This window comes from Psammomys obesus, unplaced genomic scaffold (assembly GCF_907164565.1).
Source record: "Psammomys obesus unplaced genomic scaffold, mPsaObe1.curated_primary_1811, whole genome shotgun sequence".
Classification (NCBI taxonomy): Eukaryota; Metazoa; Chordata; class Mammalia; order Rodentia; family Muridae; genus Psammomys; species Psammomys obesus.
In genome coordinates, this window is record NW_026585689.1 from 3,865,189 (window position 1) to 4,009,367 (window position 144,179).

At 40.1% G+C, this 144,179-nt stretch overlaps 1 protein-coding gene across 1 annotated transcript; it reads left to right on the forward strand.

Annotated features, from left to right (window-relative positions):
* Nucleotides 1–7,707: 7,707 nt before the first annotated feature.
* Nucleotides 7,708–68,869, forward strand: Ift57 (intraflagellar transport 57). Its single transcript, XM_055594492.1, has 11 exons — nt 7,708–8,049; nt 10,412–10,574; nt 11,950–12,068; nt 14,936–15,026; nt 20,734–20,802; nt 37,058–37,180; nt 61,247–61,318; nt 62,200–62,331; nt 63,800–63,862; nt 67,216–67,282; nt 68,490–68,869. The coding sequence occupies exons 1-11, from the start codon at nt 7,838–7,840 to the stop codon at nt 68,666–68,668; spliced, it is 1,290 nt and encodes a 429-aa protein (XP_055450467.1). The 5' UTR covers nt 7,708–7,837; the 3' UTR covers nt 68,669–68,869.
* Nucleotides 68,870–144,179: the final 75,310 nt, after the last annotated feature.

Genomic DNA, 144,179 nt, shown 5'->3' on the forward strand with positions numbered 1-144,179 from the left:
ATACCCAAAAGTTGCTTCACCATACTGCAAGGACGCTTGTTCAGCTATGTTTATAGCAGCTTTATTCATAATAACCAGAATCTGGAAATAACCTAGATATCTGTCAACCAAAGAATGGATAAAAAAATGTGGTACATTTACACAATGGAATACTATCCAGCTATTAAAAACAAGGACATCATGAAATTTGCAGGCAAATGGTAGGAACTAGAAACGATCATCCTGAGTGACGTAACCCAGGCCCAGAATACGTACCCATGGTATGTATTCACTTATAAGTGGATAGTAGCCATAAAATACAGAATAATTACACTACAATCCACAGATGCAAAGAAACAAAGTAGCAAGGAGGGCTCAAGGGAGAAAGCTTATTATTTTAGAAACCTGTTTGTTTTCTAATAGAGACAGAAAAAGGGTGAATTGGTATGAGAGTACAGATGGGGAAGAACTGGAGGGGTTAAGGAGGGTAGAAACTGTAATCAGAATGTATTATGTCTGAGTTAACGTTCTATTGCTGTAAAGAGACAGCATGACCACAGAAACTCTTCTAAAGAAAGGCATTTAACTGGAGCTGGCTTACAGTGCAGAGGTTTAGTTTAGTCTATTGCCAGCATGGCAGGAAGCATGGTGGTGTGCAGGCAGACATTATGCTGGAGAATAACTGAAGGGTTCTACATCTGCATACTCAGGCAGCAGGCGGGGAGAGAGAGAGAATAGACAGATGGACACTGGGGCCTGGCTTGAACATTTGAAACACAGAAGACCAACCCCAGCGGCACACTTGCTCCAACAAGGCCATACCTACTCTAACAGGGCCACGCTTCCAAATCTGTGTCAATAAGTGCCACTCCTAATGGCCAAGCATTCAAATCTATGACCTGTTTGGCCATTCTTCTTCAAACCACCACATATTATGTGAGAAAAATAAATATATATTTTCAATAAAAGCTCAAAATACTGAAAAAAGTCATCTACCTTATACCTCTTTCCTGACAAACACACATGCATGGACTCATACACTGCCTTGAATTCCTTAAATAATCATTCCTATAGCCTGTTACATACTTGAAGCTTCAAATGTGTGGTTCATTTTCCCACAAGAAAATTAAATAATTGAGCCCATCAAAGCGTTGAGGCATATAACGCAAGTGGGTGGTATTTCTCCACCTTGAGAGTCAAAATTAGTTGACACAGTTAAGTGTAATCTTAATGGGGTTAGAAGAATTCCATTAGTAGAAAACAACCACAGAATGAAGTAAGCCCAAGGGAGCAGGTTATAAAATCATTTCCTAACTCAGGGAAATAGAACACATTAGGGTTGGTGCTTTGGGCAAGAATCTCTTTTACATTCAACCCAGGACTCTCGGCACACTGGATAGGAAACTCTATGATTCAATTTTAGGTCTGAGCATGTTTCACTTACTAAAAGTTGTGATAGTAAGCACAATAATGATAGATATCAAATACATGGTAATAATGATTATGCTAAAAATTATCTGTGCATATCTAGTATCTAATATATGGGATTTGGGTCTATTAGAAAAACAAACTAACTTACGATTTAAGTTCACTGTATGTACGATTATAATTCGTTCTGTGCTGCTGTAACAAAATCCTGAGATTAGGTAATTAAAATAATTCTCTTCAGTTCTAAAGGCTGGAAAGGCCATGATTGGAAGACTCACATCTGGAAGGATCATTCAGGTAAATCGGCCTATTGTGGAAAAGGAAAGAACATGTACATTATAGTCGAAGAGACAGAGTAAACTCTCTTCCATAACAGACAATAATGTGTTCATGAGAGTAGAGGGCTGCCCTCAACCCCTGCCATCTAAACATCTCCTTTGTAGCTCTGTTACCCCATAGTGCCACACTAAGGATCAACTTTAAAACATGATTTAGGGGTACAGATTCAAACCTTAGCTGTAACCAAATAACTTACTAAAATTTTTATCATTATATCCACGTTTGTGTTAGAATCCTTAATAGAACTTATCCCTCTCCCTTCCTTTACTTTCAGACTATGACTTATCAGTATCTGGATTAGATTTCCAAACACCATTAACAAGCTCAGTCGATTCGCGAACAGTTTAAAATCTGTATATAAGTTGCAATTACCCCTTGTACTTGAGGGTCACAAATCTACATTTGTAAACTGAATACAGTCTGAATAACAAACTAAAAATTTTAGAATAAACTCTAATACATTACTAAATCAAGTCTCTTTAATGGTAAAGGTAGCCCCAAATATATCTTCTGTGCATAAAGGTCATCTTCAAGCACTGGGAACTCACAATGATGTATAGTGTTCAGATCTTCACAAAATCAATGCTTGTGGCAAAACAAATTCATGCATAACAAAAAATGCCCTGTCTTTGAGAAGGTGAGTTTTCTATTTCTAATAGTCTGCTCACATAGGGCATTCATTTAACCTTTGGTGAGCAGCCCTTTAAAAGCCATTTGCAACGCCAAACCTGCATTTTGAACAGTGGCTCTCAGCCAGAAGTGACCTCCACCCCCACCCTCACCAAACACAGACCATTAAGGGCTGTTCGACAATGTCTAATAACATCTTTGGTCATCAAAACAAGTGTGGGTGTTACTGCAGTCTAATCGGTAGTAAAGTGTGTCTTCAAAAGTCCACAGAACAGAACAATTCACACACACACACACACACACACACACAAGCTATCAGTCTAAAATGTTAATGGTACGAAGTCCAGGAAACTCTAAACTAGATCACCTAAAGCTCCCCAACATAGATTTGTAATTCTCACTTTATGTGCTTTAGAAACTAATCCATGGGCATCTTTTTTCTATATGAATCATAAACAGTTTTTTTTTTTTGGTTATTACCTTGTCTTATATTTATACCTCTGAAACTAAATTATTATGAGCTTATTTTTTCAATTTTTCTATTTATTTATTTTACAAAGTGATTTGTTGAAGTTAACAATTCTCTGCCTTCCTCTAAACGTATCAAACATACTTTACAATGGTGTCCTCAATACAAGTGAGATTTTAATGGGAATCATAAGTGTAGTTATTTCTGTATGAGTGGCCCATGGCTTCTTACCATTTTGTGGTTCATTCATCTTTTCCCATATCTTCAGCATAAGGAATTTCCATGCAAAGCCTTGTCTATTTGGCTATTTCCTACTGACTCCTGAAATAAAAAGTTTCACTTTTATTTGGCAACTTGCTATATTCTATTGTGATTCCTTTCTTCTACTTCTCCAAAGTATGCTTTCATGTGTAAAGCACCAGATCAGCATTCTTTGAATGACATGGGGCTTGTAAACATGGCAATGACACTGATTTTCTCGTTCGTGAAAACTGTATTATGCATTTAGATGTCGGTAAGGTTGAACCATTTTATCCATTAAAAATAATAGATTTATTTCCAGACTTGTGCGGTTTTTTTGTTTTGTTTTGTTTTGTTTTTGGAATTGATTTTTTTTGTTTGCTTCTCTGTCTGCATTAAATTTGTTTTTAGTTTGTGTATGACGGGTGGAAAACCTTGAGCTCTCTCATTAGCCTCTTTCTAGCCTCTTTGGATTTCTCACTCCTACCACCTGGGAGTCCAGCTACATTGTTCAGTGTCCTAGCTATATGTTTTCATCCTGCTTAGGTAATAAGTCAAACATTCACATTTTGAATGTGACTGTTTTTCTTTCTAGAGTTTTCACAGCACTTACCCGACTGAAAGAATTTAAAGCTTTCTGCCCAGATACTGATGTTGCATATTGATTGCTTTGAATGGGTGGCATTTGCAAACTATCAGACACAGATACTCTGACCTCAGTCACTACTTAAAAGCAGGTCTGAGGTTTCCCATGAGACAGATTCCTTCCATATACTAAGAGGGGAATGATGCTTTTATTACTGAACATTAGAAGTTGCTGCTGAAAGGAGTGTGTATAGACAAACCTATTAAAACAAACTTTATCTTCCACTAGTTTTAAACACACATTTCCTTATCATTTGCCTACAGTTTATCACTGTTAGAAGCTTGAACTAATTTTCCTTTATCTTACCACTTTGCTACAAATGTATCATTTACATTTGTATTAATAAAAAATCAGAGAGCATATGTTTTTGATCTTAACTGCTTCTTTCTAAGCAGGATTCCATGTTCATGGGATGTTATTAAATAAAATTTGTGTGCTTTTCTTCTGTTAAGCTATCAGTATGTAATTTAATTCTCAAGCTGTAAGCCTAGTCACAGAACCCAAGAGGGAATTTTTTTCAGCCTTATAGTTTCAGTTTCAAAGAAATCTTATTCAATTATTGGTTTTCTGATATATATATTTTGCATTCCTTATGGGTGTTACTGAGTCTTTTCTGAACAACAACAAAAAAAGCATTTTAATTGGTCTGTTATTACAGAGTAGCTGAGATTAAGAAATTTATAAAGACATGCGATCCATTTGGGTCCTGATTTTGGAGTCTGGGATGTCTGGGAGGATGGCGCACGTTTATGTAGCTTCTTGTGATAGTCTCATGCTTTGCCAACTCATGTCAGAAGACAGAGCATGTGCAAGGAGAGAAAATGGATCAAATTCCCACTTTAGCTAGTGTATACCTCTGATAAGACCATCACTACAGTCAGGAGAGCTCTTTCTTAATGACCCAAAAATCCTCTCTCCAGGCCAACCTAACAAAGCAATATTTTGTTTATTAAGTCTTATTATATGTCTTATTAATAAGTCTTGCAAGACTTATTTCCTATATTGGGAGGTTCTTCAAGAAAGTCTCACTCCTTCTTTGAACTTCTCCCTTTACTGTCAGCCTTGCTAAGTACCTTTCAGGGAAATCCATTTAGCTTAAACCAGCTTTGGCTGGGATTCTGTTTAGTTTTCTGAGACTAGCTTGTATACAGACATAGAAAGGTTTTTAAAAGCCTTACGAACTACTTCCAATCATTTCATGGATGGTGTGTAAGAAATAAAACCACCTGAAGCCTGACCACAAATAGTGGTCAAAAGGATTGTGAGGATAAGTGTTTGTAGGAAGTAAGCACATACTGCCATACTGAGATCTCTTTAAGCTCTATCTGGATGCTTAGTCAAAGAGTCAGTCTTGCAGAAAGAAAAAGCTATTAAAAATATAGTGTGGAACTTCTCAGTGGCCGAGATAACTGGAAGAGGATAGGAGTGTATATTCTCATGGAGGAAACTCCTTCCATCAAGGAAAAGGCTGATGGTTGTTGGCAGCTCTTACAGATAAATAAGGAAATGTGAAAACATCTGGGCCTTTTAAAGATGAATGATATTTCCGTGCTCTTTCCTACTTTTCCCTGTAGAAAACCATAATGTATTGAAAAATTGAATTTTCTCTTTTTATTTTCTATGTGCCAGAATTACTGAGGATAGTTTATACTTTAGTTCTTTCTTCCCTCCCTCTCTTTCTTCCTCCCTCCTTTCTCTCTCTTTCTTTCTTTTTCTTTCTTTCTTTCCTTCTTTCTTTCCTTCCTTCCTTCCTTTCTTTCTTCCTTCCTCCCTCCTTTCTCTTTTCTTTCTTTCTTTCTTTCTTTCTTTCTTTCTTTCTTTCTTTCTTTCTTTCTTTCTTTCTTTCCCTTCACAAGGGAAAACTGATTTTTACTTGCTTGTAAACAAGGACAAGTCAGGGAAGGAAATGGCTGGATTTTGAAAGGGTTATTATTTCCCCCCAAGTCAAAATACATGCACTATTGAAAGTCAGCCAGAACTATGAATAGCCATTGTGGCTGTTTCCTTCTGTGCTGCATAACCTTCCAGAAGTGTCAGAGTAACTTATGTGGGCAGCATGTTCTGAGTGAACACCCACAGCCTTGGGAGTAAGCAACTCATGTCTGCTATTGGAGAGCCATTCAAGAATCATTTAAAGGCCATGGACTGCTTGTTGGTTAATGAAATATCCCCAGACATATATCTGAATACATGTGGCTCTCATTTTATTCCTAAAAAGCTTCACCTCCACCTTGTCTAGCTCTCACCTTCCAAGTGTGCTCATTGGATGTGGATGTGCCTGGGGTGATCACTGTTATAGGAGAGTTGAGAAAAATGAAAGGCGAATTGGATAGGGGGCTGGAGGCAAATTCAATCTTTCCCATTCATCTTTACTAAGCCACTGGCTCATGACTTGTAAACAGTGTTATTTACAAAACAACTCTTGGGTAAAGAATTGCCCTACACGTGTGTAGACTAAGTTCAATTCCCCAGAACCTATATAAAGATGAGCACTATAGCGTGGGTCTATAGTCCTACAGCAGTCTGAGAGGCAGAGATAGAATACCCCGGAAACTTACAGGTCAATTATCCTGGCATATGTGTAACAAGAGGGTCTGTCCCAAAGTGGTAGCTGGGGACTGATACTGAAGGCTGTCCTCTGATCCCTATTTGTGAACCTTTGCACGTGCATACCCCCCTCACATATGAATATGCACACACATTCATTACACACAAGCAGACACACACACAGAGGGGAGGATGTTAAAGGAATGCAATTTTCCAATTATCTGTGGGCTTTTTCCCTTTAGTTTGTTTTCTACATGACTCTGTAGTTTTATGTGTCTTTTATCTGATGAAAAGAATTGTTTTTCATTTGGATACTTTTAATAGTATTAGAAGCAAGGTTGATTAGAAGAAAAAGTATGCTCTTCGTTTTATCACAAAGCAAAGGTATTACAAATAGGTTTCAGACTTCAGTTATGTCAAAAACACGATTCTTCTACATTCTTTAAAGTGTGGCACAAGACATTAATGTTCCCTTTTCAGCCACAGGATTAAACTAACAAAATGTTTGACCTCTTGCTTATGAGTTATCCTAACAGATGGCTGGGCCTCTAGTCTTCGCTTCACTTCTTAGTTTAACCGTTATGAAAACTGCCTGATGCATGATTTTTCTTAGAATTGTAAGGCTAAGTTACATCTGTGGTCAGTTATGCCTCCTTCTTTGTATTTTCTAGGTCAATACCTGCAGACATAGTAGCAGAAATGTCCTTGTTTACGCTGCAATGCAGCGCTGCAATGCAGAACTGCCTTTCCAGGTATTATATTTTGTTGGATTTCACTAGCGCTCAAAAATTTATATCTGCATGGGCTTGGAACGGATTAAGAGACAGGATGTGAGGGTGGTCCATCCTTCCCCAGACCTGCTTTCCTCCCTTCAACCTCCACGCGGCCCTTCCCTGCGGGCCCCTTCCAATCTACCTCTCTGCTAACGCTGGAGTAAGATAGGGTCATCATAGGAAGTCGTTTTTAGAACACAGTATCAAGTCTAGCGCGACCGATTAAGTTAAGAAATAGACAAAAGCAGTCTCGCGGGCGGAATTTCGAGAGTAACGTGAAACTAAGGACAGCGAGTTTCACCGCTGAAAACTTCCCACTCTGAGAAAATGAAACAAGGATCAGTGTTCCGCTTCGTTTCAGTCCTTTGAATTGCTACCCAGGTAACCAGACGTCCCTCCGCAGCCCTTGCGCCAACCACCAGCTCCCGCGCTCCTCTAGGCTGCAACGAGCGTGCGGAGACAAACAGCCGCCGACTCTGCGCCTTTAAGGCCCTAGAGAAAGAGTCGCCAGAGGCAGGAAATGAAAAGCCACGCCCAGGGGCGGGGCTATCTCCGGAGCGAGGGGCGGGCGTGGCGTGACGTCACGCAGACCTCAGCTTCTGGTTGGCGAGAATTTAGAGAGGCAGGCTGGGCGCGGAGAAGGCGGGGTCTGGTTGCCGTGGTGACCGGCGGCCCTACGGTCGCCTGGTAACGGTGGGCGGCTGTGCGGGCTGTGTAGTACAAGGCGGCGGAGGCCTCGGAGATCCTGGCCAGAGTCCACGCCTGGCGCTGTGGGTCTGAGCTGCGATGGCTGCCGCGGCAGCCGTGATCCCGCCGTCGGGCTTGGAGGATGGGGTGTCCCGGGCGCGCGGGGAAGGAGCAGGGGAGGCGGTGGTGGAGCGAGGACCTGGCGCGGCCTACCACATGTTCGTGGTCATGGAAGACCTGGTGGAGAAGCTGAAGCTGCTCCGCTATGAGGAGGAGCTCCTCCGAAAGAACAATCTGAAGCCCCCGTCCAGGTGCGTGCCTTGCCCCCGGCGCCCGGTGCTGGCTGGGCCCAGGGGATGCTCCTCCTCCGTGAGACGAAGACCCCGCGCGGGGATCCGCACATCCCTTCCTCTGTCTTCTTGTCCAGGAAGGGGACTTCTGTTCCCAGGGAGGTGGAGTTTTCAGACTTGCTCATTTTGTGGAGAAAGTAAACAAGTTTTGTAATGGCAGGGAGGCCCTCGGAAGACAGTTTGCCCATTCTTTAAAAACATACACTCACCGTGCACCAAACACAGATCTTGTTTTAAATGTAATAAAAATACCCATAGTAGAAAGGATAGAGAAACTGATCTCTAGAGATGAGTGATCCTATCATTTAGATTTCTAGTTTTTGTTGTCCTTTGCTAGACTTTGTAAACTAACAACTGTGAATACTTAGGACGCTGCTGAGGAACACCTTTTCTGTAGCAAGTAAACTTGTGGGCTAATTGCTATGGTTCAAAAGACTGAATTCTTTAGCAGAAACAAGACTCTTAGAAACTGGAAAGCTGAGAAGGCAAGTGAAGTAAGTGTTGCAAAGACCCTCACTACAGGACCTAAAAAGTTCCGTACTTGCTGTGGTAGAGAAATTTCGAAATATCCTGAAGGCAGTGCTGTTAGCTGCCTAGAGTGATAGATAGCACACTCTCATGTAAACGTGGTAGCTTAGAGATATGTTATTCGTTGCTTTTCCTTCCCTTCAATGCTTGTATTTGCTTTATTCTGTATGAGGCAATTAAAAGGAATTATCTAAAGTACATTCATTTACTGTGTACAGGTGGGCTCAAATTATTTCTCTCGACAGTTTTGAGCTCTTGCCCTCTTCCAGACACTTGCATTGAAACATACTTGAGCTTTTATACAAACTCCCCCTAACAGTTATGTCTGCAACATAACAGAATTATGTCCATACAGAGTTAGTCTGTGAAAGGGGAGAAGTTAGAGAAGAAAGTTCATCTTGATCCTGATCCATGATAGAAGTTTTAGACCATAATAATATAGATGGCCAACATTTTTGGTGTTGATAAAAATACGTCAAAAAATTTTCAAGTATATATGTCAAACAAAGGAAGAATGACCTTACATTCCTATTGATACCTTGTTGTAATGATGGATTTGTGTGGATATATTCTAGCCAGTGGTTCACAGTTTCACTATCTGACCAGCAAGTCAGCATCACCTGGGACTGTAGGAAGAAATTCCCCAGACCCTTTCCAGGTCTGCCTTTTCAGAAGTTCTGGAGATAAACCATCTATTTTGTCAACCCCTCTGGCTAATTCTGACGTAACTCATGCTTGAGAACCATCATCACAGGGTCACAGTATCTGTCAGTGTCCAATTCCTCTGTTGTTTGAGTGCCAGTTGATAGAAAAATAACAGTCACTGGTGGGTAGATTCTTTATAAGCTTATGCCTGAAAAGAGTTCATGGCCCTTTAAATTTTCCTGGCTTTCTGTTTTCTTTCAGAACATTCATACTTTCTGGATGGAAAAAGTTTAGAAAATAGAAGTATAGATCACTGATTCTTATTTCATTGATTACAATTGATATATATATATATATATATATGTATCTATATGTATGTATGTATATGTATCAGTGTAATAGTGATAGCTACATAAAGAAAGCAAAGCAAATCTCTGAATCAGCTTTCCTGAGTGGTGCTCCTTATACCCTTTATGTCTCTCATGGCACTACATAAATCATATCCTCAGGGGAGCATATTTAGTACAATAAGGGGATTAGCAAAATCCAGCAATTGTGATGAAGGGGAAGTGGCAGACTTTCTTGGTCCTTTCCGCAACACTCTAGTTCGGGAACTTTTGAAATGTACCTGTGTTGGGTTCCATTCCCATAAGCTATGTTATCCAGGAATGAGGGAAGCTCCTGGCTTGCACCATGTGGCATGACTTTAGGAGCTGGTTTGAATATGCAGCTAAGATGGAAACAACTGTTTGACATAGCTGATATGTTACAAGGAGTGAAAACATGATAAATTTCTCATCTCTTAAATTCCAAGAGTCTCACAATCCAGAATTGCCATTTGTGGGGGAAGTCACTTATCATCAGTTACTTATGTGATTTTGACCAAAGCTTCATGTATTTATTCTCCAAAATATACTGCCTTCCATTCCCTGGTTGAATGGTTTCTGATAAAATATTTTGTGTGCTGTAGTGATTGCCCCAGTGATAGTAGTTCAAAACTTTGTGAGTGCTATGAATCCCTAGAGAGTTCAAGAGTATTGACGAATGACGCTTGAGGGGCAAATTCAGCAATTTTGGACTTGTCTCTGTGAGTTCTTCCCAGCTGGTTTGTTTTGTCTCACCTATCCCATCCTCCCTTGCTTTGAGACAGACACTACTTTGCTCTGCCTACCAACCCCGGTGAGCAATTCTACATGTTCTGCACTCTTGCTGCGTGGCTGATCAACAAAACAGGACATCCCTTTGAGCAGCCCCAAGAATACGATGACCCCAATGCGACTATCTCCAACATACTCTCTGAGCTGCGCTCATTGGTAAGTGAGATACTTTCTGCTCCCTGGTCTTGAGCTGTGGGTTTCAGTATTAGAAATTCAGTAACAGATGCTAGCCTTTTAGATGACTCCAAAATAGTAGACAGACAGACAGGTAATAGTTGGCTGATGTTAGTGATATTAGTGAATTTATTTTAAAGTAAGACCTTCCCAGAATGGTTGATATTATATATAACATGAATTGCACTTCTCAAAATGTTACCATAGACTCTCGTTAGCCCAGAGTAATAATACTTTTCTTAATTTTGCTAACTCTCAGAAGTAAACTCTTAGGAAAATGGATAACCCTTCTCCTCCAGGGATAATTCAGAGTTCCAAAGATGAGCACTGTACTTTGAAAGGATTTTGGATTTGTTAGGATTTCTCAGTTGTGCTTTCACTCCTGACGTTTCTTGGGGAAGGGCAATAAGACATTTTTGACACAGATTTCTAATTTTTAATAAATGAATTTGTACCCTTGCTTAAAAATTATATTTTACCATGCCAGTACTTTTACTGATTTTTTTTCACTTAATGATGTGTTTTCCTGCTATGATGGAGCTGCCTTTATTATTTTTATATTAATTTTTATTTTTTAATATTAATCACTATTTAAAGTATAATCATTATATAAAGTAAAGTCTATTTACTTTATATCCCAGCCATAGCCCCCATGCCTCATTCCCTCCCAACCCCACCGTTCCTCATCTCCTCCCTGTCCTTTTCTAAGTCCACTGCTAGAGGAGGTCCTCCTCCACTTCTTGTCTGACCCTAGCTTTTCAGGTATCTTCAGGACTGGCTGCAATTTTTTTTTTAAGTTCAGAAAGTTAGGTGTTTATATCCTGCATGTAGGCTGTGGTATATTCTTTTAAACAGAGGCAAAAATTAAGATATTAAAAAATGACAAAGGAAAGCTTTGCTGGTATCTAGACTGAACACAGTTATAAGCTCTCCCCTTCATTCGGCCTCTGGATTTTTCTGAGGTGTGATGGGGTGATAACAGAGCAGCAGTATTCACCTTGCATGTACATTTCTTTACAGTCAGCATTCTAGCCAGACATGGGAATCCTAGTTTCTGACAAAGCTGGGCATAAGGAGGTCACAAGGTGGGATGGACCCGGGAGGAAGGGGAAACATGTGTGATGAGGGTATAATTGTCTTTTAATTTGGTGCTTTGAACATAAAGTATCTGTATTTTCCTTTGTGTAAATGTATCAATGGATTGAAAAGACTTTAGGAATGAATGTCTCAGAAGCAAAGCAATTACCTGTATCTTAAATCATTCGAAAAGTAGAAAAATTATACATGTGCTCAGTAGTTCTTTGCTGAAACAATCTTGACATCTGGAATATAACAAATAATGTCTTTATCTTTTCAGGGGAGGACTGCGGATTTTCCTCCTTCAAAATTAAAGTCTGGTTATGGAGAACATGTGTGCTATGTTCTTGATTGTTTAGCTGAGGAAGCATTAAAATATATTGGTTTCACTTGGAAAAGGTAACTATTATTGTTACAGGCAATATTGATATATGTACTTAACATTGTTTTTTTTTTTTTTTTTTCTGAAGTGCAGAGCTGTTTAATTAAACTGACAATGGTACTGAAGATTAAGTCTAGACCAAATAAGAATGCTTTCCAAATCTGTTCTAAAGTAATGCCATCCATTCTACTGCTTCTTCCCTGTTTGAAATCATTGAAGGTTTAGCTATAAATGGATACAAACTTGCCAATTTGGAAAAACTTTTTAAAATTCTCTTTTTGCCTGTATGTATTTATGTATACAGGTATGTATATTATTCAGTGTTAATATATTAATACATATGCAATTACACTTATGAAAAATATACTTCCTTTTAGTACTTCTAAAACTTCTGAAAAATGTGTCTTTGTATGTATGTACATATGAATGCATGTCTATACACGGAACATTATGCAGACTGAACAAGTCATATTTATATATTTAGGAATATTTATACAACTGTTGTGTGTGCATATAGAGGTAACAAAAAGCTTCATATTTAAGTAGAAAAAAGAAATTAATATAGTACTGAGTGTGGGATTTTTTTTCTCTTTGCTTAGTGGCAAAAATAACACTGAAGAAGCCAATTGACATCCTCTTGGACAGTGTTCATAGCTTTTCTCTGACCCAAAACACATTATTGATTTTTTTTATGGGATTAAGATAATTTATTTACAGGTATAGCTTTTTGCTACAAATCTTGCCAATCATTCATCATGAGTATTTTGTGGTAATTAGCATAGTACTTAGTTTGTCATATATGTTCAGTAAATATTGATGAATAAATAAAATCAGAAAGTATTGGTTTACACTGTGTGATTAAAATATATACATTCCATCTTTAAAAGTTGATAAGTTAGATTTTATTTATTATTAGATATGGCTTCTTGATAGGCTAGAAGGTAGACAACATGATGCAAGTAAAATATAATTAGTGTTGCTGTTTAGATTTGAGCAAACTTCTGTAGCTAGAAAGAAGTATATATTATTTGGTGTTAATATATTAATATATAAACAATTACATTTATGAAAAAATATACTTTTAGTACTTCTAAAACTTCTGAAAAATGTGTGTCTTTGTATGTATGTATATATGTATGAATGCATGTATATACACGGAACATTATGCAGACTGAACAGGTCATATTTATATATTTAGGAATATTTATACACATACATATGTAACAGTAATGAAAGAAAAGGAGGCAATGAATTTGAAAGAGAACAAGGAGGTGGATACATAGAAAGGTTTGGAGGGACGGGAGGGAGGGAGAAATGATGTAATCTCAAAAAATTATTAAAACTTTCTTCATTTAGGCTGTTGTTGGATTGGAACATATTAAATAACATATACATTTACTCTCAAGCTAAAACATGGAAGTTTCAGTTGCTTCAACCTGAACATTTCCATTCAGTGCATTGTAAAGAATGACTCTGCAATCCTTAGTCTTTGTCTTGGCCTATGGATTATAAATATCATGATTAATAGAAAATGTGTATATATTGAAGAATAAAGGAGAACATTTGAAAATTAATAAACTTTGGAAACTGTATCACTTGTATAATATATAAATTACTCTTTATTTATTTTTATTCTTAAGCATCGCAAACTAGTCCTAGAAGATAATTCTCTAATTCTAACTAGTGAAAAATTGAGAAATTGATCATACAAACTTGATTTGGTTCATAATACTTTTCTTCCTTATTTACATGTTAATCTGCATATTTTGTTAACATGTTTGAGATACATATTTTTTAGAATTATTTGCCAGAATAATACAGATACATCTGACTATTTAATGTGGAAATAAGTAGATCTTAAAGGGAAAATGGTGTCCAATACTTAGTGTTGAACCACTAATTGGACCTATGAAATACGAATCAAGCTTGTTACCTATAAAAAAAGAAACTGCAAAATTCAGAGATGTGAATTAAAAAATGAAGCTATATACACACTAAGATCAGAGAGATGTAGGGAGGCAAGGCTGGAGGGGATGCTTTAAATGTATGTTAAATCTAAGGTCTGGACAGGAAAAAGTTGCCAAATCTATCTATTAAGAATTATAACAATCTTGACCTTTGATGATTCTAAGTAATGAAACTAGGGAACATGTTAGATTAGGCGAAGATTAATTTTTCTAATTTATAAAAGTTAAAGATAAAAGAGTATAAATGTGTGTCTCACTAAAAATGAGTAATTAATTAAAATATATAAAATTGTTCAATAACTCTCATGCTAAAGAAATTCAGTTTAAAAACACAATGATATTTTTTCCTTGTTTTATTGGCACAGATTATTTTATGCATATTGGTGAACATATTGAAACAGAGATGCCATTCCTCACTATTCTTAGGAGTATAAATTAGGATAGCATTTTGGAAGCCAATTTTGGCAGTTCAGCGAAACAATAGCATGCACAAAGTTAATGATGTAGCCATTCCACATAGACTCATTTATTTTAAAAGGTCTGTCTAGTAGTAAATATACAGATATGATCTTTGCTGTCTTATTAGCAAACAATAGAAATAGCCCCCGTTTCAGTTTGATGGTAGTAGTGCTGCTGAATAGGATATGATGCATATTATGTATATTGTATAGTTTGTACTGTGTAGGAACGAACATACTAGATAACAGTGTATACAGTAGCAGCCTATTTTTGCAAATGGTCTTCTTACATTTAGTCTTTGCTTTTTTTAACATTGAAAATTTTAGGAAGAAACAAAATATTGATTGGAGATTAACAAAAGGAACCCAGTTATACATGAAGCATCTTTACCATTACTTATGAGATGTTTTTGTCTTACTAAAAAATTTTTAAGCCTTTAATAAATCTTGTTGTTGCAGGCCATCGTACCCAGTAGAAGAATTAGAAGAAGAGACTGTTCCAGAAGACGATGCAGAATTAACCCTGAGTAAAGTAGATGAAGACTTTGTGGTAAGTGCACAGCTGAGCTGCCCTGCAGCCCTGCCTGTAGCTTTCTTTCCCCTTCTAAGTCCCCCACTTCAGTTTCTCAATGTGTTTTATTTCTAAGTACAGTGCCATTGTCAGCTCTTTAGGCCTTTGCCTGCCTAAGCTAATGTTCATAGTCGTTAGTCAATTTTAGAAGATATTCTAAACCTGTCTATATATAACTTGTTTATATATGTGTGTGTGTGTGTGTATCACTAGCAACATGAATAATGTTTTATTAACAAGCATGCATGATCTTGAAAAATCATAACTAACAAAGAATTTAGAGCAGAAAAATAACACTCAGTTCATCTTTGGCAGGATGTGGTAGTGTACAGCTTTGATCCCAGATTTTGGGAGTCAGAGATTAGAGTCGGAGATTAGAGAGCATCCCAATGTTTTGACATTTAATTTCCTCTCTATGAATTGAAGGCAAATGACCAGTTCTCTACCGCAGATCAGACTAGTAAGTCAGTAGAAACCACAGAACTTTTGTCCAAGTGATTCTTTCTTGGAGTTAGAAGTGAGTTGAGCTGAGTGCTTTAGAATGTGTCCATGTAATCTGAGCTGTACATATGCACGGGGTGGAGGAAAATTCATGTAGTATTTTGCTGTCACAAACCCTTGAATATTTCACTTTTTTTACTAAGTAGATAATCCATTCCATATTTCAACCTTAAGCAAGTATAAGCTATAAAGTTGGTAGTTGCTGAATTATCTTAATATTGCAGCTTAATAATCATTAAATTAATTGCATTATATCCAAACAGAATATTATATAGGTGATATGACTTATTTACAGACATTAGTGATATGAGAATGACAATCTGTGCTATCTTTTACAAAATTAGCTGTCATCATGACCATCACTATGTAAATATATGTAAAAATACCAGTATATTAATATTTGTTATAAATGGATAGAATAATTATGGATGGCTCTGTTTAATATATCTCTGTATTTTCAAGCATTTTAATGTATATTTTATTAGACATGTAAAGGATGCTTTTAACCATGTTAAAATACATGATCCTACATGACTTTGCTGTTTTTTAGGTCCCAAGGCTGATTCGCAGTGTAGCTAGGCTGACCTAGAACAATCATTCGCAGTGTAGCTAGGCTGACCTAGAACAATCACTATGGCTATATAGTGATTGTTCTAGGTCAGCCTAGCTACACTGCGAATCAGCCTTGATTCACAGAGGTTGAGGCCTCTGATTCTCAACCTAGACCACAATAAGACCAGTCAATTTAAAACAAAGACTTTTAAATATAACATTTTAAAGGCAAGGCAGAAAGGCAGCCATCAATTCTGCATGTAACTATTCTGTTGTGTAGCAGACAGTAGATAGCTCTGGTATGGCATGTTTCAAAGCCTGAAGGCAGGAAGGAGCCATGAATAACCCAGGAACTTTGAGAAAATCAGAGCTTCTGGGATTGGGTGGGGTGTGGCTTCAGATAAACTGGAAAAAGAATTTAGGCATTTAAAGAGGTTTAGAGTTCATTGTTCAATACACATTCTATTTGGGATCAGAAATAAAATCATATATTCTCAGTTTTCCTCCATTTACTTAGATATTTCCATTGTCTTTTTAATAACTGATAGTATATTGATACCTGGTCCTAGTCTACCAACGTTTAACTTCAAAGTTGTCACTCAAAAGTACTAGTATGTCAAAGGGAAGAAAACAAATCTACTCATCAGGATAGAGTAAATTAGGACAGAAGCTGTCTCGCTTGCTCACTCTCATGGCCCCAGTGTACCATGCACTATTTAGCATATGTCAAGACTGTATTTGACCATAGACTCAGGATATTGTGTAAATTTTCAAAAATAGCTAATTTTTTTCCTATGAATCTGTTAAAGTTCAAGGTGGAATTATTGGTTTATAAAATTAGGAAAATCAACTGGACAGCAATCTCTTTACACCCTTCTTCCAAACCAGGAGGCAAAGCCCAAACAGTGGGCCTTTCTCAAAGCAGGTGCCTCTGGAGCTCTTTGCTTGCTTTTTGTCAAGCCTCTTAATGTGTTCCTTTCCTTTCTTCCTCCTCCTATTACTCTGAGATCCCCTCACTTCATTCTCCTGTCATTGTTGCTAAGGAAAGCTGGATCGGTACCTACAAAGCCTTGTAAGGTACCCATGATTCTGTTTCAGAGCTTTTGGGGTGGGTCAAGGATGGTGAAAATAATTTGTGACAAAATTGTGTTCTAATAGAAATGAGGGACCTCCAGCTAGAAAGTGCTAAATCAAAGTATGTCACTAGTAATTAGTTTTTTAAATTGATAATTATGTAGTATTCTCACTTTTATGATTGTATCTTTAGTAACAAGCAGGAAGGGAATTAAAGTGCAAATTAAGCAAGGAAATGGTAGGAAATTTTGCTTTCTGAATTACTGAGATAAATCATTGAAAATCCTAACTTATTTTAAACAATTTCCTTCTGAGCTCATTTATGTTTCAATTTACTTTGAGTTTTCTCTGCATAATATTTACTAAGTTAAGTTCTTTTTCTATTTGTTAGTCTAGATTCTCTAAGAAGCAGGGCCAATTGGACACATGCAGACATACATACAGAAATGTATGCACACACACACACACACACACACACACACACATCTTTAGAAAGTTTTGGTGGTTTTTTATTTGTTTTTTTATTGTTTTATTTTGTTTTCCCTGGAGTGCTAGAGATTGGACTGAAACCAAAGCCACACACATACCATGTGCGTCTTTTCCCCGAGCTGAGCTGCAGTATCTTTTGACATAGGCTCTTTCTAAGTTTCTTAACCCAGGGTGAAGCTGACCTTGAACACATGTAGCCTAGGCAGACCTTAAACTTTTGATATTACCAACTCAGCCTACTGATTAACTAGAATCACAGATCTGCACTATATGCTCAGCTGAGAGAAGTTTTTATATGGAACTGGGACAACTTAGCTATGGGGGTGCTGAGAAGGCCCAGTGTCTGCTTTTGACAAGCTAGACCCCAGGATAATGGATGGTATAGTTCTACTGTGCAGACTACAAGGAGAGCAATGCCTCAAGCTTCTGTCAGAATTTTACACCACAGGCAAGAGAAGACTGGTTTAAAGAAAGGCACAGGCAGTAAAATCTGTTGATGTGCTCATCCATTTCAGACTTTTCAGATGGGATGAGACATACCCACCTTGAAAAATACTGTCCACTCTACTCAAATATTTATTCAAATATTTATCTCATCTAGAAATATCCCCAAAGATACATTATGAGTAATATTTAATAAATTATCTCAGTATCCCATACCAATCAAATTGACACAGAATTAACCACCATATTTCCATCCCTTGTCAGCCTGGTGCCCTTTAAAATTGCATTTACCCTCCAAATAGAGTCAATGGCATGATCATAATTGTGCTTAACTATATGGTACATTATATTTTATGAAAAAGGATAAGAAAGTAAAGAAAAATATATTTGTAAACAAATATGGAAGAAATGTGCATGACAACGCAATCTATATTTCTGTAAGTAGTTACATCGTTATAAACTACTATTTATAACTACCCTCATTCACCACCCATTCTGGGTTCCCTTTGCCTTCAGCACCTTAGTTGACAGTGGTTTTTTACCTAGTGGGTGAGTCAGACTTTATTCCTAAAGGGTCTGGGACATCAGAAGTCTTGTCTGGATTAGGTCTTTGTAGTTTTCCATTGACCGTAATCACAGAGTGTGGCAGCGCTCAATGATACACTGTGGGATTGCCTGTATGCCAGACATCCTCTGTCGTACTCCTACTGTAACGGTAGCAGAAGTTCCCCTTGGTTCAGCCTCAGTCATTCCGGTCAGCACAGTGACCCTTCTCTTGCCAACTGATTCAGAAGTGTGAGGAACCCAAAGTATCCCAACAGTGTTCTTAACATGCAGCTCAATAGAATCATCAATATGTCTCCTGGTGGAAGTGTTCTGTTTGGAAAGAAGACCTGTAGTCTAACAGAATAATAAAGTCTCAGGAACCGTAAGCAAAGATTTTTCTCGTGGCTAGTTAGAAGCCATTGTGCCACTCACATTAGCACCCCTTACTTCCTAAGAGAAACATTACCATATGCTGGATGTTGGTTCATGCTAGTGTCACTATTAAAGGTCTGTCCTGTCAGTGTTCAACAGAGCACAAGTATCTGCTGATCACCTGCACAAACAGTACTGATGAGGCCAAGCTTAAAGTACTGTAACCTTGATTTTTCTAACAGCACTGGGTCATTGGCATTTTAATGAATTACTGTAATTGTTCTGGGTAAGTAGGACAGAGAATACACATAAGCCCCTTTTCAGAAGTATGAGTATTTACTTGACTTAATATATAAGCAAATCAGTTGTGTCTGTACTTCTGTGCTGCCATTATTCCCCACCCTAAGAAAAACAAATGTCACCCAAGTGTGTAGAGTGTATCTATACTGTCTTGTGTATTGCCGAAACCTTTCCAAATCTCCAAGGCGTATAGTTCTGAAGTGTTATCTTAGTGAAATAGATCTGAGCTAGGTCCTTTAGAGTTTTCATTCAAACAAGTTCCCAGACAAAACTAATGTTACTGGTCTCAGACTCACACTTTGAGATCATTGGCTCACATTTCTCAAGTCTGAAAGTGAGGGCTATTGTTGAATTTCCCACTTCAGCTTTGTGTACTGTGGAAATGTGTACTGGCCTACACTACTTTTTGCCTGGTTTGTTTGCATTTTTTGTTTACAAGATCAAGTAGCTTGAGAACCAAGTTTTCTTGGCATTATTATGATGTCCACTGTCCAAGAGATTGAGATATTCTTGTTAAATTACTTTTATCTATTATGTTACTTGTCACCACAATGACATTTGAAGAGAAGGAGAAGCTCATGGTGTTTTATATGCTAATAGACCCTTCTGTTTATTTCCTGTATATAGAGCAGATTGAATCTCAAAGGGTCACTTCCTACCCACGCCCACACAACCAACTGCTCTGAGATGAGGGCCAGCTTGGAATCCCTCTGGGTTGTCCTTTTAAATGGATGTGAGGGCTGTATAAGAAACATTATTATTATTATTCATTACCTTAACAAGCTTGAGCACCCAGTGTGCTTTCCCCACAGTGTGAAAAGTGCATCTTTAGTGCTGGAGAAATGGCTCAGTGGTTAAAAACCTGCTACTCTTCCCAAAGACCCAACATCCAACCTTCTGCTTCCTGTGATTCCTGGAACACTTGTAGCACACACAGACACAGATGTATATAGCAAACAAGTGAATGAACATTTATTTTCAAGTGCATCTACATATAGTTGGTCCCTGGAATAATTGAAACTACTTGTATCTTTTAGCCTTTTAAAAAAATCAGTCTAGAGGCTCAGAATTTATAAACCTCCACTATTTCATATATGTCATTTGGGCCTATTTTTCTATTTTTATGTTTGTCAATGAACTGTAGCAATTACTCCTGCCCCTCCCTCTTTTTTCCTCCTTTCTTCAGTGTCTGCAGAAACAAGTTCTTTTAAATGGCACCATCAAAACTTCAAAGAACATATGAGCTGTTAATAATTGTGCGCCCTATTTTATGCATATTTATTAGGCTTTTAAATATGCTTTACTGAGTCAGTCATATTAAGTTTAGCATAGCTTAGTCTATTGTGTATTTTAAATCTATATTTAAATGATAGTTTTTATAAATTTAAAATATTTTTATTTTTCAAAGGAAGAGGAGACAGATAATGAAGAAAACTTTATTGACCTCAACGTTTTAAAGGCCCAGACCTATCGCTTGGTAAGTGTCATTGACTAAACAAGGAATCAGCAAGCAATCAGCATATGTGTACTGCTGGAAACCTAATGAGTAGAGGCCGTTTACCTGACATTATTTTGTGTGCTCCTTGAAAAGTAGTTATGAAAATTGTTTTCCTATACATAAATGTTACAATTATAACAAACATTAAAATCCAGTAGAATGATTGAGGCTGCCTCCTGCCTGTAAAACCAACACACTGCCTCTAGGGCAAACTGAAATGTATTTGCTGGGTGGCATTTTTAATTACGGAGAGCTATAAATTGTTCTGTTCCAAGTTATTACCCATTGAACTAGTCCAGGAGTGGATGATTTGTGTTTGTAGGAAAATACTTAAATTGTATTTCTATGAAGTAAAATACATTCTATTACATTGTCAGGCATTGCTTTTAAGACATTTTTTTCTTTTTGTTTTGGTTACAAAATAAATCTAGTTTATAAGAGAATACTTATTGCCAGTGAACTATTCCAAATGTACTTGTGGCATTTTTGCATTTCTATGTGTATATTATTTCAATAAAGTATATACCTATGCACCTTCAAAAATGTATACATGCAATATATTCTTATTTGTCCTCTGTTTTCACGTCTAAATTCTCAGAGAAAGTTTTTATTCCATATAAAACTTCCATGGCCTACCCCAAGATGATCTCTTCATATATTATTTACTGTCTAAGTGTTGTTGATTTTCAGTTTGTGTGTGTGTGCGTGTGTGTGTGCGCGCGCGCGTATGCATGTGCATGTATGTGTGTCGCAACTTGAAAAGGAATATGATACTGGGCCAAGTGTACGGCTTAAGTTCAGTAGGATTACTAGGATTGTAGCCTTGGGAAAATTTCCAAGCTTTTTGGAAAATGTTGACATATTCATAAGATTTCTGGTGAAAAGGGTTAGTTGTAACATTATAAAAATAGCATCTATCACATAGACGTTAACTACATGCTGGCTAAATGCATTGTCAATCTTTTTTATATTCCCCTCACATCTCTGATTTGTGAGTTCCCTCATGACAGGAATAATTGTCTTTTTTTAATATTTCTCATGATATAAAATACAAAATACTGAATAAATACTTCTTTAATAAATGAATATACTGTAAACTTATTTTTAATTTAAGTCAAAATATAATTGTTACTTACCTCCATCAACTTTTCTCCTTCCAGCTCCTCCCATGCCTCCCCTCCCTAACTCCCTCTCAAATCCTTGACCTCTTTTTATTTTCTTATTGTTTAGCACATACACAAGCATAAATACAACCTTCTGAGTCCATTAAGTATTGTCTGTATATAAACTACTTCAGGTTTCCAGTATTAGCCTTGGTTTCTTTTCTGTTGTGTGGACCTTAAATCCAGTTTGAAAGCTGTTGGTTGCTGCGAAGACATTAGTGCCACTACAGCATTTTTAGAGATATCTCGCCATGTTGGTCATTGTTATGGTTCACAGACTTCACAGCTGGAAAGAACTATTGCTTTCGTCCTTCCCTTGGCAGTATAACAAACATTCTTTTAAAAAATTTATCTATCTATCTATCTATCTATCTATCTATCTATCTATCTATCTATCCATTCATTCATTTATTTATTACAATTTATTCACTTTGTATCCTGGCTGTAGCACCCTCCCTCATCTCCTCACAGTCCCACCCACCCTTCCTCTTTCCCCCTATGTCCCTTCCCTAATCCACTGATAGGGGAGGAGCTCCTCCCCTTCTATCTTACCCTAGTCTATCAGGTTTCATCAGGGCTGGCTGCATCATTTTCCTCTGTGTCCTGGCAAGGCTGCACTCCCAGTGGGAGGTGATCAAAGAGCCTGCCACTGAGTTCATGTCAGAGACAGCTCCTCCCTCCCTTACTAGGGAACCCACTTGAAAACTGAGCAGCCTATGGGCTTCCTCTGAGTAGGGAGTATAGGTCCTCTCCATGCAAGGTCCTTGGTTGGAGTATTGGTCTCTATAGGACCCCCTGGGCCCAGCTTTTTTTTTTTTTTTGGCTCTATTGTTCTTTTTGTGGAGTTCCTGTCCCCTCTAGGTCTTTCTATCTCCCTCTTCTTTCATAAAGTTTCCTGCACTCTGCCCAAAGTTTGGCTATGAGTTCAGTGTCTCCTTCAATACCGTAATGAGTAGAGTCTTTCAGAGGTCCTCTGTGGAAGGCTCCTGTCCTGTTCCTTGTCTTCTCTGATGTCTATCCTGTTTGCCCTTCTGAGTGAGGTTTCAGCCTCTTCCCTAGGGTACTCCTGGTTGTTTAGCTTCTGTAGGACTATAGATTTTAGTATGTTTATCTATATTATATGGCTAATATCTACTTATAAGTGAGTATATATGTGTGTCTTTCTGTTTCAAGGATACCTTATCAGGGTGATCTTTTCTAGTTCCTACCATTTGCCTGCAAACTTCATGATTTCCTTATTTTTAAGTGCTGAGTAATATTCCAATTTGTAAAAATACCATTGTGTAAAAATTGTGTACCACAATTTCTGTATCCATTCTTCAGTTGAGGGACATCTAGGTTTTTTTCTAGATTCTGGCTATTATGAATAACATTGCTATGAAAATAGTTGAGCAAATGTCCTTGTTGTATGGTTTAGTGTCTTTCAGATATATACTCAGGAGTGGTATAGCTGGATCTTGAGGTAGCAGTATTCCTAATTTTCTGAGAAAGCACCAAATTGATTTCCAAAGTGGTTGTACAAGATAACAACCATTCTTAGTGTTATATTCCCCCTTCCCTTTCTTTCCTTCTGTTTTGACTTTCCTTCCACTCCCTAAGTAAATCCCCCAATTTTATCCTGTTTCCCTCTGAATAAAAGTATTTTTATTGATTGATTAAAATTCTATAAAATTATGCTATGTCCAAATAAACTCCAGTTATTTATTTATACCTTGCATTTCAGGTCATTTTTTAGTATTCAAGTTATTTTAAAATCATTTTTACTCTTTTGAGGTTTTTATGTAGTTGTCTTAGTTACATAAATATAAACATTGACATAACTTCAAGGTACATAAATTTTTAAAAGTTAATAAATTATACTACCTGTTTTAAATGTGTCTTCATAGTCTAAGTTTTTTCCCTTGACAAAGTTTGACAAAGTTTAAATATGGTGTTATTCCCCTTCACAATAGCCACTAATAACATAAAGTACCTTGGGGTGACACTAACCAAGCAAGTGAAAGACCTGTTTGAGAAAAACTTCAAGTCTCTGAAGAAAGAAATTGAAGAAGATATCAGGAGATGGAAAGATCTCCCATGCTCATGGATTGGTAGGATTAACATTGTGAAATGGCCATCCTGCCAAAAGCAATCTATTGATTCAATGCAATTCCTATCAAAATACCAACTCAATTCTTTACAGACCTTGAAAAAAAGATTCTCAGCTTCATATGGAGAAACAAAAAACCCAGAATCTCCAAAACAATCCTGTACAACAACAGATCATCTGGAGGTATCTCCATCCCCAATCTCAAGCTGTACTACAGAGCAATAGTAATAAAAACTGCATGGTATTGGCATAAAAACAGAAAGGAGGATCAATGGAACCAAATAGAAGACCCAGAAATAAACCCACACACCTATGAACACTCGATTTTTGACAAAGAAGCCAAAACCATTCAATGGAAAAAAGACAGCATCTTCAACAAATGGTGCTGGTCCAACTGGATGTCTACATGCGGAAAAATGAAAATAGATCCATATTTATCACCTTGCACAAAACTAAAGTCCAAGTGGATCAAAGACCTCGACATAAAACCAGATACTCTAAATCTGTTAGAAGAAAAAGTGGGGAACAGCCTAGAACTCATTGGCACAGGAGACAACTTCCTGAACAGAACACCAACAGCACAGGCTCTAAGAGCAACAATCAATAAATGGGACCTCGTGAAACTGAAAAGCTTCTGTAAAGCAAAGGACACCGTCATCAAAACAAAACGACTGCCTACAGATTGGGAAAGAATCTTCACTAACCCTTTATCTGACAGAGGATTAATATCCAGTATATACAAAGAACTAAAGAAGCTGAAAAGCAGCAAACCAAGTAAACCAATTAAAAAATGAGGAACAGAGCTAAAAGAGAATTCTCGACAGAGGAATATCGAATGGCAGAGAAACACTTAAAGAAATGCTCAACCTCATTAGCCATCAGGGAAATGCAAATCAAAACGACCCTGAGATTTCATCTCACACCCATCAGAATGGCCAAGATGAAAAACTCAAGGGACAACACATGCTGGAGAGGTTGTGGAGAAAGGGGAACCCTCCTCCACTGCTGGTGGGAATGTAAACTGGTACAACCACTTTGGAAATCTAACTGGCGCTTTCTCAGACAATTAGGAATAGTGCTTCCTCAAGACCCAGCTATACCACTGCTAGGTATATACCCAAACTTTGCTCAAGTACACAAAAGGGATACTTGCTCAACCATGTTTATAGCAGCTCTATTTGTAATAGCCAGAACCTGGAAACAACCTAGATGTCCATCAACGGAGGAAGAATCAAAAAGGAGGAAATCATGAAATTTGTAGGCAAATGATGGGATCTAGAAAAGATCATTCTGAGTGAAATATCCCAGAAGGAGAAAGACAAACACAGTATATACTCGCTTATATAGACCTATACGATATGATAAACATAATGAAATCTATACACCTAAAAAAGATAATCAAGAGAGCAGACATGGGTTAAGATGATCAATCCTCGTTTAGAAAGACAGATGGGATGTGCATTGAACGTATGACAGGAGTCTACTGAAGGCATCTTAAAGACTCTAACTAGCAGTGTTTTCAAAGCAGATACAAAGACTCATAACCAAACCTTCGGCAGAGTACAGGGAATCATATGAAAGAAGGGGAGTTAGTATGATGGGGAAAGGATAGGAGCTCCACAAGGACCAAATATATATATGGGCACAGGGTCTTTTCTGAGACTGACATTCAACCAAGGACCATGTATGGATATAACCTAGAACCTCTGCTTGGATGTAGCCTGTGGTAGCTCAGTAACCAATTGGTTTCCCATAGTAAGGGGAACAAGGACTATTTCTAACAGGAACTCAATGGCTGGCTCTTTGACCTCCCCACTCCCCAAGGGAGGAGCAGTCCTGTTAGGCCACAGAGGAGGACTTTGCAGCCAGTCCTGAAGATACCTGATAAAACAGGATCAGATGAATGGGGAGGAGTTCACCCCCTATCAGTGGACTTGGAAAGAGGCAGGGTGGAGAGGAGGGAGGGAGGGTGGGAGTGGGAGGGAATGAGGGAGCGAGATACAGCTGGGATACAGAGTTAATAAAATGTAACTGATAAGAAAAAATAAAAATTAAAATATATATATATGGTGTTATTCTTACCTGGAGAAAGTATACTGTGGTACTTGTGTTCATTTGGTGTAATAGTTTGGATGTTGAGAAGAACAAAAATAGCTTAATTTGCCTCTGCTACTAATATGTCACTGAAATTAGGGCATATGAAGAAGGGTTTTCCTCCTATGTGTGAGCTCATGAATTATTTAAATATTAGCTCATTTGGCAAAGATTATATAATATATATATCTGTTGGAATTAAAACTGTGACATTTTCATGGGAGGAAGAAGTCTGAACCCCAGGTGTTTGTGGATGGTCAACCATGAAGTACTAATGAGACAGAAATACCCTTTCATATTTTGAGAAACCTGGCAGGCTTATCATATTGCCCACTAAAGCCATCTGCCTGGGACAGCTGTGACTGACTCCAGCTTCTAATGGCCCAGGCTGTTCTTTCCCCAAGACAGAATTGCTGTGTAGGTTAGTAATATAGATTTAAGATCTTATATTTAATGCAGCAGGTGGGCTCACAATGCAACAACACTGAAACACCCTTTCAGTACAGTTGCTGGTCTACATACCATCGAGGAAACCAGTGCACTAAACATGTATGTGACTGCAAGCCTGGGAGGGTGTGGGTGACAGCAAGCCATCTTTACTTGTGGCTTTAAAACCGGATGCTTCCAGTGTCATTCTGTGTCTCACCTTCTCTTTTTTGAGAGACCCAGTATTCTATTATAGTAATTACCGACCTGTTTATTGCCTGTCTCATCTCCAGAATGCACACTCCTCTACAGCAGGAGCTCATTACTGCCTTTTTCAAAACCTGTGCCTGGTGTGTGGAAGCTACTGAATAATCAATAATACTGAATGAACACGTGCTGAGTATATAATATATATGGAATTTTGTAAGCAAGGTGTAATTTAGTCTTCATAAAGAAAAGATCTTTTCAATAGTGGTTGTTGCTTTTGTGTACCATATATGAAATACAAGGAGAAAGGTGTGTGTGTGTGTGTGTGTGTGTGTGTGTGTGTGTGTGTGTGTGTTCCTTTCATTAAGTAAAATGAAAGCCTAGATCCTGAAAGTGTGCTAAGTAACACACTTTCAGGATCTGGAAAAATGTCACTGTTTTCCTGAGTCTTGATAAGATGAAACAAAAAGAAAGGCCAATGAGAATGATATGTCATGAGTCTTGTTTTCAAGAAGCAGTCAAGGAAGACAGAGCTTATAGTTATAGGAAGATGCTCATTTGATTAGAATGATGGTGATGAAAGGAGGGGCAGAAAGAAGAAAAGGGCAAAAAAAGGAGTCTCATTGTGATTCATGGTAGACAACCTAGGGATGAGCTCTGGAAGCTTTCCACCTGGAGACATACTGCCCTGGAAGGCCTCCCTCCAGGGTGCAACAGCCTGAGGAGCAGACAGCAGGAAGCCATCTGCTGCTCAAGTTTCCCTGCAGCTTGGTAAGCCCTTCCCTGAGAGAGAACCTGGAGACCCATCTTTAATACTGAAATATATTGAAGCCTGCACCTACTATCTAGAAGAATATGTATGGAATTACTATCCTCCTGTGGGTGTACCTTTTAAAGGGACTACCTAAGCAAATCACAGCACAGCAGGTAGCTCTCTCAAGCACTGAAGAGAATGAAGGCTCTTCCTCTGTGTGGTTGATGCTGACAGTTAGGAAGCTGATTTGTTTTGGGAGGAGGAGTGCTGCTCAGAGCATCCGTTTACATTCAGATTTAGGACAATGCCTTAAAGGCCATTCTTATTCTCTGAGTTTTCCATAAAACTTCCTTATCCCTGATTATGAACTTGCCAAGCATACTTCTCAGGAAACAGCCACCATTAATGAGGGGTATATGATTTTCCACACTTTCATCTGGAGGTTAATTATCTGAATTTTGAGATAGCCTTTCTTAGAAGGAGAACCTTATGAATTGGTATTTGGCTTTGAGGCTGGACCACAGGTTTGCACATTCTCTAAGGTCAAAGTGTTCTTGAGGCTGACTTAGCTAAACCCACCCCAGTGGGGACAGCAGTGCTGTGTTGGCGTTCTAAGGGCCGGGCAGGACCTGTTGAAGGAGAAGGACCTGCGGTAGATGAGAGCATAGGGAGGGCAGGTTCTGGTGGCAAGGTGTCGGTGAGGTTTGCCACTCATTGTATTTCCATGTCACATTTGTCATTGGGGAAAGCTGCCAGCACATTCATGGTGTCTGTGCTGGCACTCCCATTGTGAAGCCTACAGGATCACAGTCACAGTGTTCTGTCTGTATAATGCAGATGTGGCACTCCCCAACCCCAGTGAAAAAGAGATGAGCGGGAGCAATGCGTGTTCTGCTGAATTCTATTTTTAAATGCCCATCACTTCATTTCAAAACATTTTTTTCAAACATGCCATAGATACTATTCTTCCTTGAGCTGCTAAATTTGGGGTTTTAGAAACCCAAGCCCGAGTTATGCAGCATAAAATCAAGTCTCTCAAAAGCCTTAAACACAATTGGTTTTTAATTACTTAGGAAAAAAAAAGACAGAAAAAGAAAGAAACCTCATTGTACCAAGAATAAGAGACTTTTTAGCTTAAAAAGCAAAAGCTGAAAGGAAGTAAACCTAAGTCCTCAGAATGGGAACTATACTTCAGCTTTAGACTATCATCCAGGCAGGTCAGGTCTGCTGTATTGTAATCAAAGCAGAGGTAAGGATGGATTTGCCTGCTGAATGCCATAAGTAATTTGAATTTTCTTTATTTTACTTCCGCTCATACCTTCCTTCTCAACAAGATGTTCCTTCTGAGTAGCCCCGGGGTGGGGGAGAGCTCTGTTGTAAAACATGAGTACTGGGGTTGGGGGAGCCCTGCTTTACAACACAGCTTGTCTCCTAGCCTACCTTAGATTCTGATTCCGGCATGAAGGAGCCATTTCTCTCCTTTCCTAAACCATTGGTTTGAGTGGTAGGGCTGGCTGTGTTGTGAGAGAAGTCTGTGGCTGGCATTTTGCCAGAGAAAGTATTAAATGCCTCACATTTGACTGCGATGGGACTTTATGGCTAAGTAAATGCTTTTATTGCTCTGGCAGCTTACCTGTACCACCCCATCAGTTTTGCATCCACAGGAGAATAGGGAAGTGGGCTAGAGAAGGAAGATCAGCTTCCCTCTCTCAGAGAAGGCTCAAATGGCAGTTGTTGCTGGGTGTAAAAGACAATTCGCTTGATCTTTAGTTAGCTTTTGAATCCACACTTGAACAGACATCCTTATTTCCCTCTGGGTCCTTGCAGACTTAGCAAGAATAGGGAAGAAGGACTTTTCAAGGTCCCTGCTTAACTCTGCGTCCAGGCCTTCAAGGTAGATGCAATGACTGAAATAGCCTTTGATGAAAGTCCTGACTGTGTATGGTCTAGCCGCACAACCCCAGCAAGTTAATTAACCTCTCCTTGACGCTGCTTTCTTATCTATAATGGGGGACACAGTTCCTCCCAGGCTTCTTTTGAGATTAATATAACCTAACTGTGGACAGTCAGCACCTGGCATGGTGCTGGCATAGACCTGTGCTTGCTGTGTTTCTTATTTTCTAGAGATGGTCACCTTTCCTAAAGTCCCTAAAGGCTGGAATCAGTTACCACATGTGTGTGCACAGTGGAAAAACTAAAGCGGCATTACTCCCTTGATACAAACAGCTCCATCGATTGCTGTCATCTTTAATAAGAAGATGGGACAAGTTTTCAGTTATCTTGCATTTCCATGTAAACTAGGAAGCCCTGGTGATGTCATAGCTTTACTCTCATAATCTGTCACATGGATGATCATGGGTGGTCACTAGACTGCATTTTCTGTCATATGTTCTCTCCTGCAGAAACAACACATGAGAATTTAATTTAAAAAATATGTTTGTTTTTCAGGTATCATTTGCAAACTGTCCTTATATAAATGAGCAGGTTATGTTTCCTGAATGGACGCTAGGAGTAAATAGTTATTGTATCATTGAGTGTAGTAATTGGACAACCCATGAGATGAATGTGCTTTTAGTCCTCTACCCACTGCCTCCGCCCCTCTTCATGACTCCCTCCTAGAAAACACTGGTGTCCTGACTATCTGACTGATTCATTTTCACACGAGACATCTATGTAGTCACCAGGACATGTGGATGCTGCCTCTGAAGTGTGTCTCATTTTCATCCTTTCAGCTGAATTTCAAGGCCGTGTTCTCGATCACCTGTCGGAACCTTAAAACGTATTTTAATGGTCTTCTATACTTAGCCTCAGTCCTATCCCTGCCTTTTTCCAAAATATTGTCACCCTGCTCCTACATTTGACTATCAGTGCATGGCTTTTGTATGATGATTCTGGTTTCAATAACCTTTGAGGCTTTTTAAAAACTCTTCCTACAAGTTCATGTACATAGATTGGGAAACAATAAAGTTTTTATCAGGCTTTGATCTGCAGTTTAGCAGCTGTTCATGTATCTAACCTGTGTGTGTGTGTGTGTGAGAGAGAGAGAGAGAGAGCATGTATGTGTGGAAGCATGTGTTTGCCCATGTCTGTGGAGGATAAACTAAGCTGGCATTCTTCACATGCTCTCCACCTTCTTTTTGAGATAAGGTCTGCTATTATTTACTCACAGGTAAGCTAGGTGGGCTGGACAGTGAGTGAGGTCATCTATCTCTGACTCCTCAGTGCTGAGAGCAAAGCACATGTCACCACGCCTGGCCTTTGTTACCAGGCTACTGGGGACTTAAACTTATGCAAGCTCTTTACAGACTGAACCACCGTCGCTGCCCCTGCATGGCACCCTCCTGCTTTAGTCTTTTATATAAAGTCATTCTTTCTACCTGATGAGATTCAGCTCAGATTCTCCCTCTTCTGTGACACTTCTCGTATCCCTCCAACCCAATCAGCCCTGTGGCCCACAAATCTACAACACAGATCTTTATGACACAGAACTAGAACAGTTCTGTAGGAAGGCTTCATTTTGGTCCTTGTTCCTTGGAATGGAACAGTATGTGGCAGTAGGAGGCACCAAGTAAATATTTATCTGTGCTTGTAGTTCTGCCTCTTCCTAGACCAAAGGACAAAGCTCACATTTTGTGACCTAGATTTTCAGTGTTCTCCTCTCTAAGCCCCTGATCACTCTTCTCATTGTGATTTTTTTACAAGCCGTGTTCATTGCTATTTCAGAATTCTGGCTTATGCTATTTTCGTCATTGTAAACACCTGACTTTCTCTCTCTGCTGCTCTACATCTTCAGAAGGATAAATTTAAATCTCACTATTGCCATAAAACATGCTTCGTTTCTCGTTGAAGCACTAAAATATACCCCAACTATATTTCATTTTATTTTAAAAGTTAGTTAACTTATGTTTTACTCCTGGCCCCACACAGGCACCTTCATAAACACACACACAGAAAGAGGGAGAGGAGAAGAGAGAGAGAGAGAGAGCAGTGTTAATATAGTCATACACATTTAAAAGCTGAGGAAGAACTTGCCTTACCTTGAATGAAAAGAAATTGTGTGTGGCAGAGTAGTGTCTCTGTGTGGAGTGTGTGTGAACAAAGTTAGTTAGTTACATGATCAAATTGAAACTGCAAATTGAAGCCTGACCAAAATTTTATAGTTGCCACAGTCTACACACATGTATGTGTGGGCAGAAAAAAAGAGCCTCAAAAATGAGAATGTTTCCTGTAAATTAAAGCACAAAATAGCACAGTGGGGAAAATATGAAAATATCTCTCAGTAACAGCATCTAGATATAAACATTATACCCTTTATTCTTTCATTGTCCCTAGTGTATACAAGGTCCTGCTATTTTGGAATCTGGATAGAAGGGTACATAGAATTGTTTGTGCTTTTTATGTAAGTTGGGGTAGATATGGCTGGCTTAGAAATAGAACAATAGGCTAGTTTAGGATCCATGAAATAATGCAGAAGTGGGGACATTAATCTATGAAACAATGTCAGTCGGTTGAATTTTTTGGTTAAGTGGTGGTGACATAACGTGCGATGAAGGTGGAGAAAAGGTAGACTCTGCCCTCATGTATTATACCTATATAAACTCCATGTGGGTCAATAGGTGGAAGAAAAAGAACAAAAGTAACAAATAGAAACATGAATGACAAGCGTTAACCTCATGGCTAATATCAAAGCATAAAATATCAAAGCATAAAATAAAATACTAAGAAACTTAAATGCATAAAATGACAACTTTATATTAAGGAGCATTGGGAAGGGGTCAGCAGAAAGTTAAAACTCAAGTGATAAGAGGTGGTATTTGAGGTCTGCTATTTTATCATGTACAATGTACTTTTATGACTCTCAAGATGGCTCTGTGCCCTCTATGGAATCTCAGTATTGTTTAACTTCTTTTTTATTTTGGACAAAGACTCATATAGACCAGGCTGGCCTAGAGCTTGTTCTGTAGCATAGGCTGTCCTCAGACTCAGAATTTGTTTTGTTTGCCAACCTGAGTTTTAGGATTGTAGACATGTGTACCACAGCTAGCTAGGGCTAGTTAACTCCACTTGGAGTTTATCTTGGTGGGTGTATGAATGGAACTCTTCAGTTGAACTTAAGTTTATCCATAAGGTTGTTATGTGTTTATGTGTATGTTTATATTATATATACATTTATATTTGGAGAACACACATATGTGTGTATATATGTATGTATACACACACACACACACACACACACACACACACACACACACACACACACACATAGTCTCTCCTTAGATATTTAACCATCTTGTGGTATATTACCTGGGAAAGAGACTACTTACTAGCACAAGGCTCAGTGGAGACTATTAACACTGTTTGATCTCTGAACTGACTTTGATCTTGCCCCTCACTATATGAACCCATGGTTACTTTACGGATGGTTTGGACTATTATCTTCAATTCCACCGTTCATAGTGAGGATCGCTTCTCACTTCATTAGTCCTCCTTTTACCTGAGACCAAATTTCACTCCTGTTAGCTGACCTCAAATGCTTCCGAAAAAGCTGTAAACCCCTTACAGGAAGGGATTAAAGTCTTTTATCTTTCCAAACCACGCACTGTATCTGGATTATTGCCTTGAATATTCTAAGAATTTAACGAACTATTGGTTAAGCTAATTAATTATAAGGAAAACTACTAGGTACCCTATGTCTCCAGAGCTTTTAATTGCCTCTTCCACAGCAGCAATTGGAAAATGAAGTTCTCTGAGAGTCAAGCTTGATCATAATTAATATTGCTTCAGAGAAGGATGCAACATTCTGATCATATCAAAACAGCAATGCTGTCTTTTACTAGCAGCTACGCCTGAAATACCATTTGTTAAATGAAAAGAAATGGTTTTCTACAAGTGTTCTAGCTGAGCCCCATACAGAGTATTACGGGATTTGTTGTTGATAGTGTACACAGCTACCAGACGCTAGGAGATGTCACATGAGGACTGAGGTTGAGAAGTGAATGTGCAGATGTGGATGGAGAAGCTGGGTAGTTAGTGGTACTCTCCCAAGCCTACTGAGCTCTGGTTGCACTTTCTTCTCAGCTGCTAGGCTGTTTATGTGATGAATCAAATATAACAAGCTAGTGCCGAAGAGAGCTAAGCCAATAGTGGTAAGCATAACTTTTATAGGGCCCATGTTAAAGTACACAAGTACTTGAGTATTCTAAAACAACGTTTGCTCTTTATTCTGCAAATTCAGATTCTGGATCTTAGTCATACAAGGCGACTGCTTGAGGCTGGGAAAAAGAACCTAGTATATTATTCACAGTTGGAAATCCTATGTCCCAGCCTAAAGAAAATGCAGCAGGAGAGATGTCTGTTCTTGCCAGGCTCGGTGATTCTAGAATTCATCTTTTTGAAAAACAGGCAAGAAAAAGAGACAGGAATGAGAGGATGAGTTGGATAGCGCAGGCTCCAGTTTTAATCTGCCACATGTGGCTTCAAGTAATCTAAATGACGGCTCCATGACTCAAGCATTTTGTGACCACAATATGTACATTCCATTGAGAACCAAGCCAACATGCTATTGAAGAGACAGGTCCTCTTTCTTTAGTTTGGCTTTGTGGGGTTGTGATGGAGGGCCCTTAACCCTGGTTGGAGGAGCCTGTGTATCCCACAAAGCTTCCCATGGGTAAGATTTATATATTCTTATGTTACTCAGGGCAAGCTTCCATCACTCCTGCTACTCTACCCTGTTTACTGCAAGTGAACTAGGCAGACTCTGGGCCCATGTAAGCCAGGCCAGGTAGCCAGATGTGTGAGTGTGTGCACATGCCACTCTACCAAGAGCATGCGTATGATGAGTCCCAGTGCAAATCAGCTGACAGGGAACCTTTGCCAGCCTTCCAGTGGGAAAACCACTCTCCCTTGCCATGACTCATGCTCCCGCCGACTTCACATTTGTCTGCTTTGTGAACACTGCAGCCCCCTCTCCTTTCCAGCTGTGGTGCTCAGTGCTTCTGTGCTGCCCTATGTTTAGTTTACACACCATACAGCATTCGCTTACATGCTCAAAACAAAGGCTCCTATATTTAAATGGGCACTGTGGTGCCTGAGATTCAGTCTTGAGCTGTTTTCACTTAGATGTGCACATTTTGCTTTGACAAATAGTTTTTTTTTTAAGGGGGTGGGCTTTGAGGCCTTCTAAATGAAATGGAACTGAATGAATGCAGGATGTACATAATAAATTATACATGCACATTAGTTACCCATCATCAGATAATGGAGATAGAAGTATAACAGAAATACCCACTCTCTTTAAGGCTCTGAGCCTAACCAGACTTGCCAATGGGCCGGAGACACAGAACTCTCTTACCTCTGCTACAGGTTCATGAGTGAGCTCAGTAACTAGAGACTGCAGCTCCCACAAAAATGCAGAACACTACTAGGCAATCCACTTAGAGTTGGAAATTTAAGGAATGTCTTTCGGTGCATAAAATTCATATTGTGAGTAATTTCACTATGATGTTTACATAGTTTTTAAAGATTTATGTTTACCTGGTGTTTACTGTAGACTTTTATATTACAGAACATTTCAAACGTAACAAAATTAGAATTAGATAACGCCCCTTATGCACCATTGCCTGTTTTAGTTATCAATACTTTTTCAGTTATGTTTTAACTAAACTTACTTTTTTTGTCCCAAAATATTTTAAGGTAAATTTCAGACATTATTCAATTCATCTGTGAAAACTCAGCATATATTTCTAGCTTATGAGGTGCTTTTTTTATATATATATATTAACACAATACCAAGTCATACTTCTAGACTTAATAATTTTCTTATATCCAGCAATTTCTAATGCCCTGACTGTCTCAACCCTATCACTTAATGGGGGGCATGGCTCAATCAGTAAAGTACTTTCTGTGTAAACATGAAGAGCTGAGTTGAGATTCCTGGCACCCACATAAAAGCCGGGTGCCGCAGTTCACATCTGTAACAGCAGCACCAAGGAGTAGAGAAGCACAGACTCGTGGCACATACCCATCAGCCAGTCTAGCCCAGTTGGCGAGCTTCCGGTCAGGGAGAGACTGTCTTAAAAGATAGTATGGAGAACGATGGTGGAAGACATACAGTGCATAGGTACACATACATGAATTTCTGCATGCATCGTGCATATGAACACATATATAACATAAAATACACACATACATCAACCACAAATAGCATTTTACAAGGGGATGGGAAGATGGCTCACAGGGTAAGGTTCCTGCTTTTCAGGAATTAGGACCTAAGTTGGATCTTCAACATCCAATGTAAAAATCAGGCACAATGCTAAACAGCTATAACCCTAGTGCTGGGAGGGTGGGAACAGTTTCCAGAAGCTGCCTAACCGGCTAGACTAGCCAAAATGATGAGCTCCAAGTTCAGTGAAAGCCATGTCTCAAAAAACAAAAACAAAGTAAGTAGGAAGCAATAGCGTAAGACACCTCATGACAACCCCTGGCCTCCACATATGCACACATAAGCAGCAGGCTCGTATACACGCGCATGGGTGCATGTGCCCACACAAGCACACACACACACACACACACACACACACACGCACGCACGCACGCACGCACGCACGCACACTCGCGAGCGTAATGATCGCTTGGATCAATAAACATATTTTGAAATTAAAATTAAAAAATATTTTACAGATTCTTTTAAACTAGAATTCATACAAGGTTCATGTACTTGGCTATTTATGCTGTTTGGATCTCTTTTATTATATATAAATATTTATATTTTTCTTTAGAATCACTTATAATTGATCAAGGGAGTTTAAGGAGAAAATTGCTTCCAAAATTAATGCTTTGGGCTTTATTTTTAAATCATTAAATTCTACATTCTCCACACTTTTAGATTCTTGATATTTAATGCTAAAATATGAAAGGCTGAGAAAAGCAAAGATGGGGAAGATTTTCCTTCTGTGGATTCCACAGCCGTGAGTTGATTTAGTTGCTCAAGGGCAGAAGCAAAGTCCTTCACCCTTCAGAGATCAAGCATGTATGTGTAGTGTCACATTTCAAAGTGCCCTATATAGCCAAAATATCTTTCTAATTATGACTGCGTAGTCAATAAACAGTTTATATCTGAAATTGTATCTTTTTTTCACATTTTGGGTTCATATTTCTATATTATAAATTCAAACATGAGTATTTGTATTTCTGTGTGGATGGCAGTTAGAATTCCTAAATGGTATGTCTAGTTGGTAAAATCGTCATTGAATTTAATCAGATATTTCCAAAGCATTTTCCTTTGTAAAGTGGTTGAACCGTATACCTCATTTTTAATACTTATTTTGTTATTCTACCAAATTTTCTTGCAACCTAGGTAGGAAGACAGACAAGAATTTCTCCTGCACTATAATTTTAACACTACTATCTTCGATTTAAATTGTGCAGTGCTGCTTAAATGCCTCAAGATTTTTCCAGTTCTTTTTATAAACTCCAAATCTTGTGATATCTTTCCTTTCTTAGGACACAAACGAGTCTGCCAAACAAGAAGATATTTTGGAATCTACAACAGATGCTGCGGAATGGAGTCTAGAAGTCGAACGTGTACTACCACAGCTGAAAGTCACGATTAGGACTGACAATAAGGTACCCGAGAGAGAGCATGTCTGCTCAAAGAAGCTACTTAGGAGGTGCTTTAAGGTTGAAAATGCCCAAGAGTTCAAGAATGGGAGAAGAGTGGTAGGGTTCCGGGTCCAGCATACTGGCCCATGATTTTCCTGCCTCAGCAGCTCCAATGTTGAAATGATAGGTATGTGCCTCCTAGGCTGATCTGTGCTTTGTCTTAACAAGTGTTTCACACATTATTGAATGAATACTGTAATACAGTCTGAGGAGCAGAAAAAAATATTCTGTGAAAGAATTTGGAGCATATGTTCTTTCACTTGGATTGAGGAATTTTTCTCAATAGCTTTAATATACTTTATTGAAAATCGAATTCTCTTGAGGTGAACTGGAATTTGGAATTTGCTGCTTAGCACAACTCACTGCAACCTAGATGTTATCTTACATAATCTGTTCTGCACTACACATGATTGGAACTTAAAGCCAGGGGCGGGGGGGGGGGGGTTCTACCTGTATTCCTAGCACTCAGGTGTTTGAGATAAGGAGGTCAGGAACTCCAAGTCAATATCAAGAAGATAAGAAATTTATAAAAAGTCAAGGACTGGTAATTGGACAAGGTACTTTGTTTTTACATACATTTATTTATTTATTTGTTTGTTTGTTTGTTTGTTTATTTATTTTATTACAATTTATTCACTTTGTATCCCAGCTGTAGCCCCCTGCCTTATCCCCTTCCAATCCTGCCCTCCATCCCTCATCTCCTCTCATGCCCTTCCCCCAGTCCATTGATAGGGGAGGTCCTCCTCCCCTTCCATGTGACCCTAGCCTATCAGGTCTCATCAGCATGGCTGTGTTGTCTTCTTCTGTTGCCTATGGCATTATAAGTAATTACTTTAGAGTAAGCAAAAGTACACCAGAGAGCTGATGATCCAATTCTCACTAACGTTATTAATAATCTCGGCATAAAGAGCTAAGGAGACATCTAGGTAATGGGACCAAAGAATAATTTTCATCCTCAGGGGCTAAACATAAACTCAGAATTAGGGAACAAAGTTCAACAGAAGAGCATTACTGAAAACCATGGTTTTATGTCTACCCACAACATAGGAACTCTACAAAGATTGCTGTTTTCTGAGATCCTTGAAAGAATATTTGTCCTTTAGATATGTCCCACAACCCTTAAGAAGTAGCCTAGAACCTGGACAAGGTGGCTAATCCTAGCAGTCAGAGAGGCAGAGGCAGGCCAGCCTGTTCTACAAAATGAGTCCAAGACAGCCAAGGCTATACAGAGAAACCCTGTCTTGAAAAACAAAGAAGGTGATTAATAATAATAATAATAATAATAATAATAATAATAATAATAATAAGAAGAAGAAGAAGAAGAAAGAAGAAGAAAGAAGAAGAAGGAGAAGAAGAAGATGAAGAAGAAGCTGCCTAGACTCCTCTAGCATCCGAGAACAGAGAACAGGGTGAGGCTGGCAGAGTTACTAGACAGTGAGAGACAAGCCTGTCAAGATCAGTGGAAGAATCCTGCAGCCTGTTCACCCCGCTTACCCATTCATTATGGAGAACAGCTGGTATGTGATCATAGTGGAGGTGAATGCTTTGTTTGCATATCATGTGTAAATTACCTATTAATAAGAATTTCTTCACTGATTAGATCTCTGCTAAGAATCAAAATTTTCAAAAAGAAGTAAATGGCTTCTTTGCAAAAGAAAATACCATTTCCAGTTCTTTGATTTTTGTAAGAGCAAATTCTTTTTATGAAATTAAAACTCACTATTGTTGTGATTCCAGATATAATAACATGTTGATATAATTGTGTAGTTGGGAGCAGTTTGATCCTAGAAGAAAGCAATTTTAACTTGTTTACTTTCAGGCTAAGTAAACTCTTAGAGGCAGACATCTCATTTAAAACCTAATGGTTTGTGTGTGTTTTAGCTATTTCCACACACTGGAAGTAACCAAAAAAGAAAGAGTGTAAGCAAAACTGCTAACACATACTGGTTTGCAGATCTAAGTGCAGGTCAAAGTCTTGAGTGGACTGACTCAGATTCCTGGATGGTGAAGAACCAGTGTCCTTCCAATTTGGGGAATAAATAATGAACTAATTTAAAATTGGATGCTGACTCCCACCATGTGTTACCCACTTTGTCTCCTGAGGATCATCTATGCCAAATTATTTATACAATCAAGTATGTGAGTAACATCTCCATGAGCAGATGTTTTGATTTCTTAGTGGGTATTATTTTGAGTTTTGATTGTAACAGTTAAAACATACTGATCAAGGCCATACTTGATTGCATTGTCATAATTTGGTCATTTGGTCTTTATAGCCAGCGTTTCATAGCATCCTTTTTTCTGAGCCATTCAGATGTTCTAAAGGAAAGGCACAACATTAGGATCAAAGTTTATTTAGCTTAAGAAAAATGAAATTATGCCATGATTTAAAATCATTGAGAATAGAAAATGAATTCTTATTTCTCAAAATTAAAGAAAAAAAAGTAACCTAGTTACCTATGAGTTTTCTTCTCAGATCCTTTATCACTGAGAGCTGCAGCAGCTTTAAGGCATATCCTGTTTTGCCTCAATTATTGGCCCTGTCCAATCACAGCCTTTATTTGGCCAACACAGTAACCTTTCACTTGGCACAGGCTGCTTGGGGAAATTTAGAGACCCTTCTTATTTCATTTCATATTAAAGGGACAAAAAAGAAATTAAATATTTGGAGACAGTGTGTTTTACTGGTATATTTGAGTACCTTGGAGATCCTGGGAGACACATAATAAAGGGTCCCATTATTTAAACTCATTATAAATTTATTTTAAACGACCTTACATTAATAGTAAATAAGTTTCATATTTGTCTGCCATAGGTTAAGATATTTTAACTTTCCCTCTCAAGCTAAGTTTATTACTTCTGTGGTTTCTTGCAGGGAATTAAAAAAAAAAAGCAAGGGAATCTTTTAGCTTGGAAATATGTTTTTTACATATTTCATTTGTGTCCACCAGATTTCATCATATACCAATTTTTTTGTTGTTGTTGGAATCCTTCCAAGGGTGCAGTCAGGTTCTTTTTACTACAATATCTGTCTTATGGCACCACTTGCTACTGTTCCTGTTTCCAAAGAATAGAAACTAATTTTAATATTAGCTTAAACAAAATAGAATTAGGAAAAAGACTATGTGCCAAAAATACAAATAATGTGCTCTTTGACTGAAGACAGAGGTCTCTGTTAGATGCTACTCTGAATAAAATTAAAAAGCTCAGGACAGCAAGGAAAACAATCAATTGAAGACACAACCTTTAGGAAAGGGGAAAGGTTTTTACCAGCTACCTCTAACAAAGAATTATTACCTAGCGTTCGTTAAGGACTCAAAACCTGCCAGCAAAAACACCCGGTCAACAAATGGGCTAATGAGACAAATAGACAGTTCTCCAGAGGTGAGGTGCAAATGGCCAACAGGCATGAAAAAATGTCAACATTCTCAGCTTCCAGAGAAATGCGAATTAAAATTACATTAAGATTCTATCTCATCCCAGTGAGAATGGCTATCATTAAGAAAACAATCACAAAAGCTAGCAAGGCTTGACCTGATAGGTACACTTATTCACTGCTGATAGAAACATACACAGATGCAACATTATCAAACTAAGTGTGAAGGTTCCTCAAAAAAAAAAAAAAAAAAAAGCCTATGCTGAGTAGTATTGTATGGTCCAGCTATACAGGTCCTGGGCATATACCTGATGGATGCTAGGTCAATATGCCACACGGACACTTGTCCACCCATTTGCATTGCAGGACTTTTCACTTACAGAACTAATGGAAGCACACGAGGTTTGCCTCCACAAATGAATGCGTCAAGAAAAGGTTTATTCAGTCAAAAACAGATACAGTATGTCACTGGAAGGAAAATGAATGCTACTGGAGGTCATCATATCGTAGAAAATAGAAAAGAACTCAGACAAATATGCATGGTATGACATAGATACCTAAAATCATATTGTGATGCCTAGTTTTCTATCAATTTGATACAAGCTAGAGCCATCTGAGAGGAGAGAACCCCAACTGATGAATTGCTTCCATACTATCTGACTGTAGGCAATCCTGTAGGGCATTTTCTTAATTAGTGACTGATGCGGGGTGGCCCATCCATGCGCCTGGGTTCTATAAGAAAGCAATCTGAGCAAGCCAAGTGGAACAAGCCAGTAAGCAGCACCCCTCTATGGCCTCTGTGTCAGCTCCTGCCTCTAGTTTTCTGCCCTGTTTGAGTTCATATCCTGACTTCCTTTGATGATACACAGTGATTTGGAAGCATAAGCCAAATAAACTCTTTCCTCCCCAGGTTACTTTGGACATAGTGTTTTATCACAGCAATAGAAATCCTAAGACACACCCAAGATCTACCTTTTATGTGTGTATATATGAATACACACACATATGCATCCATACATACACATATGGAAGTTGCAGAGAGTTTGAGGGAAGGAAGGAAATTTGCAAAGGAGGGAAGGGCAAGACAAATGAGGATATGAAGAAGTTGAGATGATCAGAGAATCTGATGTACTCTGACGAAAATGTCTTTATAACCCATCATTGTGTATAATGAATATACAACAGTAGTTTACATTAAATTTTGTTTTACTTATTAAATATGCAAGTACTGTTTCAAAGAGGAAGGGGCCAGGAGTGTGCTACGAATTAGATCCAAAGCTTATTCATTTTTCTAGTTGATTTTTGGCCACCTGACAAAACCTAGACATATAGATGGAATCTTAATTTTTTATTTTTTTTTAATTTCAGTTTATTTACTTTACATCCCAAGGGTGTCCCCTCCTTCCTCTCCTCCCAGTCCTCCCTTCCCCTCCTTTCTCCATCCCTTCTCCCCTTTCCCCCCAGAAAAGGGAACACCCCCATATCAACCCTCCCCAGCACATCAAGTCACGTCAGGACTAAGCATATCCTCATCCCCTGAGGCCAGGCAAGGCAGCACTGCCAGAGGAAAGTGACCCGAAAGCAGGCAATAGGGTTCATGCTAAAAACAGCACACAAACCCACCCCCGTCCACTTGCCAGGTGTCCCATAGGAAGACCAAGTTGCCCATCAGCTACATGTGTGCAGGTGTCCTAGGTCCAGACCATGCATGCTCCTTAGTTGATGTCTCAGTCTCTGAAAGCCCCCATGGGACTGGGTTAGTTGTCTCTGTTGGTCCTCTTGTGACTTTCCTGTCCCATCCAGGTCCTTCCATCTTTCCTCCAACACTTCTGCAGGACCCCCAGAGCTCTGCCCCATGCTTGGCTGCAAGTTCCAGAATCTGTCTCCATCTGCTGCTGGCTGGAGCCTGCCAGACAACAGTCAAGTTATGTTCCTGTCTGCAAGCAGAGCAGAGCATCATTAATAGTGTCAGGGGCTGGCTCTCTACCGGAGGAAGGGCTGGCTCTCTACTGGAGTGGGGTGGGCCTTAGATTGGGCCAATTATTGGTTGGACATTCCTTCAATCTTTGTTTGGAAGAGGGAATCTTAATTGGGAAAATGCTTTCCTAAGGTTGCACCGGCAAGTCTCTAGGGAATTTTCTTGATTAATGACTGATGGGGAGGCCCAGCTCATTAGGAGCAGTACCACTCCTAGACTGTTTCCTACATAAGTTGGTCATGGTACCTTAACAGAGCAATAAAAAAGTAACTAAGACAGAAGTTGCCAGAGCATGTACTATTACTGTGACAACCTGACCATGCTATTTTGGGGGAAAATGTGGAAGACTTTGAGACTTTGGACTAAGAAATCAGCTGAAGGCTATATGTGGAGCTTAATGGGCATCCCAATAGGAGCATGAAAGACAGTAGTGATGAGAGCAGTGTGTACTATAGAGGCCCACTCAGGATTTATCAGAGGGGAATAGTATTAGTAACAGGGTAGCGACCAGTCTTGTTATAGTTCAGCAGAGTGTGGCTGCTTTTTGCCCTTTTCTTAAGAATCTGCCTGAAGCTAAATTGAAAAATTTTGGACTAATTTCACTTGCAAAGGAAATTTTAAAGCAGCCTTATATTGACTCTGTTATTTGGTTATTAGTAATTACTACTATGCAGATCTACAATGAAAAAGAACAAGTCAGGCAAAAAGAAATACAAAATGTATGTTTTGGGGAGAACAAAAACACCAGGAAATTTAATATTGGGGCTATGGCTTGTGCTGAAAGACAGAGGAAGAAATGGAATAAAGGAAGTCACACCCTTAGGGTGAGACCCTGCCCAGCTCTTCCTGCAATTTGTGAAAAGAAAAGGTCTAAGGAGTTACCTGTTCCTCATAGAGCAACAACAAATTGAGGTTTATGCAGATATAACTAGGAGAGGAAGGGCTCCATCCCCAGCAAGCAGCAGAAGTTGGTAGCACTGATCACATGGTTCTAGCTTTACAGTCATGAAGGACACAGGAGTAAAGGTGCTGCAGAATCCTTCTCCACGGTTAAAGAAAGCTGCAGAGGCCAGGCTTATGGTAGAGAAGACCCAGAGAGGTCATTGTGTAAATCTGTTAAAGTGAAGCCTGGATCATGCTGAAGACCCCAAGATGTTGGAGATGTCAGAGCCATGAGATATTTGCCAGAGAGATGCAGACCAGAAGTGGGGACAGACAGACAGACAGACAGACAGAAAAGAGAAGTGGGTTATAGTCAACAAAGCTGGAATGGCAGAGCCATCAAAGCCCTTTGACATTGGAAATAGAGCTACAGGTGAGTTTGCCTTGTTGGACTTAAGTCTTACTTTGGTCCAGAATGTCCTCACTATGCCCCAGTTGTTCGCTTTGGAGTAGTAATGTATATTCTGTGCCATTGGATGTTAGAAGTATGTAATCTGCTGTTACAGGGGTTTCAATTAAGAAATTACCTTGAATCTCAGAAGAGACTTTGAACTTTGGACTTTTAAACTATGTTGAGATGTGAAAGGCTATGGGACCTTTGAAGTTGGGTTAAATTTACTTTACATTATGATGTGGCCAAAAGCCTGTGGTAGTCAGAGAGTGGACTGTGGTAGTTTGGGTGAGAATGGCTCCCATATGCGCAGATATTAGAGTGCTTGGTCGCAGGTGGTGGAACTGTTTGTGAAAGATTAAGAAGTGTGGTCTTGTTGGAGGATATGTGTCACTGAGGTGGCCTTTGAGGTTTCAAGATCCCACACTGTTCCCAGTGACCTTATCCTCTCTGCCTCAAGTTTGTGGATCAGATATAAGCTATTAGCTCCTACACTAGTACCATGGCTGCCTGCCTGCTTCCCACCTCCTTGCCATAATCGTCTTGGACACCCTTTGGAACTACGAGCCCCAAATTAAATGCTTTCTTTTCTAAGTTGCCTGGGTCACTGTGTTTTGTCACAGCAATAAAAAATAAAATAATTAAGACAGTATCAGTAGTCAGTATCTAATTAATATTACATATTCTTTTACTTTGGGTGCTAAATCAGTATTCAGGAAGGTTTACAAAGTGTATGCAGTAATACTTATGCTATTTAAGGAATGCATATAAGCATCCACATTATATTTTTGCATGAGTCTCTAACCAGGTTCACGTCATTATCCTTTCTACATCTTTCCAATTTCTTCCTAGTAACTGCACACACAATAAAGCATCATTGAAATGTTGGCATTTACTAGTTACTGTATGCCAGAAACTGCTCCTAGCACTGTATGTGCATTCTCTCACTATTTCATTATCTAATCCTTTCCACCACTCAGAAATCAGGTACCTTTTACCTCAAATGAGGAACTGTAAACAGAAAAGGAATTTGCTTATGTAAGTGATTAAAATAGTATCTAAATGACAGAGCAGGCTTTTGACTAGTCAGGTAGAGACAATGTAACATATGGTTAAGAGCAGAAGTTCTGAACCCAGGTGACTACAGAGCATTGTGGCAAGTGGCTACCTATTCTTCAGTTTACTCATCTGGAAAAATGGAATTTATTATCATGTCTCCCTTAAGGAGTTACTAAAAAAGCTAAATGAATGAACAAATCTAAAGCACATGGGAGAACCACTACATGCTGACCATGATTTCTGTAAATTTTCATTCATACAGCTGATACTGTGTACTGCTTTTTAAAAATATAACATTGCAGCCAGGTGTGGTGGCACAGGCCTTTAATCTCAGCAGAGGATATGGATCTCTGTGAGTTTGAGGCCAGCCTGGTCTACAGAGAGAGTTCCAGGACATCCAGGGCTATACAGAGAAACCCTGTCTCAAAAAAAAAAAAAAAAACCACACACACACACACTCCACTGACAGACAAGAAACAGAGGACAGTGAATGGATGATGGCTGCTCAGTTCCCTTTTTTTCTCTGACACAGTTGCAGATCACACACACACACACACACACACACACACACACACACACACGTATATATGTATGTACGTACATAGATGTATTATACATATATCATTACATTATATGTATTCCCATACATTGTTTAAAAAAATAGGAATGAAGGTAACATTATGGTGGTAGAGAGTCCTTGCACTTTACCATCAATACCCAACTGATTTCCAGGCAGAAGAGCTGGCTTGTCCAGGCGCAGCACATTGGAACCTAGGAGTCTCAGGATGTAGGTGGAGAAAGGGCAGAGCAGTGTTCTACAGGAGTTAGGGCAGTCAGCATCCGAGGACCAGAAGGACTGAGTACAAGGAACGGATTGTCACAGTGAGTCATTGCAGGGGAAGAGTAACATGGGAGAGAGGGGGCAGATGCAGATTAAATGGAAAGTAGATTTGGAATCTCCACAACATCTGCTGCAGTATGTGCGGTCAGATCAGCCTCTAGTTTGAAACTAATTTGTCTGAGAAGCTTTCTTTGAAGGTACTTCATAATAATTATTGGAGGATAACATTTTTCCTACATGATTCAAACAGTTTTTAATTCCGAAATAATAATGTGTTTTTCTTTTAATTTTAAGTGAGTCAGTTGACAAGGTGCTGAGAAATTCCAAAGAATTCTGCATGCCCAGTGTTTCTGAGACGTGGATGAATGCTTTTTTAGATTTTTCACCTTCTGTGTCATTGATTAACTTTGAATCTCTAGAATAGTCTGTTTCCTTGAGTTTTCTTAAGGTAAACCTTTGACTTTGTTGAAATAAAAGACTACTCAGATGGGACCAAGCAGGGCTATTTTTTTTTTCAGAGCTCACTATAGCGAGGGGCTTAATTACCATTTCTTTCTGCCTTTGACAGAACTCAAAGCCTCTGTCAGAAAATAATTTGTTATCAGAACAAATGGAAGCATCAGATATGTTTTGATAGGACTGGAAATCTTCAGTAGGGGAAACCAGAAACTTCTGTGATGGTGTCTTAGTAATTATTCCCTATTGCTGTGGTAAAATACCCTGAAGAAAGCAACTTAAGGAAGAAAGGGCTTACTTTGGCTCACAGTTCAAGAGTACAGTTCATTGTGGGAAGGGAGTCAAAGCAGCAGGAACTTGCAGTTGCTGGCTGCATTCCATTGACAGCCAAGAAGCAGAGGACAGTGGATGGCTGAAGGCTGCTGCTCAGTGCTCTTTCTTCTCTGACAGAGGTGAGAATTCCAGCCAGGGAGTGGTGCCAGTCACTGTGAGCTTGTCTTCACCTCAGTGGACACAATCAAGATAATCACCCACATGGTTACTCAGATGCTCATCTTCCAGGTGAAGGCAGAGCCTGTGGAGCTGACAAGTGACACCAACCCTAACAGCGAGGCTACTTGGCTTTGTCTAAAGGATAGTCCTAAGTTTGAAGTGGTTGACCAAGGTTTCTGTAGTTCTAGTTCCTACAGAGCCTGTGGCTTGTCTTCTTGGACCAGATACTGCTCGAGGTGGATTGGAATTCTGGTTTTATGTCCAGCATGGTATTGTCATTGTCCGTTTGTATATTTACTGACCTGAGGGAAATGACTATTCTTAAAGTCATTTATCCTATTAGTCTCTATTAGAGGAATTCCTTTTTATTTAAGGTTAATGGTGTTTTGTTTTACAATAATAGAAACCAAGTAAATTCTACTAATATTTATTCTTATTCCCTGAAAATAAGGAAAAGCAAGCAGGAACTATGAAATCAGTTTTCAACTAAATTTTAGCATAGGCTCTTTTCTTTAGTTATGCAGTGCTTATTTCTAAAAGATTGTACATGGCGATGATTTAATATTAGGTATTTAATGGAATGAACAAATGTTCTAATATGCTTCAATGCCCTATGGATATAGTAATTAAAATTTTGATTAATGTCTTAAATAGATTTTTTCCAAATTATAATTAAATGTTTTCTGCTTTGTTTTTTTAAGAGATAGTTGGGTAGGCACCTTTTTCCTTTTGCCAAAGTGTCTGTAGTAATTATTTAAATCTTCAGATCCATTACGAGGAATTTAGATAACGTGATTATTTTTAAAGGATTTGGAAGTATTACAACATATATTTCTAATTATTTCAAACCTTTGATTCACTGAACTGCTTTCTACATCACTTTCGGTTGTACAGCATCTCAGACTACCACTGTAAAAAGAACCTGAAACTTTAAATTTCAACTCCAAGCAATTGAATTTTGTTTTAAAGTAAATAAAGCACTCAGGTGTTGCCTTGGGTGACTTAACAGCAGGAGACCTTTTGGGAAGAGTCATTGTGCTTAGGATAAAATCACTGCAATAGTTTTGAGCCTTCGGGCTCCTCAGTCACCATGAGAGCTAAAACCTAAGAGGAAGAAGAGGGGCCTTCATTAATCAGCAGGTAGAATTCCATTTAAATGAACCTGGAGGGACCACAGAATTACTATATTAGATCTCAGTCTCCTCAAATTGGAAGCCAAGTTCTGCCAAAAGTTACAGGGATAGGCTCTCTCTTTTTATTATTGCAGACAAATGTGTACCTGGGAGCAATGGAGAGCACTTCCCTCATTGCACAGCAACGGAGACAAGCTTGCTTCGCCCTGTGCCTATCGCTGCACTCACATACAGCATGAGTGTTAGCAAAAGTTAACATTTCTAAATAGCTATGTAGTATTAGAGTTTGGGAATAAGAACTTTTTTAAGGCTTATGCTCTAGTTTTGGGGTAGGAAATATTAATAAGATTCTTGCATTCACAAACCAAGATCTATAATACATTCTGTGGGCTGGAATACAGGAATGAATTTCATGTTCATGATCATTATTAAAACAGGATTCTGCCTCTTATTTGCATAAGGGAGAAAGTACATTTATAATTCTTAGAGACTTTCTGGTAGACCTTCTATTAAAAGTATTCATGTAATTTAAAGAAAAATAAGACACCCAATTTAAAAAGTCAGCTTTTACAATTAGAGCAACAAATGTAAATACAGGTGGCAATAAGTTGATCTCCATGAGGCTCCATGCAGGAGTAATAGCTCCAATTACTGTCACAAATGTTTGTAATTGTATCTATTGCTGCCAGACAATAAATGCTTTTTAATATAACAGGGCCATAAATGTACATGCTGCTGTTGTTTAAACAAAATACAATTTTCAGTAAATTTATCCTTGAAACACCTGCTATAATCAAAAAGAGGTGAATGCTATCAAAATAAACTGCCTAAATTAACTAGACACACATACATTTTTAGAACAGCCTGCATGATTACTCAACTGCCACATCATCTCAGAATGAGGAAAACTACACGCTGATGGACTTTTATAGCCAGCATTCTTCAAAGGAGATTGCACAAAGCAGCTATTCTTTGGGACCATTGTGTTCTTTCAAACAAGATGTTATTTTGTGGACTGGAAGTTGTATTTGCAAGGTCAGCTGTTTGCTTTTGGTTTTGTATTTTCTTTGTTGCATGTGGATCATGAATAGATAACAGATGGTGGGAAAGGTTATTGTGCTTAAAATTATACTGAACAATATAGCAAAGGAGTGGAGACAAAGTCAGTCTCCCTAGTCAACGACAAGATCTTCAGTTACTTCTGTCATCGTCTTGCTAAACGCTCTGGATATTGTTTAAGCATGGCTGATGATGCCTTCCTTTTTGTTTACCCTGACTATGATGAATGTTTAAACTGGATCAAGTAAAGGACCCATATATCACAAATTAAAATAGAAGAAATAACTTTTTTACTTCGTGATTACCAGTAGCTGTAACTAAAGAGCATCAGCTGTGGTGGCTGATGACAAGGAAATAACCAGTGAAAACGGCATGCTTTGTTAATACTGCATAGGCAAGAAACCAATGCCTCACTGCCTGCAGACCTCAAATAGACACCTGTGATTGAGGGTGGTGAATTAATATATATTGATTATAATTAAAATGTCTAGACTGCCTAAATATTTCATTATTGTAAAGTATGATTTAATGTTTCCCTTGAATTGCTTAATATAAAATATGAATTGGAGCAGAAGCCATTTGTTACCTGGACCTTCCTACAAAATGTAGGTTTTATTGGCTTGACTCATTTTTTCCAGTCCAATGTTAGAGTCATTCTCACTATTACCGTATTTTATTTGAAATTTCTTTATATTTGAACAAAATTTTATTCCCATGGTTTTTGTTCCATTATTTTTGCCTGTTTCTTTATAGCAAAGAAATGATTTATGTTTCTTGGTTCTTTAAAAATGTAAAAGGTAACCATTTTTTGTTTGTTTGACTGTCAGTCTGAGATCCAAGTGTTGATCAGCAGATTCTTAAACTTAGGTGGAACTGTTTTTGTTACCTTGACACAAAACCTGGAGTCACATGGGAAGAGAGAGTCTCCGTGGAGTGCCCACATTAGATTGGCCATGTCTATGGAGAATTGGCTTGATTGTTCAATGATGTGGGAGGGGCCCAGCCACAGTGGGACTCTGAGGAAGATGGTCCTGGGTTGTAGAAGAAAGCTGTTGGAACACAAGCCAGAGAGAACGATTCAGTAAGGAGCCTTCCTCCATGGTTTCTGCTTTAGTTCCTGCATGGGCTCCTGCCCTGACTTCTGTCTATAATGAACTGTGACCTAGAAGTGTAGGATGAAATGAGTTCTCTCCTTCCCTAAGTTGCTTTCGGTTAATGATGTTTATCACAGCAGGCAATCAACTGGAGCAAGTGTCAAGATTATTCTTCAGTTCTCCACAGTAGTTACTCAGTATCACCTGAAATAAATACTCAATTCTAACTTGACCTGTGCATATTTGCCTTGAGAGATCTCTTCTCTGGGCTTGTCTTTCTGAAGCCTGTAAGCCCTCAACAACATCCATGTAGTCATATAAAATGAGTGTGGTGTGGGATGGCCATAATAACAGGTCTTAGTTAACATGTGGAAGCTCCTTAGTAGCCCATGATAGACAGCAAAGATAACCTCTGCGCAGTTAGAAGTGTGGTTGTTTAACACATTATTACCTTTAGACACCGGATCTCCAGTTTGAATTCAGTTATAGGCAGGTGTGAGGATAGCTGTGCTTGTTCTGATAGCCATGCTTTACAAAGATGTACATGGTTGGATGATTCTCTACAATGAGAGGAATAGCTAGAAAAGAGGGAGTTCCTGAAGAAACACTTCTTTACTAATGGTGATTATTCCCACACCTCCTGAAGCACACATCATACATTCCACATATGTACGACAGTTGCCTCCTTGCCCACAGAGTGTGTTCAAAGGTTCCCGGGGACACTAGCGCCTTGCCACAGGTCAGAAAGCAGTGAAAACAGCCAACTGTGGATTAAAACCAGGAGGCTTTCTCTCTTAAGCTGAGTTTTCTTAAGTCATTTGTCAAATTGATGAGAAACTGACTGATGCAAAGCTTATTCCACTTAACGTAATGTCTCCTATTCCATCAATATTACCACAGATGCCAAATCTCCATTCTTGTTAATACTACAAAGCATTCCATTGTAATTATGTACATTTTCTTTCTGCATCGCTCCAATTTGTATATTCTGCTGTCATGTGCCCCTTTCAACTTCATGCTTTTATTTTTTCCTTAAGAATTCACTGGGTCCAACAAATACTGGGTTATAGGCACGTGGTTTTGGGGAAAACTGACTGACTGTCCCCTAGAAGCCAGCAATTGTCAATACCTGGGGGGTAGAGGCTTCCGTGCCCTTCCCCTTCCATGTCAGGGTGCTAACTGACTTGATTTTGTGCAGATATGCTGCTGTATGTGTAGCGTATGGAACATTCATGCCACACTGTGTACTTGGAGGTGAAAGGTCAACTTTGTGGGGTTGATTTTCTTATCCACCCTGATGTCAGTTCCAGAAATCAAACATAGGTCATCAGGCTTGCTTGCACAGCAAGAACCTTTGCCTGCTGAGCTATTATGCTGGTTTGATAGATTTCATTTGATCATGCTGCGTAGTGTGTGTGTGTGTGTGTGTGTGTGTGTGTGTGTGCGCGCGCGCGCGCGCTCACGCACACATAAATACATATAAGCAATAATATTTAAATATAACCTGTTTTGAGACAAAGACCTTCTCTGAACCTGGAGCTCATGATTTCAGCTAACCTGGCTGGCCAGTGAGCCGCAAGGATCTGCCTGTCTCCAATCACATACTCCTAGCCCCAACAGTACAGTTACAATCAAGGTTCAGCCAATCTGAACTTGAATCCTCATGTTTGTATAGCAAGCACTTTCCCACTCCCCAGCCTATATACTTTATGTTTTATTGTGATGTTTGTATCTGCTAAATTTCTTGTTCAGGTTAAAGTTCTTTTCCTTATATTATTGAACTTTTCAATTTTTTTATATTTCATTAAACTTCATTTAAAGTCACCATTGTAATTGTTTTTTCAAATAACTCATCTATTCCCTTTTCTTTAGGGTTCATTGCTAGAGTTATTATGTTCCACTGGAGGCATGATTTAAGCTTCTTTTTCATAGTATTCGTGTTTTTGCACCAAGTCTTTTGCCCTGTCAACTCAAAAGAAGGCTGTTGTAGCAAAGGGCTTTCGGCAGCATGTCCTATCATATCAGTTGTGTATGATACATTGACTTGTGTCTCAGGTGGACATGGTCGTATACTCCCTGAATATATATTCTTCAGGTGTATCACTGTCGGCAATGCCTGAAAGTATCTAAATGGCCTCAGCTAAGATGCAGCTGTCTTGGATGGGCATGTCACCAGTGGTCCAGGAATGATAGGCAGCAGTGAATGCGGGATCTCCATCACTTTCTGAAGGCTGCACAGAAGAAAGGTGGCACCAACAGGATCTGGGAGGCATGGTACAGTAGGTTCAATAGCAAAGACGGGACACCTACGATAGTAATGTACGGATGTTTTTGTATGCATTGATGCTGAATGGAGGATCATTCTAGTCCTTGGCAAATACAGTGTTCCTGACAGCAAGAACAAAACGTTTATTGGTGCTTGTTGGCCCCATAGTCTAGACCACACTAGTGGCCTAAGATGGGGAGGGCATCTGCTGTTTAATCGAAGACTGCAGAAATGCTTTTGCAAAGGCTGTGATTGGCTTGGTGGAGTTAGACTTGCTTCCTGGTACCTCACTGAGTCTGGTGCTCCAGCTTTTTTCTAGTGCCAAGGGTGCTGATGTCTCAGGATGGTTCTGTGCAAAAGGGCCTTGAGAAGACTTAACATTGGCTAAACTCTTTGTCCAGACTATTGAAGGAGCATGTGTTCCCCGTCACTCCCCAAACCATACCCAGACCTGTGAGGATTGGATGCAAGGGTTTCAAGCAACAAGTGCTGCAAGAATCCACAGTATCAACAGAAAACTATATTGATCTTCTGTTGGCCCAGTTGCTGCCATAAGAGATCCCTGTTGATTCAGGACTTAAATTAGGCTGGAGAACTGGGATGGCTGATATGTACTTTGCTTCTTCCTCTTTCCTTTCTAAGCCTCATCTCTGCCACTTCCCTACTGGACTTCAGTAATCTTCCTCAAACATTCTTGGAGAATAGCAGATTTGAGGAAAGCATGTCAAGCAACCCCTCATTCGATAACTTGCTGATGTCACCCTTTCTTTTAAGTATTAATTTTTTTATTGTGAAACCAACCTTGCATTTTGAGATAATTCAAATGCAAATACAAATTGAACATGATAAGTTACTGTCCTTTTATCTTGTTTCATCATTACATTTGATTTGCTAGTATTTGGTTTAGTATATTTATAACTCTTATAAAAGATATAAAAGGGATTGATCTATAGTTTGTTGTTTGGTTGTTTGATTGGTTTTGGCTTTAGAAAGCTTTGTCAAGTTTTAATGTGCCTCAAGAAACAAATTGGCTCTTTCTATCCCTGCCTTCCTCCCCATCTCCCTCCCTTTCTTTTTTTCCCTCTTTCCACTCCTCCCTTCTTTCTGCTCAGCAATAGTCTTTGTACAAGCTTGTTATTTCCTATTTAATTAAATGTTTGGGAAAATCCACTGATGAAGCCATCTGGGTCTGGATATTTCCTAGTAAGAATGTTTTTAATTGTATTTGCCAATCCCGCGAACATCTTGAATTCATTTTTATGACAGTTAATATATAGATTAAATCTTGTCAATTTTCAAATATTAAAACCCTTGTTAACTTTGTCTTAGCATAACAGAAGCATGATGGCCAGCTTATAAAGAGAAAGGCTTGTTTGGGCAAAGGCCCAGGAGCTTTCTGTTGGCCCTGTTGCTGATGGGTACCATATCACGTTTTACTTTCTGTTCTAGAAGTGTGGTAAACAGCTCTCCTCATAGCAGGAGCATGGGAGAGAGAACAGGCTGGGATCCTCCTGCACTTTTCAAGAGCCTGCACACAGTGGTCCAAAGATCTCTCACTAGGCCCCACTTAAAAGTTTCTACCCCTTCCTAATGCTTCCTAGAAATAAAGCCCCACAGCTTGAGCCTTCAGACTCTAAAGTTTAGAGGCCATGAATATCCAGATTTTACTACAAATAAGATTAAAGTCATCCTTACCCATTGTCCTCTTGTCCTCCTTCATTGGGAATTTTGTGTTTTGATAGTCCTGTGTAGCTTTGTGCTCAACAACGGATTTACCTGTGTGACCAAGTACTACTACTTAAAAGTAGCTAAATCTTATTAGAATCTCTGAACAAAATATATGCACTGAGATTCTAATAGTTCTTAGCATAATGCTTCCATATATTAAATGTTATGCTTGTTAACATTGCAGCTTTCCTAATTAGATTTTAAAAAGACCGCAGGACCCATGTGACTGTTGAGAGCCTATTCTACAGTAAAGCAAGGGAGCAGAAAGGCTTCTGACTAGCCAATATGTCTACATGTGTGTGTACCCATGTATTACGTATGTATGTGCTAGGGGTTTGATTGCTGTGAAGAGACATCATGACCACAGCAGCTCTTAGAGAGGAAAACATATAATTGGAGCTGGCTTATAGTTCAGGGGTTTAGTCCATTAGCATCATGGCAGGAAGCATGGTGGCATGCAGACATGCACGGTGCTGGAGAGGTAGCTGAAAGTTCTACATGTGGACCCTTATGCAACAGGAAGTAGTTTGAGCTTCTGGGACCTCAGAGTGCATCCCCTTGTGACATACCTCCTTTAACAAAGCCACACCTACTCCATCTCCTAATAGTGGCACACCCTAAGGGCCTATGAGGACCATTTTTATACAGACCACCACAGTAGGTATGTATATGTGTTTATGTGTGTGTATACATGTATTGTGTATGTGTGTATTTGAATTATGCATGTGTATACATGCATTATGTGCACATATGAGTGTATGTGTTTTATATATGTGTATGTATGCATAAACATGTTTCTGTACCTATGTATGAGTGTGTGTGCATTATATATGTATACAAATGCATGTGAATACATGTATTATGTATGTATGTATATGAGTGTACTGTATTATATATGTATGTGTGTATATACATGTGCATGCACACACATACATATCTACTGAACCGCATTGTTTTCTGTACTTTTGTTTTAGAGATAGTCCTAGAAGAGTTATCAGGTTTGTTCATCTGGAGCAGACTAGAAGCAACAAGATTCCCAGTGTCTATACGTTAGTGAAACAACAGGAAAATGATTTCATTCAATGTGCATGTTTGAATAGAAAGTTCTCAGGATCTCTGTTTTGTTTTGTTTTGTTTTGTTTTGTTTTGTTTTGTTTTGTTTAATTGAAATTGGGGGACAAGGTAAGAAAATGAAAGCAACTGCTTGATGTAAAGAGAATCTGTCTGTGACAGAAAAGGACATTTGGTTTCCTTTTCAATTAACGATAAACTGTGAAAATCAAACAACCTCAGTTTGTTCCCCAGCCTGTGAGCTGGAGTACAGGATTTCTTTATTATACACCACAGTAACCATGAAAACTTAGAGAAATTCTGGATTGAAACCAAGCCTTAATGGGGAAAATGAGCTTAACTGTCTAAAATAGAACCTGTAAGAGCCCTAATACACACTGTTTTGTATTTATTAAAATGCAACAGCAAAGCAGCATTACACTGAGATTTCACTAGTAATTATCTGTAGTGGGACTGGGGCAGAGAAAGTGAGGACAGAAGAAAAGGAAGGCAGATGGCAGAACAGAGGTATCATTGTTGTTCTTGTGAAGTAGTGATTGGAGATACAGCAGCGCCTCAGGCCCTGATCCTGCTTTGAGGAGAGAAGCAAAAGCTTCCAGGAGACCCTGCGAACCTGTGCATTCTTCTGTGTGCTGCCATGGATTTTTTTTTTTATATGCCTAGAAGAATACAGCACAGCAACAGCACAACACACAGAAGGCTCCTGCTTTGGGTTTTGTGTATCCAGACTTCCTTAGGGCTGTGTCTGCCCATGAGTAAGAAAGCCCAAACTTAATCTAAGATGGAAGGGAAAGTCTGATGTTTTACAAATTATATATTAATGAAACTTACATATGGACATACAGCCAACCCTAACTCACCTTTTAACCTTTGCCTCCCTTCCCTGATAGTTTCAGAGAAAAGCTTTTAGTCTTTGAGTTGGAATCCCCCCTCCAAAAAAAGAAAAAGAAACTAAACTGAATCTACATATGCAAAAGAGACCAGTCAGGTGGTGTTCTGCTGAAGTGCAGCTCAGACAACTGTGTAGTTGCCAGTCAGATGGCATCCATTTTGATGGTCTGCTGTCCTGTGAATCACCTGCCACAGATGCTTCTGCACAATTCTCCACTTTCTGAAAGGCTTGAGGGGTATATTCAGAATATGATTTAGTGCCAAAGAATTTAAAGTGAGGAAAGAGATTATGCTTACAATGCCTTTGTTATTTACCCCTCACAAATGATAGAATTATATGAGATTTGTAGGAAAGGATTTTGAAAAATGGCAAGCCTAAGGACTTGAGAATAAAAATGGATGGGTGAGTCTCGGGCATACTCAAGGCCTGGGGTTCAGTCATGAGCACTGCAAATAGAAAGTGAGTCTGAGGAAGTCCATTCCATTGAGAGAGGAAGTTTGTGAAACACTGATCTTCATTCAGTGGACAAGAACATGCCTCAGAGTAGGTAAGATAGGAGCTAGTAGATTTCAGTGGCACATGGCGCTCACTGAATACAGAACAGAAAGAGGTCTTAGTTTAACCTTATACTCTCTTGTCACATAGAAAATCATTATATGACATGAAAATCCATTGGTTTTGGAGTACATTTTCCAGACAGAACCCCAGAAAGTTCGTGTAACCTATCTAACTCCTACTTTTTCTCACTCTAAAAAGTATATGTTGTCTGGAGGTGACAGCTCACGCCTTTAATCTCAGCACTCAGGATGCAGCCTGCTCTTACAGAACTAGTTCTGGGACAGCCAGAGCTACACAGAGAAACCCTTCCTTAAAAATAATAATAAAAGTATATATGTAGTTGTGCCCTCTGCAGCAAGCCCCTCCAGACCACAGTAGCTCACACTCGCCGTAGCACATCATCCCCAGTCGAGATGACTTCTGCTGATGTGTGCTCAGCTGCAGCTTCATTCCAGGGAGGCGGCACACTTCTCAGTCCGAAGCCCAGGCTGAAATAAAAGGTCTGAGTAAGGCAGCCAGCCTCCTCACTTTGACTGAGAGATAAGACAAGGGCACTCTTAGATGGATATGTCTCCCAGCTTCTGTACAATCCCGCAGTTCACTGATGAGAACCACACAGTGTGGACAGGCATCAGTGAACCAGGAAGTACACCCCTCCAGTTATCAGCCAGCAAGTCTCATAAAGCCCTGTAGCAGTGCTTCTCAACCTCTGGGTCATGATCCTTTGGGGTTTTGAACGACTCTTTCACAGAGGTTGCATATTAGATATCCCGCATATCAGATATTTACACTACAGTTCATAACAGTAGCAAAATTACTGTAGCAATAAAATAATTTCATGGTCAAGAATATTAAAGAGACAGCATTAAGAAGGTTGACAACCACTGTTCTACAGGAAAGAGAGACTGGATTAGAAGGGATGAGAGTATCTACTTATCTCTCCAAACCTTTGCATTTAAATATGTAAAGTTACATTAAAGTGGATGTAGCTTAATGCATTCTCCACCAATGTTCAAATTGCTAGCACTGTTAAATAGCCCCTTTTAATGTTACTTATTTCTAGAATGCAGGTAGGCTTCTAGTCCTTACATATCATTAAGACCCATCACTTCTCCATTCTCACCACAAAAAAAAACCTTTGTAAAGCTTTCAACCATCTCAGTTGTCAGTTCTCAGATGTATGCCTGCCCCCTTTGTATTCCTGTCTTCAGAGTGCCACAGTTACAGTCACGCTCACTTCTCACTATAACTATGTTAAAACCCTCTCAGGAACTTCTTGGACAACTATAAGATTCTTCCCTCCCTTTTTCTTCTGATAATTAATGTGATAAAATACTCTGGGAAGCTTAGAAAATTTTAAAGAATAAAAATGAAACTTCAATTATTCTATATTTAAATCTATGTGTTAATGTAAAGCACAAGCACATCCATAACATGTATATATATTTAAACATATATAATAGAAACTTTTATTAATTTAAATACCTAGCCTTTTAAGCCTGTATTTTCCATTACCTGTATGCTATTGAGCATGAATGTTTGCTGACCATTAAAGGGACATGAATTTAACATTTAACCTATATGTAATGCAAAATACAGAGTCTCAGATCTCAAAAATAAAACCATCCCACTTCCTGACCTGAATTTTGAGCCCCCCCACCCCCCCCACCCCCCCCCCTCCCCCCCCCCCCCTCCCCCCCCCCCCCCCGGGGGTCCCCAGTTTTTCCCCCCCCCCCCCCGAGGTTACCACCGATGTGTCCCTCTGCATATCTTCCTTCCCCACCCATGGGAACTAGCATCCTCAAATCTCTGGACTGTCCTTAGCTGCTTCCTTCTTTTCTGGTTATTTTTACCTGTGTGCATCTCTGAACAATATGTTGCTGAGTTCTTCGTGGCTTTGAGCCTGATAAAAATAGCCTCATACTGTGTGCATTATTTTTAATAGTAGAATGAATGATACAAAATTATTGGTATTATTTTCTGGTGCTTTACTTTAACAGAAACCGTGTGCAGGAATATACTATGTGTGTTTCCAATTTAAGTTGAGTGGGAATATTTTCTGGAGTAAAAATTGCTTAATTAGAAGATCAGAATATTTTAAAGATTTGTTGGCTTTTTAAAAAATTAGTCTTCCATCAGGAAATATGTCCATGGAAATTTTAATAAGATACATATTTGGATTTTTCTGGCAGATAATTCTAAATCATGACTAGCTTTGTTCTTTGATTGCCTATGAAAAATAGAGAAATTTAACAAGCCCCAAACCAAATCAAATTCCATGGTATTTTTGGCTTCCCTGAAGCCTGTCCTGTTCTTGTTACATGTTGCACTGCTCATTATTCCATTCATTTGTCAATCTAGAGCCCTTAATGGTTATCTTTCTACTTCCCGCCTCCACCAGCCACCTTGTGCTCATACTTCCCCTGGAGAGAATGTCCTCCTGGCATGTCTCTGCAATGTCCTGTGGGTACATGCCTTCTCTTCCACTCAGGTCTATGTGAACTGGACCACAACATGGCCTCCTGACTGGCCTCCCACCAGTCTTTAGAATCTTGATTTTCCAGTGGATCCTTTAATCTGTTACTGTTTCAAAACACAGACTTGATTTTAAAATTCAAACCAAAAATATTTAATAGCATACCATTGTACATAGTAAAAGCCATACTCCTTAGTTGTTAGAAGCAAAGCGTTGATACAATTTAATCTACCACTTTGATTTTATTTCTTCTTTATCAATCCTTTCTACTCCCCACTCCAGAATTTTGCTTTTTACTTCAGCCAACCTATATTGATACGATCCTTATGTCTTCCTTGTTTATATTACCCTTTCAACCTGACATTCCTTTCCTGTCCTCTCATATGTCCTATCAGATGTTACTCATGCTTTAAGGTTCTAGCCCTTCTGCAGAGTTTTATATCAATGACTTTTTAAAATATCAATGTATGTTATCATAATTAACATGGATGACTGGAATGTTGTGGCTCACAAAATATTTTGATGGCAGGTGCTTGTAGAAATATATTTGTTTGTGTAATTCCCAGTAGGAAAAGGAAACCATGAACTATCTTAAATTGGGACCATGTGTGTGATAGATAAAATTTTGTGTGTGTGTTTCTGTATACATTTTATTTGGAGAATAATAAAGACATAAATAGACTAGTAGAGAGAAAAGATATGTAAATACTTAATCTTGGCGGTTATTAAGACTTGTAAAAGCTTTTTTGGAGCCTCGGTATATGGCTAATTTGGGGAGGTCTTAGATCATATCTTTTTTAAACTGTTCTTTTATAACTTTTGTATAGTATGTTTTCACCGCATTTCCCTTCTCCCCAACCCCTCCCACACCTACCCTCTTCAAATCCAACCTGTTCCGCCATTGTTCTAAAGAATAATGAAATTCCTCGGGCTCACACTCTTCCATGGAGGTGTTAGCTGGGCTGACTGAGTTTCCACCTACCACGTCTGCACCTACTTTTCCAGTGTTGACTGCTGATTGGGGAGGGCCTCCTCCTTTGCCAGATCTGCACAGTCAGAAGTCTTTCAACCATAAAATGAGAATGTTGAGCTACTTAATTATTACATTGGTAAGGAGCTGATCTCTAAGGTCCTTTCCAGCCTTTATATTTTGAGATGTTTTGCTCATGATGCAGAAAAATCCAAAAAAGGCAGTGCTTGCTTCGTCTGGGTTTAGCCAGTTGTCCTCTCCTCGCCCCTGAACTGGCAGGAACTTAGACTTTCTGTGTCCTCAACTACACCCTCTTTTGTAGCCAGGCCCCTGACTGCCTTTCTGTGGGATGATAGGTGTGAGCTTACATGCTTCTGAGGTTTTCTGCAGCTTTAACATACTCTAACTTGATATCCATTATCCTTGAAGCACCCAGGGCATTCTGCACCCTGCTGCCATGGGTGTGTTTCAAAGAAAACACACACACACACACACACACACACACACACACACACAAAGCCGGCAGTAGACTGAACTACTCACATTGCTTTGTCTTCAGGAACTTGTGCAGATCCAGCAAGCAAGCCTGTTGGTTAATGCAGACAGACTGTGAGACTGAGAACTGCCTAGTCCCAACACTTATTCCAGTTCCCCTCTTATGATTGCTCGTTCTGAAGTCATTGAAAGTGTTTACATATAAACCAACACAATCTGAAGTTATCTGTTAGGGGATTACACAGTTGACATCAATTTAAAATGAGTCCAGTAGCAAGAGGCTCTAGTAATCAGTGTAGACTGAAGACTTCTGAATGAAAACCCGATTTCATTTCCAAGAGACAAACTAATCTTTGATACATGATATTTGAGTAAAGAGTTGAGAGTTGCTTCTGGCAAACATAATTGTTACTGCTTAAGCAAGTATTTCTTTGCTAATAATTGGATTTTTTTCATTTTGATGGGTAGTCATAAATATTAACCACCAGCAGTGCAGGAATAATTTGTATTCAAATTATCAGACATCACTCTGTGAACACATAAAATAATTTACATTTACTTAGCACCTTTTATCCTAAAGTATCCTATACATATTTCTTTACACTCTGATTGCAAGCTATATATAGGACTCTGCCACCTAAAATAGGACAGCTACCAAGTAATAAAGATAAAGGACACAACTTCACAACAGACAGGCGAAAGGAGAAAACATGATATTTTTTACTTTGTTCCTATGTGTGCTTATCCCAATAGGATTGGAGGATCCATGTTGACCAAATGCACCAGCACAAAAGTGGAATTGAATCTGCTCTAAAGGAGACCAAGGTATGTGAATTACTTCAGACAAACAAACAAAACAAAAACAAACAAAAAACATGAATTTACACACCTAGACCTATTGAGGCAAAGCATGAAAGGAGAAGAGACACAATCCTTTTCTTTCAGAAGCTGATTAGTTGAAAGTACCACATTATGTCTTCACAGCCCAGTGCTTACATCAAGTAATGCAAGCTACTTAAATAAAAGCAACTTAGAGTTAGACATGGCAGTACATTCCTACAGTCCATTTGTATTCTAAATATATACATGGCTATCATGCACATATATCTTATACACATTTTAGGCACATGTAAATCTTTCTCCTGATTACCAAGGTTGCATGAACCCCAGGCTGACAATGACTAGGCCTTGTAGCTCTGCCAGCCTTGTTGCCATAGCAGAGGGGGGATCTTTAGAGAATGCCACAAAGAAGCAGGTTCAGTGCAAAGTTATGGGTTTGAGGCTAGACCAGTTCTAGGAAGTCATATTATTCCTTAGATACTTTTGATTTTTAAGTTTATATTCAATTTATTACAATGACATCAACTTTAGGTGTATAGAACAAGAAGTGAATGACACTGCTAAGCCCTTCCTTCCTGAAACAGGGTCTATAAGCAACTCAAGTGTAGTTACCTCGCTTCAGCCTCAAGGGGCCTTGGATTAGAGGACTGGACCATCACATCTGGCTTCTTCTGATAGCCATATGGACACATGGTGTGACTAAAGTGTTTCTTCTCATAAACTTTGCTATTGAAGTATCAAACTGTCTTCCTTTGTACACATAATTGATCATTTGTGGAGTGGGTTGAATAATATTTAACTTCTTTTTACCAGGTTTGAAAAACTCATTTATTCTTTTATCTTCTAAAATTGCATGGGATTTCTAGGGGTTTTTGGACAAGCTCCATAATGAAATTAGCAGGACTCTGGAAAAGATTGGCAGCCGAGAGAAGTACATCAACAATCAACTGGAGCACTTGGTTCAAGAATATCGTGGGGCCCAAGCCCAGCTAAGCGAGGTAATTTAAGAAGGCTTTCCAGGGATTTATTCCAATCCAGACCCTAATCACCAAAGCAACACAACATTTTGCTTAAGAGTTGTAAAATGGGGAGAGGAGAGGGCTTGAGGTAGATCTGATCTACATATATTGTATCCATATGTGAAATGATCGAACAATATAAAATGTTTAAAATTTTTCATCAACAGAAGCATATGCTTTCTCTGCCCACTTGAAGTCGAGGAGGGGGTGGGAAAATCCTCCATTTCATAGGTGATAGAGATGATTATCCCCTAGGAGTCCTTACACACTCTAGTTCACTTTAGTTAGATAAATGCAGGTTTGTTGTTGGCAGTCATAACTTAGAACAGGGAGAGAGTGTCAGGATGCTGTTTCATTTCCAAGTCTGTTGCTAATTCACCACGGAAGTAGGAGAAAAATAGTGTGTTTATATGTGTCACAGGGAAAAACAGCCCTTGCCACATGACTTACAGCTGTGTACTAGGGAACATGAAAACAAGATGAATTCAGAGACAATTTAATTAATTAAATGAACCCAATTTTCTATTTTTTTCAACACTTTAGAATTTTGATCAAAAAATAAAATTTCTGGCTTTTGAAACGGCCATGGGAATCCCATAACTTTCTTTGGAACTCTGCAAGGAAAACCCTTTATGTCCTAATTTAAGGTAGAATACGTGCAAATAAGGGGGTTCAGTGGGAAGGAGGTTAGGAGAAGGCAATGAGGGTAAAAATGACCAGAATGCACTGAATATATTTGTGAGCTTGTCAGTGAATCATAATTTTAATGAATACTTGCAGAAATAAAATGAAAATTAGTTTGGGAACTTGTATTTTCAGGAGTTCTCAAAGACCAAATTGAAAATAATTTTTGCTTTCTATTATATTCTCTTTGAATTCATTATTCCCTCATATATACATGAATTCATGAGCATTTTTTACTTTAAAAATGCCCTCTGGTTAAAGCCACTATGTATCTAACATTAATATTGAATAATCGATTGCCAGATTAGTTTCCGAGAACATATTCTAGTTGGCTGCACTGTCATCCACTTTATTAATCCTTATTAATTGCTGAGCTTCATACTCTACTCTGATTGATTTTTTTTTCTTTTTAGAACTAATTTTCTCTTGCATAGCACACAAATTAGATTGACTGAGAGTCACCCTCCCAGAGTGTTTAGAGAGGGCAGAGGACAGTTTTTATTGTCAACTGTGCCCATGCGAGTTACACAGCTGCTCCGGGAAGGCTGCAGCAGTTCATCATTTTATAGTGCTTCACTTAAATGCATGGTGCCCATTAATAAGGACATGAAATAGCTACAGTTAAATGTCACTTTCATAAATGTATTCACAAATAAGGGGGTGTCATAAACGCTGTGCAGAAACTGCACACACACAGAGGTCATATTTAAGTAATCTGCTCCTGTTTGGCATGTGTCATTAAACATAGTGTTTTCCTCCTCAGGCAAGGGAGCGCTACCAGCAGGGAAATGGAGGAGTAACTGAAAGGACCAGACTCCTGTCTGAGGTACATATCAGCACTCTGTGCTGCTCACCTGTCAGCTAGTCCGGGCAGAGCCCTCCACTGACTGAATGCCGCTGATTTCAATGAGTGCCTCTCCCAGCCTCCAGTTGTCGCTTTAGGAGAAGTTTGCTAATGAGTGACCCAATTATCCATCTCTTGTTTCTTTAAGATGGCTGAAGTTGCTAGATTAAATTAATCATTAAATTTGCTCTTATCAGCATATCGATAACCTTCCTCATCTTTATTTAACATGTTAATTAATAATACAAGAGCGGGTGGAGCGCCACCTGAGGAGTCTGGAGCCAATGGTAATGCGACTCTTGAAGAAAGAAAGCTACTGTCAGTGATTGCTGCTAATAGTATGTGTGACCCAGAGTGTAGCTTGGATAACTTACAGCCTCTTCATTGGGGAGCTTATGAAAGAGTTGAGTGTCACTTCATTTGTTTTCATGATCCTACAGGAGAAGAAAGATCTGATACATAAATCTCATTTTTTTTTAAATCTTTTATTTATTTTTTATTAATTACACTTTATTCATTTTGTATCCCCCCATAAGCCCCTCCCTCCTCCCCTGCCAATCCCACCCTCCCTCCCCTTTCTGCATGCATGCCACTCCCCAAGTCCACTGATAGGGGAGGTCCTCCTCTCCTTCTTTCTGATCTTAGTCTATCAGTTCTCATCAAAAGTGGCTGCATTGTCCTCTACTGTGGCCTGGTAAGGCTGCTCCCCCCCCAGGGGGAAGTGATCAAAGAGCAGGCCAATCAGATTATGTCAGAGGCAGTCCCTCTTCCCATTACTATGTAACCCACTTGGACACTGAACTGCCATGGGCTACACCTGTGCAGGGGTTCCAGGTCATCTCCACAAATAGTCCTTGGTTGGAGTAGGAGTCTCTGGGAAGTTCCCTGTGTTCCAATTATCTTGTTCTGTTGCTCTGCTTGTGGAGTTCCCGTTCCCTCCAGCTCTTACTATTTCCCACTTCTTACATAAAATTCCATTCACTCTGCCCATCAGTTGGCCATCAGGCTCAGCATCTGCTTTGACAGTCTATACTGCAGAAGCTTTCAGAGGCCCTCTGTGGCAGGTTTCAAGGTTGTTTCCTGTTTTCTTCTGGCTTTCAGAGGCCCTCTGTAGCGGGTTCCGAGGTTGTTTCCTATTTTCGTTTTCTTCTGATGTCCATCCTCTTTGCCTTTCAGGATGGGGATTGAACATTTTAGTTAGGGTCCTCTCTTTTGCTTAGTTTGTTTAGATGTACAGCTTTTAGTGGGTTTATTCTATATTGTATGTTTATATGAGTGAGTATATACCGTGAGTGTCTTTTTGCTTCTGGGTCAACTCACTCAGGATGATCCTTTCCAGGTCCCACCATTTACCTGCAAATTTCATGATTTCCTTATTTTTCATTGCTGAGTAATACTCCATTGTATAGATGTACCACAGTTTCTGCATCCATTCTTCAGTTGAGGGGCATCTGGGTTGTTTCCAGCTTCTGGCTATTACAAATAAAGCTGCTACAAACATGGTTGAACAAATGTCCTTGTTGTGTACTTGCGCCTCTTTTGGGTATATGCCTAGGAGTGGTATGGCTGGATCTTGAGGAAGCGCTATTCCTAGTTGTCTGAGAAAGCGCCAGATTGATTTCCAGAGTGGTTGTACCAGTTTACATTCCCACCAGCAGTGGAGAAGCGTTCCCCTTTCTCCACAACCTCTCCAGCATGTGTTGTCCCTTGAGATTTTCATCTTGGCCATTCTGATGGGTGTAAGGTGAAAACTGAAGTCCAAGTGGATCAAAGACCTCAACATAAAACCAGACACATTAAATCGGCTAGAAAAAAAAGTGGGGAATACCCTAGAACTCATTGGTACAGGAGAAAACTTCCTGAACAGAACACCAACAGCACAGGCTCTAAGAGCAACAATCAATAAATGGGACCTCATGAAATTGAAAAGCTTCTGTAAAGCAAAGGACACCGTCATCAAAACAAAGCGACTGCCTACAGATTGGGAAAGAATCATCACCAACCCTTTATCTGACAGAGGACTCATATCCAATATATATAAAGAACTAAACAAGCTGAAAAGCAACAAACCAAGTAATCCACTTAAAAAATGGGGAACAGAGCTAAAGAGAGAATTCTCTGCAGAGGAATATCGAATGGCAGAGAAGCACTTAAAGAAATGCTCAACCTCATTAGCCATTAGGGAAATGCATAAATCTCATTTTTTGATGGGAGATGATGAGATTCAAATATAAAAGACAAACATGTCAGAAGCCAGCATGAGTCTAAGATCTAAGATTGTCTATAGTTATAAAGCAGCACAATTTTTTATAAGCTTTACTATTTGGCCAGGAAAGAATGAAGTTTCTCTTCTAAAGAGCATTTCAGAAATATTTATCTTAAAATGTAACATTAGAAATATTTAGACTCTAGCCCTGTAGTGTTTCTAGGCAAATAAAACATTCCTCCGAAGGAAAGTGCTCACTAATGTGGGGTAAATGAACACTTGAAGGGCGTCTGGGGACCACTCAGTCCTCTGGAGTCAGGAGCTGTCCCCAGTTGTGATGTTTCAGGTGCCTGAAAGAAATTAATTTGCTTTGCCTGGATGAACACTTTATTCCCTGGGAAGGTTCTCCTCACCAGCATGATAGAAATAAAGCCCTACTAAGTTACAGTAATTACAGCGCAGCCCAAGATTACATAAAACAACCTCTCCAACTGTAGAGATTATATTTCCTGTATAGTTGTAGAGAATATACTGCTGGCAGAGAATTCTAGCAGCAGAGGCTGCAGCCGTCGAATCTGGACATCAAGTGCAAATTCATCTGGACTCTTTATACCAGCACTTCTGCCTCTGAGAGGTCAGTGTTCCTGGCCTAGAGAAATGAGTAGAGCTTTTTTGTATCTCACTGTAGGATGTAAGCATTTCCTTACTGGCCTAGACAGGAAACAATGGTCTCCCAATAACTGTACTAGTAAGAAAGACCTCTAGAAAGCCAGGTCAGGGTTCTGGTAACATGGTATTGACTAATAAGTAATTGTTGGAGAGCAGCATGGTAAATGCTGGTGATAATTGCACAGTTTGATGGCTTCGTACTGCAAACAACTTGATTCTCATTTTATAATATCACAGCATGAGAAAGCTAATGTGAAAGTAATTTGCTGGTGTTTTATAAGCAGTTCTCAGAAAACGAAAAGCTTTGTGTTTCTGTATACATTGTTTGTTTGAATTGTGTCGAGAATAGTCTTAATGTTTTATTCCCTTATATCTACACTGACTTTTCCCAATACAGCATTCAGAAAATTTTCAAGGTTCATTAAAATTCAGCACTCACAGAATTTTTTTTTAATAAAAGGTTACAGAAGAATTAGAAAAGGTAAAACAAGAAATGGAAGAGAAGGGCAGCAGCATGACGGACGGCAGTGAGTACACATTCATTTAGGGGCTGAACTCAGGAACCACTCTCCAGAAGCCTTTACAAAGCACCAGTCACTCATCTGGAGTATGTGTGTATTGAGCAATGGATAGCGCTGTTTGCCACTTAAGCCTGGCAACCTCAGTTCTGTCTCAGACCCCATGATGGAAGGAGAGAACCAACCCCTGAAACCTGTCCCCTGACCTCTGCACGTGCACACACACGCGTGCGCGCACACACACACACACACACACACACAAATAATATATAAATAAATAATCTATTTTTGCTTGTTTGAAGGGATATACTTGGTACTAAAATGATGTCTGAATACTGCATCTTATACAATTCTGTATAATACTGCATCATCAGAATACTGCATTCATTAAATCAACTGAGAAATTTTATTTTTCTCTAATTTAGATTTTTATTAATTCAATCTAGTAACCCAAGATAGAATGGGAAATATTTAATATGTACTTTTCTCTGACATATATATATATATATATATATATATATATATATATATATATATTTAAAAATATATTATTTTGTTTTCATCATTTTATGTACAAAAAAACAAAAACCTTAAGAATATCCCAATGACATCAGGACAATGAGGCAATGACACTTTGGTTTTTTTCCCTCCTTCCAGGAAGCCCTGACTTAGCTAGGTTCAAACAGAGAAGAATTAATATCTCAGTAATTACCCTCCATTACTAACTGTTTTGTTTGACACAGGCCAGAGGTCCTCACCTCAGGCTTTTTAAGTCAGGAAGACTGTCTAGTGTTCCAATGCCCTGCATGCAGACTGGGACCCTGGAGTGGAATGTGGGGATTTTCTTGCAATGTTTTCAATGGGCTCATTATTTGTATCTCAAAATGTAACTTTCTTCCCTCTCTAGCTATTCTATTCCCTGTCCCTGTACACAAAGCTGTGTTGAACACATCCTTAAATACCCACTTAGCACTTCTTTTCCTAGAAAAGTTAGAGGATTCAGCCTCAGCACATCAAACGTTGAGCCAGTTCCCATCTGAGAGCTCCCAGGTGTGGAAAGCACCACCGCCACGATGCGGGAATGTCATCCCGTCACTGGCTGTGCTTTAACCCTATTTCTGGCTTAAGATAAAGTGAGGAAAATGTCAGGAAATTCTCTAACAAACTGATACTCCAAACGAGCATTGTTTTATTCTGTGCTGTTTTTATTCTCCAGCTCCTTTGGTGAAGATTAAGCAGAGCTTAACCAAACTGAAGCAAGAAACGGTTCAAATGGACATCCGAATCGGCGTTGTGGAACACACTCTGCTGCAGTCCAAGCTCAAAGAGAAGAGCAACATGACTAGGGACATGCATGCGGCCGTCACCCCAGAGTCCTCCATAGGCTTCTATTAAAACATGCGACCTTCACTCTTCCCATTGTTTGTTTTCATATCAAATGATTATTTTCATGTTGCATGGATTTCCAAACACAATTTATGCTTCTTCAAGAATGTTCAAGTGGGTATTTTTGCACATTATATCATGATGATTATGATGGCTAACAGCCTTTACAATGAATATAGTATTTAATAAAGTACTTAAAATTTTTCATGTTCAAAGAAGCTTTCAGTGTCATTTTCAATGTCATACCCCTGCCTGGTGGCCCATTATCTTAGTACTCCTTATGTAAATGGCCCATGTATCATGTGTATGCTCTCACATCCCAGACTACTGACACAGGACTGGTAGCTCTGAAGATCCCGGAGCTGGTCTCCTTCTACAGTGACCTCTAGTGTTTATGTATTAGAGAAACTGAGAATGGATGGTAGAATTCGTCATAGACGCCAAACTTCCCTTGCCTCAGGCCTACGCTTACATGATTATTAGCGCCATCTTAACTATAAAAATTAAGAAGTTCAGTATTCATGTTGACACGTGAAATCTAGCACTTTATTAATAGTTCAGCCATAGTTCACTCAGCTGCTGGAATGAGGGAAAAGATGCATGTGCCTGTGTCTGCGTCCCACCGTTGGGTGTGCAGTCAGCTACACTGAGCACTTGTCTGTAGAACCTGCCATGAGAAGTCCCACGATCAGCCTCTGGTCCTGACGCTGCTTACTCACCCTACTCATCTATCTCCTACTCTAGAATTTCTAAGTTGGCCAAATAATCACTCCTGGAGAGCAGCTTCTATAGGCTGGAGTGTACTCAGTTAACAGAGTGCTTGTCTAACAGGCAGGAAGCCCTGGCTTTGACCTTTAGAACTATATAAACCAGTTGGTGATGCACACCTATAATGTAGCACTCAAAAGGGGGAAACAGGAGAGTCAGAAGTTCAAACTCATGGACCTGCAAGGTACACAGTCTTGCTACCATGCCTGGTAACCAGAGTTTACTACAAGGTCCTGACGGTTGTCCTCTAATCTCCATATAAGCACCATGGTTCACAGGTGTGCACACCTAGACACACATGTGCACATACATACATGCACAGATAGATATGTACATACAAAATTAACATACAAAATTAAATTTTAAAAAAGTTCAAGGTCATCGTAGACTACATGGTGAGTTTGAGGCCAGCCTCAAACTTTGTGTGAAATCCTGAATCAAAAAAGCAAAAACCAAAGAACAACCTTAAGCCTGCAGAAGAAAGAATGGTGAGAGGATCACAAAGCAAAAAGCGCCATTGTTTTTTTTTGTTTTGTTTTGTTTTGTTTGAATTTTATTTTTTTCTTATCAGTTACATTTTATTAACTCTGTATCCCAGCTGTGCCCCGATCCCTCATTCCCTCCCAGTCCCTCCCTCCCTCCCTCATCTCCACCCTGCCCCTTGCCAAGTCCACTAATAGGGGGGACCTCCTCCCCATTCATCTGATCCTGTTTTATCAGGTATCTTCAGGACTGGCTGCAAAGCTCTCCTCTGTGGCCTAACAGGACTGCTCCTCCCTTGGGGGGTGGGGAGGCCAAAGAGCCAGTCATTGAGTTCCTGTTAGAAATAGTCCTTGTTCCCCTCACTATGGGAAACCAATTGGTTACTGAGCTACCACAGGCTACATCTGAGCAGAGGTTCTAGGTTACATTCATACATGGTCCTTGGTTGCATGTCAGTCTCAGAAAAGACCCTGTGCCCAGATATGCTTGGTCCTTGTGGAGCTCCTATCCTTTCCTCATCAGACTAACTCCCTTCTTTCTTATGATTCCCTGTACTCTGCCAAAGGTTTGGTCGTGAGTCTTTGCTTTGAAAACACTGCTAGTTAGAGTCTTTCAAATGCGCTCAGTAGACTCCTGTCATATCTTCAATGCACATCCCATCTGTCTTTCTAAACGAGGATTGATAATCTTACCCCATGTCCGCTCTCTTGATTATCTTTTTTAGGTGTATAGATTTCATTATGTTTATCATATCTTATAGGTCTATATAAGTGAGTATATACCGTGTTTGTCTTTCTCCTTCTGGGATATTTCACTCAGAATGATCTTTTCTAGATCCCACCATTTGCCTGCAAATTTCATGATTTCCTCCTTTTTGATTGCTGAGTAGTATTCCATTGTGTAAAAATACCACAATTTCTGTACCCATTCCTCCGTTGATGAACATATGGGTTGTTTCCAGGTTCTGGCTATTACAAATAATGCTGCTATAAACATGGTTGAGCAAATATCCCTTTTGTGTACTTGAGCAAAGTTTGGGTATATACCTAGCAGTGGTATAGCTGGGTCTTGAGGAAGCACTATTCCTAATTGTCTGAGAAAGTGCCAGATAGATTTTCAGAGTGGTTGTATCAGTTTACATTCCCACCAGCAGTGGAGGAGAGTTCCCCTTTCTCCACAACCTCTCCAGCATGTGTTGTCCCTTGAGTTTTTCATCTTGGCCATTCTGATGGGTGTAAGGTGATATCTCAGGGTCGTTTTGATTTGCATTTCCCTGATGGCTAATGAGGATGAGCATTTCTTTAAGTGTTTCTCTGCCATTCGATATTCCTCTGTCGAGAATTCTCTATTTAGCTCTGTTCCCCATTTTTTAATTGGATTACTTGGTTTACTGCTTTTCAGCTTCTTTAGTTCTTTGTATATACTGGATATTAATCCTCTGTCAGATAAAGGGTTAGTGAAGATTCTTTCCCAATCGGTAGGCAGGCGTTTTGTTTTGATGACAGTGTCCTTTGCTTTACAGAAGCTTTTCAGTTTCACGAGGTCCCATTTATTGATTGTTGCTCTTAGAGCCTGTGCTGTTGGTGTTCTCTTCAGGAAGTTGTCTCCTGTGCCAATGAGTTCTAGGCTGTTCCCCACTTTTTCTTCTAACAGATTTAGAGTATCTGGTTTTATGTTGAGGTCTTTGATCCACTTGGACTTTAGTTTTGTGCAGGGTGATAAATATGGATCTATTTTCATTTTTCTGCATGTGGACATCCAGTTGGACCAGCACCATTTGTTGAAGATGCTGTCTTTTTTCCATTGAATGGTTTTGGCTTCTTTGTCAAAAATCGAGTATTCATAGGTGTGTGGGTTTATTTCTGGGTCTTCTATGCGGTTCCATTGATCCTCCTTTCTGTTTTTATGCCAATACCATGCAGTTTTTATTACTATTGCTCTGTAGTACAACTTGAGATCGGGGATAGAGATACCTCCAGATGATCTGTTGTTGTACAGGATTGTTTTGGAGATTCTGGGTTTTTTGTTTCTCCATATGAAGCTGAGAATCTTTTTTTCAAGGTTTGTAAAGAATTGAGTTGGTATTTTGATGGGAATTGCATTGAGTCTGTAGATTGCTTTTGGCAGGATGGCCATTTTCACAATGTTAATCCTACCAATCCATGAGCATGGGAGATCTTTCCATCTTCTGAGATCTTCTTCAATTTCTTTCTTCAGAGACTTGAAGTTTTTCTCAAACAGGTCTTTCACTTGCTTGGTTAGTGTCACCCAAAGGTACTTTATGTTATTAGTGGCTATTGTGAAGGGTGTTGTTTCCCTAATTTCTTTCTCGGCCCTTTTGTCTTTGGTATACAGGAGGGCTTCTGATTTTTTTGAGTTGATTTTGTATCCTGCCACTTTGCTGAAGGTGTTTATCAGCTGGAGGAGTTCTCTGGTTGAATTTTTGGGGTCGCTCATATATACTATCATATCACCTGCGAATAGTGACACTTTGACCTCTTCCTTTCCGATTTGTATCCCCTTGATCTCCTTTAGTTGTCTTATTGCTCTGGCTAGGACTTCAAGTACTATGTTGAAGAGGTAGGGAGAGAGTGGGCAGCCTTGTCTTGTCCCTGATTTCAGTGGGATTGATTTAAGTTTCTCTCCATTGAGTTTGATGTTGGCTATAGGCTTGCTGTATATTGCCTTTACTATGTTTAGATATGTGCCTTGTATTCCTGACCTCTCCAAGACTTTAAACATGAATGGGTGTTGGACTTTGTCAAATGCTTTTTCAGCATCTAAAGAGATGATCATGTGGTTTTTCTCCTTCAGTTTGTTTATGTGGTAGATTACATTGATGGATTTCTGTATTTTGAACCACCCTTGCATGCCTGGGATGAAGCCTACTTGGTCGTGGTGGATGATATCTTTGATGTGTTCTTGGATTCGGTTTGCAAGTATTTTATTGAGTATTTTTGCGTCAATGTTCATAAGAGAGATAGGTCTGAAGTTCTCTTTTCTTGTTGGGTCTTTGTGTGGTTTAGGTATCAGGGTGACTGTTGCTTCATAGAATGAGTTTGGTAATGTACCTTCTGTTTCTATTTTGTGGAATAGTTTGAGGAGAATTGGTGTGAGCACTTCTTTGAAGGTCTGGTAGAATTCCGAAGCGCCATTGTTTTTAAGAAGTAAAAATTACTTGATAGTAAATTTTGATTTTAACATGTTTTATGTTTAGGAACTACATACTAAAATATCATTAATCTCAATACCTTTCTCCTCTAAATTGCTCTTTTTCTTAGCATTTAACTTTCACACACACACCCTTTTATGTTGACTAAAATTCCCCAAGTTTAGATAAGAGAAAATTGCTGTTTATCATAAACTACCACCTAAGAGAATGGCAATCAATACAATGGCAAATGAGTTTATTTAATTTGTAAAGAGGACTAATCCCCAGTGGGATAGTAGGCAGCATGGAAATCTAAAATCCTCCTCACTGTGCTCAGTGGGGGAGCCTAATAGGAGGTATGAGCCATAGCCATTGACCCTGGCAAGTTCTCTGCCTAGGTTCTGTCTTAGCTGTGGATGCCAGAAGTCAACATTAGGCGGCTTTGACTGTCTGCCTCATGGCTCCCCACCTTAATTTTGAGACAAGGTTTCTACTGAACATGGATTTCACCAGTAGCCTGATTGGCCAGTGAGCTCCATAGATCTTCCTTTCCTTTCTTTCTCCAAGTGCTGGGTTCACAAACACGTTTGACCACACCAGGCTTTGTACTGGGTGCTGGAGATCTTCATGCTTGCACACGTTCTCAACCTGTGGGTCACGACCCCACTTGGGGGTCGCTTAAGACCTTTGTGAAAGATAGATATTAACATTACAATTCTTATCAGTAGCAAAAATACAGTTGCAAAGTAGCAATGAAAGTAATATTATAGTTGGGGGTCACCACAATCTAAGGAACTGTCTTGATGGGTCACAGCATTAGGCTGGGAGGCAGGTTGAGAACCACTGGTTCAGAAGCAGTGACTACTCAACAAGTCTGCAATGCCTAGTATTCAAACCTTGACATCTAAATTTTCTAACCACAAAAACATTTAAAACATAAAACCAAAGCAGTTCTCTCAGAAACCTGATTCCCAAACTGGGAAGGAAAGCATATATGTGCCAAAAATATATGGCTCTGCTATAAAGAAAGTACTCAAAGAATGATGTCAATGGCGGGCTCTTTGACCCTTTCCCCCTGCCCCCCCCCCAGGAAGGAGCAGCCCTGATAGGCCACAGAGGAGGACTTTGCAGCCAGTCCTGAAGACACCTGATAAACCAGTATCAGATGGAAGGGGAGGAGGTTCCCCCCCTATCAGTGGACTTAGAAAGGGGCAGGGAGGAGATGAGGGTGGAAGAGTGGGATTGGGAGGGAGAGAGGGAGTGGGATACAGCAGGGATACAAAGTTAACAAACTGTAACTAATATTAAAAAATAAAAATTATATATATATAAAAAAGAAAATGTCCAATGGAAAGCCAGATTCAGAGAAGAGTTGAGCACCACTGGCCCATACAGATAAAAATGAACGAGTGGATAAATGAGGCGAGAATGATCTCCTTACAATAGAATGACTGCTGTGTGAGATGAATGCTGGGTTTACCACGGCAATTACCATGGCAGCTAATTCAAATCATCAAGGAATGCTAAAACTACCAGACGGAAGTTTGGTGAGAAATGGGGTGACTGCATGGTTTCGCTCTAGGAAAGACAACCTACAAAGAAAAAATTCAGTTTATACTAGAAAATCTGGCACACAACACTTATATTTAGTTGGCCAAAGCTGACATCACCAGTCTTGGGCAAATACCATTTACTACCTGAAGAGAGCACACATTTGTGTGGGTTCTACCGGAGATGCCGAACCGAAATCTAATAGCAAAACGTCAGACAAGTCCAAATTGGGAGACTCGTACAAAACAGCCTGAGCGCTTCTGAAATAATGTGACAACTAAGTAAGTGTCCCTGACTAAAGGAGACGACAGAGGAGTGACAACTGAATGCAATGGTAGGTCTAGATTGGACCCTGGACTATTTCGAATATACAGACTGTTGTTGCTACAAAGTACATTTTGCCATAAAAAGGGAAAATTGAGTAAGGTCTGTAAATTAGGAAATTGCACCTTAGTTTCTTAAGTTGGGTTGTTTTGAGCTGTTATTGAAAAGATACATAATGATTTAGACATAAAAGGTCATCGTGGCAGTAGTATAAGTGGTTCAGGTTATGCAAATGTATGTATGTGTGTGTGTGTGTGTGTGTGTGTGTGTGTGTGTGTGTGTAGTTAAGCATGTACATAGAAGGATGAAAGTGATAAATCGTGGCATAATAGTTAAATCATGATTACCTTGATTTGGTTTGGGTGGATATTGTGCTCATGTGATGAAATCTGAAATCACACGCTGTCCTCCATTAATATGTTTGCTAGCCTGTTCATTAACAAACCGAACAGTAAAATTGCTTCTTTCCTGGACGGTTTTTGGACGCTGTTTCTGGAGTCTCTGCCAGCAGGTGTCTAGGATTACACTAAATAGAAAAGAATCACTGTGACATAATATTGTTAACTCATCATTAAAAGCTTTCACTAAAAACAATGGAAATGATGAATTGGTAACACCTTGAGAATCTGGGAAGAGTATATGTAGAAATCTGTTGGGCTGTTTCTACTTTCTTGTAACTCTGAAGTAATAGTTCTAGCAGGTGACACAGGCTTCATACAACTTGGCAGCTTCTTCCCCAATCAAATACCCAATCTGTTTACTAAAACAGTGTGACAAAATTCTGTAGTTCACTGAATAAAACAAAGCTATAATGGTATTCACCGACCAACTAGAACAATTTCTTAATCTCTCCAAACAGTGTTTTGGTTTGGTTTTGCTTTGCTTTGCTTTGTTTCCCTCTTCCTTAAATATTCAAGCAGTGTTAGGTTTTTTTATTGTTTGTTTTTTTTAATAGTCCAAGAACCTCTTTCATAAGGATTCACAGAAAACAAGCCTGTGTAAATAGGTACGAAGAGCAAATGCAACATGGTTTCATGTTCCACCCCTACGTTGGCTCCAACAGTCTGTGCGAGAAGATGAGACCCCTGTGGATTTGACCCAGAGCTCCCAGCATGCACAGTTAGTAAGCATTCTATGATCCCTATATGCAATAGCCAACCTAAAAATCCCAAGGCCGAATGTTCCTCTTAAAACTTTGTGTACAAGTAAGAAAGGTCTTGTGGAGATTAGGGGTGTGGCTCAGTGGCAACACCCACTTCCAATTGTTTTCATATATTTAAAACAGTATTACAATAGAATTTTAGAAGATAGAATGTGTGTAGCCCTGATTGTGGAAATCGAAATGATTATTAAGATCAGTTCTTTTTTCTACTTAATGTGTCTAACAACCAAACCACAAACCTTAAACTGCTTATTATATTTTTTAAATTAGAAATTTATTCTCTTAAATAACGATGGTTTGAATTTAATTTTTATAAGCTGCTTTTTAGAATTTAAAATGTAGGAGAGGAGAGCAATGACCCTCTCATATTAGCACATCTAAGTAATATCTCAAGCATTAGAATTCTGTAATTCTGTGCCTTTAATTCAGACACAAAATTCCAACCTGACTCACCACTAGCACCGTGTTTCGGGCCTGGACTGTACCATTTATTCTCCATCCTTGCCCTAAGTAGACGACCAACACTTTCAAACTGGCCATCAGACTGCATCCTCCAGCCACCATCTGCCCGGAGTGCTGCTCTGAGTTCCTGCCCGTCTTCAAGGCCCTGTGCATAGCCCCTCTCGAACAACTCAACAGTTACTGCATAACTACTATTCTCCTGCCCTGCAAAGTATTCTCTGTGCTAACAACCTGGAAGGTCCTCACATTGCCTGAGCATCAAAATCAAGTGGGCAGCTTAATAAAAATACCTATGTGTCCCCATCCCTAGCTAAGGAGCTATTGGCAATTGATGATCTATCCGGGAAGGGATAGTCGGAGATAGTTGCATGTGAACGGCCTCCATTGGCTCCCATGTTCTGATTGCTTGGTCCTGTTGGTAGAAATGTTTGGGAAGAATTTGGAGGGATGGTCTTGCTACAGGTGGTTTGTCACTGGGGTTGAGTTCTGAGGTTTCAAAAGCCCACACCATTCCAGTTGGCTCTCTCTCCTGGTCTTGTGTTGGTTCTTGTCTCCAGATATAAGTTCCCAGCTACTGTTCCAGTGCCCAGCCTACCTCCTGCTGCCTTGCTCCCTGCCATGATGCTCTTTAACTCACCCTGTGGAACTGTGGAACTTTAACTTGGCTGCTTATGGTGTCTCTTCACAAGGATAGAAAATTAACTAAGACAGACGGGAAAGTCGGTTTTCTTCAAGGATATGACCTCTTGAAGAACATGGGTCTTCCATGTTCCCAGAGACGGCCCCACATCAAAAAGGGTTTGGGCAACCCAAATGTGGTTCAATGGGTTTAAAAAGAAATGAAATTGGGGAAGGAGGAGATGAAGCTGGATCTAGGAGTAGGGGTAGGAGGAGTGACTGTGATAAAAATACATTGTGTGAAATTCTCAAAGAATTAATGAAAATGTATTTTTAAATACCTAAGCACTAAGTCGCCTTCTCAATTTTTACCTTATAGCTATATAATTGGGGTCGGGGTATCAGCTCCTCAGCTAGCGTTGGTAGACAATTATCTACAGAATCACCCATTTAACGATAATCCTCCCCTGGGTACAAGTAAGTAAAACATTTCGGTGTGAGGAAACCTTTGAAGAGGACTAGAGTCATTTTTCTTAAATTGTATTCCATGGATTCTCTTAATATTAGCCTCACCTAATCAGTACCACAGATTAATTAATACACAGTGTTAAAGATTTTTAAAAAAGTGAAAAAGAAAAAGAAGAAACAAAGGAAAAGAAAAAGATCAGCTGCCCATTTAGAAACCAAAGTTTGTTACTATCTCCACTGCTGTCAGGTAGTTCTCCCAGCTTGGCCTTCCTGGAAGAACTTCAGGTTCATAGCTCCTCCCACCCACCCTACACCCTCCATTCCCATTATCAACATCATGAATCCTGTTTTCATGCATACCCCTTGGTGATCTTTCCCAGCTCCTCTTTCAAAAGCTTGTACACAGAACACTGTCTCAGAAGTCCAGCCAATCAGATTCCAGTTCCAAGTTTGCTAGCAAGAAAAAAAATATATGTTATATACACACCCCTCTGGCAGCAAATATGTGGACTTTTCCACACCAACAGCCTTTTTCCTAACAACTAATTAGTGTCCAACAACTCGGCTCTGACGCTCCCTACCTGGAGTTAGTACGTCCTCTAGAAAAAGGCTCAGTTCCGCAAGTCTGCCCCCACCGCAGGCACCAGCGGAGAGTCCCAGCCTCCTATACTTCATTTCTTCTGTCTTGCACATGCTCATTTGCCCTTCTGCCAGGTTGTGACTCAGCAGAAAGGCCCTTGCCAGAACAATGAGTGTTCTTCGTCTTCCCAGTCAGAAGCAGCAGCCAAATAAGCTTCTATTGTCTATCAGTTATCCCTTCTGAATCATTCTGTTACAGCAACAGAAAATACACTCAAACACTGAAGTACACGAGGTGACATAAAAAAGGGTAGAAGTCCCTTGGCCCTCCTTGGGCATACCTCTGTCTTAGCTTTTCCATGTGTTCTCCCTATTGAAACCCCTTCATTTAGGTTTTTGTTTATGTTTTGTGCATGTGCGTATGCATGTTTGTAGGTCTCATTATGTAGGCATGAAGCCCTCAAAAGTTTCAGGAAATTGCAAACTATTTGGAAACTCTGTGCGAACAATTCCAGCCAAAGGTCAATTATTTCTTCCCACGTCACAATATCTCAGCTAAGAGCTTTCTGCATGGCTTTTGAGCCATCACCCATCCTCAGTTTTCTCCTGTAAGGAAACAGAGTTTTGTTTTCACTCATGTCCAGTTGCTTTTGTTTCAGCTTATGTAAAACCTCTTGCATGGGACACTATGCCATGAGTCCAGATGTGCTAATAAGAGTGCAAAGCATTCACACAGTCCCTAGTGGCGCTGGGCTATTCTAAAGGTTTCTGGCCCTAAAACCGCATGACTGTGGCTCTCTTGCTACTATGCGTGTCTTTGTCTTCCAGAGTCAGAGCCTGCCATCTCTGAAGCTGGTTGTTGGATATCTGGAAATTCTGAGAGCCAGGTAACTCTCAATACTTTACCAGCAGCCCTTTGTGAGTGTTTATGCTACGGGAACAGAAAATCACTACAAAGCAGAGCTTTAGACAAACAGCCTGTTTACTCCCATACCACTGACAACAAGCAATGTAACGTTCCATAAACCAAACCTCAGTTCAGTAAATACGCAACATTGTGCTGCTCCATAGCTTAAGGTACGTTACTATATAGTAGTAGCTGAATTAGGCCAGATTTGTAAATTGTTCTGAAGAAAATCATTAAGTCTCCATAAAGCCACTCCGTGTGTCAGGTGTGTATCCCCTGGACCATTTTATTGATACTACTTCATGGCCCTTCCTAACTATCACCTTTTACTGCTTCTCAAATCGATAGGCTAGAGCAGTCCAGGCAGCTTGCTACGCGATAGATTCAAAGATCATGCTCCTACAACTGAAATAATGTAGAATGCACAGCTAGTCCAATTATTTGACTATAAAAAAACTAATTTAGCTCACTGCACCATTGATCCATTTAATTGTACAGCAGCTTCCTATTGATAACAGGAAATGTCTCCAACCCAACCGTGCTGAGAGTGGAAATGGTCAGTGTTCCATAACCATAAATTTAAATAAAGACTCTTATCATGTGTGGTGACTGAAAAAAAAAAAAAAACATAACCAAGGTTGGTCAATATTTCTTATTCTCACTGATCTAGTTGTTTTTGCCTATGACCTGATTTCTTGTATACTTTTTGGACTTTGTAAGTCATTAAGTGTTAGCTTCTGTTTACGCTCCTGACTGGACTTTTTATTTCAGATAGATATTGTGATGAATGTAAGCCATCATATTCAGGCTTCCCTTGGGAACCATTCAGCAGTCCACCAGCGTTGCAGAGGTTGCTGGTGACCTAGAAAAACTACTTTCCGTGCTATTTCCAGGAAGCCTCTTGGTTTAGGCAGCTGCTGTTTAGTAATATATATGATGCAGCATCAATGAACATTCGACAGATAACCACTTTTTCTGCTACAGTATGAGGTATTAATGGAAGCAAATGCAAGTAAAGTATAATCTCTTCCTTCAACAGCTCACATTCCAGCGGGGAAAATACGTACACATAAAGTGTTTACAATAGTAAGTTTCATGATAGAGAGATAAACAAAAACTGGGATCAGAAAATAATTTTAACTTTAAGAAAACAAAAATACATTATAAAATTGGTCTTGAAAGATGATAAGATTCCAATAGCAAGGAAAACGGCCAGCCAGACAGCAAGAAATGAAGTCATGAGGGTGTGGGCAGACACCGTGAGGTCACAGGTGTGGGTGTTGACAAAACACTAGAAAAAAAAAAAAAAAGAAAGATAAAAGGGAGGGACTTGAAGGGCAAACAACCCAGCAGGAAAAGTGAAAATAGTCACAAGATAATAAATATGATGATGTGATGATAGAGCTGCACACAGCACAACATATTTGAAGAGAGATGTAGAACTTAGGCTTCTAGAAGTTTTCAAATTGAAAAAGCTAAGAAGCACCAGGAAATGGAAGAGTCAGAATGAGAGAAAGATGCTAGAAACAGTGGTGATTTCCCTCCACTATGCTAAATCTGGTATTGTTATGCGTTGGGTTTTAAATGTCTTCGGAAAGCTGTGTGTTAAATGTCTGGTTCTCAAGTTGGCAAGAGGGTTCACAAGAGTAATAGTGCTTGCTGGCCAGCCTGACCACCTGAGTACAATCCCTAGGACCTACACAGTAAAAGGAAAAAGCCAACTTCTCTAACCTCCACACACATGCTGTGGCACAAGTTGACACCATCCAGTCCTAGAGAGAGACAGAGACAGACAACAAGAATACACACACACACACACACACACACACACACACACGCATATATGTATGTATGTATGTATGTATGTATGTATGTATGTATGTATATATTTAATGAAAGTGTGGTCTGAAGCTGACACCTCACTTGGGAGGTGTTAGAACTTCGGAAGGTGAAACCTAGCTGGAGTTGCAAGTGTAGTGGTGGTAAGCCTCTGAAGAGTGTGGTTATCCTTGTCACCTCTCTCTCCTCCCCTCCCCTTTTGTCTCCCCCTCCCTCTTCCCCTTTCCTTCCCTCCCCCTCTCTTTTTTTTTTGTTGGTATGCACTTTTTTAAAAAAAATAATAATATCATCATTTATTACAGTTTATTCAATTTGTATCCCGGCTGTGGCCTCTTCCCTTGTCTCCTCCCAATCCCATCCTCCCTTCCTCTTCTCTTCCTATGCCCCTCACGTAGTCCATTGACAGGGGAGGTCCTCCTCCCCTACTATCTAACCCTGGCCTATCAGGTCTCATCAGGACTGGCTGCATCATCTTTCTCTGTGGACTGGCAAGGCTGCCCACACACACACACCCCAAAAGGGGAAGGTTATCAGAGAGCCTGTCACTGAATTCATACCAGAGAAAGCCTCTGTTCCCTTTATTAGGAAACCCACTTGGAGACTGAGTCTATGGACAACATCTGAAGCTGGGGTTTTAGGTCCTCTCCATGCATTGTTCTTGGTTGGTGTATCAGTCTCTGCAGGGACCCCAGGGCTCAGTTTTTTGTCTTTGTTTTTGTTTTTGTTTTTGTTTTGTTTTGGCTCTGTTGGTCTCCTTTGGCACTCCTGTACCCTCAGGTCTTTCTATCTCCCCTTCTTTCATAAGATTCCCTGCACTCTATCCAAAGTTTGGCTATGAGTCTCAGCCTCTGCTTTGATACCTCAATCAATAGTCTTTCAGAGGTTGTCTGTGGTAGGCTCCTGTCCTATTCTCTGTCTTCTCCTGCTTCTAATGTCTATCACATTTGCCCTTCTGAATGGTTTCCTTCCCCCTTCCTCCCTCTTTCTGTATGGGGGAGTTGTCTCTGTTTGTCTCTCTGTGTATCTCTCTTTGTGTCTCTGTCTCTCTCTGCATGTGGGGGAGATGTCTCTATGTGTGTGTCTCTCTGTGTATATTTCTAGCTCTCTCTCTCTCTCAGCCTCTTGTGTTCACTCTTTTGTCCCCTTTCCTTCTCCTCCTCTCTCTTTCAAGCGCACAATGGAGCTTTATCTATAATCTTTTCTCCACCATGATATTGAGTCACACACCAGGCTCAAGAACCAAACAACCACAGACCTCTGAAAAAAAAAAAAGTTTTTTCCCTATAAGTTGTTTTTCACAGGTAGTTTTTGTTTTTGTTTTTTGCAATAATGAAAAGCTGACTGACACATATGAGAAGCTAAATACCAAAGGATATAAGCCCATGGTGTCTTGTATGCTAAACACAAGGACTCAAATAACTCAAATTGCTTATAATGTAAAAATATTTCTCAAGTTACAATTACCTTTTATCAAGTGAATACTGTTTTACAAGGACCTTTATATATGTATTGAACCACCACAACTATCTTAAGGGGGAAAGGGGACCAAATTAGAAATGTCAAAATTAGAACTTTTTCCCACACAGAACAAGCAGAGGGATTGGGAATGAAAGAGAGATGAAGAATGCCAACAAGTACGGGTGTTCAGACAGGCATCAACAGAGAAGCAGCCAAGGACTTTTGTAACAGATAAATGACTACTCTTGTATTCTATGTCCACTACCATTGACTCTTCTCACATAAAACCCACTGCACAGGTTGCTCCACAGAAAAGGAACCATATTTGATGTGAGGAAGAAGACTCTACTCAATGTGAGTGCTGTTGAAGTCTATTGGAAGCATCCACACGAGTATGAAAAATAAACAAACAAACAAACAAACAACATCCATTAAAGGTTCATGTGGGATAGTTTAACATGAGAGGTGGTAGGACAAATTGACTACAAAGAGAAATGAAATATGAGGACTTGGACCAAACATCCATGTTCTAGATGAGGCCAATAGAGCACAGAACAGATCTGCCCAGGCATGTCATGCTTAGTTCCAGAATCAAGAAGTGGCAGACACAGAATGTGAGTCAAAAAAACAACAAACCAAGGACCAGAGTCAGCATGGTAAAAAATACGGTTTTTCTCAGGCCTACTGCAGGTAGGGAAGTAGAAAGTAAGTAGGGGTATCCGAGTGGATATGATTCTTCATTATTAAACTGTGCACATCCCCCAGAGACCATTCATCAGTGTGAGCTTTCCAGATGATGTACCTGGTACTTTTAGTGCTACCTACAGTAATATCCTGACCTCTTGGTTTCAAGAGATGCTATTTAGTCAGATCTCACTGGGACTGGCTCCAACACACAGGGGTTACCCATGAGCAATTAAGCCCCACCCATTTCAAAGTGCTAGTAGTGGCTGAGTGTGGCAGGGTTTGGCCAGACTTTATGACTTAGAACAGAGTCAGGGCTGGAAACAGATGTTTCTTCATGAAAATTCCATCCTGAGCTGAGTGAAACTGCTCAAACCTGCGCGGGGCCAAGAGAGTCCCTACTCTAAAGTCAGAGAAGGGAAAATGGAGGGAAGAGACTAAGGCTTCCTAAGTCACCTCTGTCTTCTCCCCTCATTTCCTAGGTATCCCATTACTACTTCTAGTTTTGCCTTGTAATTGGAACAATGCTTCAAAAGGAAAACCCCTTCATTGTAAAACAAGACTAATACTGCCTTTATCACAGGGAAGTCCCATGGGAAATGTGCATAGTTGTGTCTTCCACCTGGGTTCCTCGGAAGCCACCTCCAGTCCTGCGGCTGCCCCCTCCCCCTTCCCCGAGGTTACACATCTTACTCATTATGGTTTATTAGTCCTTTGATCTTATCATCAAACAGAGACAGGGTTGATTTAACTGTGTGTGGGTGATTTCATACAGTGAGAGAAAAAGAAAAGAATCAAGCCTTTGGTTTCCAAATCAGCTTTTACCGTATGTTGGGAAAGGTGTTCTTTGCCTCTGCCCTTCTGTGGGTGAGAAAATTGAGGCAATCAGGGGAACTGAAATGCCTCCTTCAGTTTCCTTCCTGTTGCTTAGCTTTTGGGAACATTTCATGGAGGGAAAGAAGCAAGACAATGAATCATTTAGTACTACTTATCTTTCTAATACTGACGCAAACCAGTTCCCCAGAATCACTTTAAGAGAGATCTGTTGCTTAGCAGTTCTACTTCAACATGGCCGTCGCCCAGGCTCCCTGTTACCTTTTCAAGTGGTGTGGTATTCATGATTATAGGAATACTCCTTAGTTTCTGCTTCGAGGACCCACCTTTCCTACAATCTAGCTTACATAGTTTATCTCAGAAACCCATATGGCCTTCAGATCATGTTTTCATTAAACACATTAACTCCCTTATGGCCAAGGGATCCAGGATAACTGCCAAACCGTGGAGAAGCTAAAGCATTTCTGAAACAGCATCTCTGCCAGTCCCTAGAAAGTGACAGGCTTTCTCACAATGGCCCAGAAGCCCTCCACTTTGTCCCAGGAGGTCAGGTCCAGCTCAGAGACATGAGTGAGAAAAGCAAGTGTATTTAGTGCCGCCCAGGTGTTCGATGATAACCAGCTTCCCCGTGCCACCTTCTCTCCACCACCCCTGTGTCCACAGGTCCCGCAAGCAGCCCACTTCTGCACAACCATCAGTGATTGCACAGGCTCCTATATGTACACACTAATATTCAGAAAAAAACATTTTCCCATTAAAATCCAGATGGAGCAAACACTGTACTTTAGACCTCCTTGCTCCCTACTGTCTCCTGGAGCAGTTTCGATGCTGAGTGCTAACCACGGTGAAAGCGGGGCTTACAAATGCGTGTCTTACCTGCTTCACTCTTCCACGTCCTCCACCTGGCACTGTAGGCGTTTAAGTGGAATTTAGGGAATTCTCACTTGCCTGCTTCAAGAGAAGCACTGCCATAGCTACAGGATGAACGGTACCTCTCAGCCAGCCACTGTAGGCAAAAATAGACCAATAGATTATCTCCCTATTATGTCTCACTAGAACTCTTACAAGGAACATACTACCAGGCTCCTTGGATCATCCCAAGGTCATGGGACTGTTCCCCAGGGAAAGAACAAGAACTGAGCTTTGCACTGGGTCCTTGGACATTTTCTAACTCTTCCAGGTGAGAGAAAAATAGCACCCTTCCTATCCCAGCTTTATGTGAACCAGCTGACTCTACCTTTCTTTTCCTCGGAGGTTTTTAGACAGTCTCACTATGTGGCCCAGGCTGGCCTGGAACTCACTATGTAGATCAGGTTTTCCTTAAATTCGAAGAGACACACCTGGCTCTGCACGCCCCCGCCACCACCAGCGCTGGCATTAAAGGTGTACGCCACTACATCTGCTCTGGATATACTTTCCACTGTAGCTGATAACGGCTGTCGAAATATTAGATCCTGAGGTTTCGCATTCATATTGTATTTTTATACATATATTTTACTGTGCATGTGCAAGCACATATGATTGCCATATATCAAAGTAGATGTCAAGTGTAGGTATGTTAGTGGTTGGTACATTTATACGGCTTAGTTGAAGTCAGGAAATCCTGGACTGAACTCGCAGGCTTTGTTTTCCGCTGAACATACTTGTGTAATAAAGTTACTTGTTGAGCCACGAGACGCAGGAGGCATGTTCTGCAGTTATGCTGAAGCTGTTGATGGGATTTAATGAGAAAGGACCTGAGGCCCCTGCTCAAGAACATACAGTTGTTTCAGGTGGTGTCTCAGAGAAAAAGGAACGCCCCAGGCTGGCAGACATGGCTCTTCCTGAGACAGGGGCGTCCACCAGAATTGAGCAGCCATTAAAAAAAAAAAAAAAAGTCTGCTGAGTGAATAAACGCCAAAGTTCCCAGAAGTCAGTACATAGGGAACTAGAGCAGAATATTAAAATGCATGTGCACTCTACTGAAAAGTTCATAGACCTTGTGTTGCGGGGAGAGGCTTAAAGCAGTTGTCAAGCCTAATGAGAACACTCATGGTTTAAATGTTCTCCTTTATCTTAGTAGTTCTATAACCCAGTTTTATCAAGAAATTCAGGCCCGAGGAGCTCAAACGCTATTTGATGCATCTGTCCTTGATATTCACCACCACACTCTCCAAGGGTGTCGGGGTGTGTCTCTATCTTCCTGTTTCAGGTGGAGATGTGGCCCAAAAAGAAGCATAGTGTGTGCGTCTGGCCTAAGAATTCTAAGCCCGTTTGCTTTTAGTGTTGCCACCCATCTCTGAGTCAGCTTTGCTCCCCCTCGTGAGAAGAAATGCTGACATAAAATGAAGAGGAGACTGTCATTTGAGCCTGCTGTCCCCAGAGTCAGAGCCTGATCAAAATAATAAGCTCAAAGCCCCAAGCTCTGGTGGAGATGAAAGGCTATGATGAAGGAAGGTTGACTAAAGAAACATTATGTATTGGCGTGGATGCTCAGACATCTTTGAAAAACACACATGTGTAGTGTTGTTCCATGGCTTTAAAACCCAACCCACAAAGCCAGCTCACTAATCCAAGCAGGGGCCACCCAAGAGCTCGGCTTTCAGAGCTGATTTCCATTGCAATCATTGGACACGATCTTCTGTGTTCTGACATGTGGCAGTCTTTCATTCTGAAAAATCTCTCTGAGGTTTTTTTTGTTTTTTGTTTTTTTTTTTTTGTTTGTTTGTTTGTTTTTAAGAAACCAAAGGCACCGGGCATTAGCAATCCCTGGAAAGGCTATGAGAAGTGTCATGCGAGATAAGTCTGTGCTTATTCGATCCTTGAAACATTTGTAGAAGGGCATGGCTGACTAAAAACTAGTGTTGCACTTGTAAGAACTTCAACTCACGGAATCAAACATCATGAAAGTGTTTATGGCAGCGATGTTTGTAATGTCAAAAAAAACTTAGAAACAAAGCAAATGTTCATAAATAAGAAATTGGTTGGGCAGAATTTTATACATCCATAGGATGAAATACAATTCAGATATTTAAAATAAAACAGTGAGTGTGATCTTTATATATCAATAAAGACTGATGTCCAGGATATATTGGTAAGTAAGTGAATTAACATGCGTACATGCATGTGTATATCTACCTAGCGAAAGGTGTGAGGAATGATTTAGGTCATTGCACATGAACTTACTAGACATCTGTATCTGAGGAGCTGTTCCACTAATAGGGATGCAACAGTGAGGAAGAAAATTGACCAAAACTCCTGACCCTCAAAAAGTTAATATGTATTCATTCTAAAGCATTTTCAATACCTCAGAGAAGACACAGAAACCGGTAGTGGTGAATTCTCCTAAGGAAATCAGAGACTGGGCCTATATTGGAATTTTATATTTTTCAAATAGTTAATGCAAAGAAAATAGAAATGAAAAAAAAAAAGAAAAGAATAGGTAACTAGTATTTTTTTCTCATTAATGTCATAAGGAGTTGTAGTCACTACTTTGTCCAAGTTTGTCTTAATTTTTAAATATTTTTGAGATTATAATATAATTATATCATTTCTCCTTTCCTTTTTCTCCCTCCAACCACCACCCCATGCTCCCCTCCTTCCTCTTTTTTTAAACTCATGGCTTCTTTTGATTCCAATTTTTGTTATACATGTACATGCAAATATGTGTGTGTTTCTAAGTATTTAAATACAACCCACTCAGTTCATATAATCTTATTTGTGTATGTTTTCAGGGCTGACCATTTGATACTGGGTCAGCAACTGGTGTGTTCTTCCCTGGGGAAGACTATTCCTCCCACTTTCAGAATTCCTTAGTTGTTTATAGTTCTTTGGATAGGGCTGAAACCTTATACACTTTCCCCATCCAAATTAGAATGCCATTTCATTGTCATCCTCGTCCAGGTTATGTTGAAACAGCCATGTTGAGACTCCATAGGTGTAGCTTCTCTGATGTTTCTAGAAGACAGAGTCTCACAACAAACTCTTTGATCCTCTGGCTCTTACAGTTGTTCTGTCCTCTTTCACAATGATCTCAGAGCCTAAAATGCAGGACTTGTGTTGGAGCTGTATCAGTTAGGACTGGGCTCAACAGTTCTGCAGTTTGGCCAGTTAAGGTTTTCTGTAATGGTCTCTACCTATTGCAAAGAGTTTTCTTAGTAAGGAGTAAGAAACCACACTTATCTGTGGATATAGGAGTAAGTATTTAGAATGTAGCAAGGGATTTTCTTCCAAGATCCATGACTTTATTAGCTCTGGGTTGTTGGCTGATTTCCAGTACAGGGATAAGTTCTCTCTTGTTAAATGGGCCTTAAAGCCAATCAGAGAGCTGTTGGTTACCACAAAGATATGTGTGGCACTATTGAACCTTCTGGGTTGTATTATATTGATTATTGTTGTGGTTTATAAACATTATAGCTTGGTAGAACTTTTGGTGGCTTCCATGCTTTGGAAGCTTGCATGAGTTATCCTGGAACCAACAATGCTAGCCCTGAGGGAGGAGGCTTTCAGGTCAGATCCAGCTCAAGTCCTCTGGACCCTTTATCCAAAGTCAACAGGGTTTTAACTTTTACCTCTGAGGTCAACCAAGGACAACTGCAAATGCGTATAATGAAAAACACTGTTCTAAAGTTTATATGAACCATAAAAGACTTAGATATCCAAAGCACTCTTGAACAAAAAGAACAATGCTAGAGAAATTACAATGCCAGTTCTCAAGGTACATTTATGTTAATATTAATAGTAATAAAAACAATATGGTTTTTATTACACAAAAACAGATATACAGACAAATAGAGAAAAATCAAATATCCAAACATAACTATAGATGTTTCCATACTGCACGTAACTATAGATATTTCATATTTGACAAAGCTGGCAAAGCACATTCTGGAAAAAATAAAACATCTTCAGCAAAAGGTTCAGAGAAAAATTTTATCCACAGCAGAAAAATGAAATTAGACCCACCTGTATTACCTTCTAATTTCAAATAGACCAAAGACCTAAATGGGAAACCTGACAACACTGAAACTGCTAGAAGGAAATATAGGTAGTAGCATACATGATATAGGTGTAGAACTTTCAAAATCAGACTACATTTGCACAAAGATTAAGGTCAGCAGTTGATAAGGGGGAAGTCATAAAAGTAAAACAAAGAAATAAGAAAGCATTAGGGAAGTGTGTGCGTGTGTATGTGCATGTAGAGGTCAAAGATTGATGTTAGGTGTCTTCTTTGATCATTTTCCAACCTTATGGCTTGAGACAGAGTCTTTCATTGAATCTGGAGTTCACCAATTCAACTAGACTGACTGGCAAATGAGGCTCTAGGCTCCTTCTATCCTCCCTGACACCCAGCCAAGTACTGGGTTCCAGATCCTCTGCATAGCTAAAGAAACAATGAAGCAGGTAACTGGGAAGCCCACAGAATTGGAGAGAATCTTTGCTAGCTATGCGTCTGAGAGAGGACAAATATCCAGAATGCATAAAGAACTCAAAAGACAAAGAGAGGAAAAAAAAACATTCAAATAAAAGGGCATGAAACCCAAACAGGGTTCTCAAAAGAAGAAATTAAAATTACTAAGAAATAGCTCTTGAAAATAAAAAAAAAGGTTGTCACTAGCAATTAGAGAAATGCAAATCAAAATGTTGAGATTTCATCTTATTCCAGGCAAAATGGTAAAACAACCAACAAGAAATGCTAGAAAGGACATGGCAGGAAAGGAACCCTCGTTCACTGTTGGTAGGATTACAAACTGGGGTAGCCACTCTCTCTAGAAATTAATGTGGAGCATCCTCACAAAGCTAAAAATAAATCTACTGTATGACCCAGCTGTACTATTCACTGGCTTATGCCCAATGGACTCAGCATCACACTTGACAGATACTTTCTCAGTCACGTTCATTGCTACTTTACTCTTGGCAATGGTAACAACCTAAGTGCCCTTCTCTCGCTGAAAGGATAATTCAAATGTGCTGCACATACAGAATGGAATGCCGTTTGGCTACAAATAAAAACGAAATCACAAGTTTTACATGTAAGTGAATGGAACTGGATAAGATCATATGAACTTCGGTAACCCAGAATCAAAAAGGCACACATCACATGTTCTCAATCATCTGAGTTTCCTAGCTCCAAGTCTTCAGATGTGATTACATAACTTGGAGAAACTGCAGAAATCAGAGAAATAAAAAAGGGATATTGGTGGGGGGGGAGGTGGGCAATATATAAGGAGGATAGCAGGATATAATTTGATCTGAGAGGAAAATGGGAAACAAAGAGGCTTTAACCAGGAAGAGGAGAGGGAGATAAATACAAAGGAGAGTAAGGTAAAACAACATTAAGGATGTCTGGAAATGTCATAAGGAACCATTACTATGAATTATCTTCCTAAAACTACCTATGATACAGATAGATCTGTGTATACATATAGCATAAGTGAAATTTTCCCATCTGGGCTGATCTTGATGGATTCACATTAAGTGCTATGCCTTAATTAGCATAGCCTTTTCTATGTATTTGCTTGTGGGAATTAAATAAAGTAGCATTCTTCTTGTTTATCACCCTAGAAATGTCCTTTTTTATTCCAAAAACCCCTTTTTTATTTGATAGGCTGAGATTCAATGAACATATGTCAATTTGCTGCCCTCAACCCATGCATTATTCTATAATGCTTACCACAATTTCCCCTTTACTTCCCTTCATTGAAGAGTTTTGATTACTGATAACAAATGCCTCACTTCAATCATGCTAGTCACACAAACTGATGGAAATGAAAGTTCTCTCTGCTTATGACAAAGATGACTTGGACTTTGTGCCTTCCTCCATTAAAACCACCAGCACCGTCTTCACCTCCTGACTGTCTCACAGCTTCACTTTATCCATAAACTTCTTTCTCTTAGAAAATATTCATAAAATGATCACCTTAACTTGAAATACTTGATTCCATACTTACTCCTTTCCTCCTATTCTCCATCCTCCCTGTATCTCCCAGCTTCTGACCAGTCCCTTGTTCTCTTTACATCTGCAGCTGAGGATGCTATTGTGTCTCTATGTCCATCATTTAGCAATGTGCTTCAGCCCAGATCTTAGATGTAGCATCGTGGTTTCTTCCCTTTCCTCACCCATAATTTATTTTCCAAACTAAAAGATGTTTGTCACCTTCTGCCCTTCTGCAGTGTTCAGAACTATATGAAACCATTTATACCTGTAACGGGTGGCAAGCTATTACTATTAAAAGTGGACTCCGTTACCCGCTGGCTTCTAGCATGCATGGCAGCCTCCTACACACCACCTCTGAGAGAGTCTTGCATTTCGTTCTACTTTGGAGACATTTCAACATCCATTAGAGTTGACGCCATCAAGCTCCACCCACATTCCCTGGGATGGTTTCCCATAGTGACCAACTGTTCCATCTGCCCAGGGCTGTGGATTTCCAGAGTGAAAGAAGTTAAATGTGAACACTGTAAAGAAGACCAGGATTTATTGCCCACTCACCCTCACCATTTCTACTCATGCTGCTTAGCGTACATATCCATCCCCAAAACCTGTCACCTGTGTCCTTGTCAACTGCCTCAAAGAGCAAGAAGGAAGTGAGAATCTGTGTATCTCTAGGGTACAGCTTAGGATACAGCTCAACCAATGACTGAAGGGTAAAGGAGTTTGGGTTCTCCAGGGTCTTTGACCTTGATAGGGCCAAGGGTGAATATGGCTGGTACTGTTCCTAAGGCTCTCTGACTCTTCATTCTCACTGTTTTTTTTCTCCACATTGTTGTTACTCTTCCCCCACACTGTTTCAAGTTTTCTCTAAAAATATCTTCAAATAACCATTTCCTGTTTTCAGAACCAGCCTTTAGAACTATTCTCATCAAAGCAATCATTTTTTGACCTTTCATAATTCATTGTATTGATTGCACTGTACGGGATAGTTCTTCGATGCCACATGGTGACAGCTGGAACTGTGAACATCTTGGGGCTCACCTGAGCAAGAATATCTAAGATGTCTTATGCCATGATACTCATGTGCTTGAAGCCTTTAGCAGTCCTGTTTATTTTCCTTAGAGTCTCCCATGTATCTGTGTCAGACAGCAGTGGGGCTACCATCATCTAAGAGATTAACCCCAGGTTGCTGTAAAAACTGGTCTTTATTCATTTTTTCATGCATTTTCTAATCTTCTCTTATTATTTCCTAAGCAACTACAAACTGGGGCCTTGAAACAACCATGTCTACTGTCTCACAGTTCTGAAAGCTAGAAGTCCAGATTAAAGTGTGCTTCTGAAGGCTCTAACTAAAAATCCTTTCCTTGATAGCTGCTGGTGGCTGTGTGCTGTTATGGTGTTTCTTGGCTTACAGCTACATCACTCCAGTATCTGTATCTGACATCACAAGACCTTCTCCTAATAACATTGAATGCATGGGTTCTGGATGGTCAGGAATTTGAGAAGAATATTCAACTCAGAACATCTATATTGATTCTTGGAAATCTGTTCTAAGTTTCCAGAAGCACCAAAGTAAAAGCTACCAGGTCCTTCTGGAGACTTGTCAAGTGCTCAGAATGTGTCTGTTATTATGCTACATACTCAGGCCATCATAGGCAACAACACAGACAACACACTTGAACTACAGACAATATCATTAAATATGCCTTATGTATTGAGCTCTTTACATGACTTTGGAGCAGTGTAGAAGGAATAATGAACTACGCTTGGCATGTAGACTCTAACTTTGCTTTGGGTTTCAGACATAATAATAGATAATACAATCTTCTTGCTTGATCGTGTCCCTGGATGTCTATTTCTTCAATGAAAGATGTGACCCAGACAATCTGAAGTTCTTCCTACTCCTGATATATGTATCATTTATATAGATGCCTCCCTTTGTTCAAACATCTTCCTAAAGTCTTTGGAAGTCTAGAAGTAGGGGCACACATTTTTAATGCTAATATTAAGTACACTTGAGACAGAGGATCGCCAAAAATTCAAAGCCAGCCTGGGACACACAGTAAGGCTCTGTCTCAGAAAGAAAAAAAAAATTGATAAAGCAAACAAAATGTCTTTACAAGCATTTAATACTTATAGAAGATTAAGAAGAGAATGAGAGTTTGAAAATGTGGGAAACTAATGAGGCTCTTGGGTAGTTCAAACTGTGTCTTCCCTTCCCTATATATTTTTGTAAACTTCAGTTTTGGCATTTCCCCAAATTACTAATAAACATCTGCTCAATGTGTGACTTCCATCTCAATTGACCTATTTGGCAGGAGTGGCAAGGTACTGTGTCACCAAAAAAGAAGAGGAGAGTGGACTTGGAGAGAGAATAGGAGTTCACTTTGGAGTGGGTTTAGTTTGAAATGTTTCTGAGACATTGGAGCACAGATTTTTTGGAGGTGACTGAAACATGGAAGTCATTGCTGTTTTGAATGTACTTGGACTCTTAAATGTGACCAAAATCACTTCAAGATCTCTATTCAAATGAATGGGAGTATGTTGTACTGGTTCTGCGTATAGACCCTGAACTAAGCAGCCTGTACTGTGTCCACCATTGATACCTCCTTGTCATGCCACCAGGAAAAAATGCTAAAATATCCTAAATGAAATCTTCTTTATCTATAGAACAGAGACAAAACATTCACTACTGTTGTCTAATGGTACTGAGAGTTGTAAATGGTACAATTCATTTAAAACTTTGAATATGGTTCTGAGTATTTAGTCAGTGCTTTTTCAGTCACGTACTCTGAGCAGATCTCTGCTTTTAGAGAGCATACAGTAAATGCGACCCATGGCTAAGACTTGAGGAGACCCAGTGCTTCATAGTTAGCTAAAGAAGGATTGGTGTATGCTAAATTGCATCTAAAGGCAAGAAGTTCTAGTATACACAGTAGAGTAACTATAGATAACAGTGATGTATTATACATTTCAAAAAGCTAGAAAAAAAAGTGATTTTGAAAGTTTTCACTATAAGCAAATGACAAATGTTTGAGAAGACAAACATGCATAAAATGGTTTGAACATTATATAATGCATTTCTGCATTAAACATTACCTAGTATCTTATCAATAATTTTATGTCAATGTATCCATCAATGAATTTTAAGTCACCTGTTTTGTTTTGTTTTAAAAGTACGTAAATTTTACACTTATACCCTGTTCTAATATGTTATCTTTAAAGGTGTTTATTCTTTTTCAGGTTGCATTATGTCAAATAAGAATTCTTTACTTGATCTAAAACCAACTGAGAGAGAAATTTACACTGTTCTAGAAAAGTTTGTTGAGATGTTGATAATGAGGTTAGTGACATCTCAGCAGCAGCAGTACCCTAGCCAGATATGGTATCTACAGAGGGAGAGAAAGAGAGGGAGAGAGAGAAAGAATGTGGAATGACAAGAAAACTTAATCAAAATCAAATCTGGATTTGCACCAAATATATAGCAAGAGAATTGGTATTAAAAAACAAAGTGTTGATATTAGCACATGCTCTCGGAAGTCTAGTCTCATTATTATGAGAGCTTTTATTTTCCCATTAGATTGATGGATGGTTGAAGGGAGCAAAAAGTGAATCCATCTTGGTAAGCAAAACTCATTTCACCACATGTGAATTTCTTTGGGTCAGGCCCTGATGCTGAGACACACGAAGGTTGAATATTGAGTGGTCTCTAGCTTAGGTCATTACCAAAGGCAAGCACGGGGCAGGGAGCACTTGTTTAAAGACAACCTCAGCATCGTCTGGAATATAATAAAGATCTTGAGAAATATTTAAAGAGACTAAAAGCACTGCTAAGGGTGTTTTTCCCCTTGAATAGAAATGTTTTTCTGAAAGGTCTTCAGACTGACACTGTCTGTTTACTTATTGATTGCCTGGTTCCCTCTGTGCCAACCGCATTGTGGCCATGGGGAAAATTGTTGGATGCAGCTCTTTCATTTCCTTAATTAGGACAATCTAATGTATTAAAGACAAGCGGCTACTGAGAAGTCATGCTTTCCACACCCACTCACAGGTCTACACATGAAGGATCCCTTCCTCCTCATTGCTGCCCGGCTTCTCACCAGGAACCCTTGCTTCTGTTGGTTGGGGGAAGGGTAAAAATCACTCATCCAACCATCCATGGTCCTGGTGGCTATGGACCTGGCCAAAAACAAAAGCAGAGGAAGAAAGCAAAGTGTTCACTTTACCAGTGTTAAAACTGGGCTGGGTAACATGGTGCGGCCTGAGCACAGGGTCAGCTGGGCAATATTCACTAGAGAGTGGAGGCCTCTTTCTTAAGCCATGCAGGATAAAACAGCTGAACCCAACTTCTTTGGCTAAACACCTGGAAGCTATGCCTACCCACCTATCTACATGTGAAAAGTTAATTCAAGTGATGGAGCTGGAGGAAGCTGACCCATGGGCAGCTTGAGATAGGTTTGTATATCTTCTAAGAATCCCAGTGACAAAACTAAACCCAGCAATGACTCCCCTAAGAGAGAAAAGTGTTATCTGCGAAAGGCAACCTTGTCTTATCCAAAAAAGGCCCTGATGACACTGAACATTGTTGCCTATGGAGACAGTCTTCTATTTTGTCAACAGAAATAACGTACTGCCTTTATTTCCTTCCCTGTCATATCAGGCACTGTTTACAGCAGGATATATGGATGACCCAGAATTCTACAGTGGGCAAGACTGTACTGAGGTAAAAGTTTAATTCTTTTTTAGGGTCACTGTCTTGGTGGTGTTAACCTTCTTTTTTCTTCAGGAAACAAAGAATTTCTAGAGACTGGCTAATTCAGCCTCTCTATGAAGCTGATGCAGTTTGCTGTAAATGTGTTTTGCTCTGCAGACAATAGTACTGTGATGGAATGGTTAGTCAGAGAGTCTGTGAATAAATGAATAAATCACACACCTGTTAAATCATGTGCTGCACAGAATGAAAGGTTTGTGAGCAGTTTTTTCTCTTTAAGCAAAATATTTTTTTTCTCTCCATTTGCCACTCCTAAAGACTTTCTCAGTGGAATGCCTTGTGTATCTCCTCTTTTAATGAACCTCAAAGGACTTCATAGTTTTTATATGTATGCGGTCTTTTTTCAAGTTTTTCCATTATCATCATCATCATCATTAACATCATACAAAATCATGCTATGTAGCCCTGGCTATCCTGGTACACACTATGTAGTCAAATGTGGTCTCAAACTTGTGGTGATCTTTCTGTCTCAGCCTTTCAAGTGCTAGGATTATATGCCTGTGCCAACATGCCTGGCTCATGCATGTTGAATGATGGGAATTCTAAATTACTGGTCCCCAGCAATCCTAAGAATCTCAAGTGAGGCCACTAATTTGTCATAAAGAAGCCAATCAAACAATGGTGTAATCCTTAAGTCAAAGAAGGAGAAGTAGAAGCAACAGGCTCTGAAGTGGTACCTGAGGCAGGCTACTCACATGGGAAGGTGGCCCACAGAAAGCCGAGGGGTATGCTGAGCTGGAGAAGCCACCAAATCCTTTGAACCCTAATCTCCAGTTCAAGAACACTGAGAGAAGCTGATCTCTCCAGGCCAGGAATGCATCTGCCCATCAGCCCAGACCAGCATAAGACGCACATCATGAAGCTGCTGGGTGTCAATACATTTGCATGCTTTAGCTTCGGGGTTCTCGTGTATATTTTGCAGTTTTAACAACAATACTCTCATCGGAAGTGGACAAGTTTATGCCATAATAAAAACATTGCATCATTATCCAAGGCAAACAATAAATATATCACTAAGTGCTGGGGATGAGACGCAGAGGTACAGTTGCTGCCTAGCGTGTGTCAGGGCCTGGGTTCCATTCACAAGTACCACAAAAATAATTTGTTTGTTCTTTACCTATTTTGTTTCTGTTATTTCCTAAGAGATAAAAGAAAAAAAAGGGGACAGGCTCTGAAACCAGATTCTGCAGCTTAAAATTCATGCTATGTATTCTAGTAATTTTTCATTGTCAAATCAATTAACCTGAATTTGTTTACTAATTCTAATGCCATGGACATGAAATTACTAGAGAGTAAGACTCTTGGGGGAATTAAGTGATCCTCGTGTGTGTGTGTGTGTGTGTGTGTGTGTGTGTGTGTGTATGTGTGTGTGTATGTTAGGGTTTCTATCATGTTAAAACACCATGAACATAAGCAACTTCGGAAGAAAATGTTTGTTTGTTTGTTTGTTTATTTACTTCAACATCATAGTCCATCACCAAGGGAAGTCAGGATAGGAACTCAAGTGGGGCAGGAACCAAAGGCAAGAGCTGACACAGAAGGCATGGAGGCGTGCTGCTTACTAGTAGCTCCTCATGGCTTGCTTAACCTGTTTTCCTATATCCCCTCACCAACATCACCAGTCCATGGGTTGAACACACACAATGGGTTGGACACGATCACATCAATCACTACATTTTTTAAAATGCCCAACAGGCTTGTTTACAGGCAGATTTTACGGAGACATTTTTCTCAATTGAGGCCTCCCCTTCTCAGACAAATCTGTCTTATGTCAGGTTGACATAACACTGGCCAGAACACATTTCTGTGTATCACGCACTGAAAGAGAGCTAGTTAGAGATTTTGACTGGATTTTTAGGTACTACCTTATTTGCGGTATACCTCTTCCGTAGATAGTTATCAGTTGAAGCACTAAAGAAGCCAAGAAAAAAAAAAAAGACAAAGAGAGATAGAAAGATCGAGGAGGAAATGATTAAAAAAGAAAAAGAAAGAACAAACGGGGGTGTGGAAAGTGACTAAAAGCCATTTACTGAAAAGCGCAGAGCTTAACCAAGGTGTACTGATAAACAGTTACAGTTACAGGCAGGGAAGTTCTGTCACAAACAGCAAACCTCTCCACCAGGAACTCCAGAAGACTCCATCCATGGGGCTGGTTAACAGCATAGTTAATAGCATGGTAAGAGACAAGCTTTCCTTTCCTTCTCAGGTTAATCCAGCAGGACCTTCCGTGTGTGCTGGGTTCTTACACACTCATTTTCTAATTCGCTTCCCCCAGGTTCTCTTCAAACGCTCTGACCGCCATCACCGTTGTTAAGGTGACTTCATGCCCAGAGTACACGGAGCCCAAATCACCTATATTTTGTTTACCTAAGATAGCACTGAAATCCTTCTCTGTCTTTTCCGCCTTGAAGACATGTATTATGGTTGTGGCCCCGGAGAGATTTTGCTTTTGTTTCTGTTTTATGTCCCATTTTGTTAGAAAGTAGTATTTCAAATTTCTATTATGAACCATAGACTCTGTCACTGGATGAAACACGGATGCTGGAATACTTGAGGAATATTTTCTGTGTATTACAGGTACTTATAACCAGAGCACACAGAGGTTATGTTCCTTCACTATTTACCTCTAATGCTGAATGGGGCTTCTAAAGCACTCAGGGGATCTTGAAATCTGTTATTTTCAAGTGGTATTTTCTGAAGTTCATCAGTGAGACTTTTGAGGCTTATAAAATAACCAAATAGGTAGGAGGCATCAGGAAATGCCATCTAGCCTTTAAATACTGCCTTGCTTTCTCCAAACCTATTACTTTCCTACAGTTCCTGAGCTCTTCAACATTGTCCATGTGTTCTTCTAAGGTATTTGTTAAGATCCTCCAAGCATTCCATCAAAGAGCTGGGCAGCAGGAATTGGTATAATGGGCTTATGTTTATTTTACGAGGGAGGCAGCACACAGGGCTCACAGCTGAACTTGGGGGTTGGGGGGAACAAAGACAGACAGATACATGAGTGATCCCATTGATGGGTACCAAGTGCCTTGCAGGAAATTCTCAAGGGGTGTGGAAGTGGGGGTGCCCTTAGTGATACCCTCTAACCCAGGAGATACGGAGAGCTGGAGAAACTTCCTAGAAGAATAGCTATATTCCATCAATCTTGTTATGGATTTATTTACCTTTTAAAAAAAATACCATTTTCCAAAAATGCTATTAGAGCACAGGAATTCTAGAAATATTAGCACAGGTTAATGTCCATAAGCCAAGGCCCTGAGTAGGTAAATATTAGAGTCATTATATTTTAGACGGCACCAAGGGAGAGAAGCTGCCAAGGGCTCTGTTTAAAGATCAGGGAGATATTTCTGTGGAGGAGGGGCGGGGTGCCTGGTGGTTCAGACAGGCCAAAACACTGAAACAACACGCAGGCTTCAGCAACAATTTCACCTACATTACAGTTTTGCCTACAGCCTGCTCTAATCTTGAGCTCTTCTTACACTCCCACTCAGCAGGGAAAATACCCAGCTTGGCTTCATAGTGCAAGTGAAGTGTAAGAGGGAAATGGCTTTTAAAAATCTGATGAAGTGTCTACAGTTGTCGTGTGCCAAGCCGAGCTTGCCTGGAATGTTTCCCATACTGCTGTCCTTCAGACTGTCTCTCAGACCCCTCCTTATTGTATCATCTGTGTGACTGGAAGCTCAGCATAAATATTTGTTATTTTCTGCTTGACAGAAGCATGTGCCAGCGCCTATGTGTCCTCGTTCCCACAATGCTTCAAAAGAACCAGTAAGTGAGTCCTCTATTATCTACAAGCTTTCAACTAAAATCACCACAGTGTAATTATATAGACACTCAGAGATGTAATACAAAACCTCTAACCTGAATGGTAACCTGTGTCCCTTTTCTTTTGATCCAATTCGGAACTCTTGTGGAGTGATTGACTACAAAGGTGCCCTCTATTAAGCAAGTTCTAGAAGGTGTTTTCATGCAAAATGAAAGGTGTTCACAAGCTATCCCTAATAGGAATTTGGCTTCTTGCTGTGAATGAGGCTACACTTCTTTGAATCAGGACCCTCTCTCTCTCACCTTCCAGGAAATCCAACTTAAGAGTTGACAATTCTGCTGCACAACAAATATCTGTTTATTGTGCTTCAATGTGGAACTGGAAAGATTTCAATATCACTTTACAATTTGGACAGCATTCACTTTAACCCAACAATAAATCTGTGGAGTAAAATGACTTGTTATGTATATTTAGTTTACCAACTTTAAAGAACGGGTGTCTTTAAATAAGATTGAATCTATTTGTGAGAAAACATTACATGGACCAGAAATGATGCTGGACTATATATTGATGTTTCTTTTGTTTTGTTTTGTTTGTTTTGTTTTGTTTTTATTGTACACCATCAATGCATCACTTGCATTTGAAAAACCTTGTTTGAGAAAATTTTTCTAACCATCATTAACTTCATCAGGTCCAATAAGTCCAAGAGCAGTGAGACGTTAAAAGTCCTGTAGAATGCATGGTTGCCATAGAAAACAAAGAAAGTTTTTACAATGGGAAGTGATATGCTGGGGAGATGGCTTAGTAAGTTAAAATGCTTGCATTGCAAGTGTGAGGTCATGAGTTCAAATACTCAGACCTGTTAGACCAGAAGTGATAGCATACCTCCGCAGTCCTAGTACACCAATGATGAAAGGGGTGGAGAATGAGGAACCCCTGAAAGCCTGCAGGCCAGCTAGCTGGTATTTGCAGAGGGGAGCAGAAAAAAGAGACCTTTCTCAAACATAGAAGAGTTGTTTATTGACCTTTCCTGGCATGCCATACACATACAGTTGAAAATGGAGAAAAAGAAGAAATGTTGCCTGTGAATGAATTATCTGAGAGTGAAATGATTCTGGGAGACAAAAAACAAGTCACCCAACACATCAGCATGTCACCCCTGAGCTAATAGATAGCACCAGCCAGAAGGACACATCAGAAAATGCTTGGACAGTTGTGTATCTAGACACTTGTGGGTACCAGTGTCAAATTAATTCCAGGAGGATTTAATCATGAGGAAAGGCAATAGTCTGCCTCCATAAATCTTCATTAGAGACAAATGAGAATGATTTGGGGGCTTGAGGATTATTCTACATATTCAAAAGAAATAGGCTCTTAGTATCGTCAATATGCTAAGTATTACTCTATAACCTCTAGACACACATACAGAATTTATATGAACTAGAACACTAGCCACGGGCAAAGGCTTTGAAAACTGATACAGGATCCTGCTCCTGGAAGTCCTTTTAGGGATACCAACTTCTTGGTTTTGAAATTTCTAACAAATGACTCCACTTAAAACCTAGTAGTAAACAGACTCTGGTGTTAGTATTCTGATCTGATGAGGAAATTTGGCTACACAAGTCTTCAGGGATTGTCCCCAATAGACAGAAGTAGAATGAGAATTCAGTTCAAACCAGTGCTTTCTTCAAATACATCTTAATTATACACACACACACACACACACACACACACACACACACACCACTGTTCTTTTTTCAGCTCTATGAAGTAAACATCAGGATACATTATCTTGAATTTTTTGTAATCAATGAGGTGCTTCTCTCTAGTAGTTTACTATGTGTGGCTAAAGATTATGGCGTCTAAACTGAGCATGTTTAGACATGTGTTAGAGTTTCCTTGGGGCTTGCTTTATATTCAACAAAAAAGATCATGTAGAACCAAAAGGCTGTTAGCTTTGGTACGAGGCTCACTTAAAGACCTGGAAGTGTTTCAGAATGTCTGTAAGTCATAGCAAATATGCTGTGTATTCTGAGTGTCTTCTTGGGTGAGATAAAGATTAAGGTTTCGAAGATGGCGACTAGCACACACAGTTTCCGAGCTGTGGAAGAGATAAAGTTCTGAGTTGATGAGTGGAAGAACTTCTGAAGCCAGGGAAACAACGGAGAGACTTTCTAAACAACAGGGAACATCGCAGGAGGTGAAAACCTTGGTCTCGGGTCACCCAGGGACTTGTTTGGGGAAGGTGAGAAACGATCCTTTGATCTCTCGGCACTCCCCTCCCCCAGACCTCCCTCCTCCTCTGCACAGCAGACTCGCCTTTCTCAGCGCAGACCTAACTGCCTGGGGCCTGCAGCCACTGAGGCGGAGCCCCAAGCCCTTTATCGGCAAAGGCCAGCAGTACTGTGTCTCGGAGCCCCAGATTCGCGCGCGGCGGCTGCACCATCCTCCCAGGGCCCGAGTCTGCTAGACGCCATACTAGCTCCGCAGGAGCGCCATCACTGACGGTACGGCCCGCCCAATCCCACAGTGACAGAGAATACGCTATATACTCACCAAAACCAGACAGAAACGCCATACAAGCTAGACACACCAGGCGCTGGGCCTCCGAAGCTTGGAGAGCACAGTGAAGAGACCCCAGGACTTCCCAGAAAGCATCTGGACTAGCAACCCAGTCTCCAGTTACAGCGGGACTTTCTAACCTGGCGGCGGAGCAGCACTGAGCTGGCGGGGCACATCAGCCCTCCAGTTTAAGACTAACCAGGGCCAAACCAAAGAACAGAAAGATTGGTTACCCCGATTCCCACTGACGTGACCACCCTGAAATCTCCAGCTGCAGCAAGACCTCATAACCTGGCAGTGACAACAGCACGGAACTGGCGGAGCACATCAAAGAAGCAGGGCCAAACCAGAGAGCAGAGTGCCCAGATACCCCGATCTCTGCCAAATGACCTGCCTATAAGTGAGTGAACCCTTGAAAATCTGCAGCTCCACTGATCCTGGGTCCTTCTAAAACAGAAGCCAGGCATCGAACCCCCTCCCACCCATATACCCACTTTGGGAAACAGAGGGGCACTTGGAACATTGAAGTTCCTGCTCTGTGGGTCTAATTGAGGAGTTAAGGCAGTTAATGCCAGAAATTGCGCTGCGATCATCACTAGCGCCTGCGACATATACATTGCAGAGCCCCTCTCACACACTCAAGGGTTCAACATTAGCCATCACTCTGTCCCTTGAGACACACGCCCACGCCCACTTACACACACACACACACATGTACACACGCACGCACGCTTGCATTTGCCTCTGTTTGCGCCTGCGTACTTTCCTCCCACAGGTACAGCTAGTCCTCAGCACACGCTAAGGACACGGGACCTCTCTCAACTTCCTGAAGAATTCTCCAGACTCGAGAGAGAGAGTACCAGTCTGATCAGCAGAATCCAAAAACAAACAGGGAAAGTCTCAGATAAGCCAATGGCCAGGGGTAGGCGAAAGAACACTTCCAACATAAATCAGGACATCATGACTTCACCAGCAAACCCCAAAATCGATGGATACTCCAATTCATCAGAAGCACAGGAAAATAACCTTAAAGCCATGCTTGCTCAATTATTTGAGGCTCATAAGGAGGAAATGAACAAATCTTTCAAAGAGTTGGCCAGTCAATTGGAGATAAAGAAAGAAGAAATAGACAAAACCCTTAAAGAAACACAGGCAAACATAGCCAAACAAATAGAGGCACAAGTAGAGAAAAAATTAGTGGCATACAAAAAGGAAATGAACAAAGAAATAGAGTCCATCGTAGAGAGACAGGAATCCAAATTCAAACACATGGAAGAAATGGTGCAAGGCATGAAAACAGAATTAGAATCAATAAAGAAAACACAAAATGAGAAAACTCTTGAGCTGGAGAACTTGGAGAAAAGATCAGGAACCACAAAAGTAAGCATCACCAACAGAATACAAGAGATGGAAGAGAGAATCTCTGGAGCTGAAGACACACTTGCAGAAATTGATACTTCTCTCAAAGAAAAAGTAAAATCAGAAAAATTTCAATCACAAAATATCCAAGAAATCAAGGATGCTATGAAAAGACAAAATCTAAGAATAATAGGAATTGATGAAAAAGAAGACTCCAGGCTCCAAGGTCCAGAAAATATTTTCAAGAAAATCATAGAAGAAAATTTTCCCAACTTAAAGAAAGAGATGTCCATAAATATACAAGAGGCCTACAGAACACCAAATAGACTAGACCAGAAAAGAAACACATCACGTCACATCATAGTCAAAACACTAAATCTACAGAACAAAGAAAAGATATTAAAAGCAGCAAGGGAAAAAGGCCAAGTAACATATGAAGGTAGACCTATCAGAATCACACCAGACTTCTCATCAGAAACTATGAAAGCCAGAAGGGCCTGGGCAAGCATCATGGAGACTCTAAGAGATCACAAATGTCAACCCAGACTACTATACCCTGCAAAGCTTTCAATCAACATAGATGGAGAAAACAAAATATTCCATGACAAAACTAAATTTACGCAATATCTATACAGCAAACCAACCCTACAGAAGATACTAGAAGGAAAACTCCAATCCAACGAAAACGAATTCACCCAAGAAAACAGGGCACACAGATAATATCCCAACAAAAATGAAAAGAAAACAAGCAATGAAACAAGGTAAGATCATCGACTCCATTACAAAAGGAACTAACATGCATTGGTCAATATTGTCTATCAATATTAATGGACTCAACTCACCAATAAAAAGACACAGGCTAACAGAATGGTTACGGAAACAAGACCCAACATTCTGTTGCATCCAAGAAACACACCTATGCAACAAAGATAAACACTACCTCAGAGTAAAGGGCTGGAAAAATGTTTTTCAAGCAAATGGTTCCAGAAAACAAGCTGGAGTAGCCATCCTAATATCTAATAAAATAGACTTTCAACCCAAGTTAATCAAAAAAGATAAGGAGGGCCACTATATTCTCATCAAAGGAAAAATCCACCAAGAGGACATCACAATTTTGAATATCTATGCCCCAAATACAAGAGCACCTACATTCGTAAATGAAACAATATTAAAGCTTAAATCATACATTGATCCTAATACCTCAATAGTGGGAGACTTCAACACCCTACTCTCATCAAGGGACAGATCAACCAGACAGACACCAAATAGGGAAATAAAAGCACTCACAGAATCCCTAAATCAAATGGACCTAATAGACGTCTACAGATCTTTTCACCCAAACTCAAAAGAGTACACCTTCTTTTCAGCACCACATGGAACCTTCTCCAAAATAGACCATATAGTTGGTCACAAAGCAAGCCTCAACAGACACAAAAGGATTGAAATAATCCCTTGTATACTATCTGACCACCATGGACTAAAGCTGGACATCAACAACAACAGAAACAACAAAAAGCCGACACGCACATGGAAACTGAACAACTTACTACTCAATGACAGCTGGGTCAAGGAAGAAATAAAGAAAGAAATTAAAGACTTTCTAGAATTCAATGAAAATGAAGGCACAACATACCCAAATTTATGGGACACATTGAAAGCAGTGCTCAGAGGAAAATTTATAGCACTAAGTGCCTACAAGAAGAAATCTGTAATATCACATACAAACAACTTAATGGCCCAACTGAAAAACCTAGAAAAAAAAGAAGCAGATACACCCAAGAGGAGAAGAAGGCTGGAAATAATCAAAGTAAGAGCAGAAATCAATCAATTAGAAACAAATAAAATTATCCAAAGAATCAATGAAACAAAAAGCTGGCTCTTTGAGAAAATCAACAAGATAGACAAACCCTTAGCCAAACTAACTAAAAAGCAGAGAGAAACCATACAAATCAGCAAAATCAGACAGGAAAATGGGAACATAACTACAGACAGTGAAATCCAAACGATTATTAGGTCATACTACAAAAGCCTATATGGCACAAAATTTGAAAATCTAAGTGAAATGGATAACTTTCTTGACAGATTCCATCTACCAAAATTAAGTCAAGATCAGGTAGAAAGACTGAATAGCCCTATATCTCCCAAGGAAATTGAAGCAGTCATTAACAGTCTCCCCTCCAAAAAAAGCCCTGGACCAGATGGCTTCAGCGCAGAATTCTGCAAGACCTTCAAAGAAGTACTAACACCAATTCTCCTCAAACTATTCCACAAAATAGAAATAGAAGGAACACTACCAAACTCATTCTATGAAGCCATAGTCACTTTGATACCTAAACCACACAAAGATCCAACAAAAAAAGAGAACTTCAGACCTATCTCTCTTATGAACATTGATGCAAAAATACTCAATAAAATACTTGCAAACCGAATCCAAGAACACATCAAAGATATCATCCACCATGACCAAGTAGGCTTCATCCCAGGAATGCAAGGGTGGTTCAACATATGGAAATCCATCAATGTAATCCACCACATAAACAAAATGAAGGAGAAAAACCACATGATCATCTCCTTAGATGCTGAAAAAGCATTTGACAAAGTCCAACACCCATTTATGTTTAAAGTCTTGGAGAGATCAGGGATACAAGGCACATACCTAAAGATAGTAAAGGCAATATACAGCAAGCCTATAGCCAACATCAAACTCAATGGAGAGAAACTTAAATCAATCCCACTGAAATCAGGGACAAGACAAGGCTGCCCACTCTCTCCATATCTCTTTAACATTGTACTTGAAGTCCTAGCCAGAGCAATAAGACAACTAAAGGAAATCAAGGGGATACAAATCGGAAAGGAAGAGGTCAAAGTGTCACTATTTGCAGATGATATGATAGTATACATGAGCGACCCCAAAGATTCAACCAGAGAACTTCTTCAGCTGATAAACACCTTCAGCAAAGTGGCAGGATACAAAATCAACTCAAAAAAATCAGAAGCCCTCTTGTATACCAAAGACAAAAAGGCTGAGAAAGAAATTAGGGAAACAACACCCTTCACAATAGCCACTAATAACATAAAGAACCTTGGTGTGACTCTAACCAAGCAAGTGAAAGACCTGTTTGAGAAAAACTTCAAGTCTTTGAAGAAAGAAATTGAAGATCTCAGAAGATGGAAAGATCTCCCGTGCTCATGGATTGGTAGGATTAACATTGTGAAAATGGCCATCCTGCCAAAAGCAATCTACAGATTCAATGCAATTCCCATCAAAATACCAACTCAATTCTTTACAGACCTTGAAAAAAAGATTCTCAGCTTCATATGGAGAAACAAAACACCCAGAATCTCCAAAACGATCCTGTACAACAACAGATCATCTGGAGGTATCTCCATTCCCGATCTCAAGCTGTACTACAGGGCAACAGTAATAAAAACTGCATGGTATTGGCATAGAAACAGAAAGGAGGATCAATGGAATCGCATAGAAGACCCAGAAATAAACCCACACACCTATGAATACTCAATATTTGACAAAGAAGCCAAATCCATTCAATGGAAAAAAGACAGCATGTTCAACAAATGGTGCTGGACCAACTGGATGTCTACATGCAGAAAAATGAAAATAGATCCATATTTATCACCCTGCACAAAACTAAAGTCCAAGTGGATCAAGGACCTCAACATAAAACCAGATACTCTAAATCAGTTGGAAAAAAAAGTGGGAAACAGCCTAGAACTCATTGGCACAGGAGACAACTTCCTGAACAGAACACCAACAGCACAGGCTCTAAGAGCAATAATCAATAAATGGGACCTCATGAAACTGAAAAGCTTCTGTAAAGCAAAAGACACTGTTATCAAAACAAATAGACAGCCTACAGATTGGGAAAGAATCTTCACCAACCCTTTATCTGACAGAGGGCTAATATCCAGTATATATAAAGAACTAAAGAAGCAGAAAATCAACAAACCAAGTAATCCAATTAAAAAATGGGAGACGGAGCTAAACAGAGAATTCTCGAAAGAGGAACATCAAATGGCAGAGAAACAATTAAAGAAATGCTCAACCTCATTAGCCATTAGGGAAATGCAAATCAAAACGACCCTGAGATTTCACCTTACACCCATCAGAATGGCCAAGATGAAAAACTCAAGTGATAGCACATGCTGGAGAGGTTGTGGAGAAAAGGGAACCCTCCTCTATTGCTGGTGGGAATGTAAACTGGTTCAACCACTTTGGAAGTCAATCTGGCGCTTTCTCAGACAACTAGGAGTAGTGCTACCTCAAGACCCAGCTATACCACTCCTAGATATATACCCAAAATTTGCTCAAGTACACAACAAGGACATTTGTTCAACCATGTTCATAGCAGCTTTATTTGTAATAGCCAGAACTTGGAAACAACCCAGATGTCCATCAACGGAGGAATGGATACAGAAATTGTGGTATTTTTACACAATGGAATACTACTCAGCAATCAAAAAGGAGGAAATCATGAAATTTGCAGGCAAGTGGTGGGATCTAGAAAAGATCATTCTGAGTGAAGTATCCCAGAAGGAGAAAGACAAACTTGGTATATACTCGCTTATATAGACCTACAAGATATGATAAACATAATGAAATCTACACACCTAAAGAAGATAATCAAGAAAGTGGACACAGGCGAAGGTGACTAATCCTCATTTAGAAAGACAAATGGGATGTGCATTGAACTTATGACAGGAGTCTACCACAAAAGGCATCTGAAAGACTCTACCTAGCAGTGTTTCAAAGCAGACACTAAGACTCATAACCAAACCCTCGGCAGAGTGCAGGGAATCATATGAAAGAAGGGAAGTTAGTATGATATGGAAAGGATAGGAGCTCTACAAGGACCAAACATATCTGGGCACAGGGTCTTTTCTGAGACTGACACTCAACCAAGGACCATCTATGGATATAACCTAGAACTTCTGCTCGGATGTGGCCCGTGGTAGCTCAGTAACCAAGTAGTTTTCCAAAGTAAGGGGAACAGGGACTATTTCTAACAGGATCTCAAGGGCAGGCTGTTTGACCCCCCCCCCCCGGGGAGGAGCAGTCTGTTAGGCCACAGAGGAGGACTTTGCAGCCAGCCCTGAAGATACCTGATAAAACAGGGTCAGATGAAAGGGGAGGAGGTCCTCCCCTATCAGTGGACTTGGAAAGGGGCAGGGAGGAGACCAGGGAGGGAGGGTGGGGTTGGGGAGGGAATGAGGGAGCGGGATACAGCTGGGACACAGAGTTAACAAAATGTAACTAAAAAGAAAAAAATAAAAAAATAAAAAAAAAGATTAAGGTTTCATCTATGTTAAGGATATCACATTATTAATTTAATTTTTAAATTCTCTTTTAGTTTGCGATACATTGTTTTGGTAAATTACATAAAGAATAGTAATACACTGACAATATTTGGGCTTAAAATTATTAGATTAAAATCTAATGTACCCAATGATTAGATGTTAAAATATAGCTGCACTGAAAAATCAAAGTAGTTACTTGTTTTGGTAAGATACCTCTCTTTAGAATCTTCCCTTGTTCAATAGTGTCTAATACACAAAGACATGAATTTATATCTAGTTCATATTTTCTTATCAGGAAGTAAGGATTAGCAGAAGAAGGAATAGAGAATATTTTCCACCCACACTGAAAAGCATCTGAGGGTCACTTTCACTCTGAAATATAATTACATCAGTCTTTTAGTTCTAAGTGCCTTCATGTACCAGTTAACTATCCAAAAGCCACTCTTAATATTCTTTGTATCAGTGCCTCTTACCACAGAGACAGGAAAATAGAATAAGAATTATATTAAGTTTTAAAGTTAGAACACTCACATGATTCTGTTATGGTTCCTGAGACTTAAACGGAAGCCCCTTGGGTGGAAATGGAATTTCTCTGGCACTGGAAGCAAGTCTGGAATATCAGACACCATTCTACAACTATGAAGTAAGCAACAACTGAGTGGAAAAGGTCTGTAATTAGAAGCCTGTATCTATAAGCTCTTGCCTATTGTGGTCTATTGTGGTCAATGAATGTTGAGGTTTTCAGGGGCTAAAAGCATCTCACTGATAGCTATGTATAGATGAGTAGGTAATCTAGCTGTCCATTTTGTGTTTAATCCTTATTCTAGCATTGTTTCTAGGGAAAGTTGTTCCGGCTGCAAATAGACATATAATTCTCTTTTAAAAGGAAAGTAGTTTCTAAATTAATTGTTCAAAAACTCGAGTGTTCACTTTCATGACATCTCCCCAAGCTCAAACAAATGTTTGCTGGCACTCTTGATCTGTCTCTCTCTCTCTACACACACACACACACACAGACACACACACACACACACACACACACACACACACCCCTGTGCTTGCCCCTCTTACCTAGTGTTAGAATGATAAATTGGTTTCATCTGAGGTGTCAGCATTGATGGATGGGTAGTGGCTGTCTGCATCACTGTGTTGAGAATAATTTTGAGGCAGACTACACAACTTATAAGGAAAAGTGTTGTGATCAATTGACCAACTCTGCCATGGGTATGAAAAATGGAGTGACACAGTTGTGTTTATAACAGTTGTCCTGGTCCAGCCTACTCAAGGTTAATTGCTCAATCTGATGTAATCTTTTCTCCTCTGTTAACCCTGCATGTAGGAGTCTAGTGTCTTCAAAATTGGACGTTTAGTCCCCATGTGGTCTCCAGTTTACAAACTAGGAAGTGAGAATATGCCACCTAAAACAATGTCCCACTGGCCTATTTAAGTTGAAACTGCACAGAAAATGTCATGACTTAAGATAACTGAGCTAGGCTATACTGCAGTGGGAATAGGCCCCTTGCCCCTCCTTTCAAGAAAATTTTATCATTCAGTTGCAGTAAGTGCGGTTAGGTGGGCTGGAGTGATGGCCCAGGAGTGAAGAGTACATACCGTGACAGAAGACCCAAGTTCAGTTCCTAGAACCCAAACCAAAAAGCTTACAACTCCTGTTAACTCCAGCTTCAGAGGGAAATAATGCCTTTGGCTCCCTTTAATGCCTGCCCTCTTGTTAGTACACGCACACACATGCACACACATGACTGAGAAAGAGAGAAGGGGGAAGGAAGGAAGGGAGAAAAAAAAGAAGAGAAAATTAGCTGTGACCTCTAGCCCCTTGGGGAGAATCCCCCTCAGCTCAGGGGTGTTTTGAAGACTCAACACTGACTGAAGGTGTGTGCTCGTCATGCTCAGGTCTTTCCATCCAGTGCAGGAGTCAGCTGCAGACAACTTCTCTCTGGACTCTCTTTGTTGGCTACTGTCTCATTACATCTGCATCACGACCTCTGATGTTCTTAGCTTGGCTCGACTTCCTTCTATAACTGACAAGTAATTGACAGGTAGGTGTCTCTTCCCATCTGACTCATTCCCCCATCGTGGCTCACATTGTGTGAACCTCTCTTCCTAACTCCACTGGGGTTTCCACTTTCCGTAGCATCCAGACTGGTACACTCATTACACTCACTTTTGCTTTAGTTTGAATAGGAAATATGTCCTGATGTCCCTTCTTGTTTTAAAAGTCTGGTCCCCACCCATGGGTAACAAAACTTCAAGAAGCATGTAATTTTATATCACTGGGGTATTTTGTAGAGGGAGACTGTGAGCCATTGGTTGTCCTCCCCTTCTCTTCCTTTCCTGGCCACCATGATGTGAATAGCTTTGCTCTCCATGGACTCCCCCCTATGAGTGCTGCCTCGCCACAGGCTCAGAGGCCCCAGCCGACAGTACACAGAGAACTTCCAAGCTGTGAGTCCAAATAAACCCTTTCTCTTTACAAGGAGGAAGGTCTTCCCATCTCAGGCATTTTGTTATAGTAACAGAAAGCCTACTGTGGAAATACATCCTTAGGTCTACAAAGCTTTTTCGTCAAATGTATAACATGCAAAAAACAGGCCGAGGGCTAAGTCAACTTTGATATTAGAGAATACTGACTAAATGCCAGACATTTGTCATAGACTGGCACAGAACCTACATGCTCAACTTTAACAAGAAACAATTACCAGCGATATTTGATAGAGCTCTGTAAGGATTAGGTGAGATAATACGCATGAAGTTGGTTTCTAACTATTAAGCATGATACATTAAATTTAGTTATTAGTGTTGCTATTATTTCAAGGAATTCCCTTTGAGTCTGTGTGTGTGTGCTTGCCTGTGTACAATGGTTAGGGGTCAACCTCGAGCATCATTCCTCAGGAGCCATCCATCTTGTTTTGTGAGGCAGAGCCTCTGGGCTTGCTGATTCGGTGAGGCTGGCTGACCAGTGAATACCGGGAATCTACCTCTCTCTGCCTTTCCAGCATTGGGACTAAAAGTGTGCACCACCATGCCTGGCTTTTTAATGTGGGTTTGAGAGATGGAAATTGGGTCTTTATGTGGCAAGTACTTTGACAGCTGCATTGTCTCCCCAGATCTTTCCAGTAATTTCCAACAGTAACTTGCAGCAGACCATTTAAATTGCAGTACAAATGCATGTTTAGGCCTCTCCAAGGCACTGGGATAACTGAGAAAATGAGGAAGAAAAGGGTCCTGTTCTAAGGGAGCTTCCGTTTTCTAAATGAACCAAGTAAACATGAGTCGGCTCAGATTTGCTAGCAGGTTAACCATAGTTCAGTAAACGGCAGCCTGAATCCTGGCTTTGTTCGCTTCTAATGGCAGCAGCACGGCTCCATTCCAAGATTTGTATGTGCTGAGCTTTCCCGCTGAACCGCCTTGTCTTTCCTTTAGTTCCACTATACCTGATGCTGGGAATCCTGCAGGATGCTAATAGCCTCGAGTGATGGATTCTCCCTATACCCTCAGCTCAGCGGGTCCAGCTACTTGTTTTACTCACTTGCTATTTTTCTCCTGCTCTCTGGCCCTCCCCCTCCTTTCCTGAATGCTTGTACCATCTTACCTCTCTACCCTCTATTTCTCCTGGCTTCACTTTGGCCCTCCTCCTTTGCTGTCACCATCCTGAGAAGGTATTCTCTCTGTACCTTCTGGTGGCATTGATATCTATGCAGGGAAGGCGATACTTCCTGGCAGCAATAACAGGAAGGTATTCTACCCAGGAAACAGGGCCTCTAATTCTAACACTTTCTGCAGACTGGTAGCCTCGGGAACCGACTTGGGTCTCAGAAACACTGAGATTAACTCAGATCTTAGCAAGGCAGAGACAGTTACTGCTATCTTTTACTGGTCATGGTCCCCTTTCACTAGGAAGATGGCCAGAATGTGCCTAAACTGAGCAGACCCACTCCAACCTAATCCATAAAAGACTCACCACAATCCTCATTCATCATTTAAAACACAGATTAATTTGTCATTACCCTATTCATTCAAAGCACAGACTGTTTTGTCATTGCCCTAATGTGTAGTAGCCTGTAGATCACTGGCTATCAGACATTTTTTTATCATGTTCTACAATTAGAAATAAATATATATTCACAGAAACACATACAACATTAATATTTATATGTGTTTAAATATATACAATATGCATATTTATATGTATTTAAATATTTGCATTCCTAAAACGAAAGTTGCACAGAACTTTTCCCTTGTTATATGCAAGACTTAATTTTTATAATTCACTTAAACATATTCTATTGAACCTTATTAAAATGGTAGTTTTGATCTAGAGATGTTTTACCTTTTTGTGTATGTATATGCCATTTCTATCCAATATGATAAAGACTATGCATCCCTACTTTGAATGTTTTATAATGTATAAAATAAAGCTCACAGGATCACAAAGAAAAACGATTATTTTAAAACTCAAAGCCTTTTCCTGGGCCTTGGGAAAGGGATCAGTATCAACAGTCCTCAGGTTAAGGACCCCTGTGTGACTAAATTAACTTTACAGCTGTCTACAGCACCATAACCTGTAAAAGTTAACTATAAATAAAGCCTCACAACACTTTGTAGCAATTTAAAATAGTAAATATTTAAGATATTTAAGTATTATTAAAATATTTAAATATTTGCCACATTGCCACGGTTTTAAGACTTTCTATCCCTTCCTTTTCCTCTTCTATCCAGTCATGCACACAGGTGAACATACTTCTTCACACACACACACACACACACACACACACATTCAGGTTTTATATCATGTGCAGAGGGTGACACTAAGGACTTAGGCCATTATATGCAACCCTGCCTATGCTCCTAGTCACGCTCCCCCACATCCCCTCTGCCCAGCAACTCCAACTCCTTCCCTCAGGACTTTTATCTCTGTAGGACAGCGCTCACCACCCTGGCTTTTTTTTTTTTTTTTTTTTTTTTTTTTAGTTTCTGTCACAGCATTATGACTTGGTAGCTGCCTTCTGCCCTGGAGTAATGGTGGAAGCTCAGCCCGGACTCTTTGACCTTTATTTACTCAGGCTTCAGTGAACCTCCCGTGGCAGGTGTTTCCCTTTGATAGGCCGTTTCTACCTCCCACCAGACGACAGTTACTCCATGTGTCACGCCCAGCCTCCAGCGGAAGCTCTGGCTTGGCTCACAGTGGCCATCCTGAACCTGCTCTATCCCCAAGATGAAGCAGCTTAGCCAGAGGCCACAGGAGAAAATACAGATACTGTCGCAACTGAATTATGCAGGTGCTTCCCCAACGATTTGCTACAGCAATTTCCTGCTGACAGAGCAAAGTGCCCGCCGTGAATTGTTTTCTCCTTTGCATGTAGGAAGAGCAGGGCTCTCTGAGCAGATCCCAGGTAACACACAGTGGCAGGAAGCCTCTTTCTTGTGTCATGTTACCCAGTACAGACTAAATTGGGTGTCTTCCCTCGACCTCCAGTGTTTCAGAATGCAACCAAATTTGGAGAAATGTACTGTGTGTGTGTGTGTGTGTGTGTGTGTGTGTGTGTGTGTATGTGTGTGTGTGTGTACTGTGTGTAGCGTGTATGTGGTGATGAAGTAAAGGCACCCTGCCTCTGAGCTTAATGACCTGAATTGAGTTCCTGGGACCTCTGTGGTGGAGATAGAAAACAGACTGCTGAGAGCTGTCCTCCTGCCTCCAACCGTATGCCAGGATATGAACACCAACTTCCTAACCCTCCCCCCACTACATACGCACTCACACATACAAAAGGATTAACATGGAATACGATGTTTAAAGGAGGTTACTAGAATGTCCATTCTACAAAGATCGCTGTATTATGTGAGAGAGGGAAGGTAAGGTTTGGACAGAAAGGCAGACCTATAAAGAGTGAACTTACCATGAAGGGACAGGGAGAAGACAGAGAGAGCCTCTATGAGCCAAGGAAGGAGGCCTCAGAAGAAAGCAACCCTCTTGACATCTTGAATTTTGTTTTCTCACCTCCAGACAGTGAGCAGCTGCCCAGTCTTTGTCACCTGACTCTGAGGTGGAAGTGGGGAGCAGGATGGTTTGCCTCTCTCTCTGCACACAAAGCAGCCTGGAGTTTCAAGTGACAGTTACATCCATGCATACTGATCTAAGAAGATGACGTTTTGTGTGGTTAGCGTTCTTCGCTGAAAAGAAAATATTAACTACTACCATAGTCAAAGCAGGGAATGGGTGGACGAAGAGTTTTATCACTTCCTCTTCTGGGTGCAAGTGGGCTGGACTGCTCTAGAACTGAATTTCTCTAGAATAGAACACTATTAGCACAACTCTCAGAACACAAACATAACCACAAATATAAACATTTGCATTATGCCTAATGTTAGGTTTCAAACCTGGGACAGATAGCTAAGGTGCTCATTTAACATATCGGCATGACCTGTTCGCCAGGTTCTGCCTGCATCCCTCAGTCCCTACCTGTTACAGGGTCCTCCTGGATGGCATACCCTGCCCTCGCACCCTGAACCGTGGATAGGGTGTGCAGGGTGCTGCCCTGCCCTCCTATATATAATTCAACCATTTTGGTTACCTGCTGTCTTTGTTGTTGGGAGTCATGAAGGAGCAACGGCAAAACAGCTCTGGAACTCATGGAGTACGGCTCACCGGTTAGCACAATCGCAATGAATTTGTCTTGGGAGGCATACCTCCAAGAACCACCTATCCTGAGGACCTCATGCAGTTATGGAGCGTAGCTCTGTTCGTTGCCCTTATTCACCACATCCCTCATAATATATGAGTTGTATGAAGATGTCCCGCTCCATAGGGTTTGTTTCATGCACCAAGGCGTATGTATGTAAGGTGGTTTGGATCTCACTATTTGGAGTTTGTTCCATCCATTAGGATGTGTGTATGCGTATATGTATGTGTGTAAGGTTGGGTTGGAATCCATTTCTATCTACCCAGTGTGTCAATGTGTACATATGTATGTATGTATATGTATATCTGTATATATGTGTAAAATAGAAGAATGTAATAGACATAAAATAGATAGAAAAAGTTTGTTGGAACCTACCTGTTAGAGTCTGTCTTACTTCATCATCAAGCATAAGTGTGTGTGTGTGTTCTTTTTCTTTCTTTCTTTCATTTACTTTTTAATGTTTTGCCAGTATCAGTGGAAAGCCAAAGCCAGAAGCTAAAAGCCCTAGCTGATGCTTACCATAATAGGTATAAGCCCATACCAGGAAGCTACCTGTGCTAGCTGACACCAGCAGTTTATTTCTGGCCCCTCAGTTTGGCACTATCAGTGGAAGCCATGGTAGGTAGCCATCAGTTCCAGCCCTAGGAAATTACCCTCAGAAAAATTCTATTGGGCCACCAGCCAACAGCCAGGAATCTACACCCTGACTCAGTTTGCCCCAGTTGAATATTGAAGCTTTTTACCCTGTGGTGTTGAAGCTAGTTCTCCACACTTTGTACCTTTGGGCCTTCTGTCTTCTCTACCTGGTTTCTCCCTCTACCCACTCTCCATTCCCCTCCTCAACTCCCCACATGGCTTAGCTCAAGGTCATGTACACACTGGACTCTCCCAGAGTCCCCACCTCTGCCTATCTATGCTCTCTCACCTATCTATAACAAATCTCTCCTCCACCATACCTAGGAGCAGCCATGTTTTCTTTCCTTTTCCTTTCTTATTTCTTTTTTTTTCTTTTTTCCTCATTCATTTGGTGCAGTGTTAAAGATAAATTTTTGTGGGCTTGACCTTAATGAGTAACAGCCTCTAACCAGGAATTGTTATCATGTTGTACAATTAGAAACCCAGATGTAGCCTAGGCCTTCAGATGGGTTCAATTCCATAACTTCATGTAGGAAGAAAGACACCGAGACTCTGAAAAAAGATGGACCTGCCCAAGATCCCAGAGCAGGAAAAATACACCAGCCTCTGACCAACATTACCTTCCATTCTCCTTGAGTTATTAGTACTCCAGGCTGCAGCCACATCCTGCTGAGGTCAAGGTTGTCTTCATCTATATCTTACCATTCTTCTTCTTTCTTTCATGTGATGGTTTGGAAGGTAAAAAGTCACAGACACTTCATAAAGTCACCCAAAAGAACTAACAAGACAGTGAATGGCAAAAATATTTATTGTCGAGCCTCTGGTTTCCTCCCTTTAGGAAAAGAAGAAAAAAAAACCCTCTCCCCCCACCTCCATGCTCCTCTAAATGTGCCCTTTTAAATCCACTTGATATAGTGCTTTTTTGCTGCACATAATTGCCATTTAATAGATCCTTTTTTAGCCAATGAAATTATAAACCTTTTTTTCTTCCTCACTTTCAAACCTTTATCTTTGTCCCATATCATAACTTTTTTTCCCCCTTCAAAATTCAATGAATTACACAAGTTATTTCTGGAGCTTCCAAATAGTTACTGTTTGTGTATAGGCCGCAGTTGTCTTCTGGAAGAGAAAATGCTTATTCTGCCCAATAGTGTCATTGCTTGTATTAGTCTTCCTGTTAAGAACGGGAGAAGACCATTCATCAAACAGTATGACTCTTCTTTACGGCCACTGGGGAGCTATCCTGAAGGTTCCTTTCAGCCTCTGACACTGTGTGCTTCCACCTTGGACAGGCTGTCTGAGGACAGACTGGAAGGGTCTTCAGACCACAGTGCCTCATTGTCCTCATTTCAGAGCGGATGAAACTGAGGAGCATAGCAACCCCTCCCCTACCAGGGCCCTACGCCTAGCTAATGCCTCCAACCCGCTGGGTTTTCCACTAACCAGGAAGTTGCAGAAATTCTTCAAAATGCCTCAAGTTCATAACAAGTTGGTCTTGTAATTGTTTATATTAATCTCAGCAATATGGAGGCATAGAAGCACATGGCTCCTGCTCTATATAATATCGCTTGATAAATTTCAAGTTGCTCCGGCTTCAGGACTTACATGATTTCACAAGTTCATCCATAAATCAGAATCCGGAAGCTGTAAATGTAATGGCACACACATGGCAAGTTATTAACCTTCCTTTGCCTCAGTTTCCCCTCATTTATTCATTTATACCCCTTTGAGATTATGTGACTTAACACATAGAAAAGGCTTAATAGCCATAACAGCTCAGTGGATATGAATGAGTCTTACTCAAACTACAAGTAGGAAGATGTTACCCAAGAGTGGTTTGATAAATGTTTGCGTGGAAATGTAAAAGAGTTATTATTGAATGAAACAACAGAAATCTTGGGCTCTGAATCGAGAAAGCTAAGCCACAGACACATCCTTGCTGTGAAGGAGTTTGAGACTTGGGAAAACTGTTAACGTTTCTGGTTCTCAGTGTTTTAATCACCAGGCCTAATGATAAACTCTCAGTGAGAGAAAGAAACATCCTGGGAACAGCATAACTGACTCGGGGAAGCGGCCCCGCCCCGCTGAGAGCTATTGTCCTTCCTGAAGTGAGCGACGTGGTTACCTTGGTCTACACCCCCAACAAAAACAAGCCCTGCGCGATTGCTCTGAAGCACCCTATCACCAAAGCAAGTGTTATCCCAGCCTTTCCCTCAGGGGAGCCAGTCTGCCCAAGCTCCGGCGGGAGAAAGGAGCAGATGAACAATGAACGTCAGAGCAATTAGTTTAGGCAATTAAGCAGGCAATTAGTTCTGCAGCGTGTAGAAGGGGAGGAGAAGGTAAATCAGCAGCCTCAGAGGTGACGGGGAAATGTGAGCTGGCTTCAGGCTCTGGTGACACCCAGGTGAGGGGCCTGGTAGTCAGTCCCCTGCCTACTTTCCCTCCCACTGTCAGGACCGCGGAGGAGATTGCTTTCCAGGAGCAAAACAACCGCTCTGCGCTTTCAGCGCCACGTTCTAATTTCTTCCTCTGAATGCCGCACATTCTCGCTGTTCGTTCCAGCAGAGGCCCTATTGCTCTCTCCCCAGGAATCCTATCTGCAATGTTGAAATTCTTAGACGCAGTTTCCTGGGGACTCTCTCTCTGCAGAGTCCACTTGTTTTCAAAGCTTGGGAAGGTCTCCTCTAAGGGGCAATTAATTTCTCACTTACATAAGCGTGGGAGACAGCTGATAATACATAAAAAATAAATAAATAAATAAATTCATGATATAGTGAGAGGGTACTAAAACAGTGCCTAAAAGGTGAAGCTCGGCTTGGATCACCCCGTGCTTCTTACGACGCTCTGGCCTTTGGTTTCGTCAGCTCCCAAATGCAGTAAGGACAGAAAAACCTGGAAGACCGTGTGGAGCTTCAGTGTGTGCTGGTCAGCTCCAATCGGGGAAACTCATATGTTAAAAATTATTTATGTTTATTTAAAATTCAAGTTTATCTGGCCGTGTTCTATTTTCCATTGCTAAATCTGGCAATTTTAGATGTTAAAAAATGATAATACCCTTCTAGAATGTTATTGAGGTTAAATCAAATACCGCACAGCACAACTACAAGGAGCTGGGGGCGGGGGAACCCCTAATGTTCCTTTCTTTCTCCTTCCCTCTGCTATTATCCTCTAATTTGATTAAACTTGTTTTAATGCAGTATAGAGGTTTAGAATAACACCAGTGGCAGCTGGCTGGCTTTTCAGAAAAAGAAAATCTTTCTATAAATTGCCTGCACCAAGGGTTTTAGGCGAGGGATAAAGACCTCTGAAATAAAGACTCAAGGAGAATGCCTGTATGTGATTTCACTGTGCTTTTCCACCCCAACTTTCTAAACCAGTGTTTCCAGCTGCTTTTCTTGTGAGTAAGACTTCCAAGCCTCTTAGAAGGACAGAGGAATAGCAGAATGTGGTAGGAACCACTGGCCACAGCAGCATTTTGTCCTGCGCACTGACAAGGATTCTTAGGAGAAGTCGGGGGTGGGTGCCGGCGCTACAGCTAGTGCTCCCATGACCCACCTAGCCAAAGGCACCTTCAGTTTTCGTGAGACACGACGACGAACCAATTATAGGAACCCTCGTTAAGAAAAAGATGCAGAATTACAAATACAAAATTAGACACAAAACTGAATATTTACTTAGAATGAGAAATTATATCGTAACAAATTACAGGAGTGCTGGAGAATCAGGCCCCTTTCTTCTAAAAATCCCTATAAGTGATTTGCTAGAAATGCTGACACAGAAATGTTCGCTGATTATAACCCAGCTTCTTCTCTCCACCTGGAACCTTAGCAAGCCAGGCACTCACACCGACCACCCTGACCAGGAAGGGACCTGAAATCTATACTTATTAGTGTCATTATATATCTTCTCTTGCACTTAACTGAGCACTTTTACAGTCATGTTTATTGTGCAAACAACATTGTAAGCATATGTTGATGGAAAACAAAAGGTGGAAGGGGATTCTCACATTTCTGCCACCTTAATCTACCACCTGTTTCTTTCTTCTATGTTCCTTTTAATTTTTCACTCACATGCACAGCTTATAAGCCTGAAACCGTGATGCTTTCATGCGTTTTATGCTTCTGTAACATAATATTGTGGGCTGGGTAATTTATGAACAATAGGAATTATGGCTCTAGAAGGTAGAAGTCCAAGAACAGGTCCTGTTGTATGGCTGCTCTCTGTGCCGTCTCCTAACATGACAATGAAGCAAGTGAACCCAATACAGTGAGAGGGAGAAGGACTTTTCCTTTCACAAAAAAAGCCCACTCCCACGCTAACGGTGTTAATCCATTCATGAAAGACTTTGTGGCCTACCCACTCCCTACGTCTGCCGCCCCTTAACACCGATGACAACAGCATCAAATATCAGCACGCGTTTGAGAAGGGCCTTGTAACTACAACACACCATTGGGTGTTTTTCACTTAGCATGGTGTCATTTTCCTATGTTTCTCAGACTCCTCCTCACTGTGACATCTCAAAGCTGTATGATTATCCCGTATCCATTATTAAGAATTCAGATAAAGATAAATGTAGTGAACGGGAAATGAATTTCAGGTTACTGTGAACAGTTTTATACTTCTAAACTTTTTTTTTTTAAAGAAAGAAAGAAAGAAAGACCTTAGCAACATTGTAACTCACACAGGAGTAAATAATCTGTCAATTTATAGAGGGGAAAAAAAATCACTTCAACCATTTATTAGATGTGGGCTGAAAAAGAAACTATCAGCAGGCTGGCTTTCCACTTTTCAACTGATTTCTTCAGCAAGGTGATTCGAAATCTGTTGAGCACGTCCCTCCTCGTGAGGCAAAAGAATAGAATAGGCAGATTGCCATGGGACGGAGACTAGACTGGACAATGTTTTTCTCGAGAAATGTTTCTTGATGGGAAGGATCCCTACTGGAGCCACACTATGCCAATTCTACAGCAATAATTTGATTATGCCAATTAGAGAACACATTTCCCCAGAAGGCATTATGAGGACCCTCTCTGGAAGAAACGTCTGAACAAAACATTCCCACAGTGTTCAGTAGCTCTCCCTTCCTGGGTGAAAATTAGGAGTCGAGTACACTATGATTCATAACTTCACAGAACAGTTCCTGTGGGTGGACATGCGTCACTCACGTCCCCCTTACAAGCCTAAGGCTACACCCCCTTACCTTTCACTTTCTGAACTTCTCCGTGGGGTGCAGCAACCGAACTACTCTATGCAATTTTGACTTTTAAAATCTCCAGTAAAGATCTAGAGCAGAAGAAAAGAAAAAAATCAAATGAAAACCTCCTATTTCAGATTCTCTGGGTGTCATTTCAAGCACCAAGCTCAGGGTGGGAAATGCCCAGTCTGTGGCTTGGAACTGTCTCCACAGCCCATCGAATTTATAAGTAAAGGTGATTATGGCTCATCAAAACTCACTTAGAGCAGCAGATCAAGATGGATCTGAGCTACTAAAATCACGGCTAAGGCAATTTTAGAATGAGCCTTCACATTAGTGGGCATGACTCATCTTATTCTGTGGCTCCTAATACATCAAAGGTTGTTGAAAATGTCTCCTCTCTGCATCCCTCATGTTCTCACATACAGGGCAGAAAGGAGGTCTGGGAGGAGAAAGCAGAAGGCAGTAGGCCAGAGCCAAAGACTGATCTGTTTCTGTGGCAGTTAGATTAACTGCTGTGTTCTGACAGTGTCAAGGCTTATACCCTCCCCAGTCCTCAACCTGTAACATCTATGCAGACTTTAGGGCTTAGATGCCTTGGGATAAAAGGCAGATTGGGAAGGCCATCTACAAGAACAGTTTTGACCAGAGCTCTTCAGGCATTACCCTTCCTTCTGAAGCAGCGACTTACCAGGTCTCACAAAAACCAGGGTGCAAAAGCCTTGTAGAGACAGGAAAAAAAAAAAAAGTGTACTCTTTTTTTTTTCTTTTAATTTTATGAAAAGCCAGTGTCTACTTGAACCAGAAACAGGGATGACATTCTGACCAGCCAATTTTCTCACTGAGGCTTTTGAAAAGTGAAATTTCCTTTGCTTCCTATTTTTATGCTGTCTTCTAGTGTTGCTGGCACGGGTAACAATCATTCTTGGCGCTTCTGCCGTGCTTGTCATCCAAAGATTTCAAAGTGCTCTGCAGCAGGATTTCATCATCACAGTGGGCCTGGGAGAGAGGTCAGCTCTGTTGTACCTGGTGAGCAGGTAGGATGGCAGAGAGGTGAGGTGACTTCGAAGCACGCTTTGCAGAGCAGATTAGAACGTCAGCTTGGTAACTTCTCCTCAGGCTGCTGTTCACTCATCTTCGCCGATGTGACCTCCTGAACATGAGGCTCACCATGACAGATTATGAACGGTTTGCTAAGTGTCTGACCCTACTGAGAAACTGAAAACCCAAACGAGAGCCAACGAGAGCCGTTTGATTTGTTTTTGAGATTTAGCTTCTCAGGCTTTAGGAACTTGAACAAATAAGCCTAAAACACTGGTGCGGATCCACTGGGTGAAAATGGCTACCAGATTTTAGTACGTGAAAACATCAAAGTATTGGCAAGGAAGCCCAGCAACACAATTTTAAAGTCTGCAGTTGGGGATGTAATTAGCACAACCACTGGAAAAAAAAAAAAAAAAAGCAACTTAGTCTTTTGGCTTGAAAAACAGATCATGTACAGCACTTCAATCCAGTAATATTACTCCTAAGCCTTGAAAGAAACCCTCATTCATTGGCCCAAAGAATACACAAACAGATATTTATAAAATAAAATATCATCCACTGGTGAAAATGAATAAGCCACATCTTCCCATAAAATATGGATAAACTCTATATTGTATCCATAGAGTATGGGGGGAGGAAGAGGAAAGTAAGTTGGAACTGGATAGGAAAGAAATTTTGTGAAACTCTTTTTTTTTTCACTCTTCATTTTTTTTATTCTTTTTTAATTTTTTTTAATTTTTTATTAATTACACTTTATTCATTTTGTATCCCCCCATAAGCCCCTCCCTCCTCCCCTCCCGATCCCACCCTCCCTCCCCTTTCTGCATGCATGCCACTCCCCAAGTCCACTGATAGGGGAGGTTCTCCTCTCCTTTCTGATCTTAGTCTATCAGTTCTCATCAAAAGTGGTTGCATTGTCCTCTACTGTGGCCTGGTAAGGCTGCTCCCCCCTCAGGGGGAGGTGATCAACGGGCAGGCCAATCAGATTATGTCAGAGGCAGTCCCTCTTCCCATTACTATGTAACCCACTTGGACACTGAACTGCCATGGGCTACACCTGTGCAGGGGTTCCAGGTCATCTCCACGAATAGTCCTTGGTTGGAGTATGAGTCTCTGGGAAGTTCCCTGTGTTCAAATTATCTTGTTCTGTTGCTCTCCTTGTGGAGTTCCCGTCCCCTCCAGCTCTTACTATTTCCCACTTCTTACATAAAATTCCATTCACTCTGCCCATCAGTTGGCCATCAGGCTCAGCATCTGCTTTGACAGTCTATACTGCAGAAGCTTTCAGAGGCCCTCTGTGGCAGGTTTCAAGGTTGTTTCCTGTTTTCTTCTGGCTTTCAGAGGCCCTCTGTAGCAGGTTCCGAGGTTGTTTCCCATTTTCTTTTTCTTCTGATGTCCATCCTCTTTGCCTTTCAGGATGGGGATTGAACATTTTAGTTAGGGTCCTCTCTTTTGCTTAGTTTGTTTAGATGTACAGATTTTAGTGGGTTTATTCTATATTGTATGTTTATATGAGTGAGTATATACCGTGAGTATCTTTTTGCTTCTGGGACAACTCACTCAGGATGATCCTTTCCAGGTCCCACCATTTACCTGCAAATTTCATGATTTCCTTATTTTTCATTGCTGAGTAATACTCCATTGTATAGATGTACCACAATTTCTGCATCCATTCTTCAGTTGAGGGGCATCTGGGTTGTTTCCAGCTTCTGGCTATTACAAATAAAGCTGCTACAAACATGGTTGAGCAAATGTCCTTTTTGTGTACTTGTGCCTCTTTTGGGTATATGCCTAGGAGTGGTATGGCTGGATCTTGAGGAAGCGCTATTCCTAGTTGTCTGAGAAAGCGCCAGATTGCTTTCCAGAGTGGTTGTACCAGTTTACATTCCCACCAGCAGTGGAGGAGGGTTCCCCTTTCTCTACAACCTCTCCAGCATGTGTTGTCCCTTGAGTTTTTTATCTTGGCCATTCTGATGGGTGTAAGGTGAAATCTCAGGGTCGTTTTGATTTGCATTTCCCTAATGGCTAATGAGGTTGAGCTTTTTTTTTTTTGAAGCTCAAAAATAAGAAAAGTGCACACATGGTTAGAAGAGCAAACACACATATCATAAAACTAGGGGTGGTGTCTAGAAGCAGTGGAAGCAATACCAATGCAAGTGGCATGATAGTCCAGTCTTGAAAAAAACAAGGCTCTAAGAGTAGGGAGCAACTCAGCACTGCTGGTGTGTTCCAGCTCTGGGTGGTAGGTTCTGCCTCCTCATCACATGTGTGTGACATTACTTCTAGGCATTCAAAAATGACTTAAGTCACTGCTAATGGGCTAACAGTGGGGCAAAGAGTCTTCAAGAAAGGTATGTGTGTCAGCGTTTAACTCATTGTTTAAAGACTGTAAACAGTTAATGTTTTTTGAGGGATAGCATTTTTTTAAATGTCTGCCAAACTGAAGTGTTCAAAATAAAGATGTCATAGAAAGATTTATTATAGTAAGTTTGTAACTAGTTTACGTAAATGAGGAGCAGGATCTTAAAACTCAATCAAAGTTCTGGGAAAGTGTATAAACAAACAATGTTAGAAAATTTTAAATGAGGAAGAGATGAAAGATGTTTGAACTGTGCTAGTAAACAGAAAAATAAAGAATGTTCGGAGTCTCTTTTCAACTCTAGGGCTGCTGAAGATTGGAAACCTAGGTATCAATAGTTGTCAAGTGGGTGCAGAACTGTGAAACACAGCCTTCCAAGAGGCAGTTTATGCCTCCAAGTTTTTGTTCAAGAAGGTCCCGGAAACTTCTTCAAAAGAAACATTAGAGTCCTAAAAATATTCACAGCAACAATATCCTTAATAGCAAGAATTAGCCTAAATATTGAACAATTGGAAAGTTAATAAAGTATTGAACACCCTCAATGGAGGCCACACAACCATTAGAATGAGATTTTAAAAGATCTTTATTGATGGGAATGCAGCCCACAAAATTATTTGCACTGATCAACTTTATATTTATAACGCGCGTGCGCGCACACACACACACACACACACACACACACACACACACACGTACACACGGAAGATGTGAAAGGTTTAAAAGGTGACTGCTTTATTTATTACAAGCTCTAATACACATCTCAGTTTCTACTTTGTCCCCTGTCACCATTTCAATAGGCAGTTTCCTAGACGAACACTGCCACGGGAATATCATTTAAAAGACCAGAAAGTATGTGGTCTGGGAAGACACTCGGTAGTTAACAGAGCTCAGCTATGAAATGTTCATTCTAGGGTGACCAACTCTCCTGGCCTGTCCAGGATTTTCTCTGTTTCAACAAAATCCTCCAGAGTTAGGACAGTTGGCTGTCATTCCTTTGGATTGGGAACCTCGCTCTAACGGAAGCATGTCCCCTCTAACTTTCGACCTTCGTCTTGGTAATTCCTCCAGTCTTGGTACAGACAGGGCTACCATGAGCTTGCAGAGTTCTGTGTAAGTTACATCTGAAAGCACTTGTTGATAATGATCTGAGTGCATCAACACCATCTGCCCAGCTTAGATAAAATCACCCGGTCTCAGTGTGCACTCAAAAAGGTCACTTTTCTGTTGAGGAAGAGGAACCTGTCTGCTTTAGTCTTGGCTCTATGTATACACTTCCCTTTTGTAAAGGGTAAGCGGCTCTTGCATCCAGTTATCAGGGGAAAGCTGCACCCTGGGAAATGCACATGGATGGACACAATGGAAATGCACAAGCAAGTTCTGCCTCCTCCATAAAGCTCTGTGGAAGAGTAAAGACTGTGGCAAGCACCCAGCTCTTCCATAGACAGTTTTATGCAACTGCAACAAATCCTCACTCACAGTAGATCCTCGGGAAGCTCTTCTTTGGGGCTGTGTGATAGAATCTCTGCGTCACAGAGAGGCACAGTGAACAGCGGGTGGGAGGGCAGAAAGGAATCAGAGAGACTGCCTCTGCTGAAAGCCTCTTCCACATCCCAGTGGTGGGAGTACCTCAGAACAGCCACGAAGCCTCCGTCTTGAGCCTCAGTTTCCCCAGGAATAAAATGGATAGAGGGTGCTATTAGGGTGTACACCACAGAGTTGTAAATATTGTATAGGCAGCAAGAATCAGAGCAGTGCCTGTAGACAGATACCCAGAAAAGAGCACCAAAGGCCAGGAATACTAGACACCAGAGCAAGAGGAGTAAGCTATTGAGCTGGGATGAAGTGATCACAGTGCCTCAGTGGGAAACTTCCAGATCTGTCCCAAGTTGGGGTGAGATGGGGGACTTCGGTATCTCTGTAAGCAACCAGAAGACAGCCACCCAAAGAATGAAATGCGGACTTGGTGTCGCAGCTGAGAGTCCCCACCTGGTCTCTTCCTGCAGACTGAGGGACTGGGATCGACAGTCTATCAGGGGGTTTGTATGCAGGCCACTCTCCCCTCCACTGCTTCCAGCTGGTAGGATAGTCAGGCAGGCCCCTTCCTGGGAGGTCAGGACAGACCTGTCAGATGACTTTTCCTGGAGAAATCCTTTAGTGTTTTTCTATGTCCTCAGTGGCCTAGATCCCTCTTTCCAGCCTTCCTTCCGTCTTTCACTTAGGATCAGCCCTTCCCAGCCCCCTTCACACTGGTGGTGAAGAGTTAAGCACAACCATAGCCTTCCTTCGGGAACAATGTTTAGCATTGGCTTTTGTAAATTATCTTTCATTTTACTTTTTGAATATACATGATCTTAAAAAAAAAAAACTGAAAAGGTAGGCAAACAAACACAATTAAGAAGTACACTCTAGAACTCGAGGGCCCATGTGGAAAGGCAGAAAACAGGGTGGAGGAATTGTTCTGTAAAAGGAGACTAAAGACACGCAACAATCCACTGGGTCAGGAAAAAAAAATAAAAATAAGCAAAACTAGCAAACAGAGAAAAATGCAAACAAATATTAACATGGGTTAAGAATGCTGTCTTATTTCTGAGTCTTTCTGAATTTCCTTGAATTTTCTTTAAAGATATGTTTAGAGGAAAACTAAAAAATACTTACTGGTCAATGCACCTGGTCCTTGGATTCTTATTATTTGGAGATGGGGAGATGGCTTCATTGCTGAAGCCCTTGCCTTCCAGCACGAAGATCTTAGTGTGCTCATCAGAACCCATGTAAAAGGCAGGCATGGTGGTGCGTATGTGCAATCCAGCACAGAAGAGGTAGGGATTGGCACATATCTGGGGCTTACTGGCTTCTTTGACAAGTTCAGGCCTGCTGGAAACCCAGTCTTAAGGGAAACAATAGCCAAGATTTTCCTCCAGCCCAGCAGTGGTCATGACCCCTTTGTGTGGGGTCACATATCAAATAGCCTATATATCAGAGATTTACATCACAATTCATAATGGTAGCAAAATTATAATTATGAAGTAGCAACAAAATAATTCTATGGTTGGGGGGTCACCACAGCATGAGGAACTGTATTAAAGGGTTGCAGCATTAGGAAGGCTGAGAACCCCTGCTCTATCCTCTAGAATCACACACACACACACACACACACACACACACACACACACACACACACACACAGAAAGAGAGAGACAGAGACAGAGACAGAGACAGAAACAGAGAGAGGAAGAAAGACAGACAATGCCACCTAAGCCTAAAACCTAATTTTTCACAAGTGAAGCTGGAAACAGTGGGGAGTTTTGGAGGTTGGTCTGATGTGTGTTCCTGGCCCTCATGATCTGGTTACACCTATCCTTGTCTTGTAAACCTGCCTAAGACTTACCTGATTGGTTGTTTAAACAGCCTATACCTGGGCAGGGCAGAATGGGGTAGGCGTGGCTAAGGTTCCTGGACTTTTGGGTTCAAGAAAGAATCACCTGAGACAGACTGATGGGAAGAGAGGAGGAAGGAGGACACCAGGATGTAACCCATCCTGTGCGTGGAGAGAAAAAAAAACCAAAACACATGGATCAAGAGAAAGGACTCCAATAATGTTATGAAAAGTCCCACATGAAGAATATAAGCAAGTACCACGGGATTATGTATGGAAGATAGACCAGATGAGGAGGATTAAGGTGGACAGAATTGGATTGGGACTGGGAGATGAATGGTGAGGTTAGCGAGACAGTGTAAGTGAAATATTTGCCTGGCCCAAGATAAATAAGACAATTATAAATCTAACAGGTGTCTGTGTCTTATTTATTTGTGATAGTGGGTTAAATAATACTGCCATGATAATCTTAGGGCAAATAATAAACATTATCTAGCTCAACAGCCATTTTTATTATTTACAACAACAGGAGAGAGTTAATAGAAGGCACTGCTTAATTCTCAAGAGTCCAGACAGATGTAGGAAGTACGTGATTCTTAAGCACTTGGAAAGGAATGTAGTCATCACTAAGAGACAACATATGTTCATTAAGCATGGGTCATGCAAAACATCCCTTTTTTATTTTTCTCCCAGTGGGGCGCATCAAAGGTATCAATTCTTTTAATTACACAGAGCATTTGAAAAGGCTGATCATATTGGCTTTGTAATTAAGCTGGAAACACAACTAAATTATTAGCCGAATACCATTCCATCTTTCATTCCTTCCTTTGTTCACATCTTCATTCATTCAGCATTTATTCTGTATCCTACACTGTGCCAGAAAGCTAAAACACCCTGTTAAAACTAAGAAGCATGTTGTCAGCTTCAACCTAAAGAAACTTTCTGAAGATGCTTCTAAAATGTGGCCTAAGACCAAAAGCATCAGAATAGCATATGGTGCTTGTTAAAAATGCACATTCCTGGAGTCACGTCTCAGTCTCACAGAATCCAAATTTCAGGAAATGAGACTTGGGGATCAAGCACATTGAATGCGCGTCCTGAGCGATTCTTTAACACTCTCAAGTTTGAGAACCACTGTGAAGCCATTCTCCACCCTTCTAAAATGATCAACATTTTAATCAGCTAGTCATTTGAATTCCAATATATACCTGGGCTGGCCAGGAGTAGTGACACACATCTTTAATGCCAGCACCCAGGAATCAGAGCCAGACAGATCCCTGTGAGGTCAATGGTAGCCTGGTCTACATAGTGAGTTCTGGACCAGTCAGTGCTATATAGTGGGAGCCTGTGTCATAAAAACAAAAAACAAAACAAAAAAACTAAACCTATCAAGTTTATACATGACAAAAAGTTAGAGGTAATGCTGACAAATCAGATTAATCAAACTTAAGTCAAAAGACCTTGAAAAGGAGAAGAATAGAATGAAATTAGCAATATACACTTAATAGGGTTAAATGTTAAGTTTTGCATCCAAGTTCAAAGAATCAACTACTTAAATATGAGGTAGGAAGGCTTTAGATTGACAGTAGTTCAGTTGATAAAGATTTAAAGTTCAATGAGAGTCAAAAAGGGGATATTATTTTTAACAGAAACTACTACAAATTTTAGAAGGCATTAGTAGAAATTGAACTTAAGCTGGAGAAGGCCAAAGCTGTACCCATCACTTTACGGACTGGTGAAGCACAACTACTTTTAAATACTGAAAAATGTAAATAGATTGAATAACCTTGTTATTGTTTGGATGTTGGATGCCTTTCATGGGCCGTGTACTGGAGGCTTGCTTCCCAGGGTGGTACTGACAGAAGTTGTAGAAACGTAAGAGGTGGAGGCTCTGAGGTGGTAGGCCATGGGATATGAGCCTTGAAGAAGACAGTAGGCCCATAATCTCTCTCTGTTTCCTCTTGTTTTCTGGAGCATGGGGTGAAAGTTTTACTTCAACATGCATTCCTGACACACAGTGTCACCTTTGCTACAAACCCCCGACCCAAAGGAGGGGACACTCAATTTTGTGCTGGAATCTCCATAACCCAAGTAACTTTTTTTTCTTTTTATAACTTAGTATTGTTATGGTGGCAAAGAGCTGAGTAATACAACCATTTCATTATTACATATCTATATGCACACACACATATATATATACAGCAACCTCGAGTATGTTTTAGTTGTCTGTGTACATAAAGTTTCAGGGATGACCATTTTTTATTGTTAACCAATAAGGGAACTCATCCTTGGGAGAGGCTAATTCTTTCTCCCTGAATAGCCATTAGTCACCTGTAATTAATTCTTTTGTCTAGGGGTGAGAGCCTGTGAACTTTTCCCCTTCCTGTTATTCTGACTCTTACAATCATTCTGTCTCCTTTTCTATGATGTTCTCTGAGCCAGGAGCTATGATGTTCTCTGAAGCAGGAGCTGTGATACACATGTCTCCATTGGGGCTGAGCTTTCCACATCTCTTGATCTCTGCGTTGTGTCCAGTTGTGGTGTTCTGTGACCATCTCCATTTGCTGTAAACACATGCCTTGTTGATGAGGCACAGCAGCTGTACTTACAAGTGGATATAAGGATAAGATTTAGTAGGTCGTTAGGAATTTTTCTGGTCTAGCAAGGTGGCGGTAGCAGATTCTTTTCTGAAGTACATGCCCTCATTAGCCCCAGGATGCTGGCTAGCTTTCCAGTACCAGGTATGATTGCCCTCCTCTTGAGTGCTCTTAATTTGAATGTGATAGCTGTTGGTTACCACCAATCTGTGGGTGCCATGTATGCACCAAAGGAATATCTTGCCATGCTCGTCATTGCTGTGGTTCACAGGTGACACTGCTATGCAGAACTATTAATCTCTCCCTTCCCTTAGCAGCTTATATAGGATTATACTATGGAAGATAAATTCCAGGAAGTGGATGTTCAGGTTATATCCAGCTCAAATAATCCAAATCCTGCACAGTGTCATCAGCACGCTTGACCAACCATTCGAAGGGAGGTTTCTCCTCACTGGCACTGGGGTTTTTGTTAGTCTATATTTTTGTGGGACACATTATCAGCCCAAGTGGCATTACTTCAATCAAGAAACAGATAAATATAGTATAATTTTAGGCAAACTTGAAATAATATGATTTCTTGAGGTTTTATAAAAAAAAAAAAACTGGTGTTATTTGTCCTTCATCTCTCCTCCTTCTGTATTGATTGACTAATACAACCTACAATTTAAGAATTCATGTTAAACAGAGTGTGTGAAAGAGAAGGTAACTGGGTAGTGAGGTATATTGATCTTACATTATACTAAGAATTAGTAAGGAAACAGACTGTTTTACACAGAAAAGTGAAAACTCAGACATCATGATAGCTGAATTGATGGAGTTGAGATTCTATTTTGAAGTGGGAAGAAACAGACTTTTTCTATAGGGTTCCACAAGAAAGACCCAAAACACTAAAACCAAGTTTCAGGAAAGATATTTTGGCTTCATATTATAAATAACTACATAAAAATTAAAGAGCTCTCTGTGTGAAATAAGATGATACCCTTATGAGCCAGCGAGTTCTAGGAGTCAGTTAAAATACCTATGATGAATCTTGTGGTGAGCATTTCTGTCAATCAATCAATCTATCATCAGTCAGTCAGTCAATCAAAGAAGATGCTGTAGTTGAAACGGTTTTGTCCCTGTCCAAAATTCATATTGAAGTTTAACCCCCGTGTCAAAATAAAAAAGAAAACTGCCTGCTTTTCATCTACTCTCACAGCACTGTCAATACGGAATTTCTGTGACCACAAAACATGAATTTTTTCCCAACCAGCAAGTGGTTCTGCAGCCGTGGACACCAGCTGCTCTGTTCTAATCCAGATCCTGTCCACTAATCCAATTTAATTCTGACACCATCTTTCTCGAAATAACATCAGGGCTTACAGGTTGGAGCTCAGTTCCCAAAACTGCTTTGGATTCCAGTCACACAGCCAAGATTATTCTACCTGTGCTTTGAGCAATGGGGAGAGGGTTCTCACACCTCTGCCTTGAATGTGATTAATTTGCTTGATTCAGTCACAGGATTTGGGGAAGCACTGACTGATATTTTCAGGTGTGTCATTAGAAAGGATGCAATGGAATGAATGCATAGGGTGAGTTTGGGATCCTAGCTTCCAAGCCTCCACCAGCAGCTCTCTGTGAACATCTATGTGTTCAATTAACTGGAAATTCTCTGAACTTTGTCTCTGGGAGTTTTAGGAAGGTACATTACATACACATGCTGGCTCATAAGCTAGGAGAGGAAACTCAGCAAGGCCCACGTATTCACATATACCTGTGCAAAATTCTTTCCCCTAGAGAATTAAGGCAAAACTCTTCTAAAGAAAGGAGGGTATATATTATCAGTTTCCGGCAAATTGGAAATTTTCTTTTTGGCTAACTGAAGGCAGGGAAAGATCAGAACTTTAATGATTCACCATTTGCTAGAAATTTATAATCTAGGAGACTTTTCCATAAGAAATAGAATCTAGGAAAGCCATTTTCGCTCACTATAAACATTCTCTCCTGGAGGGAGGAGAAAGGCTCCCAAGACTCATGAAATTAGAAAATAAAATAAAAAATTGTACAAGACCCAGAAAGCTTCTAACACTTAAAAGATTTGGAAAAGAATCCCAGTGTTGTAGTTTGCTTTCTTGCTGCACTGATAAACACCAGGAACTGGGAAAAAAAAATCACTTATTTTAGCCAACAGGTTATAGTCTATAAATGCATGAAAGTTAAGCCAAGGTGGGAACCTAGAAGCTGGAACTGAAACAGGATCCACAGAGGATCACTGTTTGCTGCTTTTATCTAGCTCATATTCAGACAGCTTTCTTCTGAGCATGATTAACAATCAAGAAAATGCCCCTCAGTCATGTTCACAGGCAAGTTTGATGGAGGCAACTCTTCAAGCGAGGTTCTCTTTTCTTAAGTATGTCAAATTGACAACCAAGATTAGCTGCCATAAATCTATCCCTTGTCAGCCTGACACCCAACTCATCAACGTTAAACCATAACCTTTACTTTATACCAAGATTGCGTGTTAACATAACAGTGTAAAACACAGCACAACTTCAAAAGTCCCATAGTCTTTACAAATTTCAACACTTAAAAGTCCAATGCCTCTTTAAAAACCCAAAGCCACTTACTTGTGAAATCTTATAAAATCAAAACTAAATTGCATACTTTCTAATTCCAAGAGGGAAGGACCAGGGGAGAGTTGTAATCAAACTTAAGTAAAAGTAAATTCCAATAGTACAGTTAGCTCAATATTGGACATCTGGGACTTTCACATAAACTTCTGGCTCCAAAAGGCTTAAGCAGCCTTATTTCATTGGCTCTGCTACCTGAAGCACACACAGCTAGACTCAGGATGGCTCCATTCCATATCCATCACTGGTCATCCCACAGTCTTGGCATCTACACTATTTTGGGGTGTACATGGTATGAGACTTCACCTTTACCAATGTCAGCTCCTTCCTTCTCTTCAGGGAATGTAACCCTGCCTATGGTCCAAAGCCTCAGCTTCTTTCCATAACCCCTTCAGTCTTGTAGCTTCCATGCACTGAAACCAGTATCACGTGAGAGAGTCTCATACACTGTCAAATTAGGCTGCCAATTTAAGATGCATCGTTGGCCCCGCTGCACCACAACTTCTGCGTGCTGATTCTGAGAAAATACTTCCCAGAAGACTCTGCTTCAGTGATGCTGGTCTCTTATTAATCATAAATGCTTCTTCAGCCCAAGATGACCAGCATCCATTATCCCAGGAAAACACAGGCTTCACTTTCAGTCTTAAGACAAAATATCACACAAACAGCCTTGATAGAGGTTTTGCTTCCAGCAAAAATGTCACACCCTACCTTCATTGTCTGCATTTTGCTCAGTGCTATTTTTCTAATTTCCTCTTCTTTTCCCCCGTTTTTCCTTTCATTAAAAATAGCTTTTTCTTTCCTCATATAATGCATCCTGCTTACAGTTTATCCTCCCTTGACTCCTCCCAGTTTCTCCCTACCTTCTTTTCCACCCAGACCCATGCTTTCTCTGTTTCTCATCAGGCTTCTAAGAGATGAAAACAAAACAAAATAAAATGCATAATAAGACAGAACAAAAAACAATACATGGGAACAGGTCAAATCAAATAATAAACAGTAGGAAAAGGACTCAAGAAAAGGTACAAGAAACCTATATAGACATTCAGGAACCCCATAAAAGGCATTAAACTAGAAGCCATAACATATACACAAAGACCATTAGAGTAAAAGAGAAAAAAAATAAGAAATATAAAATTAAATGAAAAAACAAAAATAAATTAAAATAAGATTTAAAACAAAACAAAACAAAAAACTCTTAATAATATTACAAGACAAGGAGCCTCCAAAGATGCCATGGAGGTCTTTCTCTGTTGGCCATCTCCTGCTGGGCATGCAGCCTACCCTTAGGAGTAGCTTGTTTCCCCACATGGTTATCAGTTGGAGACTGCTTCTGGACTAAGAATAGAGTTATGTGTTCTCTTCTTTCAGCTCCGGGACCCCATTTGGTGAAGACCCATGCAGGTCCTGTAAATGCTGCTTCAGGCTTTGTGAATTCATATGTGGGTTCATCCTGTTGATTTAAAGGACCTTTCTTTCTTGTCTTCTGTCTCCTCTGGCTCTTACACACTTTCTGCCTTCTCTTCTGCAGGGTCCCCTGAGCCCTGAGGGGATGATTTTCTGGAGACATCCCATTTAGGATTCAGTGTTCTAAAGTCTCCAGCAATGTCTAGCTGTGGGTCTCTGTATTTGTTTCCATACGCTGCAGGAGGAAGCTTCTTTGATAATGGCTCAGCAAGGCACTGATCACTGAGTATAGCAGATGTTATCAGGAGTCATTTATTGCTAAGTTCTTTTAGTAGAACATTGTTTAATTTCAATCTAGGTTCCCTGGGTATATAGTCTTTGGATCTTGGTCACCCAAGCAGTGTGGATATGGGTTTCATCTCATGGAGTAGGCCTTAAGTCAAATCAGATATTGGTTTGTTACTTCCACAAGCTTTGTGCTACCATTGCTCTAGCACATCTTGCAGGCAGGGCATCATTGTAGACAAAGGGTTTGTAGCTGGATTGGTGTTTACATTCTCATTTGGTAGCATGCAGAGTACCACTTATGCCGAAAACACTAACCCTTAGGGGTGAAGGCTCTATGTAGGCACCAGCTTGATTTCTTCATATTCAATGAGTTATGTAAGAGTTGTCTTCATCAATAAGGCCTTGCTATCACTTTATGAGGAGCAACCTATAGTCTTTGCAACAGCCTGGGTTGTTTGTGGGTTCACATGGAACCCCTTTGGCCAACAACTCAATTACATGTAATTGATTACCGGTACTGGAAGCTTCATTTGGTCAGAATAGGTCAGTTGGGAATCTGTATCCCCCATTATTTGGCAATTTCATTTTGATTGCCTACATATATGTATATATATTAGAAAGCTTCTACTGTATTAGATTTTCATACTACCCTTCAAATGACCCTTAATTTTAGCTCTCTCTCTCCTCATATTCTCTCACTCCCACTTGATTTCAAAGCCCTCACCACCCATCTCTAACTATTCTATTTCCCCTACTTAGGGAAAGTTATCTGTCTCCTTGTCCTTTACTCTATACCTCACCTCTGTGGTTCTATGGATTGTAGATTGGTGATCATTGACTTAACAGCTAAGACCCACATCTAAGCAAATATATACCATATTTGTATTTCTGTCTGAGTTACTTCATAATGATTTTCTTCTAGGTCCATCGATTTACCTGCAAATTTCATATTTTTAATGGCTGAGTAATACTCCATTCTGTAAATATACCACATTTTCTTTAGCCATTTTTCTATTGAGTGAAATCTAGGTTGTTTCTGTTGTCTGGCTATTATGAATAGATCAGCAATAAACATTATTTTGTAGTGTCTCTGTGGTAAGAAGAAACATCCTTTGGGTATATGCCCAAGAGTAGTATTGCTGGATCTTGCAGTACATTGATTCTCATCTTCCGATTTCCATAGTGGATGTACAATCCTGGACTCCCACCAGCGATGGGTCAGTGTTCCCTTTATTTTACATACTTGCCAGCATGAGCTGTCACTAGGGTTACTGACCTTAGCCATTCTCACTGGTGTAAGGTGGAATCTCAAAGTAGTTTTGATCTGGAGCTTCCTGATGGCTAAGGATGTTGAGCATTTCTTTCAGTGTTTTTCAGCCATTTGATAGTGCTCTTTCAAGAATTTTCTGTTTAGATCCAAACCCCATTTTAAAATCTAGTTATTTGTTTTCTTGACATCCCATTTTTGTGCTTTATTTTGTTTTGTTTTTTAGTTCTTTATGGATTTTAGATGTGAGCTCTTTATCAGATATGTAGTAGGTAAAAGCCCTTTCCCATTCTGTAGGCTGCTGCTTTGTTTGAATGACGGTGTCTTTTGCAGTGCAGAAGCTTCTCAGTTTCACGAGGCTTCGTTTATTAATTGTTGATCTCAGTGCCTATGCTAACAGTGTTCTGTTCAGAAAGTCTTCTCCTATGCTGATGAGCTCATAACTACCCCTTACTTTCTTTCCTATCAAGTTCAGTATATCTGGTTTTAAGTTAAAATCTTTGATGATTTGGAGTTGAATTTTGTTCAGGGTGATAAGTACGAATCTATATGGATTCTTCTACATGCAATTATCCAGTTTGACCAACACCATTTGTTGAGGGTTCTTTTTTTCCAGTGTGTATTTCTGGATTTTTTTTTTTTTAATGAAGTGTCCATAGGTGTGTGACTTTGATCAACATGTCTAGTTTTGTGCCAATACTATGCTGTGATTATTAATTTATCTCTGTAGCACAACTTAAAATTAGAGACAGTGATATCTTGCACAGCTCTTTTATTATTCAGGATTGTTTTAACTATTCTGGTTGTGTGTGTGTGTGTGTGTGTGCGTGTGTGTGTGCGCGCGTGTTTCCATATGAAGCTAAAAAATGTCTTTAAGATCTGTAAAGAACTGTGTTGAAATTTTGATGAGAATTACATTGAACCTATAGATTGCTTTTGGTAGGAAGACCACTTTTACTATTTTAATCCTAGCAATCATGAGCTTGGGAGAACTTTCCATCTTCTGATACCTTTTGTCAATTTCTTTCTTCAGCATCTTAAAGTTTTTATCCTACAAGTCTTTCACTTGCTTCCTCAGATTTACCCCAAGATATTTTATATTATTTGAAGCTACTGTGAAATGTGTTGTTTCTCTGATTTCTTTCTCTATTTATTTGTCATTAGCATATAGAAAGGGCATTGATTTTTTTTCTGGTTAATTTTATATTCAGCTATTTTACTGAAAGGTTTTTTTTATCAACTGTAGGAGTTCTCCAGTATAAATTTAAAGAATATATATGTATATATTCTTTAAATTCTTTATACATATATATATATGTATATGTATATATATACATTACAATTATATATAGTATGTATGTGTATATATATATATATATATAATCATATCATTTGCAAATAAAGGTAATTTTAGTTCTTCCTTCCTAATTTGTATTTCCTTGATATCCTTCAGTTGTCTTATTGCTCTAGCTAAGACTTCAAGAACTATATTGAATAGGTATGGAGAGAGGAGATAACCTACTCTTGTTCCTGATTTTAGTGGAAACACTTTGAATTTTTCTCCATTTAGGTTGTTGTTGGCTGTGGGCTTGGTGTAAATTGCCTTTATTACATTGAGGAATGTCTGTTGTTTCTCTAAGCTCTCCAGGATTTTTATCATGAAGGAGTGTTGGATTTTGTCAAAGGCCTTTTCTGCAACTAATGAAATGATCAATGGGTTTTTTCCCTTAAGTTTGTTTATGTGATAGGTTACATTTATCCATTTATGTATGTTGAACCATCCTTGCATATTAGGAATGAAGCCTACTTGATCATGGTGGATGATTTTTTTTCTGTGTGTTCTTGGATTTGATTTGCAAGTGTTTTGTTGAGCATTTTTCATCTATTTTCATAAAAGAAACTTGTCTGTAATTTTCTTTGTTGTATTTTTATGTGGTTTGGGTATCAGGACAATTGTAGCATCAAAACAAATTGGGCAATGTTCCTTCTGTTTTTATTTTGTGAAATAATTTGATGAGTATTCACTGAAAGTCTGGTAGAATTCTGCACTAAAACCATCTGGTCCTGGGCTTTATTTGCTTAGAAGACTTTTAATGACTGTTTTTGTTTGTTTCGGTTTTTTTGTTTTGTTTTGTTTTTTGTTTTTTCAATTTGGTGGAGTATGGGTTTTTAAAGTATGTCCTTCCGATTCTCTGGATTTCTTTGTTGTCAATTGTTATGCCCCCCCCCCTTAGTTTTGATTTTGTTAATTTGGATATCCTCTCTCTGCTTTTTAGTTGATTTAAATACAGGTTTTTTAATTTACTGATTTTTCTCAAAAAAACAACTCTGTTTCATTGATTATTTGTATTCTTGTTTGCTTATTTGTTTTGCTGTTATTGATTTCAGCCCTGAGTTTGATTATTTCTTGCTGTCTATTTCTTTTGAGTGTGGTTTCTTCTTTTTTGTTTACAGCTTTTAGGTATGCTGTTAATTAGTATCAGATATCTCCAATTCTTTTTTAATTTTTATTTTTAATGTACGTATTTAGTGCTATGAACTTTGTCTCTCAATACTGCCTTTATTTTGTTTCCATAAGTTTGGTGATGATATATATTCATTTTCACTCAATTCTAGACACTGTTTAATTTTTTTCCTAATTTCTATGTACCTTGACCCATTTTTCATTCAGTAGTGAGTTGTTCACGTTCCATGAATTTGTAAACTTTGTGTTGTTCTTAATACTCAGCTTTAATTTGTGGTGGTCAGATAGGATGCAGGGTGTTATTACAAGTTTTTTTTTTAATCTGTTGAGACTTGATTGGTATTTGAGTATGTGTTCAACTTTGGTGGAAGTTCTGTGAGGTGCTGAGAAGGTATATTACTTTGTGATTGGGTCAAATGTTCTGTAAATGTCCATTACATCCATTTGGTTTATGACATCAGTTAGCTTCCACATTTCTATGTTTAGTTTTTGCCTGGATGATCTTTCTGTCTGCCAATCCGTGTATGAGAATCAATGTGTGATTTAAGCTGTAATAATGTTTTTTTTACAAACTTGGGTGCCTTGTGTTTGATGCATAGATGTTAAGAATTGCAATGTCCTCTTGATGAGTTTTTTCTTTGATTATGAGTATGTAGAGTCCTTTCATATCTCTTTTGATTAGTTTTGGTTGAAGCCTATTTTGTCAGATATTAAAATGGCTACAACAGCTTGCTTCTTAGGTCCATTTGCTTAGAATATCTTTTCCATCCTTTTTACCCTGAAGCAATGCCTATCCTTGATGTTGATGTTTTTGGATGCAGCAGAAGGATGGATTCTGTTTTTGCATGCATTCTGTTAGTCTCATCCAATCTCCCACAGAGAGTAGCATTAAGCTCTGAGCCTTCAATGGTTTTTCCAGCTCAAAATTCCAACCACCTCTACAAAGCTGCCAAAAAACAACATGATCCAGTCCATCACAGCAAAAACTCCACGTTTCTGGTACCAATTTCAGTTCTAGTTTGTTTCTGATGCTGTGATAAACAATATAGCCAAAAGAAATTTGGGGAGGAAAGGGTTTATTTTAGATTATGAGTTACAGCCCATCATTGAGGGAAGCCACTGGTCAAGGCAGGGCCTGAGGCAGAAACCTCTTCTTAGTTTACTCCCAGGCTCATGGTTAACTGCCTTTCTTAAATTACATAGGTCCACTTGCTCAGGAATAGTACCTCCCACAGTGCTGGCTGGGTCTTGTCACATCAATCATCAATCAAGAAAATGTCCCCAGAGACATACTCACAGACATATCTAACAGGCAGAAATTCTTCTATTAAGATTCCCTCTTCCTCGTTGTGTCAAGTTGACAATCAAGGTAAACCATCACAACTCAAGATTATAAAGGCAGTAAAGCTATTTCTGGGAAGAAGAAACTGACATACAGTCAGGGAGATCCAGGGATGTGGTGCTCCTGAATTGTCACTCAAGCTGGGGTGGGAGTTTTGGTGACATACCTGTCTTTGAGACACCCATGTTTCTAAGAGTAACCCCTCACCCACATTCCTTCTATAATGCACATCAATAAACTCACTGCTCTACTAAGCCATATTTGGGGAAATCATTTCCTGTGTCAATGATCAGTTCCGTACCTGGGATGAAACAAACAGTTGTTCACATTCCTCAGGGAAAAGTCACACAACACATGCCCAAACTAAAACATATATAACATCACATTCCCTGATGCAATGTAGTAAGAAATGTGGTTTGATGTTCATAGCAGCTTTATTTGTAATAGCCAGAACCTGGAAACAACCCACATGTCCCTCAACTGAGGAATGGATACAGAAATTGTGGTACATTTACACAGTGGAATACTACTCATCAATTAAAAACAAGGAAATCATGAAATTTGTAGGCAAGTGGTGGGAACTGGAAAAGACAATCCAGAGTGAGGTATCCCAGAAGCAGAAACATACATGTGGTATATACTCACTTATAAGTGGATATTAGACATATAATATAGGATAAACATACTAAAATCTGTACACCTAAGGAAGCTAATCAAGAAGGAGGCCCCTGGGTGAGAAGTTCAACACTCATTCAGAAAGGCAAAAAGGCAAACAGGACAGATCTCGGAAGATGGAGAAACAGGGAACAGGACAGGAGCCTATCAGAGAGGGCCTTTGAAAGACTCTGCCCAGCAGGGTATTAAGGCAGATGCTGAGACTCATAGCCAAACTTTGGGCAGAGTGCAGGGAATCTTATGAAAGAAGGGGGAGATAGAAAGACCTGAAGGGGACTGGGGTTCCACAAGGACGACAACAGAACCAAGAAATCTGGGCCCAGGGATCTTTTCTGAGACTGACACTCCAATCAAGGACCATTCATGGAGATAATCTAGAACCTGTACATATGTAGCCGATAGCAGCTGAGTCTACAAATGGGTTCACTAGTAAGGGTAACAGAGGCTGTCTCTGACATGAACTCAGTGGCTGGCTCTTTGACCTCCCTTTCCACTCCCACCTGAGGGAGGAGCAGCCTTGCTAGGCCACAGAGAAGGACATTGCAGCCAGTCCTGATGAGACCTGATAGGCTAGGGTCAGATGGAAGGGGAGGAGGACCTCCCTATCAGTGGGCTGAGGAAGGGCATAGGAGGAGAAGAGGGAGGAATTGGGAGGGGACCAGGGAGAGGGCTACAGGTGGGATACAAAGTGAATAAATTGTAATAAATAAAATTTAAAAAAAGAGAGAGAAAGAAATGTGGTCTGTAGGAGATAACTTGACCTCGTGACTAGAATTAGCTTTCTTTGACAGGGCTCAAACTTGAAAGAATTTCCCTTTGCCCTTCATAAACATGAAGTTACAATGCCCTTCCTTCCAGAGAATGCAGCAGCAAGGTAACATTGTGGACACATAGACTTCACTTTTAGCCTACACTAAAACTCCTGCGTCCTTGATCTGAACCCCCAGGATGAAGAACTGTGAGAAGTGCCCCCCAACGTCCGGTTTAGGGTATCCAGGCACCACGGGGCACCGGGTTGGATTGCAGGGAGTGGAGCATGACCGGCAGGGTGGGTTAAGCAGCATCTTGGTAAGTGTGAGCACAGGAGAAACAGCCTCCTCCAGAGAGTTTTCAGTGAAACAGCTCTTCTGTGTTGGGTGGGGTGGGGGTAGGGAAGGTTGTATAAGCCTTGGGGGGAGTGGGGAGGGGGTTTTCAGGTGAGCGTCCATCTTTGGCTAGGGCTGAGGTACCGGAATGCTTCATTTTCACGAAGGGGACTTCCAGGTGCTAGCTGAACATGCCCTTACAAGGAGAGAGAGAGGAAGTTTAACCTGGAGCCTGGCCACCAGGCTGTGCGGCTACCTAGAGAGGCAGGGGTGGGAGGTTGGAAGGCTATGTGGGTTGGGACATGAAAGCCCAGGGCAGAGAGGAAGCAGTCCTATTCCACGGGGTCTCACAAGATTTTCGGGGTTTGGACACATCTTAACCTCACTCTTTTTCCGCACAGGCTCCCTGGTCACTCAGCTTTCCTGTACTCACACTACATTTTTTTTCCCCTTTTAAAGTAGGTATTTTAATAGCAGGTTTTTTGTCGTAGCAGCACTAATGTTCTAAGGCAGATGATTCTATTAGAAGATGGTGATTTGGGGGTAGGAATTCAGGATATATTTAACCTAGCACTGTAACAGAAATTAAAAAAGAAAACTCTAAAAAAAAGAAGAGGTATAGAAACAAAGGATAACCACAGCACACGGGAATCTTCATTCAACTAGAGACTCCGTTTCTTTAAATTTCTATATAATTTGGTTTCAACGCTAAGCCTTTGGCTCTTTCTCTTGCTCTGTCACTGACTCACCAGAATCTGAAACCTTTCAGAGTGAGTCAGGACTCCCATAGCATATTTCCAGTGTTGTGCAGAGGGAACATGACCATGGTGGATCCGAAGGCTTCATGATCTTAATCCTTCAATCCTGGCACCCCAACTACATAGCAGCCCTTGCCAAGAGCAGACAGCAGGCTCAAGGGCAAACAGCGTGTTAGCTAACCAATGCTCTCTGTGCTAGTGCTCGATCTCTGGCACCAACTCTACATAAAAATGGGTGTAATTGTGTTTACATGAAGGGATTGTTTTCTCACTTGTGTGGAGAGAGACAGTCAACATACAATTTTACTTAGACGTTTGGGATATAAAATGGGGACAAAAGACCCAGAGAGAAAATGGGCCCCCAATTTGGGGGAGGACATTAATTAATAGAAAGGTGACTATATAGGAAGAGGAGGGAGACAGCTTGAGAGGGAAGGAGGACAGGGGACATGAATGGGATGGTGACTATGATTCAATTATATTGTGTTCATGTGTGAAAACGTCATACTGACACCCACTTTGTACAAAGAAGAATATATACCAACAGGAAGAACTTATATATACACTAAATTTAGAGAACAAAGGTGTAAAGAAGCAGAAACTGAAAGACATTTAGATTGTGGAAAGACAGGCAGCGGTGGGCATAAGAACTCTTGACGGTTCTTATAGAGACCTTTATCAGAGTTCCCCAACAGCCAAGGCATGCGGCTCTCTGCTGCTGATGGGGTGTCCTGATAACTCTGTTACCAGAACCACTCAGCATTTGAGCTAGCTTAGCTCCTTGAACAGCATTTTGGTTTCTACATTGGCTTCTTGTGGGGTGGTAGCTAGTGTGTTTGTTTCTGTGTAAATCCTGTACAAGAATGCCTGACTTCCCTGGCTAAACAAAGAAACAAACAGAACCCGTGTGACTGGCAGTCTGGGACAGAGCCCAGGCGGCTTATCACAAGCTCAGTATTTCTTTGCAGTCTCACGTTGCCACGATCTTTAAATTTTCATGTGAAATTTGCATTCTCCTCCTTCGAGTATCTGTACTAGTTTTTTATGCAAAAAATAAATGATGTTTAATTCATTGGCTAAAATAAACAATTTAGGGGATCAGCTACATTGTTTACTCCAGTTGCTTCCCATAATTCTCAGCTTGAGATAAGGGCTGCCTCAGTCTGAGACACTCCGCCTCGTAATGAGTTTTGTTCTCCTTGAGTTTTTCCTCGTGAGCCAGACAAACGGCGCAGTAGCTTTCCGGAGACGTGTGTGTGTGTGTGTGTGTGTGTGTGTGTGTGTGTGTGTGTGTGTGAGCACATGTGGGTGTGAGTGCCGCGCACATGTGAATGTGCTTACTGTATTACAGTGAAGCCTCTGATTGCAAAGCCAGAAGGCAGGCAGGTGTTCTACAATTTTTTAACCATTAATATTTGTTATTTTGTGATAAAAGTAGACACTTGCTGCAGTAAGATGGAATGTAATATCCAAACCCAAATATGCTAATTCATGAACATTTTAAATTTTCTGTTACATTAAAAGGAACTATGTTTTTCTGAAGCCAGCAGCATTCACCTTACATAATTGCAGGCCTGAGGGAAGTTCACTTTCTTCCACATAAACCTCACTGGACGAACTAACAGGAAGAGAGAACCAGAAAACAGAAGATAGAAGTAGGACAAAGACAAACAAGAACGAGAATTAGAATTAAAACTTAACTAAGGAGTAGATTTTGTGTAAAGGACTTATTTTCATTAGGTT

Coding starts and splice junctions, on each gene's coding strand:
- Ift57 (XM_055594492.1), top strand. CDS start 7,838: ATGGCTGCCGCGGCAGCCGTGATCCCGCCGTCGGGCTTGGAGGATGGG. Junction 12,069..14,935: donor ATTGGTTTCACTTGGAAAAG/GTAACTATTATT, acceptor TTGTTGTTGCAG/GCCATCGTACCCAGTAGAAG. Junction 61,319..62,199: donor CTGCTCTAAAGGAGACCAAG/GTATGTGAATTA, acceptor TGGGATTTCTAG/GGGTTTTTGGACAAGCTCCA.